Below are 143,703 nucleotides of genomic sequence, written 5' to 3' on the forward strand. Positions count from 1 at the left end.
ACAGCTGTGATGGCTTCTCCAGAGTTTGCCACCTGGGACTGCCCCCGCAAGTGCTGTGTCCTCAGGAAGGTCTCTCTCTGAAGCCTGGTGACATCAGTGGAAAAAAACCCTCTGGTACCAAAAGATTTTGGATCAGAACTATTCTCTCTCCTGTTCATATCTGGAAAAAAAACCAAAAAAGCTCTCTTCACCAAGTAGACCACTTGGTGTCTCTCTTCTGCTCCTTATTGTTACTATGCAAGGAGTTCCAGGACAGAGCTGGACATGAAAGAGTGAGTTCATTATTTGCAGAAACAGCACCTGAAACAGGGGAAAGCAAGCAGCTGATGCTGAGGAAACATGATGTGTTCATTAGCCAGGCAGAGTCTCTTTTGACGAATCTGGCCAATATTCCTTCCTCTCATTCAGCGACAGAGGACGTTGACTTGTGAGCTCTCACACAAATCATGACTTGAAGAAGTGGCAGGGTTGGAGGGCCCGCGTGTGGGCCTGGGAATCAGGAAGCCTCGTGGCTTTGGGGAAGCCACAAAACCCTCCTTGCTCAACTTCCCGCTTGTGGGAAAGGGAGAGTTCACTTATTCACTCGCCTCGGAAGGCTGCGGTGACGACTGAGGACAGCTTTGGAAAACAGCCTGGCCATCTTTTGTAATTAATCAACGACAACAATAAAATAAAATAAAATAAAATAAAATAAAATAAAATAAAATAAAATAAAATAAAATAAAATTGCAAAATAAAATTGCAAAATAAAATTGCAAAATGAAATTGCAAAATAAAAAGAAAACAACTAGATTTCTGCCAACCAAAAACTTTCCAAGAATGAAAGGCATATATTTATAGCAACAATAATTTAAGGGGACGGGCACTTTCTGTGCAAACCACTCAGGATGACAAGCCTATTTCCCATCGGTCTGTGCCCACACAGTCGCGCAGGCAGGCTGCGGACATCTGGGCTGTCCCGGCTCACGGCTGGCTGCCACCGGCCCGTCCCTCCCCGCAGGTCTCTGCCCCTCAGCCCGCCGGGCGCACGGAGGGCGCGGGCTCCCCTCCCGCCGGGGAACTACAATTCCCAGCAGGCCGCGGGGCGGCGCGGGGCGCGGGGCGGCGCGCGAGCGCACTGCCGTGTCCAGCATGGCTACGGTGCTGTCCCGGGCGCTGAAGCTGCCGGGTAAGGGCTGCGCGCCCGGGGACTGACCGAGCGCCGGCCGCGCCGGGCCGGGCCGCGCTGCGCCGGGCGGGGCCAGGCCGGGCCGGGCCGGGCCGGGCCGGGCAGGGGCAGCCGCGGCCGGGGCAGGCCTGATGGCGGGAGGCGCGGGTGCCGCTGCCCCAGGGCTGCGGGCGCGTTGCCATAGCGATGTGGCGATGTGGCGATGTGGCGATGTGGCGATGTGGCGATGTGGCGATGTGGCGATGTGGGGTTAGGCCCGGCGGTGCGGGCGGTGAGGGGCGGCCGGCGGGCTCCATGGCCGAGGGAGGGACACAGGGGCCGGGGCAGCGTCTCGGGGCTCGGAGGGCGTCGTGTGTGGCAGAGGGGGGCCTGGGCCGCGGCCCTGTGAGGGGTCTGCGCGGGAGGAAGGGAAGCGCTGACCTCTCCGATCCGCTCCTGCCGGGTTTTGCCCACAGAAGCCAGGCCAGGAGCTCGGTAAGTGCCAGTGCAATTACCCAGGTAAATGTTTAAAGCCTGCCTGCCGCCTCTGCACCTTCCAGCCAGAGATCTTCAGCGAGATGAAAGGATATTCAAGCATAAGGGGCTATTGTGTGCTGTGAGCAGCAGTCAAACAGCCATTCTCTTCAGTAAGGAGATTAAAAGGGAATTAAAATACCTTGCCAAACCAGATCTTGGGAGCATGCTAGTTGCTGTTGGATGTACTGTAGACGGTGCCAATGCACCTGGCTGCATAACCTTCAATGGGAAGAGCTCATTGCTCTTCCTAACCTGTCTTGCCTTTGGGACAGCCCTGGGACAGAGACGGGGCCCAGCTGTGTGCTGCTGGAGAGGGCTTCTCCTTGGCACTACACAACACATGGTCCTGCATGGCCCCAGCCCGAGAGGCTGCACTCATCATCCTTTCTTCCTCCATCAGTCCATGAAGGTCCTTCCTGCCATTGTAACCCTTACCAGGAGTCATTACTTTTAGTTTGTGTGGTGTCTGTTGAGTCTCATTCAGAAAAATTTTGTTTGCAAGTTGGTTTCTTCCTTGTTTTATACATACATACACATATATATATATATATATATATATATATATATATATATATACACCTTTGTCTAAATGGGAGGGAATACATTCCCATGAAGAAGTCTGTGTAGGACGAGTGCAAACTGGTAGGTGTAGGTGTGTGCATTAGGGCGTGACCAATGGGGAACTGCAATAAGTAGTGCAGATCTCTTCTGGGACCTTTGGAACCAGCATGATCTATTTGATATCTGCTGTTGGGAAACACTGATTTGGAAAAGGATTGTAACAGGCCTTGCAACTGCATTTAAGAGAACAGTTCTTGCATCAATCCTCAGGTTAAACTGCAGAGATCATGCCTTTCTTGTGTGTTTAATTATTGAGAAATGCAGCTTCCAACAGCAATGAGAAAGCAGAAAGCCTATTGCTATATCTGTTTGGTTTTTTTTTTGCTGCATCTCATTAAATTAATTAAAAATCAGTATGGTCTTAGAAATATGTCTGCAGTACCCAGTGACTGGTGCCTGTCAAATGCCAGAAAAATAAGCAGGACACGAAATTAGTACAACAGGTACTGGAACCACTGTGCCATCATTGGAATAATGCACTGAACATTGCAGTCATCTAAAGTCCAAGATCTACTATTTTCACTCCCAAGTGAGTGCAAAGAAAAGCCTTCCCCATCAGTCGAAACCAGGAAAAATAAAATTACAATTAATATCTTTGAAGCCATCAGCACAAGAAATGAATAATTAATTGTCACTGGGACCTTATTTGAACACAGATCACCTAATGGGTGCCGTCTTTCCAGACCGTGGTCGCACGATGATCCTTTGTTCTTCACTGAGAGGTCACATTCTTCTACTGCAATAGTTGCCTGTGTGAAAATAGCATTTGGCAAATACATGGGGATTTTCCAAGTCATAAGTGTGATTTAGAGACCTGCTGCCCTTGAAAGCCAATAAGTTGGGGCATTTCCCCTCAGTTCTGTCTTTGAAAGCCTCCATCGAAATCATAGGTATTTGCTTTTTCTTACAGTGGCTGGAAAAAGAAAAAGGAAATCCAGGGTGATGTGACCAGTAACTTGCTCTGATTGTAACCACAGGCCACTGAATGGGAACCTCTGTTTTATCACTGATGCCATGGAAAAAGTGGAATATGATTTAGAGCAGGTCAGAACAGAGGATGCTTTGTTGACTCTACCCGTAGGAGGGAGGGAACACAGAGCTATAGGGAAACTGACTTTGCTGATACTAACTCCATACCTGTGAGGTGGATGCAAGGTTTGTATACACTTGGAGTCTCTTTGGAGGACAGATAACAAAGTGTGAGTTACACAGACCTGGTACCTACATAAGACCACAGAACTGCAGCTTGCTTTAGCACAGAGAATGACTTCTCATGAAGGCTACACAATGGTTATCCTTTCAGGGCATATGGTGAGAGTTTCACCAAGAGGCCAGCTCAGATCTTACCATTTCTACTTCCATGATGGAAAACTGAAAACTGTGTGTATTCCTTGACAGCTGGTTGCTTGCAACAGAGGCAGTGTTAGCTTTCTGTTGATGGACAAACTGTTCTCCAGCCTGAGCCTTGTTGTTAACCAGAAATGAAAGAATTTGACTTCTGAAGCACTTTAAAAATAAATCATCATTCTCTAAAAGGTGTGAGACTTGTGTTTTCACACATTCTTTACTGGTTTTTATGTTTGTTTGTGCTTTTCTGCTGAAAAATCATCTGGGGGTGATTAGTTAAAGTCAGCTGTGTTATACCTCCTTCCCACAGCTAGTGACCTAAAACTCAGATGAGGAGTCATGTTCCTTCTGGTCTCCCTCCAGCCAGGTGAATCATGATTTACATGTTCTCTGCACAGAACAGCCTTGGGAGGCTGAGGAGAGCACATGCTTGCCAGCATTCCAAATACATTCCCAAAACATCTACAGATTGATTAAGGCTCTCTCTGAACAGTAGGAGATAAGTGTTTGAATCCTCTGAGATGAGCTATACAATTGGGTTTTGCATGTGCTAGATGAGTGCTCCAACAGCCCTTCTTAAAGGGCAATGTCTTCCCTTCTTTTGGCTTAAAAAAACCCAAAACTCAGGGCACTTTATGCCTGAGTTTAGTGAATGGCTGTGCCTTGTGGGTGTGCTGGATAACTTTTTGGGGAAAGATAAGGTGAAGGTGTGCCAGTTTCTGATTCCTACTCTGGCTTAGACATGAATTGAGACTGAGCAGCTCTCTGCCTTATAGCTCTCCTATACTTCTTCAGATTCTTAGCTATGTAGATCATCAGAAGCTGTCATTACTGTGTAGTAGCTGTTTTGTAGCTGCTGCTCAGTGGTTCTCAGTAGGGCATGTGTTCCTGTTGCAGGTTGTGGTTGATGCCACTGTCAATCTCAGCATCTCAGTCTCTGCCAGTTCAAGGAGTGGGTGAGCCATATTTTCAAGGTCCTTTCTGTCTCCAGAAAGGGAGAACAAAACTGTTGCAGATAAATTTAATTCATACCAGTGCTTTCAGTTGCATCAAGAATGATCAGCAGGTTCCAGTCTTTTGGTTGACTGTTTGAATTAAAATAATTAAACAAAACATAGTATATGTAAAGCATAATTATTCTTTGAGTTGTTTTACTCAAAAGTCACCAGTTTCCAAAACTGGGAGCAGTCTAGTTAACACAACTGTCTGACTTTGACTTCCCAGGCATAATACCATTTACTCTTGGGCCAGCCACGTTTGTTTTTCATGCCATTCTGACCTGGCTTGAGCTGGCACATCTGGATCTGTCATGAGAAGCTGCAAGTACACTGGCAGCGAGACCTCTCTGGAATTTTTTGCTTTAACTGAGTAGTCTTTCAGGCACTTTTTAGCACAACCTACAGTATTACACACCTGTGAAATGACACTGCAACCTCTGAGCAGAGAGTTGTGTGCCACCAGGGTCGGTGGCCTTCTGTGCACTTATGGGGTGGAGCCAAGGTTATCAGGAGTTCCTGAAAAGCCCACACTTTGAGCACATGTTTAGAGCAGAGCTATGTGAAACAAAGCAGTGTGTCACAGGGATACACCAGACCAATCCATAGAAATGCAGTATCTCTTGGTTCCTGCCTCCACAAGGAACTGTTTTTTGGAGTGTATATGTACACCAGGTTTTTGAGTCTTTTGTAGAAACCCCTGATTCAAAAAGGAAGAGTCTGTCTTAGATATGTGAACGTGTTGGATATTTTTATTTCCTTCTCTTCAGTGTAGGTGAGTTGTCCTGGTTGTTCCACCTAATGTGGGGCATTTAATTTTTGGTGGGATTGTAAGTTTTTCTTAAGTCCTAAAAATGAAGCTGAATACCACTTGTAAGTGGTAGACCAAGGGAGAGTGAAGGTCCTTTTGTGGGGTGAGAAATGAGGAAGAACTAGGATACATGTGCTGCAAAATACACTCTAGTTTATGCAAAATAGCTGTGTTGCACTAGCTAGGTACTACAGTACATCTGTAACTTGAGTGTCTTTAGCAGGAAAACCAGAAGTAAGGTGTACTATCTTAGTCAGGAGGAATAATCATGAAAGCCCTAAAATTTCTGCTTTGTAAAGCCTTCCCATCATCTTAGTGTCTGAGAGGGGTTACAGCTTGCATATTTTTGCTTATTAGTTATGCCTTGCATGTATCACTTCAGGAATCTTCAGGCACCAGCCAGTTCCTGTTTCAGATCAGCTTTAAACAAAAGGAAATGAGACAGATACCTGGGATAGCAAGGTCCCACCTTGTAATCAGAGAGAGAGAGAACCAGACTGAGACTCTGTAATCCTCAGAGCGTTGGCCATGGCTCCATGCCCCAGCCTTGTGGCACAGGGCAGCTCCCTGAGACGTGACGCTGGACTCGTAGCTTGGGGCAGTGAGTCTGCATGATCTTTGCTGTCCCCATAACCAGATGGTGCTGGCCTTAGGCCAGGGTCTGTGAGCAGCTCTACACCTGCCCTCACCACACTCCCTGTGTCTGTCCAGGGCTTGGGGCAGGTTGTGTGTGCTGGGCACCTGTGCAGGAGACACCTAAAGGTGAGCTGCCTTCCTGCACCACCACCTGAAGGGATCAGTACCAAGTTATCTGTCTTGGCCAGGCTAAGCACAGGCTGTGGGCTCTGCTGGGAGCAGGAACAGAGCAGGTGCACTGTGGTTGCTTCAGGCAGGGGTTGGAGCATTCCCTTTTGCAGAACTGAGCCATGCAGAGAAGGTGGTGTCTTGAAGGAACACCCTGATTCCTCCAGACGTCAGCATGTTACTGGGCCAAAGGGGCAAAATTTCTTTCCCCTCATCTTCAGGGAGACTTCATTCTTGGGATTTCTGCTGGTCAGAGTGACTTTGAGATACGTACAAGTCTCTTTTCTTAGCTTGGCAGTGGAAGAAGGAGTCAGGATTCTTCAGCTGTAGTTTTTAAGGCTGTTTATTTCTTATGTGTAACATTCTTTCTTTGGTTTGCTGAGGTCTGTTTAGCAGGTTAGACAGAGGCACACTGACCGCCCTCAGAGGTGGTGTTGTCTTTCATACTAAAAACTACGTGTACATTATTTACAATAGCTTCTTAATACTTATCATGTATGTTAGACAGTGAGTTTCTACTTTAGACTAATCTAAAAGTGCTAACATCACTGGGAAGATGGAGGCTAGGAAGGAGAAAGAAGAAGGACAGGGCACACTTAAATTCTTTTATCTTGGGACTCTGAGCTTCTATTCTAAAACTCTAAAAATTTACTTTTCACTCTGTGACAGACTGTTATTCTGCTTAAACTTTTTTGACTTGTAGTTCTTCATATAAAGGTGGTAATTTGCTCTATGGGTCAAAATCAAAGTCACAGGTGTCTTGGGCTCTGTGCCAAGGTCTCTGAGCTTTTTGGCAGCAGCTTGAGCTATCCAGGACAGCTAGAGAAGATGTCCTGGGTTCTGGCACTTCATGTTTCATTGCTAATCAAGAAAGTATTAGAATTAAATCAGCCATGAATTCCATATAGATGCATGCATACACATACATATATGTATACACACACATATCTGAGTAAAATAAGCTGTCAGCATCTTTTCTCCCACACATGCTACTGTGAACCATGGAGAGAGAGACCCTTTGATTTCTCTCACACTTCTCACTTGGAGCCATGCAAAATCCAGACTACTCTGTCATCCCTTCTGTATCACTCTCCACTGCAGCCTTGTCTCCACTGAGATCCTGCAAAAACTCATGTTTATTGTCTCTCTCCATCTTTCTTCTCAGGAAAGAAGAGCCCAGACCTTGGGGAATATGATCCCCTCACTCAGGCTGACAGTGATGAAAGTGAAGATGACCTTGTACTCAACATCCAGAAGAATGGGGGGGTCAAGAATGGGAAGAGCCCCCCTGAAGAGATGCAGGACCCTGATTCTGATGTGGAGGTCGGGATGACAAAGCAGCACACGTCTGAGAGCGCTCCTGAGGGTTATCCTGCCGAGACAGCTGGGAGTTTGGAGCAGAAGGCTGCTCCCTCCCTCATGCCATACCTGCGCACTGCTATCTTTTTGCTCACTGTGGTGATCTCGATGATTCTTGTGCTGGTGTGCGCATTTCTAATTCCCTGTCCCCCTAGAGACTTGCATAACACCTGGAACCGCAACCTAGGTCAGGGAGCAGGTGAGAAAGCCCCAGGAACAGCATCTGGCATGGGGGAGGTGGCAGCTCCCAGGCTGGGCATCGGTGGGAGAGACCTATCTGGGAGAGCCAGGTCAGAGCAGAGGCCTTTCCTCACCACTGCAGATGCTCCAAAATAACAGACAGGTGGCTGTGTCCTGCTCACTCTTGAAGCTGAGGCATGTGAAATCTGGCATCCGCACATAACAGTGCCATAAAATTTTGTTTCTGCCAGCATCAAAAATTATTTTGACTCTTCTTCCATCCTGCCTTTTTGTCTGGATGTTGTGCTCTGTTCCAGATGGAGATGGCCCAGCCCAGTTTAAAATACAGTGCCTCCCTTTCTACAGCCTGGACTTTACCAGTACCTCCATGCTGAAGTATGTGGTTATGTTCAACAGGAGAAGGATAGAAGTCTTTGTGTCTTCTAACTAGCTTAACTAACCCTATTCTATTGTCTTTTAGTCCTGCTTGAATCCATAAATCAACATTTGAGATCTTTTGTCATCCTGTATGGGTCACTGGTATCTCCCATTCTGGTTTCTGCAATAAAGTAACACTGTTTTATGAAATAATTTCTGCCAGGATTTCCATATGTCTCTGCCTCCTTGCTTTTTGCCCCTGGCCTCCAAATCCGAGCTTTTCATAAGATACATGGCTCCACATTGCCTCAGAAATGGAAGTGTGAAACATGAATCTTTCTCTGTTGGCTACTCCATTTCTCCTTTCCCTTCTCTGACCCAGATGCTACATTTCTGTCATTTCATGAAATTAAAGATCTTACCATGTTGTGAGCTGCCTGCTCTTGGTGGTTCCTTGGCAGACTTTGTGAGGCTTGTCAATGCACAAGTCTCATTTCTGGACCAGCCCTCCTCTCCCAGTGTGAAAAATGAGCTGGGTGGCCTTTTTGGCATGCAGTAACTCTGTTATTTTTGCAGGTGGTGTGTTATCCCCACTGGAGCTGTGTGATGTGAACGGTGATGGCCTCCCTGACATCCTCATTGTCTTCACTGCCTTGATGAATGCCAGTGTCATGGGTAAGCACTGCAGCTCCTTTCCATTCCTCTTAATGTGTCAGTAGGGACCTTTGTATGCTTGTCTTACCCATAGGAAGAGTCCCTGCCACTGCAAATCCACTGCATTGCTCTTTTCAGAGTTCCTTAAAACTGCTGGTGTAAAACTGCCTGTGGTTGGTCATGCTTAAAATTTTAATTACAAGCCTGTGCTCCTATACCTTTTGGTCAGCATCATCTGTTTGCTCTTACCTCATCTTGGGGCAACTCTGTCTCTTTGTCCTGCATTTGTGCACACTTCACTTTGTTTTTAGAAATACCCTCACTTTGCTGCCTTTTTCTCCAGGTCACTCCATATACTTGCCAGGCTGTTAATTCACAAATAATAGTCTGATAATGGGGCAGCTACTGTGCCTGGCTGTTTAGGAGGTGTTGCCCTGCTTCCTCCTCCTGGCTGCTTTGCTTTTTTGGTTAGTCCTCACACCCTTCAGGTAACATAGCAGAACCTGCTGATGCTGGCCACCATTACACAAGGGCTGCCAGATCTGGTGGCATCCTGTTGCGCTGGGCTTCTGAAGCCCTGGAGGTTCCCAGCTGCCTGCTGTACTGCAACTGTCTATGCTGGCATGGCCTGGTGCCAGGTGAACCTCTTCTGCCTCAGAGATGTATTCAGGGAGCAAGCATACATTGCACAACCTGAAGAAAATTCTTGGAGCAAAATGCCTTGGCTCTTCAAAGACGTAATAAAAATATTATTAGAGGATAGGGAAGATGCCTTTCTCCATGGCCCAAGCAAGGCCTGTGGTATTTCACAGCAAGTCCTTTAAAAAGAAACCTATGAACATAGAGGAAACTGTAAAGTAACTTAAAAAATAAGTGAGAAAGGAAGACATGGTTGACAGAGAGGCTGTATTCCATTTATATTAATTGTACTTGCACCCTATATTTTTGCCATTACATTGCTTTTATTTTTTATCCCAGATATACATAGAGGCAGCATGCGCTGAATGAAACTGGTCATACCTAGTTGCATCCTGGGTTGTAGCTGTGCTGGAAGACAAAAACCACACACTAAAACAGGTGTAAGCAGATCACAATCCAAAACTCACATAGTTGGATATCAGCTACCTGTAGCCTGTGCTTGGAGCATTCACACAGTGCCAAGTAGAGATAAGCTTGGAATAGGCACCCAGTGGAGTAATCTGCAACATTGTTAACTGTTTCTCCAGCTTGTAGGCACAACAGCTGTGAGCTGCATTCAGGAGTTAGTCGTTCTTGGTCCCTATCGATGTAACAAAGATAACTTGATCTGGGGCACCCCCTTAGCACAAGCCACATGATTTTCAGTTTGAGAAGAGAATGAGTTTGATTTAGAGACTGGACTCAGCCTTGTGTTTAGCCAGTGGCCTTTATATGCCCTTTGTGTCATCAGGTCACATGCTAGTGAGATAGAAGTTGTCTTGGTCTGTTGTTAGTTTGAAACGTGTGGGAGTTCATCTTAAGTTGTGATATGACCATACTAGGTGGAAATTAATTACAATAACCACACTGAAGTCTGAGGGCAGGCTGAGCTACAAGTTGATCACATTTGGAATCAGAACCAACAGTCAATTGAAACAGCATACACTACTTTATTTTACAATTATTTTATGCTAACCGGTGAATTGGAAAAAGAATGCCAAGTTCCACCAATTGGTTGCATTCAATCTGTTTTTCACAATAATGAAACTCCTTTGGAAAACAAAGGAAAGCACTCTCAGACCACCAGTCACTCTCTGTTGCCTCCAGAATTACAGACAAACCAGCACTTTCATCTGAGGTGACGTCTGTCTTGGGAGTCAGTTAAGGTTTCCCTTTGGTGCTAGGTGTTTTGTTGAGGGAGAGGAGATAAGAATAATCAGTCTAATTTGACAGCAGTAAATTTCACAGGAGGAAGACACCACAACTGAGCACAGTGTCCACAGGAGCTTGGTTCTCTCTGCCCAGCTGACCACATTTCTTGCAATGATCTCAGGTTTTCATGATTTTTCTGGGCTGTTGATTTTCAGCCCAACTTGTTTGGAGATCACTGCTGGGCTCTGCAGCAGAGAAATTCAGCCATGAGGTGACATTTGACCTTTGCTTTCAGGCAGTGTGGATTTGTCTGTCTGAACTGCTCAGCTCCAGGAGCTAGAGCTGGATCTCCAGCAGAAGGACCCAAGGCAATGTGGTCATAGTAATCCATCTGACACCAAGGGATTATATTCTCTCTTTCCTGCTTCTTCTAGGTGTCTCTAGACCCTCTGTAACTGTGGTGGCACTTTCTGGTATGAATGGCAGCACCTTGTGGTCCATCCAGCTCCCGGAGGAGACGCAAAGTGTGCAGTGCAATGGGCTGTCACTGGGGGCAGCTGCAGGGCCTGTCTGCCTTGTTACAGGAACATCGAAATTCCTCAGCCTTCTCAGTGCCTCCACAGGTAAAGTCAGCTACCAGCATATTAGAAATGTGCTGTTGCTTTTTTATTTACTTTAAAGGACTAATAAGCATGAATGATTTGGTTCTGACACATCATGGTGGCTATTACTTCATGACACACTGAATGGAGTCAAAAGTAACGTGTTTCTAGTTACACAGGATAAGAGAATCCAAAACATTTCATCTCTGCGGCAGCATCTTTGTCCTACATCTCAGAATATTTCAAAGTGTTAATCTTACCCTGTAGCATCCCCATGTCATAAAAAATATGTAAAGTCTGTTCTCATTAGCATTGAGCTGCTGGTACAACTCAGGACCTACCTAACAGCACTGCAAAGCTGAACAGCATTCTTGGAGAAGTTACATAAGGATATACACAACATCCAGGAAACCTTGCAGAGAAGTTAGGCCCATAGTTGAATTGATTAGATATGAATGAATATTGCATTTTTAATCCCTTGATCATGTACACCTTTATTCTCTGATTGCTGTTTGTTCTCCCACATTAATTCATTGGCAGAAATAGCCATAGGTAGGTATAGGGTTGCTTTTGGAATCAACCAAAAGGTACCTTGAAGGTGGGTAACTTTGGGATGGAGGTGTTTGTTAATATTACAGTTAGGTTTTAATGAACCCAGTTCATCCAAGGACAACAATTTCACCACAGTTTCTGGCTCAGCAACAAGACACCTTCTCTTATCTCCCCTGGCTGAGGGGTGCTGTGCCGTTTATCAGCTGCACAGTACCATCAAGTTCCCCTCCCTGCAAGGATTTCTACAGTCTGGCCATGGTATTCCCACCCCACCTTTTGTTCCATCCCCTTTAGTAGGTGCTATGGTTGCAGATTGTGGATGTGTGGAGTCATGGTGGAATAGGTTTCAGGCATGCCAATCACATTCCATCCAGGGAGCAGCAACTGTATTTTACCCTATTATTTCCATACTGTTAGAACTTCTGTTAGGATGTGAATATAACTTCTCAAGTTTCCTATAATTTTACCCCCAGCTGTTTTCCCACACTTTTCAAATGCTTTTAGGGACTTGGGTTACTTGCACAGTGTTTGCATGGTCAGGACCATGAGCTGCCTCCTTTACCAGCAGTAGTAATGTACAAGTTTGGCCCTTGGTTTACTTTGTTTTTAGGGCCATCCTACAGAAAAACATTTTTAAAGATTTTAAAAGCAGAAAAACATTTTTAAAATTTTAAAACAGAAGTGTTTGCAAAAGAATGATGAAAAACTAAAAGCATCAAATTTAATTGTTGCCTTCTTTTTTAATGTTTATTTGCAAGTTTGCAAGTCTGGTTTTACTAGGTTTCCAGCTGGGTCCGTGCTGGACTGCTGAACCATTTGACATCATGTCTGTTAACATGCTTTCCCCCTGAGGTGGAGTGAGCATGTCATGCTGGAGTGGTAATTTGCTGCTGGGAATTTAACTGAGACACAGATTTGCACTCTGAGTATCAGAACTGTCCATCTGTTTCCTTTCCTCACATTTACCTAGCCTTTACTGCTGGCTGAGGCAAACAACTGCTGTCCTGCAGAGCAGCACTCTCATTTGGGTTCTCCTTTCTAAAGTGAACCTTAAATATTCTTTCCTGTTTCAGAAATTATATAGGGATCAGGTCTTTTATAGAGATGCTAAGAAGGAAGCACAGCAGGACTTGAGGTCTGACTCAAAGGCAATCTGAAGAAATGCTGGGAGAAGAATTTTGCTTTCCACTGCAGTTTGTCTCAGTTTGTAGATGTGTCTTTCCCCTTCACACAGAATGGGAGAAATAATTTCTCTTGCTTCCTTTTCAAGAAGGTTTTGTGGAACCCTCTAGGGATGCCCTCTGGTTCCCCAAGTACAGGTCTCTTTTATGCTGTTCTTTCTGCAGGCAAGACCATCTGGACACTGAACTCCATTCATCTTTCAAGTGGGATCCTGGCTGCACCAGCTGCAACTCTTCCAGATGTAGATGGAGATGGCATTAGGGATATTGTTGTTCTGGTTCTCACAGAGACACAGGTACAGCACGTCCTTGCTCAAGGTTTGGAAGGACCTTTACTATTTGTGTAGAGGAAAAACAGACTGATGTGGAAGGACTGTAACCAGAGCTGCAAGAGCCCCTAATTTTCATTCCCTTGGATTTTGCTGAAAAGCACCCCTTTTCTTCCAGTAGCTCAGAGCAGTGAGATCAAACAATAATGACACTACCTGCACTCTTGACAGCTGGGAATGAACAGAAGGGTCATTATTTGCACCTGACTGAGACTTGAGAATTATCTGTTTCTGTTCAGTGAATGTGTGGTTTGAAGTGAGTGTTTAGCAGCAGTGTAGGGATGGATCTCTGGAGAAAGGAGCAGTTAGCTTATCCAAAAGAAAGAAATACTTTCTTTTATTAATTAATTCAGATTAATTGTGTGATTAATTCAGATGCAGATTTCCTTTATGCTCATGCCTCCCCACAATTCTAACATAGATTTTGTTAGAGGAGCTCTGATTTTTGAATTCCCTTTCATATTTGATCCATTTCTGTGAAGAGAAAAAAGTGAATGTTAAGATGCCTAGGAAGCCAGACTGGGCAAAGAGAAAGCAAACACTAGACCTTGCTGAGGTGGAAATTATCAGTGCAGCTTCATGCTATGGGGTTGGGAGAAGATTCTGAGTGCAGAGGTGCTTGAAAGCACTGATAAAAATCTCTGCCTCTCTCTCCTTGCAGCCTGATGTGGTTTTCATCTTGGTATCAGGAAAGACTGGAACTGCTTTGGGTGGGCCTGTGAGATACAGCACCAATGGAGAAGGGAAAGTGATTGGCCCCCAAGTCCACATCACCAGCCGGGGAGCCATCTACATCCTGTTTGGTTTTGGTAAGGTGCACCTTGCCTCTGTAGCACTTCACTTTCCTGAGAAAACATCTGTTTTACCTAAAATGGTCCAGAATGTCCCTGGGATACTTGTGCTATGCCTTCTGCTGTAAAATCTAAGAGGGCAAAAGCACAGGTCTCACTGCCATGGTGTGGAAAAGTACAGGAGCACCAATACCTGCTAGTCTCAAATACTTAGGAGTTTCCCAAAGGCACATCATGCCAGGGAAGTTCCAGCTCTGGGCATTTCATTGCCTTCTACCACAACTGCAGTGGTCCCCAATTACCCTCTGTCCTACTGGGTTCCCTTTTGCAGTCAGTATCCTCATCTTTACTCTTCCTGGCAGGTAATGTTCAGGCTGTTGCCCTGAGGGATATCTTTACCCAAGCCAGAAACCGGGACAACTTTCCTTCAATGCTGCAGCAGGAGGAGCCAGAGTGGGAAAAGCGCAGATCTGTCAACCTGTCAGAGCTCATTGACATTTACAGGTACAAGATGGACTTATCATCTTGCTCCTTCTGGGAGAGGAAGAGAAGGGTAGGCACTTATTAGTGCTCCTAGAGGGGGTTGCTTTTACTTCAATACTGCCCTTCTCTTCATTGTCCAGTTGACAACTGGGGAATACTGTGGGGAACCTGTCATTTCCTCCCTGTCCTCTGGTTGTCCTAGCCAAAGAAGTGCAGAGTATCGTAAAAGGGAGTCCTTAGCTTCTGCTGCTCCTTTTTCCTTTCTTCAGCCCCCTATGCATTGCTGAAGGGAAAAAAAGAGGCACTCCCAGCTAGTGGAGTCTCTTTGGGAAGCTCAGTGTGTGTGGGCCTGGATTTCTCAGCTCATTCTTCTTTACTGCCAAACCGTGGGGCAGGCCTCGATGTGAATAAAGGGAGGGAGCAAATGTGAACTCACAAACTTCATGCTTTTTATAGTAACTCATGATATTCAGAAGACCCCATGTTTGAATTTAGTTCACTTAACTGAGGAGCCCACATGACTGGGGAAAAGATAGACTTCTCCAAGTATAGTTCTCATCTTTTGTAGGAATTGCCACAGGACAGGCAGCTAGTGCTGAGATGTGCAGATACAAGCCTTGATCTCCTCTGTTTTCCATTTGTGCCAGTGGGGGTGTTGACTTTCTGCAGACAGTGAAGACACCTGACACAAATTGCAGCAACCTGCTCATCACAACCAAAGAGAGCTTGATCCTGCTGAGAGGACAGGACCTGGAGCGCCGCTGGACCCTGGAGCTGCAGAATATCAGCAGGTTACTTGCTGGGAACATTTCTCTGTCCTATTTCTTCCTGTACCATTTCCCAACTTTCAGTTCTAAGCACATGTGTTCCTTAGAAAGCAATTGACAGTAATTCTCCAAGTCTGAAGAGGAATCTCAGTACTGGAGGTATGTGTTGTTGAGCCAAGTGAGGAGGGCAGGGGGAGCAAGGAACAGAAGACTGGGAACTTGAGCTGTGTGCTTGTGAATGATCACAAATAAGGGGCTTGATTCAGGTACCCAACACTGAAGTAATGGGAATAATGTGGCATTGAAATTTAGTGGATTACTGATGTGTGATTCAGCCCACTTGCTGTCCAGGGCTTCAGTGGAGGGGATCAGTTACATTAGTAATGTTAAAAATTTAGAGCAGGTGAATGAGTATGGCCCAGAGATCTTAATGTTCCTTGAAAGTTGAAAATGAGCATTTTGATGGCAGTCAGCATCTATACTAAATGTAAACCTTCAAATAATACTGCTCATCCTCTAATTTCACACATGGAAATTAAGTAATTTTCCAGATCTTGTGGGTTGGTAATAACCAGCAATTTCAGCACTCCCAGTATTAAATATTTGCAAAGGGCAGTTAGGCACAATTGAGGGAAATTACATGGGAAACAATTGCTTGCTCTAGTATTGAGAATAAGGAGAGCATCTCTCAGCTCTGTCTTACCCAACTGTCAAGAGCATAAATGGGAAGAAGGCACTGGAACTTCATTAAGGAAAAAAATTAAGGGTGTTCAGCTATCTCTGATATTCAGGTAATGTCCACATTCTTGAGTGCTGATGGGTGACATAAGCCACAACTTTAGGAATGAGTTATGGCTAGTTGATCATGCTGTGGGGAAAGGAAATGGACTAGAAGTGTTTTGGGCCGAGAATCTGCAGACTTCTGAATGTGTCTGGCATCGAGTTTAAAGGGCAAGTGTGTGTGAAGTGACTAAGCAAAGCCACTTCATAGGTGCTGTAGAATCAGTTATACACAAGAAATTTCTAAATAGATGCAGCAATAAATTGGAATACACAGATCAAGAAGGGTTGAAAACCATTCTTTACTAGTATGGTTGAGGTTGGAATGCACCTCTGGAGATTTCCTAATCCCACCTACCTGCTCAAGGAGACTCTAGACAAGCTAGAGCAAATTACTCGGGGCTGTGTGCTGTCATGTTTTAAATATCTCTGAGGACAGAGACTTCACGACATCTCTGGGCAGCTAGTATTCAAGGCTGCTGCTTTTTCCCATTCCTGACCTCCCAAGGGACAGAGTACAATACATGTAGAGGAGCTGGCAGATAGTCATTGAAAAATAATGAAAGCAATTCTTGTTCTAGGCTACTGTGCTAAAGTCCTGGACTACCTGTTTTCCCGGAGTTAAAAAGACAAAATTTACTGTACTGAATGTATTGTGGGCAAGCATTTAATTAAGAGGTTTGCTTGGATTTTTTTAGAACTTAAGTTCCACTTAAGCATCAAATTCAGGTTAGGGATGTTACCACAGAGTCAAACAGACTGAATTCCTTGTTAAAAAAGGCTTACAAAGCCAGCTGTGAGCACTCCTTTTCCTGGGTAAACCTGCCCCAAGCACACCACTTCATCCAGGCAGACTGAGTCCACACCTGTGGGAATAATTTCTGAGAAAACCAACATGGCTACTGCAGATGTGCTGCATTTCCAGATAACTTTTGACAAGATCCCTGGAAAACCATAAAGGAGAATCAGTAGTCATAAAACAAGGGCGAAGTTCAGAGACCATGAAATTGAGTAAGCAGTTGCAAATTGTGTTGTAAATGGATGTTTCAGATGAGAGAGGATTAATAGCAGGTTGCTGGGGGGATTACTGTTGGGCAGAATAATTACTAACCTTCTGGTTCATTTGAGCAAGTGCCCAGGGGATTTTTCACTTGATTGGTAGCATCCGATGTACTTACATTTGTGTGCATTCCATTTGTGGGATCTGCCACCGGCTGTGACCCATAAGGGCAGAGGCACCTTAGGAGATGTTTTGAGTTTGTGGTCATAGGATAAAATTGTCTGCTACTTCCTTTTGCTACTGGAGAGCTTTCAAGCTATAGGAGTATCTCGTGAGGCTGCCTTGAAGGCAACACCTGGTTGCCAGAGGTATCTGTAAAGCAAATGACATTGTTTGATGTCGTAAGTATAAAGTCAAGCCACTGTGGTGCTGTGGTATTACTGTTCAGGAACCATTCTGTCATGCATGTTTTAAAGGGGAAGATGGAAAAAATTGGGAAAAGGTCTGGAAAAAATGCTTTGGCATGGAAAATTTTAATTATTGAGTTTATATGATCAAAGAGAAGGCTGAGAGGTGAGTTCATAAGCGTGTGAAGGAAATAGAAGCTAACAGGCATAGCAAGAACAAGTGCCTTGGAGCAAAAGCCATTCATGTTCAGGAGAATGAAGATGCAGGAATGTTTCTTTGGGTGAAATTAATCATTAGAACTAACTGTCATGAAAAGTGATGAATTCATCTCATCAAAGATGAGGCAAAGCCAGCCTACTGATACCTGGTTAATTGGGTGAAATACAGAAATCTGTCATAAATAGGAGGAGGGAGGATATACTCTGATCCTGCCTTGCCATAAAATCTCTGGTTCTGTGAAATTTGTGGACTCAATTGTGCTTATTTAGAATTGTGCATCTAGCTGTGGTGAATTGAAGGAAGACAGAGGCAAGGCTTAGAAAGCCAAAAGCAAGAAATATGGTTAAAAAACAGTTATAATGAGAGATATTAATGTGTTATGTCACCCAGAAGGGAGAGGATGAGAAGGGACTTCATTTAACCTGCTTAAAGTCACCAAAAGGCTTGTAAACCTGCCAGCAGTAAGAATACAATACAAGAAATCATGGGCTGACAATTATGTTGAGTTTGTTAAGATCCATTTCACACAGCTAAGGCAGCCTGGGAAATCCACTTTCTGCAGGAGGCCAAATGTGCCAGTGCATTTTGGAAGGGCTGGGTAATTTTATATAATTATAGCAACAACAGTACAGGTTCTCATGCAAAGGAAAGGATGATAGAGTAGTGTACAGGGCGATAAACAGATGTCTACACAGCCCATCAAGCAATGCCCCCCACACAGACAACTCTGAAGAATGGCTGAAAAGCGCCATGGGCCACTTTACCATTTTACACTTTTCTGATCCACCAACAAATGATTCCTGACAGTCACAATAGTTCTGAGTGAATGAAAGAACCTTATTTAGCCTGACAAATCCTGTCATTTTAATAGGCAGAATGGAGGATGAAGGCAGCTATTCTGCCTCCATTTGAAATTACTTTTTTTTACCATGGGGCTGAGTGTTTCTTTTTCCAAATTTACAGCCAGCCTGTACCAGGTTATTTTGGTGCTGACCAAACTCTGGACTTCATGCTGCAAGCACAGACTGGAGATGGGAACAAAAAGGTAAAACAGGTGAAGGCAGGGAGGGCAGTGGCAGCACAGGAGTGGGGTAGGCTGGGTAAAAAGCGACAAACATTCTCTGGTCCTTGCTTTTGCCCTCTCTTTGGCCGGCACTCCTTAGGGTGTGGACACAGGCCATGCCTCTGCAAGGGGGCTCTGCATATACCTCTGCCTTGGCATCCATTAATGCTCAATCTCTCCCTGCCTTGAGGTGGTGGTGATAGATGGCAAATCTGGCCTCCCTGTTTGGAACCAGGAACTTCCATGGCAGAGGCAACAACTCGATGCACTCTCAGTCATGACTTTGGACAAGAAGTCTGTTTTTCTCTTCTGGGCTGATGAGACCAAGCCTGTGTTACGAAGTTTGGTAAGCATGCATCTTTTCTTCACTTTGAGGTTTCTCTGTGGAGCACATGCAATGGTCTGTCTCTTATGCCTATTGTCATTGAACTTGAACCTAATATATGAGAAGGCTGTCAGGGACATCTCTTTCTTTGACATTCTGACTTCTCTGACCCTGAACACAGGAATTTTCATTTGCAAATTCTTCATTGTAAAGCTTTGTTGACAGAAATTTTGCATCCACAAACTCCAAAATTTGTGAATTTCATTTTTTCATGCAGCACTGAGGAGTTGTAACTGCAGATTTGTTCCCAGCCCAGAGTGCTCCTTCTGTCCGTGCAGGCACACAGTTTGTCATTGAGACTCAAACTTCCAGACTGTAGCTTTGCCCATCAAGCTGCATATGACAGAGCTAGATTTCAACCTTATCAAAGAGAAATTGTAGAGCAAATTCTGTTTTAGGGAAAAAATGGTTTCAGGAGTTAATCTTTGTAAAACTACACGATTTCATTCTTTGATCCATGTAAAAACAACACAGTGTCAGAAAACTTTATTTTTTTGACAAAGCTGGACTCCCCTTTGCTAACAGTTGTTATGTTTTTGTGTCTTTCATTCCGACAGCAACCTGGTCTCAGACCTGAGCGCCCAGGGCTGCACCACCTCTACCTTCTCCATCCTGTTTTTCCTACAGTCCTTCTGGACCTCACCAATGCAACAGACAAAGTCATTGCTTCAGCAGGTGAGTACAAATGGAGGAGAAACTACCTAGACTAGAAACAGAGAGAGAGAAGTAGCTGTGAGAAACAATGGGCTGCAGTTGTGCCTTTAAAGGGAGCACCAAAAGTCCACCACACATAGCATGACAATGGGAAATAAGATTCATCTTCCTTCTGAAGGAGCATCCTGTCCACTCCCTACTTTGCAAATAAAACACCCACAAAGTTTCTTACATGTTTAAGCAATGGCAGGTTTAATGCATGTTCTACACCAGAGAAGTTGTGTTGCTTTCCATGGAGCTATTTTGAATTTAATGCTGTGCATAAAAAATCACTCTGTGACTTTTCTCTGTCACCTCAGATACACTTCTGCTTTTGTTGGTCATCTCCCGCTCTTTGGGATAGGAGCTGTTCTACTTCCTCTTTATTTTTGTAAGGGGGAATCAAAATATATAAGTGTGTTTTCAGGGAAAAGTAGATCTGGATTTAACATCTATACAAGATTGTACAGTCCCTGTTCAACTTTCTTGCTCTTTCTAAAGCAATTCAGCAAATAACCAGCCTCTTGTGCATGGGAGTGTGGGATAAAAGATCAGTTCATCCAGAACTAAGAGAAGTAGGCCAGGAAGTGTAGAAAAACTGCTGCATAGTAATAACATCTAATTGGACTTGAATCAAAAACACAGTTCAGGCAAGAACAAATAGAATACTATTGTTACAGGGGTTTTTTTTAGAAACTAGGATTTCTGAGGTCTGTACAGATCATTCTGCAGTCACTGGAGTCACCTGATTTGCCAGTGCTTTACAAATTTCCAGTTTTATAGAGGTAAAAAATAGCTACTAACAGGTGTGGGAAGGAGAGCTGAGAGTGAACTGTATTCTTGAAATATGCTCATATCCTATGTCAAGCCCAAAAACATAACCTGGAACCAAACCCTTCCATTTCTGATCTCTATTTCAGTTTCTATCCATGGAAAAATGTTAAAATAATATTCCCTTATCAACTAAAGTACATGGAATTGTAAAGTCAGACTGAATATGCTATCAGTCTCGTGGATATTTTGATTGAGTAAGGGCTATAACATTTCTTTTGGAAGAACCATAATCATTTCCTCCTCACCACTGTTTTCTTGCCCTTTTCTGATGGACCAGTTGGAATTAATGACCTCCAAAAGGATGCATTTCACATCACTGTGACAACAACTGCAACCTCTGAAAAGCAGCCAGGATTTCTGTCGGTCAGCAAGCTGGGCCTGAAGTGGGCCATGATGAGTCAGGGCCGAATGGTGTGGTTAAAGGACAGCAGGACTGCAAAAATCAGCCGTGGAGAAGTGAGGCGATTTCTGGCCCGGATGAAATTTGCTGACTTTCCTCAGAAGGTGAGATTGTGCAGGAATCCCTCATGAAATCCAGGCCTTTGAAAACATCTGATCTCTTCCCTACAGACGCAGTTAAGGTGCTCTTTGGGTTGGAAGGAGACTGGTGGGATGCAAAATGACTGTTTGCAAGATGACTGGCTGCCCCTTTGGGCATAAGATGGGCAGATTGTGATGCAAAGATGTACTTAGGCAGTTGAGCACAGCACAGGATCTTAGAAAGAAGCAGGGATGATGATCATAAGAGACTGAGAGACTTGCAGAGGGATCAGAGAGGTGGGACTGAGATCACTTGTTTTGACATGGGCAAGCAAGGGTCCTCCATATAGTGGTGCCCATGTTCTGTTGCTGACTTTACTTTTCCAGACTGGATGATAATAGATTTTGGCTTTAATGTTTGTTTGCCTTTCCTTCTTCAGCTCTAGCCTGGTGGTTCCTCAGATGTTGGTTGGACCTGTGGCCTGCACTGGGAATATAGGAAGCTGCTCTGTGTATCTTCAGGAAAATGGCTGTATAGAGGGAATGGGGTCTAAAAGCACTTCCCCTTTCTTCAGCTGTCTGGGGAATGCTGCTGGAGGCAGGTTTGTCCTAGGCAGACCTGTTCTGTACCAGAGAAACCTTGCTCAGCAACTCCCTCTCCGTGTGCTGTTCTTGCATGCTTCCTTCCAGGTAACACAGAAATGTGAATTTAGAGGTTATATACATATATATATAAAATCAGGCTTTATATATATATGTGTTAATTTATACAATGTATGTATATTTTTTGTATGTTTAATTTATGAATGAGAATTAGGACACACCTTTTTATGTCCAGACAGTGTTCCCAAGCAGTCTAACAAGCTCTATGCCTAGAGTGAGCCATGATGAGTCAAGGCAAGTGGTGTGGCTAAAGGACACCCTTAATCTTTTTATTTTTGGAGAGAAGTCTCTGGCTCCTGCAGGTTTAGTCTTATCTACGACTTCTCCTGTGCTCTCAGCTCTCTTGTCCATGCTGTTGCCAGACTCACAAACAAGCTAGTTCTCTGGCTGAATTACCTGATCTAGAGAAAGATGGTCCCCACAGCATTTGCCAGCCCCTTACACTTGTGTCTTTCTTTCCCAGTTCCAAGTTCAGGACACCAAGTTCAGGCATATGTGGGTGATGTAGAAGTGAAAGGTTCACAGTTTATTTCTCTCCATCCTTAAAGTTTGTAAGAACCCACATTGTCACTGTAACATCAGACTGCAGTCCAATGGGCAGAATCTCCCTTTGCCAATGTATCACAGCCCCCTTGGGATAGGAGGCCCAGCAGATCCCAAATGTCACTGTAAAAGTCACTCAGTCTTGTCACAGAAAAGCTGATTCTTACGCTGCTGCCCCAGGGTTTAGAGGTTCAGAGACAGAACTAGAAAGCTTTTCTGTGCATTTTAACCCTATCCTGAGTTCAATATTGCCATTCCCTTGCCAGCCCAGTCCTGTGTGCAGCTCCAGGAGGAGCAAGCTACCCCTGGGACACATTTGTTCACAGTGTGTTAGGTGTGTTCCACTCTGTGTCCCAGAGTGTGCTATCATTCTCTGTTGCATTTGAATTTTCTTGTAGTAGAAAAGACCATATAAAAGTGAAACAGTTTGATGCCCTGGTAGTTCCCCACCAGTAGTTTAGGGCAACAATATAGGAACTCCTTTCCTAGTATGCCATTCTAAGCCTGGCCTTTGTTATTAAACAGAGCCATGCTGAGATGAGGATTGCAAAGGACTTTTCTGTCTAGCACGTGCCCTTCCAGCCTCCCCACATTTCCCCATGAGTTATGAGGTGATAGCAGACTTTAACCCTCCTTCCAGATGGGCACATTAGCCATGGGTTAGCTCTCCTGGGCCCTTGACACCTCCCTTTGCTGTATCACCCTTTCCATCATCCCACATTTCTATATAAAGCTTCCAGGATAGCCCTTCAGGTTTAGCTGCAAGCCCCAAGGCTGGTCTTTGGGCCCTGATCTCCTAATGTCAGAGCTGTGAACAGTTTGTATATGTTTAATGGTATTTTTGTGTAAATAGCTTTGTATATATTAGCACAACTGTAGCAATGGCTCTAGGCCTGGCATTTTCCTCCAGACAGGGTTTAGTGTTTATAGTAGAGCTAGTGTCAGTTAACAGAGCTGCAGAATAGGACTGAAAGTGTGAGGACCAGTAACGTATGAGGGATTAAACAGGAGTGTTCCTTCCCTCCTGTCCAGCCACCACCTTGCTGGGAAAGGTGAATTGGCTGTTACCTAAGTAGTTACTTCTGAGATTCTTCCTGAGAGAACTGATATTCAAGAGCAGTGATGTTAGCTCCTCCTTAATGTGAATTCACCCTGCCCACACGCCCCCCCACCCCCACTGTGAATAAAGAGTCTGTCTGTATATTGTTGGAAAAATGTATTTGAACTGCAGTGAAACAAAATAAATACTGTGTACAGCGTCATGTGTCATGTGAACCAGTGTTTCACCTTTGAGAGATTATGAGTTTGCTTGGGGTTCTGATTCAGGGGTTGTTTGCAATATTTTTACAATGGACAAAAAAGGAACAGATGAATAGAAGTAACATAAAAAGCAAAAGTCCTGCCAAATTCTTAATGGTTGTGAAGAAACAGTAAAAAGAGGCAGACAGCAAAGTAGCTCAGAATGGGAGATTTCTGGGCAAAAAGCAAGAAGGGAACATGTGGGAGTCATTACAGATGGGGGGAGGAGGAGATGTCTGAAAGCTATCCCCTATTCCTACTGCAGCAGGACTTTTAATCTGGGGGCAGGGAGAAGAGTTTGGGCCTGGAAATTAAGAATAAGCAGGGTGTTCAGAGAGGGTGACAGCTGACCAATATGAACACTGATGGCCTTCACCATAGCACTGAACTGGAGGTGCTGATGGAAGGGCAATGTGACACCACCCAGCAGTGCAGTTTGCCATCTGGATGGTGCTGACTATCTGTTCCCCAGAGCAATACTGGGATCAGGACATCTGACTCAACTCTGAAAGTGCTGGAGACCAGCATGTCCCTCCAGTTTCACCCTTGTCAGAAGAGGGCACCCATCACACTGTATATGACCAGGGAGGACCCCCATACTTCTACTCTAGTTGCCCTGACCCAGTGCCTGCCTCCTCACTCCCTGTAGAGCCTGGAAGAGCTCCCCAAAACCTGCCAGTGGTGCCAGTGCTTGGTTCAGAGCTCTTGTTCCTCCCAAACCCCGCTGCTCTGTCCCTGTACACTCATCCCTAACAGCGATCCTCCCCAGTTGTCTGGCCCAAGACTTCATCCAGGTCCAGCTCTGGTTCCCTCTGGAGTATTTTCTGCTGCAGATCAGTGTAGAAGTCAACTCCCTCAGAGACTGAATGGAAGACCTTGCCTTTGGGCTCATAGTAGCTGCTTATTTGCTGTATGAAGCACTGGTGGTGCTGAGGGTGATCCTTGAGGGTCCCATCGTATCCCTTGATGTGGTTCCTTTTGAACTCCAGTATCGTCTTGGTGTAGGTATTGAGAGTGGTGACAGCAGAGGCCATGCAGCAGGTGAAGGAGGCCCAGGCCATGCTGCCAGAGACACATAGAAGAAGCACATGCTGTGAAAAGCCATGTAGGGTAAGGAGCACCATGACACACCCCAATTCTCCCTGGTTTGCCAGGCAGAATCTACTGGGCACAGACATGAACTAGAGTGACTAAGCTCATAGCATTACAGTTCTTAGGGGTTATCCCACCACAGGATTCTTCTTAAATAAGTGGGATAAACATTGGTCATCCCCATGACAGGGAAGGGAGTGACACAGGGAAAAGGGCAGCAGGAACATCTGTAACTGGTCAGAGCAAGGGAGCACAGCTTGGAAGCAAGTTCTGTATTGCTGGACGCTCAGTGTCTTACTGTGCATGAGGCTTGTCTACCTGAGTGTAACCAAATTGCCATTCTGGCATTTCATCTCCACGGGTGGCACAGGGCACTGGAGTGTTTGAAAATCAATGCGGTCATCATCAATACAGCATTGAAATTGAACCTGCACTTTCCATGGGCACCTGCAAGGCTCACCCAACTGTTTTTCAGGTCAGGTATGTCATGTCCACTGTGTTTGGCTGCTTTATCCTCTAGAGAAAGGCACACTGAGCCACCTGCTTTTCACAGCTCCTCTTCCTGGCTCACAAGTGACCCTGTGGTGTACTGCCTGCTTTCCCTCCTTCCTGCACGTAGTATCTTCTTAAGATGGCCTTGGCCTCCAGTGAGCTGCCATTATAGGCTGGGCCAGCACTGGAGATGGTGTGGCTGCTGGCTGGGGGCTGAGCTCTGCCCACATCTCTAGGCTTGGTGTTGGTGTTGCAGGAATAGGCCCTTTGGCCCAACACTGGTTAGTGAAGATGCCAAACCAGCATGCAACTTGTTAAAGCGGCAGAAAAACAAGGTGTGTTTGAAAGCATCATTACAAGTGTGACACTGGCTTCTGCACACAGGGAAGAGTTGAGACCAAACAGGGCAAACCAGCAGAGGGGCAAGCCTAATTAGTTAGCAAGGCTGAAGGCAATTCAGTTCAAGTGTGACCCCATTGTTTTCCCACTCCTTTGGTAACCATTCATTTAAGTAGCTCAGCCACCATTTATTAAAACAGGGTGAGGCAAAGACAGGAGATTAGTGGTAGGAGAATCTTGGTACACCTGTCTTTGGAACACACAGAAGGTCAAGACAGGAGGAGGAAGCAGGTGGCATGGCTGAAGCTCTAAAGGCTGGGGGTGAAGATGGCCTCAGAGCTCACATACTAGAATGCCCAGCCATAGTCCCATGTGTGTGGCCTCCAGTCCTCCGGTCCCAGATTAACTGTTGCCTGGAAGACTTGAGTGTACATCATGTGTGCCACCATCCCAAGGAGACCTGGACACAAAGGACAAAGCAAAGAAGTTACAGCAGGAGCCAGAGCAGCATACTTCAGCCTTGAGTGGAAAAGCAGGCTCTCCAGTGCTGAGATTCCAAGACTACAGTAATACACTTACCTGACAGCACTGAGGAGACAGCAGCAAAGGCATTGAGCTTCATCCCACAGACAGGATTGCCAGTGTGCAGAATTTCCACCATCAGGAGGATGAAGCTGATGAGCAGCAAGCTGATGTACAGCATCTCTGATCCCAGTGACAGCCACAGAATTCCTGCCAGGAGTACAGGATGCAACCATGTTCAAGGAAGAGTACTCCCCTCTCTCAACCCAATCCTGAAAGGATGTCCTTTGGATAGAAGGGGACAAAGGAAAACAGCAAACACCCAAAAGCAATCTCCCCAGCCTGTGAGCAGGGGATCAATAGGTGCTGGAGGGGACAGAGTGCATGTCACAGAGGATGGCTTGGCTCCTCTAGCATGGCAGAGCTGAGGTGATCTAAAATGGCCTCTGTAAACAAGCTAGCACCATTCATAAACAGCAAGGAGGAAAGCAAAGGGAAAAAGACAGGGAAGCTGTTGACTGTTAGCATAAAATATAATGGTCATAGGTTGGCCATGAACACATCCAAACTCTAATCACAACAACGAAAGCAAACAACTTTTAGCCTGGGACTCAACTATTTAAGAACTGTATGGTGCATCCATGACTGTCTGGGACATGGCCTCTGGAATTCAGGAAGCCTCTTGCACCCCTGTATTTCTCACTGAAACCTCAATTAAAATGAAAGTGTGTTCCTTGGGGTTGATATCCAGCCAGGGCAGTAACACTGACTGCCCACCCTGCTCCTTAAACAGAGTGCAGGTACTTCCATGCTGGGATTTCGAGTGGGATTTAAGTGATACTAGAGTCCACAGCTGAGCTGAGTTCTACAGCTGTGCAGAAAGAACTGAAGGAGGATGAAGAAAGGCACTCTGTAATGCTGGGCTGTGGAAAAGCACAGGATCCACTGAGGAAGAAACATTATTCTGACAAATGAAGCAGCACTGTGAACACTACTGTTAGCAACTATTAATGGCTGTAGAGGAGATATTCAGCTGGGGAAAGGGAGTGTGAAGAAAACCCTCATTAATGTGGCACTGACTTGAATACTCAACATCATTAGTGCCATAGAGTCAACCAGCTCTTTAGCAGAAATAGATGAGCTGCATTCCCTGTTTAAAGGAGCTGGCTTGCTTGCTGCAGCACCATCAAGGAGAATATTTCACTAAAGGTCAAACTGTCAAAAGTATTCTGGAGGTTGCAGGCACCACACATACACAGAGACCTCTGCATCATTTTCCTTGTGAGTCTAAGCTTCCCAGTGATGATGTGTAATTTGGTCTTGTAATGTTGCCTGTGTGTTGTGGAGCTGCTCTGCACACACCCAGCTCAGCCAGCCCATCCCACAGTCAGCAGTCACACCCCCTTGTGCAGTGCTAACCCAGCCATACAACGGCACCTGCACTGGTCATGTTAAGGTGATACTTTGTGCAGGAAGGGGTGAAAATGGTGCCGCAAATCCCCAGCATTTATTACACCCTTGCTTTCAGGGTTTGAGTGCTGTGACAGGCTTTGCATCCCAGGCCTTTCCCTTCATATATGAACATCTTCTGAAACGACTTGTCTCCAGCCTGCATCTCAGGGAATAGTTAGCAAGCCCACACCAACTGAAAAGCCTTCATTAAGCAGAATCTCCATAGCATATGTACACTTAGTACATATGTACATCAAAGTATACTGAAGCTATCCACAGGGTGATTTGAAACATGTGACAATGACAGGAGGGATGATGTCTTCTACCCAAATGTAGTTTTGTATTTAATGAGGCAGGGACTTCACCTTGAAAGCGTAGTTTTCAGATATCCTGTTCACTTACCACAAAGTAAGAGGTGATTCAGCTTCCAGATTCACGGTATTAGGCCCCAAAACTGAAGCACTGAGTTAACATGTAGCCTGTGTAGGAGGGGCTGCCCTGAGGCTGCATCCATCCTCTTCCCCTTTACTACAGCAAGATGACAACTCCAGACCTGGCAACTCACAACATGAGAGAAATCCCACCTCATACTGGAGGGAATCTGAGGTTTCCAGCACTGACTTCACAAATGGCAGTGGTTTATGCAAGCATCTGGGAGGAAATCTTTGCTCCTTTAGCAACCAGAAGGACAGGATTTCTTACCTGGCTCTTTGGGGACCCACCCTGCTGTCCCCATACAGGCAAAATGCTGCAGGTCCCTGTCCCTAGGAGGCACACTGTACAGCTACAGTGAAATAGAGGGATTTGCTCTTACCTCTCTCTGCTGGTGGTGAAAGCTCAATAAAGCTGCGGCATTTCTCTTCTGAAACACAAAACCAAAGCTTTGAGTTTATTATAAAACAATGCAGGGAACACAGGGGAAAAGAGAATCTCTTCATCTCACTCTCTTTTCAGTGCATACATCTATTCATCCCTGAATCTACCCATCAGACCTTCTCACCTCCAGTCTTTTTCTATCTTTCCAGACCTTCACTGAGGCAAACGATTGGGAGGCAGCATTTTCCTGCAAAACTAGAAATTACCTTTTCAGGAAAAAAAAGCTTCAGCAATTTGTAAATCTTTCTAGCTTCTGTTGAATATAAAAATCTGTTGCTACTCATTCACAACATTACTGATGATCAGGTTTATTAAGGGTGTAGCTTGTAACAGACTGCAGATCCATCACTTCTGCTGAATTCCCACACACCCTAATCTCAGAAGAGCATTTCTAGCACTGCTTCTCAAAGAAGAAAGCAAAAAAAGAACTTCCCAAGTGAAATACTTTGTGACAGAGATGCAAGTCCCCCTTCTGTGGCAGAGACTCATACAGAAATATGGTCCTTGGTCCTCACATTTTAGGCATGCTATTTCAACAAATTGTGTTAATATTTGCTTTGGCAAACTACTGTCTCAGCTGAGGGTCCATCATTATTATCTGTAAGCCTCTGTCCCTGCATAGTGCATGACTGCATTTGAGGGTCCTCTCCTCCACTTGGCACAGTATTTTCTCCCTGACTTTTCCGCTTCATGTAAGAATCTAATTTTCTTAATTTCTATCCCCAGTTCTAATCTTTCCAAATCTCCTGTGCTACTTCTGTCATCCACAGCTCTCAGGATGCTACCCAGTTTAGTGCCATCTGCGGTTCTCATTAACTTGCAATTTGCTCCTTCACCTAGAACTTTAATGAGGATATTCAGTAATGGCTCATCTAAACTGATCCTGCGATTAGCCTGAAAATGAAATCCTTTCTCCAGCTCAACTCAAACTCCTTTTGTTCAGAGTAGTCCCTTCTTTGTTGTTTTTGTTGTCTATGCAGTTCCTTCAAAGATGCACTACTGTGGGTGGGTGATTTACAGGAAGCAGGAGGCTGAGACTGACTGTGCTTCTATCCTGTGCTCTATCCCGTGTTCTGCTGTGATCCAGATGTTACATACTTTCTCTGTTCCTTCAGGCACTGGGGTTATTCCAGGACTGCCCAGTGAACAGAAAAGTTGTTTAGAGAAATCAGTTGAGGGATGTAGTTTCATTCCCACAAGCATCATGGAAACACAACCCAACCCAAGCCAGTCATGAATAAACACATCTCCTTCCACAGCCCTTCTGGAAATGCTCATAACAAAAAGCAGCCCACTTGTGAGGACATGAGAGTTTCAAGCACACTGCCTTCTGCTCTAACCCCTCCTTCTGTCTGCTTTTCTTCACTAGTTATTTATTTTCAAACTGACAGACACAGAGATGAAAAATACTATACTGGAAGGATGGCTTGGTTAAAGAAGGTGAGACATTTGTACTTGGGCAGAGCTGAAGGGAGGGTGGTGGGCTCAGGGGAATGGCCCTGGTGAAAGCGACTTCCATCACTCTATTTTTAGATACAAATCTCTGTGTTGGCCACCTTCTGGGTTAGTTCTGATCTTTGATGTGTGTGCCATGCAGTAAAGGGCATCTGAGCACTGCAGAGCACCCACCTGTGCTGGCATGGCACAGGATTCAGCAGAAGAACTTGAGCAGGTCTGGGCAGAAACAAGTCAAGGGTGAAGGGAAGCACCAAAGGGTTCTAGTACAGGTTGCACAACCAGTCCCTGGCACTTCAGGATTTACAGTGCCAGTCCCACATGGTCAAAAATCACTAATGAAACCTGTCACAATATCACAAAACTTAAAAGCAATTACAATATTGCAGCTCTAATCCTTAGGTTAATTTACGTCCTAGCTTTAGTTCCTTTGGGTTCAGATCCTCCAGGTTTTCTCTGTATCTCTAAGGTAGTAATTCCCTTTCTCTGTTTTATTTATTTGGTTTTTTTAAGAAAAGCCCAGTCTCTGTTTAATAACACTAAACTACCCAGTTGGATGATTTAAGAACACCAACTATTGTAGTCCTCACAGTGATAGCTAAAAATTATAATCTGCATAAAATCACTGTACTTAGATTTCTGAGAGGACATCACAAATTTACTGAAGAGCACAAAGTAAGCTGTGTATAGGAATGGAGATAGGGGGAAAAGGAAAGGAGGCTCATGGAAATTCCCATCAGGATGAACAGTGCTATCATAAGGTCATTGTCACCACCACCATCACTTGCACTTCACAGGCCCTGTTCCTGACCAAAGGGCACACCAGAGACAACCACTCTCCATTTCCCTGATCTGTGAACACTCCAGTGAAGAACAGAAATATATTGACTGCACCAGTGCCCAGGGCTGATACCATCTAGGAAAAGGAAGAATACTTTTCTCCCACGTGTTCTCAGCCTTCTACCTTTCAATTTCAAACTTCTGTGGAGTAAATACAAGGCAACAAGTTGTGGCTGCCTGAGCAAAACACTACCTGGCCCCTCCATGCTCTCTTCACAGGAAAGCCACATCCCTGTGTGGAAGTATCTGAAGGCAAAGCGGTCATCCCCAGTCTCCCAGCTGTAGTGCACTGTGTCCTCAGAGGAAACATTGCTCGTGTCTGCATCAGATGGCATGGGCACACCCACACACTGGGAGGCTTTGCTCTTCCCACACAAAGGCTTGGGTACTTTCTGGGTCCCAGTGCACCAGTAGCTGCCCAGCAAGGCTGTGGTGGAGAGGGTGAGAGCCAGCAGGTTGAGGACGACAGCCAGGAAAGTACGGCGCAATGGCAGTCCCTTCAGCAGCTCCATCTGCAACACACAAATGGGAGACACCATCATACCAGCCACTTGTCCCACACAGCCTCAGGAATCCCACCTTCTCCCAACACGCAGCTGTGGGGAGGGGTTATGAGCACTCTGCCCTCCTCACAACATCCCAACAGCTCACCCAGCATGGAAGAACCATTCCCTGAAAGCCAGGGCAGTGGACCTGGTCAGCTTCAACCATATTCAGCAAAGTATTCTGAATATCTGTACTGGGGAAGAGAGGGTGACATAGCAGGGCTGAGCGCGTTGAGCTGTCTGAGCACATGAGCAAAACGAAGGGAACATCACATTCATCCATCTCAGAGATGACAGGGAGAAACTGTTAACCAACTTCCCTCAATACCATGTGTTGCCTTTACACGAAATACAAATGCTCTCTCCAATTAAATGAGAAATCTTGTTGCCAAGTGTCCCAAAACACTTTTTCAAGCAGCTCATTACTGCACCTAGGGAGGCAGAGTGTATAGTGATTTCTCAGTGGGAAAAGGCAGGAAAATGTTCCCAAATCGCTGAAGGTCACACATCAAAGCAGTGACCGGCTCAGAGAGAACACCCAGCTACCCAGACCTGGTATCTTAAGTACAAGCCACAGAGCAGCACCTTCCACCTGAGCTCTCATCTGCACCTCAGAAATTTGGTAGGGTGATGGGATGGCAGCGTCTTTGCTTTCACACAAAGTGCCAAAGGTTTTTTCCCTATAAGGGTGAATGTTGCCACAAACATTCTTACTGATTTCATCTCATCACTTAAAGTAATTCAGAAAGTAGTTTGTGAATCAGGGACTTTCTCACTCAGAGGAAAGATGAAGACTTTAGGGTTCCTGCAAAACCCTGCACTCACTCCTGAGAACCCCAAAATATCACTCCATAGATTGATTAGATGTCATCTACCCACACATCAACTTTCATGTAATCAATGCATGTCTCTTCCCACGTGGCACTCCCTATGTTTGGCACAACTTCATCTAGATACTCCCACCCTTTCCTATTTATGACTCTGAAAATCTATTTACCCATGAATAGATTCAGCTTGTACAGACACTGCCTGCTGCGGGTCCTCTTCACTTAACTTTGGCTGACTCACCCAAGGCTGAACGTGTGAGAAAAACCATTCTGTGGACATCACTATAAATAAACAATACAGACCCAGCTTTGCATTGTCTGTGACTGCACCACACATAAACCAATTAGAACCAATTTTTTCTGCTACCCAGCAAGCTTGGAAACACAGTCAACAAAGACAGTGCAGAAGCTCCTCTTGAAAAGCAGGATCTTATTAGCATCTCACCATACTGAGAAAGCAGTGCCTGACCCTGAAAACCCTCATTGAAAGCAAGAAAATACTCGGCTCCTGAAATTTTCCTGTGTTGTTTCGTACTCTGGCTCCTTTGTCTCTTCAGCAGGACATTTCTTTCTGCACCCTGGAGATGGTAACATCTTAGTGATGCCATAACTAATGGCTTTCATGATTTGAAGGCATATTGAATATCACCATTTTCACAGAGAAGACACCTACTAGGAAGAGTTCCTGGCTAAGATTAGTGGCAAACTTCTCACTGAAAGTTTTTAGTGGAAAATTTGGCTTATGACTGAAAAGGAAATTGCAGACAAAATTGCTCTTCTCAAAACTACAGTTTTTCACCTGAAAATTGAAACCTTCAGCACACAAAGTTTTTCAGTTTTTTATCAATGCTTAATTATAAGATTTTCTGTCATCGGGTTTTGGGTTGCTAATGCTTTTATTTAACCAAAAAAAAATTACACTCACAATATTTACAAAAATCATCTTTCTAATTTAAATCTTCAGTAGTGAGAAAAATATTCTCTCCAGTTGATTTATGACAGTAGTTGAAAGGCCGTATAATTTCAGGAAGAGTGTTAAGGAAAAGACATAAAAAGTACAAGAAACAAATGAGTCAGAAGTAGGAAGTGGATCAAGGATGCAGAAGACATATGGAATGAGAAGCAAATCTAAACTACTTCCTGAAAACATTGTTAGAAAAGCTTCCCTTCACAAAAACCAAGCACTCACTGATAGAAACCAACCATAATGTCTAGATAGCCCCAAAAAGGAATGATAGTTGAATTTACCTTAGCAGCAAGTCTTTGAAGTCCTGTTAATTTGGATGAACAGCACAGAAGTGGGACTCACGCTTTGTCTGCTGTTTGTTCATCTCTATATCCCCCAAGAAACCCAATTGCTGCAAAATCCCTTCCTCCTTTGTCTGGTCCCCTCCTCCTTCTCCTCACCAGTGATTATTAAATGCTATCCCTTTGATCAGCAGCTGTTTTGTGGAAAATGGTCATTTTGTAATCCACAATGCAATCAGAGCACAGCTGTTCTGGGAGATTATATGGGAAGCGATTGGTGCAGCGGGTTGGGATTAAGTGCAGAAGAGTGACCTGTATTAATTGAGTAGAAAGTTTCTTTAAAACACTGAAAGATTCCAGCCATCCCCACATGGTAGCTATTTGGGACCTTGTATGGAGGAAGATGGCAGCTTTGGCCAGTGCTACAGGGGAGGAGTGACCTTAGCTGGGAAACTGCCAGCACCCTTGGCATCAGGTCACCCCTTGCACTGTGCACTGTCTCAGTGTAATGGCAAAGACCAAAAGCATCCTAGGATATCTTCCTGGCCACACCCAGGAGTTGCAGAAAGGGCAGAATAAAATAAATGGGGAGAGGAAAGTTTATGCAACTGCATCTGCTCTGAGGACTGAGGATTTCAGTCCCTGAAGAGATACTAATGCAGCTCTGGAAATTTCGATGCCAAAAGGAGCCCCTTAGCAGAAGAGCTGCTGAGTGGCAGACTGACACCATGGCATCACTACCACAAAGGAGGTGTTTGAAACAGCAGCAAGTCAAACCAATAGTCAAAGCATAGGACAATGAGGTAGATTGTCAGTGTCGCTGGTAGTGGCAGCTTTTACCAAAATGTGAAGGTCACTGGGAATCCCAGCTGGTTCACATTGGATGAATTTGGGAACCTACTAAGAAGAGACAGAGACTCACATTGACACAAAGTCAGCTCTGAGCTCTTGTCCTAAAACTTTAAAGGTTCTCAAAATACCTGTGTGGTATCAAACCCATGAAAAGTAAGAATGTCACCACCTCTCATGAGAAGGTACTCGAAGCTGTGGAGCAGAGCAGCACTGAATCACACTGCAAGGGAGGAGAACATCAGGGAGGGGAACATCCCAAAGGAAGACACATCCTGTCCTCCCCACAAGCGCTTAGCCCAGTGCCGAGCGGGTGAAGCTCGTACCACCACTGGGAAGGAACAAGGCAGATTCCCTGCATGCTGCTCTGCCAAGACAGAGGAAACCAGTGGTGCATCCATTGTCATCCCCTGTGTCCAGCCCAGAGCGCAGAGGCTGGAGCAGTGCAGGAATAGCTCTGGGTGACAGCACAGCCTGTGACAGCCCCACACAGCACGGGCAGCAGACGGAGGAGTTCACGGGCAGCACATGGGCTGTGCCATGCCGGGCTCCTGACCCCCCCTGCCCTGAGCAGAATGGGCAGTAGCTCTGGGGTTATTTTAATCCCAGTCGCTGCATAAACTCCTCTAATGTAGATAAGCGTTTCTAAGACGGACTAACTGAAAGCAATGCTGAATGTCCCTGTGCTCCATGGACTGCCTGCAGGTTTTTGATTAATAAAGAGGTTCTGTTTGAAACAGATGTACTTAATTTACTGGAGTAGGTAGAACAACAGCTGATGCCATTTAAAAGGAGAGTGGTTTTTTGCTTTCTTTTTTGCAGTCTATCCACATCTGGACACCTTAAATTTAACTTCTAAATGTTCAGTTAAAAAAAAAAAAAGAAACAAAACCTGGTTTACGAGCTCAAGAATAAATAAAGTCCATCTCTACTGACAATCCTTAACACCTTCCTAATTTTAAGCTTGGTTAGAGTATGATTAAAACCCAAGATTCTTTGTCCGTTTCTAAAGCTGAGTTCATGGCATATATATTGATGAAATTAAACTGAATTGGTTTAATATGAATAAGAATTCATGTTGAGAAATTGATCACAAATATGCTATGGTTTAAAAAATATGCTTATAGCAGATTTAGTATTCTGAATAATGGCAGATATTTATCCTTCCAGAAGATGGCAATCTTTCTCTAGTCTTCTTTTTGGGACTCTCTGCTGCTCACATGTATGCTGGGGGAAAGCAACACCGAAGTTTAGACTGCTATTCCTTCCCTTGAAATTCCTCCCCCTGTCCCCTTCTTTTTTTTTTTTGCAACATTTTTATGAATACAAACTCTTTACCTTGACTCTGAAATGGGCCGTGGATCTGTCCCTTGGAATTATCTGAGTATGGGAACACTTGAAATCACTGGGAAAAGAAAAAAAAGAGGAACGATTGCAGGAGCTTGGCTTTTGCTCACCTTCTACCCTGCATGAAACTATTCTGTCCAACACTTTTCACAATATTTTGTCAAGTATCACATTAAATTTCCCCAGATTATTGCATCCAACTCATAGAACACCAACACCAGAGCATGTTTCCTGATGTTCAACAAACTCCCCTTTGCAAAATTACAGGGATTTTATCTGGTTTTGGTTTGGATTTTGGTTGGCTGGTTGGTTGGCTGTTTTTTTTTAAATTTTCTATAATAACCTCACCTCAATCTGACCTATTACAGACAGGAAAATCAACTGTATCTGTCTTTCACCCTGCTGTGCCTTCAGTTTTCTCCTCTTTGTATCTGATATTTCCCACCATCATTTAGCTTGGCTAGAGTTTTTGGATGCCTCTTTCTCTTTGAACTCAGCAGCAGCCAGTCCCTGGTGACTCGTTTAAAATTTGCCCATTGAAGTGACTGCCCATAGCAGTTGATTTCCTGTGCAATCAGCCAAATGCCTGACTTATAGAAACAAAACAAGGAAACAAAATGCAAAAACCCCCAAAATCGTCACACAGCATCACTGTGGAGATTGTCAACTCTAAAGAAGCCTGGGCATTGACAAGTGATGCATTTTTATCCTGGCTCTATCCCTGGCTTGGGTATATCCTGCCCTAAAGTGACAAATTCAACTCCCAGGGATGTTGGTAGAAAAGAAGGTTGAGGAGACTTTGCCAGATAGGGCCCAAAACTTGCAGTATTTAACTGGTGGGTCCCAGGAGGCACAGGACTCCCCACAGCCCCCCATGCAGCGATGCTCCAGGGATATCAGGGACCATTTGCCATCCTGACATTGGCTCTTCAGCTGACCTGGAGAGGAAGGGAGAGCAGGAAGGGTGGCTATTTACACCCATGGAGTCGCTCTGTGAAAACTGGACAAAGACAGGTTCATACTCACCCCTCGTTCCACACATTCCTCGCACATGACACTTCCCACCGCTCCTGTTTTTGCCGTTTTTACAGGAAGATCACTTGGAGCCGCAGTCCCCTCCCTCACTGCCGCGCAGAAAGCAGGATGTCTCCCGAGTGACAGTGACATGGAGAGAGCCAGACTTCTCAAACCCAGTGACAGACTGCAAATGCCAGATTTCTCCCTGAGCTCTGAATAATTCCACTCAGATTGTAACCTTTATTTAGCTGTTTGCATGATGCATTAACTCTTGCTCTGAAAATGACCTCACCAGGCATATTTTTTTCTAGTCTAAGCATATTTAAAGGTGAATTCTGTTTCTAAGATGATCAGCTTATATTGATAGACACTGAGACTGTGGCATAAACAAAGATTGAACTGGACTAAGTAAATGCATCTTAAAGATGGACAAACCAGTCAGTCAGTTTGGACCTAACTACTTTTTTTCCCCCCCTTCTTTTTTTTCTCAAAACAAGTCTTAGTTGGCTGGATTTTTTTCCTAATCTTTATGGTTGTCAGACACTCAAAAACCACACAGAAAGCAGACATGAAAAGGAAAAAAAATCAGATGCATCAACAAAGACTTTGAGGACTCACTTGAGATTCTAGTGTCTCAATTTCTGGATAGGAAATACAAGACTATATATTATATATAAGGCTAGGTGGTTGCTTTTCACAGAGTACTTTAACTCTAGTATGTGTTCACCGGAGCACACAGAAAAAAAATAGCATTTATGTAACTTAGCTAACCATAAACTGTAAACAGACAAGAAAACCTCAAATTTACACATAGATCTATAAGGATATTAAAGAGGTGCCAGTTCAGAAAAGGGTCTGTACAAAACTCCAAGCAGACAAATGCTTACCTTATCTACTGCTCACTATTCCCATCTGCTCTTCTGAGGCATCCAGTGAAATACTACAAGGTGATCATGGATTTGCCCCCATGTCTTTCTGTCTGACTGAGCATGTAGTAGCCAGGAAATTCCATGAGATCTGAGCAGACGCTTTGAAATGCACCAAGTCTGTCATTTTATTGATGGTTTAATTCTTTCTGAGCTCGCTAAATCATCACAGCACAGTATATCAGCCACTAGATTGGCAGGGCGTCCACTTCTGCAGAATGAGCCTTTGTAATTTGGTAGTCCCCTCTATGAAAATTGTTGCTACTTTTAAATCTACCACTGACAAGATCTCAGTCTGTTACTACTTAGAATCACAAACACTCAGACTGAAAGACTACCACAAACTCCTGGGGCTTTTTATCATCAAGAGGAACCATTGCAACAACATAGTCTCCTCTCACATGTAACAGAGCCCAAATAACTTTGGATAATCACCTCTAGTGATACACAGAACTCCTACCAGAGCTATAGCACATATTTTATACAACTACCTGGTATTGACTGTGCAGCAGAATATGATGGAGAACCCATCACATGCTTAGAAAAGTTATTCCAATGATTAATTAATCTCACTCCTAAAATTTTACTCTTGCTCTGTAAACAGTGTCTGCTTTAGTTTTCCAACCTGACCAGGCTGCTCCAACACAAAAATAAATACCCAGTGAAGTGATTTCCTAAAAATGTTATTGTAAGAGTCACAAATCAATGTGTTTCATTAGAGGCACACACTGTGATCTAACCACCTGGCTGGTGGCCCAAATTCCTAGTTCTGTACTTGGCTCTGACACATCATTTTCCCCTCCCATCGGCCAAGTCATTAGTGGTGCGTTTACACTGCAGTCAAAGCAGTGGCAGTGATGGGGAGTAAACAATCAGTGCTTGTTTTAATTGGGTGTTGCTAGGAATCTCACTCCAGCAGTAGGGAGCGCAATGCAGGGTACAAACCTAAGTCCAGGAACAGACCAAACTGTGCTAAGCTCAACATAGCCATGGCTGGATTCATAGTTCAAAATAGGTCTTATTTCAGCACACTATAAAGTTGGGTCCTTGGAGTCATTCCTACAGATGCAAATCTACAGCACAGGAGATCCTTGTTGATACTGGAATCAGCACAAAGACAGTGGGAGACATTCTGTTTTGGTAATGAAAAAATTTGAGGACCTAAAATTAATCTGTGCAGAGAGTGCTTCACACAGATGAAAGTGATCTTGGAGTCAAGGATATTTTTAATATGTTTTAAAGAAAAAAAAATCATTTGAAACAATACAGTTAAACCACACTGCACTTTGGTTTCACTCATGGAAATGAGAAGACTAAAGCAATTGTTCTTTGTTTCAATTTATCTTTTTCCCCATTTCACCATGGGGAATCAGAATAAGCACAGTTAGAGGAAGCCTCCAAAGACTATTTAATCAATCCATCTGCATCACAATGACCTTAGCACCCTGAAAAACTTCAAGCCTACAGCTAAAATTCTTTTGCGAGGGAGATACCACTCCATCCTGGAATACAGTCCTTTGTAATGTCTTATTCTTCCAATCAAATCACAATGTAAACCAGAAACCTTTTCCATCTCTGCAAAATCCCATGGTGTCCATTCCACTTCTGATTTATTTATTCACATGGATTGTCCTCTCAAGGCCATTGGAGCTACATAGTTCATTAAGGTTCTACTCACATGCTGGTATTTGAGGAACCAGTGCCTCAAACGAAACATCTAAGCTAGCAGGAAAGGTTTGCAAATCTAAAAGAGTGAGTAAGACAGAGAGTTAGCTTTTTTAAGGCAAGGCGTGGGAGGTGTTTTCGTTCTCTAGCTATTAAAAACTCCTTGCTTTGACAAGAAAAAAAAAAAGGGGGAGGAAGAGAAAACTGGGAGGGGAAGGATTAATGAATAAAGAGGCAGCATGGCAAGTAATGCAGTAAGCATGGTGGCCAGAAGGCACGAATGAGTTTCTCAGGCTGGGTTCACTGACAGAGCAAGGGTGCTAGCAAGCACAGATCAGAGAGGTCACCGTCTAATATGCTGTCTGAAGAGAAAAATGAGACCAGCTTTCCTTACAGGGCTGAGAAGAGGGGTTTTGTTACAGTGGATGCTTTGAAAACAATCATGCTAGATATTACAATTGCGCCTTTTATCTTTCAGGATATCCTGATAATTATCCAGGACTGAGGGCATCTCATTTTTTCCTCAGATTTGATGAGGATTTGGGATTCCTTTCCATTCCTTTATGGCATTTTGGAGCTGTGGCTTCACGGACAGTCCTGCTGTCAAATCCAATCTCCGTGGCCTTGCACACTGTGGTGGGCAGCACGCTGAAGCCACCTGTGCACCAGGGAGGAGGCAGGTCAGGACAAGGCAGCAGTGACACCAATGTGGGGCCCTGGCCCTGTGCCTTGGAGGCCCAGTGGGAGCAGGGAATGCCAGGATCAGATGGTGTCACTGCCATGGGCATGGGGTGGATGCAGCACGTGTATGCTGTGCCAGGGAGTTTCAGGGCACCCAGGCTTCCCTACAAGTCCTGAGGGGAAGGAGTGCCCCAGTGGTTAAAAACAAAAACACCAAATATTTTGGAGACAGCCAGCAGAGAAATTGGGCGTCTGCCTCTCTTCTGCTGTATTTTTTTTTTTTTGATTGCCTTTCTTTGGGTTAGGTTTTTGTTTTGTTTTGTTTTGTCTCTCCTCCTCTCTCCACACCTCCCTGTTTCCTCATAGCCAGGATTCTGCATGCCCAGGTAACCCCAGCTCCATGCAAGGGCCAAGGACATCAGTTCCCAAGGGTGACCCAGCCATGGAAAGGAAGGGCCAGGCACAGTGACAGCACCCTGGCCCAAGGGAGGCCAGAACAAGGTGACCCTGCATTCACTGCTAGGGGCCTTTGTGCAAGTACATTATAACCTGGGTCTTAAACCATGTGCTATTTTTCCATCAGGCTCACAGTTAAAAAAAAAGAAAGATAAACAACAGTCCTTCCTAGCCCCCATTATTTTTTTCTGAGCAGGCCCAAGCTGCAATATCTCAAAAACCCATTACTTAGCCAACTTTGCAGGGGCCTTTGTCATAGATGACAAAAGATCTGTTTCTGACAGAAAAAGTGTGATTTATTTTAATGCAAGACATAGCTCAAAATGTGGTTTGTTAGGGTTTTTTTTTTTAAGAAAAACTAATTAGATTTTTAAAATGTGGATAAAACAGAGTATTCCCCTGCCAGCCTTGTTCTCAAGAAATAGCAAAGTGGTCATGATTGAAATTAAAAACAAAACCAAAAAGAGCCCTATAAAACTACTGAAGCAGACATGAGCTAGATGATGTTGGTTTCAAGTCTGGCAAAGGCAAAGGCAGCCAAGGCCAGACCTTGTGATGGAGTGTGTCAAGTGACTCTTACAATAAAGAGGCAACACAACCAGCAATGTCTGCTGTGCTCTGTGCACCCATTAACACGCCAATCTCAATGTTAGTCTCTTCCAGGTAGCCAAGGACTATTATTGCTGAGCTTTACAACTAAGCACTAAGCATTGTGGCTAAACAGCTTGACTGAACAAGAATTATTTGCCATCACCTGAACGAGGTAAGCATGAAGGCAGGAGAACCCAGCTGGCATGTTACCACAGGCAGAAATTAAAGAAATTAGGTCAGGCAGAATGGAAAGAAAGCTTCAGAAACCTCTTCCAAACAGTGAAAAGTAGTCCTCTGTGGTACAGCTTCTCATGGGAAGCAAAGATGCAGGCTGGATAATGCACTGGAAAATGTATTGCAGGCAAGAATCTTGCAGGAATTGGGCTAGGCTAGAATGTAAAATAATGGACTGGATGAGCTAGCAAGATTTTCCAATCTCTAATTTCCATGGTTAAAAAAATTGCCACAGTTAGCATTGCTTGAAATTCCTTCTCATGAGTTACAGAATCTCTGAGTGAGGCAGAATATGAGGCTGGAGCAAGAGAGGTGGGCGTGTTTCCTGGATGACACAAAGGAGAAAAAAATGAAGTCTTCAGCCTGGAATAGGCTATGAAACTAGGAGACTGGCTGGAGAGAAAAGGAGGGAACACAGCTCGGAGAGACTGCTCCCACCAGGCTGAAACATGGGTGAGATACACTGAGGACACCATGGTGAAGATTTGGGGGCTGGGTCAGTGGTAAAGAGAGTGGCTCTGAGGGAGCAGTGGCATTGCCTAAGCATGCTGCCATCACTCATGGTCAGTCCTCAGCTCTGGGTAAGAAGTGGGAAGGTTTAGCTCCTGCTCTCTGCATGACTCTCCAATATTAGTTTTCACCAGCAGAGTTCTCAATTATCAGAACATTTTGATTAGGGGCTTCTCTCGCACTCTCCTTGTCTTTAAAATAAGAATTTTCTGCTTTGCTTCGATTTGAACTCAGATTTCAGAGCGTTGGATTAAAACAAAGGATTGAAGAGCTGGTCTTTCACTCCAATCCAGTGCTGGAAAATAAATATCCTCAATTACTCCCATCAGTCATGAAGCCTCACACACAGCTTGACCCATGAAATCCCGACTTTCAACATCCCTAGCATTTCAGTTCATGACTGGATGCAGTTCCAGGTCAGCCACACCCCTTTCAAAGCAGTTGACTGGCCTGTGCTAGGGCCCTTTACCAGGGCTGGTAAATCTGTCTGTGTTGCAATCCTGAGGATGCCCTTGGGCTCTGCTAAGGGACACCTGAAGTCCAAATTATTGAGCATTTCCCAATCAGCGCTAGGAGAGTTGAGTCAATCCTACTGTAGGACATTTATAATTCCAGCCTTGGAACACCTCTAGGGCTAACACAACAGACCAGGAAAACAGCTCCCTCTGCAATCATCCTGCTCCAGGTTTGGTACAAAGGTGACGTGGGAAGTACAATATTGCTACGATTCCAAATGAAACCATTCCTGAGCTTACTGGTGTTTCTCTCCACCCACAGTCTGTTACAGACCTTAAATGTGTGCTTCATGGCTTTGTTGGAGCAGATCTGCTGTTCCCCTCTCTTCATAGATTAAAAAGCATTTTTTAATTATTAAATGAAAACTAAAATCTATTGTGAACTTCCCCACAGACCTTAGCCATTTTTACAGCTGGCTTAAACTCTGCACTGAAGATCTAGAGACTGTTGTTTCAAAAGCTCTTCTGAGGTCCTCAAGAAGCTTTGAGATCCTCTAGAACAGAAGAGCTACTGATGTCTTTTCATTGTTGCTAAAGAAAAAACCTGTGGGTCGCAGATCAAATCTGGTAAGGTACAGGTTGTCCCAGACAGCACCAATTGCTGCCTTGGGGACGTATTCAGGAAGGCGTAGGCAGGGGTGTCAGAGGAGCCATACATCCAATCTGGCTTTGTTTACTGTATTTCCTAATGGGAAGATGCCTGTACTATTCCTTCTCCACCTTCCCAGGCATGCACTGGTGCCCTGACTCAGACACCCAGCTCACTAGCTCATAAGCAAAATGTACAGGCAGGGAAAGTGACCTGATGTCTGCAGGATCTTAGCCAGATTATTCCACCACTGCTTGGAAAATAGCCATGCCTTGGGATGTCTATGTCCACCCCCAAAAAGCTTCTCCCTCTTTTTCTGAGCCCAGGGCCTCTCTAAGCTACTGGGTTATGTGTGGGTGCTCAGACTTCCCACAGAAGAGAGCAGCAGGGAATGCAGGGAGTGCCACTTCAATCTCCTATCCCAGAGGCAGATTTAATCAAGGGCTTCCCACAGAGCTTAGGGCTCCTAGCAGTGATGAAGGAGACTGAGTCTCTTCACAATCCTTTGGAGGTTCTCACAGAGGCTTTCCCTGTAGTGGTCACAGCTTTCAGGGACACAGGGGCATCAGCTGGACACAGCAGATACCCGTTCTGACTCTGTGCACACCATTCACCCTTGGGGTTTTTCCTGCCCACATTGTGGCCATGGTTTCTCTTAAATCTCTGTCTTTTTAGGGTAACACCCAAGCTGGGCTGAAAAACTTCAATTGACAAGGAATTTACTACCCCTAAACTGTCCCAGTAGCTAACCAACCTCTCAGTTTGGAGTGCACACCCTATTTCTAGATGCTCTTCGCTGCCAGCCAGTGAGGTGACTTCTCTATTGGCAACCCAAGCAGTTCCACGCATGCACAAGCCCTGACAGGCAATTTCCCATGTTGTTCTCATGCTTTGTGGCAAGTTCTGGCGTGTGGCAGCCAGGGCTCTCCGAACAGCAGGAGGGTTCTCTCCTAACAGCAGGGCTGACTCTGGCAGCATGGCTCAGGGCACCGTTCCTAACAGATTATTTAAGGGGCAAGGCTACCTTCTTTGGGGAAGAAGAAGTTTTATTCAAATGAATGCTGTGCCACTTGCCCTCAGGTTCAGAGCACCAACCCTGGATCACTTTATTTACCAGTGTAGGTGTAACCTAGATTTCAACAAGACCTTTTCTTGCAGCACTGTTTACTATTAGAAATCTATCTCTCAAGTGAAATATTTGTGGACTTCGATTAAGTCAATTCCTAACTTTCTTTTACATAAACTACATTTTGAGTCCTTTCCAGTTTTTAGCATCCTTTGAGAACTTCAAACAGGGAAACAGAAGCCAGTACTCCAGCATGATCTCACCAGCCAGGCCTGAACTGCAGGCTCTTCCCAGCTTGCCTTCCTCTTAGGAGCACAGCACAAGGCACAAGTCCTCCTGCCCTCTCACCTGTGTACCTCATCCCCAGGGTTAGGGATCCTACAGATTTGTGCCAACTGAAGAATACACTAATCTTGTCCCTGATATGAGCTCTCAGGGGATCAGACTTTAGAGGGTGCCAAGTTATACTTCCACTGCTCAGCTTGGACATAGAAGTTAGTGGGACTGAAAAAATGAAAATGTTGTCCCACTCACTACTCCCCTCATACATTTCAGAGCGATGTCTTTCCTAATCTCTTGAGGTTTTTAGCCTGGAGACTATTTATTTTGATTCCCATATCCTCTATAGTGGCACTGTGAGACAGGATACTTTCTCCAATCTCCCTGTCACATCCCAACACACACTTTGCTATAAGAAGGTATCCATAGCATTTTGTTGTTTAAATGTGCTGAAGAGATCCAACTGTGCAGTTTGAGCTGACCTTACTGTTGTTGTCCTCCTCCTTGTCATTTATGTGATACACAAATACAGCAGAAATTAAATTTTCCTGATAAATGAGTTCAGGAGATAATAAAAGATGACATCCATGGGAACCCCTCTAGAAGAATTTGCAGTAAGAGGATCTCCCCTGCCAGGTACTTTCTGAAGTCTAACCACTGACACGCTTTCCAGCCATGCAGCAGGAGTGCTGTTGGTTATTTCCCTCTAACCCTGCCTCCACAAGAACATTTCTGCATCACACCCACTGACTCTTACATGCCATGGTCCTGTTCATTCCATCCCAACACAAAAATAGCTCCTGCTCAGTCTCTTTGCCTCTGTGACTGCAGCAGGGCTCAGTCACTTCTGTTCGTGGGGCCGCTGGTCACACCAAGGCAGGGAGCCACTGCAGGGTGCTACAGGTTAGGGGAGCACGTAGACAGTGTCACCCTGTCACTACACCAGCTCCCATTGACTCAGGGATACACTGATGCAAGCTTTGTGCTGTTGCAAAACAAATACTACGGAGTTTCAGGCTCAGCAGCCCGCAGGTGTGACACAGCTGTCACTGTGCCTCAGCACAAGTGTCACTGCCTTGCTAGGCAACCATCACAACATGGTAATGGCCTGCCAATGTACCACGGGAAGGTCACAAGGCTGAGTCTTGAATCTGCAGCAGCAAACTCCAGGGCTTCTTTTGTTGAGCTCTCCATGGTCAGGTAGCCCAGGAGACAGAAATTATCTCCATCAACCAATATTTGTATTAGTAATAAAAAAGAAAAAGAAAAGAAAAACACCTCAGCCTGCTTTGCAAGCACAAGTACAATTTGCAGCTGTGAGCCTAATTTCCCAGCCATCAGAATGTATTTTTCTCCATATCTGTCAATTTTCTCCCCAAGGCAAATACTTCACTAACCGAATTATGGGCAAAGTTTTAGGGGCTATGTTCAGCCCTCTTGGAAAATACACACTTAGCATACTGGAAGCTTACTGTCCTTATTGTCACTGCAAAGACTTCCCCCTGAAGTTTTGCCCCTGACTGGTAACCTCTGCTGGGGCACTTAAAGGGACAACTTTGCCTTCAGCAGAGAGCAAGGTGGCATTAAGTTCTGAGCACTTGATAAAGCCAGGAAAGCAGGAGTCTCATTGTGCTAACCCTTATCTCCAGAAACACCTTTGACATGCAGAATGTTTGTTCGAGGTGATTACCTGGGTGGAGAGGTTATTGTTGCATAAATTATTTACTTTTAAAACCACAGTTATTTGCCTCCACCCTTCTCACCACTGCCCTGTGTACCCCACTCCTAACACACCTTAGCATTTGGGAGCACTGGGAAGAATTAGGAGGACAGCTGTGCTGGGGTGCACCTGGCAACAGACAGATGTCCACTGGGACGAGTCATTTGCACAAAAGAGCAAAAATAGTCACCTGCAAATGAAGGGAAGTAAGACCAAACCCAGTAGAAAGGCATCAATTCCTTTGCTTTTGCCTTTCCCTGTCTCTGCCACATCAGAGGCCAGGGTGAGTTTCAGTTAATCAACAGCACTTGAGGACATGATTTAGTGGTGAACATGGTGGTGGTGCTAGCGGGACAGTTGGACCTGGTGATCTTAGAGGTCTTCTCCAACTTTAACCATTCTGTGATTCTGTGAAATAAACACAGTCTAGCAAGCCTCATGCACAACAGGGACGTGCTCCCTCCCATCCCTGCAGGTGAGAAGTATATATAGCTTTCTTCTTCTAATGCTCTGTGCATCTGAAACTCTCAGAACCATTCCTTAACAGCTGCCTGAAGAGAGCAAGCAGTAGAACTGAATGGAAGGAGTTTGGATATACCCATGACACAGCTGCACTGATAAGAAACACCTTAGAGTGCAGAGGAGAGATGGAAAATCAGCACTGGGTTACTGGATAGAAGGAAGGTCACTGGCAACACTTCCCTGAGGTCACTGGCAACGATCACATTGGTTTTTTGTGGTGCAGGATTACACCCATAGTCTTAATCCCAGACAAAGCAAGTTAATTTCCTGGCCTGCAGTATGTCCTGCTGTGTCCAGTCCAGCACTGGAGATCAGAACCAATAGGCTTCCATGACTGGGTTTCCCTTGGGAAGCTACTCCACACACCAACAAAAGTCAGTCCTGATAATCAACTAAAAGTTTCCTTTCTTTCCATACACCAGTTACTTTCTTCTGGATCTTATCCCTTAAGCAGCATATTCCATGTGCCTCTGTCCTTCCAAGACAAAGCTTCATCACTGTGTATGCAAACCCAGTTCTTCAGCAGAACTGCCTGACCAGCCCTGCCCTGCCTTGGTTCACTACCCTGTCAAAAGGAAGCACAACACTTGCAATGCTGGGAGCAAGACTCAGATTTTCAGAATTACTAAGGAATCACAATCCCAGAGCAGTCTACAGAGGCTACAGAGTCAGGACTGGTTACCTCCAGAAGCAGGTCTTGCTGCTCCTGATGACAGCATTGATCACCAGAAACAGAATAACCACGGTATGAAGGTCAGCGTCACATGTCTAGAAATACTTCCCAAAGTACCAAAACTGAAGAGAATAATGAAAATAAAATGGTTTTCTTTCAGGCCAATGATTGCACTCTGAAATAGGGACACAGATCTCTGTGATAGCCATGCTAGTGATGACTACTGCCTTTCAACATCACCTGGATTTCCAAGGGCAGTGGTGATGATTACATTTCTGAGCAGCATCTGGCACGCTGGGGCCTGGCTTCTCAGCATTGCCGTAGAGCAGATAACAGTAATAATCATTAGTAATAATATGGTTTGGTTTGCTTCCTCAGACCGTTAGAATAAGTTGTCAGTAAGAGTAATGAGCATTGTGCTTGCCTTTCATGCCAGTGCAAATTTAATTCCAGTGCTGCAAAGGTATTCACCTGGCTCTATGAGGATATAGAGACACTAGCTCTAGGCACAAGCAGCCATATTCCCCAAAATGTCTATTCCACGTGCTCTGTCTCACTAAAAGAACAATTCAAGATTGAGAAAAGAAAAAAAACAGTCACTTATTCCCCAGAGCTATTAACCCCTTGTTCCTTCAGCAGGCTTACCAGGGAAACAGTCACAATATGTGAGTCAAACTGAGGCAGCACATAGGCTGAATATGGCCCAGATATGTGCAGACCATTAAATTACATTATATTTGTGGGGCAGCCTGGAAAGATAAATTGAGTCAGACAAGTACCTATAAAATCTGTCATGGTTTAAGCCACTCTTTTTCAGTGGTTTATTGCTATCCTCTGAGCTATGACACACGAGCTGAACAGTGCTTGTAGTGGTATGACGTGAAACAGAGCAGCATAAATCACATCCTGCAATAGTTAACTTATCAAAAGGTGAATGGATGCCTTTAGTCTCTCTGGGACTGAGGACTAGAAAATTGAGACAGATCTATTATAATATATTCTTCCAGCTCTTGAGTGCATGTACATACACAATACATCTATTCTTTTCAGAATAGGGCTCACTTACCTTAAGAGTAAAAATTCAACAACCAGCCACGAATGGTTCCCAAATTATACTAACATAGAAGAATACAGCCTCTCTAGTCTGTTCAGATTTACAATACAAGAAGGAGCATCAAGGCAGATGTTTCCAGGCAAGGAAGCAAGCAGTACCTTGGTGTGGTGCCAGAAGTTCAGGTAGTTGGACCCATTCAGGTCCCAGAGATCCAATGCAGGGTCAAACACCTGAGGCTATTGGTGAAAACCAATGAATGAACTCCCACAGGAAAGGCACAGGGAGCTGCTGGCCATTCTCAAGATGTAAAAACAGACAGACTCCCATTGGGGAACAAATAGGACACCCCCCTCACTTTTTTTTTATTTTTAATTACTTTAAGGAAAGGACACACCTTTGTCCTCCTCCGTGCCAGGTCTTAAATTCCAGACCACCCGTTCAATGATCTTTGTCCTATTAGTCATGGCAGGGGCATTTACAACAGTGATGAGCGTGGCTGTCAGCATTGTAAAGCACCTCCACCATGCAGTCACAGAAGAAAGCCTACACAGGCTAAGCAAACCCAGCGATAAGAAGTAAGTGTCTGTTCTGAGGTTATTTCAAATTGAATTACAAATTATCCAACTTCCTGGCTAGCAGGGGTCAGATTACAGCAACCGACCCTAAGGAGGCAAGGAGGATTCAAGAAACAGAAGTTCATTCTTCAGTGGTGGAAGTCTCCAGAAGCCTGGGTGAACTGTCCTACAGACGAAATGCAGCTCACAGGCCACTGGTTGGACCACTTGGACAAAGTCAGTTGTGGATGTTGGAACCTATGCAATGTTTCAGACAACTCATTTTAACTGTTCCTGGGTACATTTAACACCCCAGAAGAATAAAGCTCCCTTTTCTAATTGTTTCCAAAATCTGTATTTGGAGACCTGGAAACAAGGAAACCCCTAAACCCAAACAAAAATTCCCTTGTAGTGAAGAAAGTCTTGAAGTCTGTCATTTGTAAAAGGATGTCAGAGTCACTGGTTTCTTCACAGACTCCCCTCACAAAGCCTCTTTCTGCCATGTCTGCAACAGAGTATTTAGACAGAAGGCTACATGGATTGGATTTCAAAGCAAGGAAGGTCAGAAGAGATCTTCCAGCTGTGAATAGCCTCCAGATGTGGGCTTTTCTTCTCCAGTCCAGAGGGAGGGGATCAAAATGCCTTTCATTAGTCTCATAAAATTAAATGGAAAAACATTGTCTACTGAGGAGGCTGGGCAGCAGAGAAGGTGGAGTCAGAAACTGGGCAGAACAGAATAGGAAAAAAAAAGCAGGACCACAGTTGAAATAGTTCAGGATGTGTATCATCCTAAAAGCTGTATTCTCTGAGGAGGGATTGGTCTTTAAACAATATGGCAGGCATCAGCAATCGAGGCATTTGAAATGGAAAAGGCTAAATAAACCAAAACATAATTGTTTGCAGAGAGAATATTGGTTCCTTCCCCAGAGCTGTGACAGGATCATAAACTGTGAAACATCTCCAGGGAGGCTGTGTCTGAGACAGCTTCTGGGTGAAACTGTGCTAAGCCACAAACAAGATGCTTCTCTTACCAGTACCCCACAGTCCTGGACTTGTATCTAGTTATCTTTTCTTCTGCAAAGATTGTCTATGGACAGCTTATGCCTCCTCTCAGCTAATTCATGCAAAATTATTCTCCTTAATTGAAATTTGTCTCCAAGCAATGAATCTGTGCAAGCTGGAAAGGCCAATATCCCTGGGGACAAATTTTACTCTCGGTTATTTCTGCAAATGTACTACTCCCAACTGCAAATACACAGAATCCAAATTTAATTGCTGATACAAAATTTGGTATTTCCTGCTTGGACAGGTGTAACTGTTTGGATCAGACAGCCAGAGCACATCTACTGCAAGGGAAGACTAAGTCTCTTTTATCTTCTAAATGTCTAAGGAAATCTACTAAGGAAATCTAAGGGAAGTAAAGCTAATAGGGAAAACAATGTTCTCATTTTAAGATCATTACCACAATCTTTGCTTACTTTCACTCAAAAGTCCCTATTTCTGGATTATGGCATGTCCTAGCACACCAGTGCAAAAAACATTAGGAATGTCCTTAAGAGATGTCAGCTCCTCATCTGGAAGTTTGTTCTCTTTTCCAGCTCATCACTTCACTTTCCACTTCTGCAATATGTCACCAGTGGTCAGATAATAATATGGAAATTACTGTAGAAAAAAAAACCAACAAAAATAGCTTTACTAGAAATGTAAGATGACCTGTGCCAGCCCAGACTGAAGAAGCAGCATGTTTTCTCTTGCAGTCACCTCACTTAGGAAAGAAGTATAAGAAACAGAGGCAATACAAACTGTGTATCCCAGTCTGCCTTCTCAGCTCCCATCAACCTGTGGTTTAGGACACTTCTGATGCAGAAGTAACATCTGTGCTGCTGCATTTGACACTCTCCAAAGGAAATACGCTGCACAGATGTGCCCAACCCCTTCATGGATTGTCTTCCACCAACAGTCTGTGGCAGAGTTCCATTATTCCTTGATGCCTATGTGGAAAAGTCCATAGCTTGTTTATTTTAAACCTGTTGCCTAACCAGTTTATCAGGTGCCATTAGTTTTTGTGATATGGAACTACATGAATGTTAGTTCTTTGTTGACATTCTCCATACCATTTGTGATTCCCTTTCAGGCATCTCTTCTTCGAGATTAGCAATCTGTGTTTACCCAGAAACTTCTCCTACTTCTGATCATTGTTGATGTCTTCTCTTCTCTTACTAGTGTTTCTTTATGCTCTTCAGTGTACTAACCAGAAGCACTCACAACTTTCAGACTTTCAGCAGACCATGAAGTACACAGAAGCATAATCATGTTCTTTGTTTCTTCTGTACTCATTCCTAACATTTCTTTTTGGTTTTTTGACCTCAACAGAGCCCTGAGAGACTGTTTTCAGCAGCCTGTCTGCAATGAATCCAAGAATTTTTTTCTCTGCTGGTAGAAGCTGACTTAGAGACATTCAATATATCTGTACAGCCAGACTGTTTTCTTCCTAGTGGAATTCCCTTGCATTTGCCACCACTGAATTTCATCTACCAGGGAGAGCCTAGGCACTCACTGCCAGATTTTCTGCAACCCTTTGCAGCCAGCTTTATGTTGCCTCTCTGGGATAACTGTGGGATTCAAGTAAACTCGCTGCTCATGTTCCTGTCCAGACCATTACAAGTGTGTTGAATAACACTAGTGCTACCACAGAGCCCTGTGAGGTCCTTCTGATGAGCTCTTTGTCGAGACTGACCATTTGAAGTGCCCAGGTTGGCGCTTGTTTTCTTACTTATGATCCCATTTACAGAGCTCTCCACAGCCAGGGCCTGCCTCTGAGACTGGTCCAGTGCAAACGAGAGCCTGGCACCAGCCCTTACAGATGCAGGGTGCTCAGACAGCAGGTATGTGAGGCCACTCTGTGATAACTAGACCTAGTTGCTTTAATGGCATGGACTTTAAATCAAAAAAATCCGGGGATGCAAGAAACTGAACCCAGATGCTTGCTGGTGTCTGTGTCACTGAGTTTCAGGACATCTGAGGGCTGCATAGGAAAACCAGGGTTACTGCACAAGGAAGCTTGAGCTATTCACACCAGTGGAGGATCTGCACCACTCCACTGCAACTCCTCGCCTCCATCTACCAAGATCAGGATGGCTTAGAAACAGATCAGTGGGCCAAGTGTGAGCACAGCACACCCCCACTCTCCTCTGCCAAACCACAGGCTCAGCCAGGATGTGGCCCTGATATCCTCTTCTGAAATACCTTAGCTCCTCAACATTCAGCCCCTCAGAATCCCCCAGTCGGGATTCCAAACTGCAGAATGTGCCTTCTGCTCCTGATTCTGCAGCTGCCAAAAACCTCATGGTCATGTGCCCCACGGTTTCAGGTGCCACACTGTCTCCAAGGTGAGAGGGGCCACCTTGGGGGAAAGCAAATAGGAAAGTATCCCAGGCATGAGAATGCCTCTGTGGTTCTCAAGACAGGAATTTCTCTCACACCCATCCCCTCCCTCTATTCCTCCACACTGCCTTGTGCAGTTGCTGAACCAGCAGCAGCAGCGGGCAAGTTTAGTCACTCCAGCACCTGGGTATCGATTACACCTGAAGGTGGAAAGCAAGCAATCAAAAACAAGGTGTCAGCTTTGCCAGAGGATGCTCCTCAACTCCCAGTTTGGGCCTACTGCCAGTTCTCACCCTGCTGTGCTTCAGCATCCCAGCTCTTCCCATGACAGGTGTTTATTCAGGCAGAGGCACTTCACTTTACAAGGCTTCAGGCTTCATGGAAGGCAGAGAATTTCCAGAGCTGCTTTTCCTTGCAGCATTGAGCAACCTAACACCACTGACAGCTAGAACAGGCAAAAAACAGAGGCTTCTTTGTGTCAGGGTCAAGCTCTCCCATTACCCGTTTCTGCCTGCTGACATTTCCCTAGATGGCAAAAGGATTTTTAAATTACAGTGACAAGCTGGCCTTTCTTGTATTAAGAACTCAGTATGCATGGTACTCAGCAAGCCATGGGCTGAGCAACAGCCTGCCTTCAGAGACTGCTCTCCTGGGAAGAAAAACCCCCACAGATCTCTGACTCAGAGCCTCTCAGCTTAGCAACCCTCTCCAGGCATTTTGGGAGGGACACAGGGCATACCCAGTGATCCACACTGGCGAGCAGCATCAGCTGCTGCTGGCACAGAGTGCAGAGGAGAACCGTCAGTGGCCACTTGTGTGACTACTGGGCAGGACTGCTTTCCAGCAAAGAGAAAGGCTGGAATTCATGTCTCCAACACAGCCACATATCCTGCTCCCCCAAAAGGGGACAGCAGAGACAGCAATAAAACCCCTCTGAGAGATGGAGATGCATATCAGCTACCAAAGACTTTGCAGCTTCCAATTGTCATTGCTGTTTCCATCCTGCTTTCACTCTGCAATCACTTATTTTGGTAGCTGTGGCATGCAGAGATCTCTCTTAACTTACCATACTACAATTCACCATGCCCCACTCTTTGTCCCATGGCATGGAGATGACCTCTGCATGGATGGAGCCATGAAGGTGACAGCACTGGACTGGAACAAGAGGATAGGAGGCAGCACAAGGAACCTCCAGAGCTGTGCAGCCCATAGACGTTCGTTGCCTGATCAGAGCTGGTCTGCCCTGCCACACTACTCCTTACACGTGATGAGTCCATCCTTTCTGTAACATTTGGAGACTTCAAAGGACATCCATACCTCCCTTCTCCTCCACCCTGAGCACTTCTCCTATAGACAAAAGGGTTCTGCAGCCAGCCAGATGGAGTTGGTGGTGATCTGGCAGGAATAGCTGTCCTGCAAGTGGTCATGACTCAGAAGGGTCTCTTTCCCCACCATCACAGAAAACACTTTCATTTTAAGGAGTATCACCAGCTATAAGAGATGTAACACAAGTACCACACAGAATTTCCTGACACGTGTCTCGCTGCCTCTTTAGCTACAATAACAGAAATAGGACACCAGAGTGCCCTGTCAGCTGCCTGCACACTGCCTGCCCCAACACACTCACAGCAGCACTGTGGGCAGGATCAGACCCTGCCCTCAGGAGACTTTTGCCCTGTTCTGGAACTGATGAAGATGATGGTGTCTCTTGTTACTCTGTGCATCACTTCACCCAAAAAACTCAGCATTCGTACCGAACCTGGCCACCACAAAACTGTTGTTGCAGGTTTTTCATCCTGTGCCTCATTTAGCTCAGTTTGACCCTCTAGTCCTAGATGAGTACTATAAAGTAGACCCATTCTCTTGCATATCACAGGAGATGTAACATTTTTTCTCATCAAGGCAGTACCTACAGCTCTAGGGCAACACTTAAGCTTCAGTCCAAGGTTCAAAATCTGCATTTTTTCAGTTCACCTCCAAAAGTCTTTATTCTTCACCTGTGAGTACTGTTTACCTGTATCATGTCCTTTGCTTCAATTCACTAATTCACACTTTTTGTCACATATCTCACAGGGATGGAGGTGTTCAGACACACCCATCAAATCCAAGCAATCGCTTTGTGACATCTATCAAATACAAGCAATCATTTTGTGACCTTGAGATGTTTTGCTGAATTTTGTTCACACTCACAAAACATCATCCTTAATAAGTGCACTTGAAATCCAAAAGCCCAGGCTTTTGCTACTATGTGCTTTCTAATTGCCCTCAGAGCCTGGCAATGTGGTGAGTGCTCCCTTTCTCTTGCTAGCTCATCTCCTCCCCCATATTCCCAGTACACAGTTGCACAGGGACATGACAACTCTGACTGTGACTGGTATGAAAGTATCACAGACCATCCAGGCAATTCCTTAGTCCCACAGCACCATTTGTGACTACGCTAGAGAGAGATCCCTTGTCGTAGGATTTAAGCAAAATTTCTCAGAAATTAAAACCTTTAGCTTTCACTGTCATTACCACTGATAGGGCATATCTGGGGGTGAAATATGGCTGTGAGATCTGTGAATGTTGGAGGGACATCAACATCTGAAGAGCTCTAAATGACATGATCTGTGTTCTTCTGTGCTATCACATTGCAAGCTCCTCTCCGGCTCTCTCTCTTCTGTTCCTGTTAAGTTGCTTCCAGCTTTATTTCTCTTGCAAGTTCCAAAGGCTCACACCCTCTGAATAGCTAACTTTGAATTTATTTTCCCCCAGATAATAGGTCTGCATTTTTCCAGTTTGAATCTTGTGCTATTATTTCCTGCCCATATCCTGCCTCAAGCACGAGGGAGCCACACAAGCGGTGACTGTACATTACAAAAGCAGAAGGAACGGAGTCACAAAAATTTTTGTGTTTGAGAATGCATAAGGCACAGACAAGGAGAAGGTATGCATGAAGGGAAGCAAAGTATAATTTATTTTTCTTCTCAAAAGTCCAGTCAAGAGCTGGCAAGAAGCAAAGGGGGCAGGGAGCAAGGAAAGAGAGTTTAGTTAAATGTTCTGTCTTTATGCTGTGGTGAGAGGTTTTCTCCCTCACAAATTCTTCCCTTACCACCAGTTTCTTGACATGGTGGCACTGCTTCAATCCCTGATTCACTAATAACAAAAACTGCCATGAAGTCAGTTCAAGTTGTTCTGGTTCTGTCCTGCAGCAAATGCCCTCGGAAACTGGCCCGCAGTACGACACAAGTAGATGTTTCCTCTTTCAGAAGGGAACCACTGCTCTGCAGTCACAGGAATCATTTCCCTCTCTCTCCCCCTCAGGGTATGAAGAAGCAAACCTAGAGATTTTCCCCTCCCTCTTCCATGCAGTGGGAACAGAAAGGAGAGAACTTCCCAGCCTCCTGCCAGCTGTCTGCACTTTCTTCAGGAACTTGGAGCTCAGAGGCGTTGTCCTTTCTGGCTGCATCACCTATGGTGTTCAGCCCTCTCTGTCCTGCCCTGACCTTGTCAATGTTTAGCTGTCTTTCCATCCTAGAGACACTTTCTATTTTTTCTTCTTCTTCTTCTTACTATGCATGGAGCTTGGTGCTTTTCCCCCTCCCATCAACCTTTCTCCTCAACAGGAGACCAGTATAGGTAACCACCAGGAAGTCTTCCCTGGGCTTCTCTTTACATTTAGTTGTGAAAGTGATCTGCCTGCTTGGTTTGTTAATATGCCAGGTCCCTTTCAGTCTCTGCCATCTATATTTCCAGGCTAGCACTCTTCCTGCATATCTGTATAGTCTGTGATGCTATAACATTATTTAAATAAAGGCATGCTGAGATTCAAAAAAGCAAGATACTGTGGAGAGTGAGAAGCAAGTACATAAGCCTTTATGTGCCTTCCAAACTTTACCTCTGGCTGCAAAAGGAGATTCTACAACAACTGCTCTAAGAAGAAAGTCCAGCAATCCTTGAGTAGAGCTAACATGCATACAGCACATGGGAGCAGCAGATAAATAAAAATATGTCCTATTATCAAACCTCAACCACAGCGCAAAGGGCACCCTGCCCTTGCCTTGGCCTCTTATCCAAGGTCCATTTCTGAGGAAAATCACACAGTTGCAGTCTAGGATGCAGGACAGTCAAGCAGCTAATTCACTTTGTTGTCACTGAATTAAAGAAGAACAGTAAGGCACTGTCAATTTATGCCATTTCTTGGTGCCTGTAGGATTTTTTTTTCCTCTACTAATATGGTAAAACCTGTTGGTGAAGCAATCAGTACTGTGCAGTGCACACTACAACAGTCACAGAAGACAGAGCTAGAAATGAACCAGGAGCAGGAGAGAGCCATAAAGAAAACCTCTTTGCCTGCCAGAATGCATAAGAAAGGCCTTCATGTGCAGGTGGAGAACACCACCAACCACCAACCCTTTGATGTGGAGTGGGAGAGGTTCTTGTGGAAAGTGACAGCTCAGATGGGTCAGCCAGAGCAGAGGCACCATTTGCACTTTATAAGCAAATACCTTCAGCTGAGCTGTAACCAATGGAAAAAAAGAAGAGACTAAGATGGAGATTAAAGTAAGGGAAAATGAAATGGGGACTGCAATTCTCCTGCTCTTGTAAAAGCAGGGGGAAAACCACCACATTTTAGATGGCTCTCACCATGCCTTCTTTTACACCAGAATGCAGAAAAAAGTTAATTTTTCCAGGTTTGGGTCTCTGTTCCTAGCTCCAGCCAGCTCATGCTGCTTCCTCCGTGTGTTCAGAACCTCAGCTTGAGGATCATATTCATCCCATCCAACCTTGAAGCCAAGGCACCTTTGGGCTACCCATCCCCTGAGAACAAATTCAAACCCCTTCACCAGTTACAAATGGGTTGCCATGAACCCAGGCCCACAGAATCTTCTGCAGCAACCACAGTGTGAGTGTCAGACAGTCTCAGAAGCAAGTCTACCCACTGGACAGCAGTATGATACCTCCCTTTCTGATATAAGAACAAAGTTATGGTCCCTTTCCAAATGGGAGGACAAAACTACATTCCAATCACATGAAACTATGGTAGGAATGATCTCCTTATCTCATGTCTATATCAACTTTTTTATTCCTGTTAAGAAACAAGGGAACTTTTGGGTCTTCCCAGATGTGATAAGTGAGGTGAGGGGAACGTATTCTGTCACAGATCCCACTCATACTGCTCAAGTCCTGAAGGGAACTATTCCAATTTTTACCTGTTAAAGCTCTGTGACAAACCATGCCTACACAAATGCTACAAACCCAGCACATTTTCTATTCAATAGCTATCTTGCACTTTCAAAAGATCAGTCAGTCTGGCAACCCTCACTGATTTTGGAAAAATCATATGTAGATGTTTCTGTGGGTTTTGTTCATCATACAGTTAGCAGAGTACTTAGGACAGAAATCATCCCTGACATTAAAAAAAAAAAAAGAAAAACAAACCAAAGCAAACTAACCAAACAAAACAAAACAAAAAAAAACTCCCATAAAACTCAAAACAACAACCCAACCCAAAAACTAAACTGTGAACAGGAAGAGCTGCATCTGTTCAGTGTTGACTGTAATCCACCCTTTTCTTGTACCATTGAGCTTGCAAAGTCAGCCACCCAAAGTACTGGACATCTAGCAGTTCTTGGAGGGACAGGAACATGACAAGACACATTAGAGAAATGACTAAAACCACAGAGGTGGGACTTCCAATATCTGTTTCCTCAAAACTTAGTGAAGCTATAAATAAGGGAACCACCACTCTTTCCTCTCCAGTGGATGCCTGCTCACATTTGAAGCTCTTCACAGTCAGGCGTGACAAATGCAGTTTATCACACGGGTCTGAGATTTATCCTATGTCTCTGCAAATTATTGCATCACGTGGATAACCCCACAACACACACAAACACATCAATTACACCACTACAGAGCAGTGTGAAACTTGATGGTTTCTATTTCTTTAAACCCACACACCAGCTGAGGCTCAAGCCCGCCTTCGCCATGTCATGACAAGTGTAGAAGCAGTGAACATGGTATCACTTCCATTTGCCCTGCAACCAGCCAGCAAGATGATGTACAGAGTAACTAGCACATATAAGAGAGAGGAACTCTTTAGTTAGAAAGACATGCTCTTTAGACTGAGGAGGGCTCAATTTGCAATATGTGTTTGCAGATAGTTAGTATCCAGATGAAAGTTAGTTAGAAAAGCACATCCAAATAGCATATAGGTAAATTCCTGTTCAGAGTATCCCAGAGAGCATGGGAACTCAGTTACAGAACTTTTCCAAGCATAGATTCTTGCATATGCACAAAGTGCAGAGACATCACATATGGTCTGTTTCTCCTGGCACCCCCAGTCCCTAAAAGCAATCTGTTCTAGATGTTCCCAGCCAAGTCTGACCATGCCTCCCCCACTCCTAACTTCACACCCCATTTCCCAGTCATATCCTCCAATCCTCCTTTGATCTGGGCTTGCAGAGGCTTAGTGCTTATCTAATGTCACTGGGAACACTCACCTTTAATGCCAAGGGCTGCTGCTCACAGACAGTAGTAATGCCTGAAAATGGCAATAAGTAGTAATGTCTGGGGCATGGCAAAACAAGCAGAGTTACAGCAGCTGCAAGCTGCTTGTTTGGGAAGAACTTCAGCAAAGGCATGGCACTACGTGGGAAAGCTTCACCCTCTCATTGCCCATGGAAATGCTAATTCAGATTCTCACCTCTTAAATTCTCATGGCTTTGACCTGACCACCTCCAATTAACAAACTGCAGGCATTCAGAAAAGCCTGTGAAATGAGTGATGCCTAAGTCAAGGGACACCATGAAGTATGGCATGGGGATCTTAGGCAATTCAACCTTACTGTGTCAAACCTGCAGAATGCTTAAGACTTTTGATCTCATGTTGAGACTTCTCATGTTGTGGGTTTTCTATTGCAACCTGCCTTGTAGAAACCACACACCACAAAGGAAGAAATTGCTGCAGACACACAGCAAGACCAGCCTCTTCTCTGGATGAGCGGATAGAGCTGGTTCTCCATCACCACACAAAGACCTATTGGGCTTACCTTTCATCCACAGAAACAGCTACAGAAAATGTGAACAATCCTATCAACTTGAAATTTTGTCCTTCCTTAAGCTAATGGTAGGAGGTCTCTCACTTCTACACTTTTTCTGTATACATATGAAAGGTGGAAGTACCTCAACGAGTTACCAATCTGCTCAATGGAAGCTGAACTCTCCCCTGGCCTCACCGTACCTTGGTGTGAGAGGGTACTCTCTTCTTCAAACTATCACCTTGCTGATGTGCAGCATTGCTCCCAAACAGGAGCATCTATCTGCACTCCTGTTCACTTGACACGTGCTGTTACCCCCCTCATACACTTGGCAGGTCTAGCAGCAGGGATGAAGCCAGTGGTTGGCAGGGTACCAGTGCTCCTCCAGGGCTACGGTCACAGCCTGTGTGGCCTGTCTGGTTACTCTTCTTCTCTCTGCTGGCTGGGTACCAACACTTCCAGATGGAGAGCTAGGAAGCAATGCTCCTGTGGGGAAGCTGATGCTGATGCTGCAGAACACCTCCACCTCCCTGTGAAGCCTCTGATATTGGCCATTGCCTGTCACGGCCTCCCAGGTTAGAGAGCAGTTTGTACAAAACTAGTTTGCTCTCTCAGGACGAATAATGCTTTGCCAGTCACGGCTCACTTCATAGCCAGCCCCTTAAAGGGCTCCACTGTTGTTGCCCCACGTGTCTTTTTGCTGCAGGTGTTCTGTCTGCTGGGTGCCACTAAGCAGTTCTGTGATTGCAGGCAGCTGGTCCCTGACAGGTGGGCAGTCACTTGTGAACAGGTCTGGGGCAGAGGATACCTCACCACAGCTGAACTGTGGTCAACAGGGTTTGCTTTGAGATCCTGCACTCTAGTATTTTGTATGGAGCTGAGCATCCCTCACTCCAATAAACTCTGCCAGGAGAACAGAGCAGGGGAAATGGATGGTGCAGCTCAATGCCAGCTTCTACTGCAGGGAAAGCAAATAAACTTTCCTTTCCAAATAAACTCCTTTCCTGAATATTGTATTCATATATATCAACAAGAAGCACATTCTAATTCACAGGTATTAAACACAGCTAGGCTTATTTTATCCTTGTGGAAAAAAGACTGTCTTTACTTTCCATCAGTGGAAAAATTCCCACAGGATTGTCTTTGCCCACCATATGTGTCATCTTTGCTGTTGTTTTATCCATAGCTCTTTTCTAAGCAGGTTGCTATAGTCTAAAATTAGACCAGACACATATCAATAACACCAGACAGCAGGAATAATCTGAAAACCAGTAAGAACTTTTAATCTGTATAGATTTCAAAGAGAACCAGCTTTGTTTTTCAAACAAAGGCAATCCAATGTCATCCTCATTAAAGTTGGAAAGGCCTTTGCCAGGTATTTTGTTAGTATCTGCTTATCTTTTGCTGGGCCTTGCAAAGACAGGGTAGTAGCAGACCTCCAACTCTATCGCAGTATGGATCGCATTTTAACACGGATGCTTCCTGACAAACTTCTTCCCCTTTCACCCACATCTCAAGCACACCCCTGTTCAATCTTTCCTGTAGCATCTATGAGACAACTCCACCAGCCAATTCTCAGCAAATGTAAAGGATCTATTTTTAGAAGTCTTTAAGATGGCAAGAAATGCTGACCTCAGAAAACTGTGAATAACAAGCTCCTTATTTCTTCTTCCCTGCCTGCTCTCTCTGGGGAAGCAAACCACCACTATCTGGCCAAATCACTCCAGAGTCACCACCAGACCAGAGCTGCATTTTGAACATCTCTACTCCTTGATATATTCCCAAAAGTCTTGTCCATGCCAGCCTCACAGGTCCGATTCGAATTCCTCCATGCTGTCAGCCTCAGCGCCTTCTCTCCATGCAGCACGGGGAGGGGATGCCGTGACTCACCCAGCCCCGGGATCCCCCCTGCCAACCCACTGTTTGTTTGAGCGATTTTATTGTTGAAGCCCTGTTGCCACATTTGTAACTATACATATTTTTTTTTTATGACAACCAGAAGTTCAGTTTTATAAACAGATGCTGTTGTGGGCCTCTCTTACTCAGCTGGATCAGCGTCAGCCGTTTTTCCAGGCTGCGGTCTCTGCGCTGCACACTGAGTCACAGGCAGCCCTGCACAGATTTCTTTGAATCGCTGGTTTCCTCCCAGAGACTCTTGACACCCTGCCAACAAAACAGGGCGTAGCTCATTAATTTTATTTTTTTTTTTCCTTCTCTTTAAAGGCAGTCTGATTCATAGTAACTCCTTTAAAACAGAGTGGAAAGACACCACCCTCCCACACCACCGGAGGAAACTTAAACCACCACCAGGTCACTCCCCTTCACTCCAGCTCTGCGCTCCGGGACACCGGCACTGCAGCCCAGCACGCTCCTTCTTCCACAGGTGCCAGCACCCGCCCCAGCCCACACGGTAAGAGCTGTTCCTGAAAATCCTCACCAACTATGCTCCCTCAGTGGCTGCTTCCCTCTCCTAACAGCTCTCCTAACCAGATTGCCTTTCTCCTCTGCCCCTTCACTTCTCTTCGTCTTGGCACTCGAGCTGGCTATGGCACGCACCTTAATTTCCATGTCTTGCTTTGAAATCCAGCTGCCTTATGGGGCAAAGGGGCACTACAAGGCACCCTGGTTGCAGCCCTGCAGTGCTGGCAGCAGCAATGTTATTTTCACCTCCAGGACACGTGCAGCCAGGGTGCAGGCACGGGTGCCCAACCTGGGCCAGCTCATGCTCAGGAGCTGCTCTGTGCTTTTGGAGTAGCATTGTTGACAAATGTGGAAAAATGCCTGCTTGGAATTAGGGCTGCAGGCTCAGTTTTTCTGGCGCTCAAATACTTCTGCTTGTCTCTCTCCCCTCCATAATTAGTTTGCCAAGCTCTAATTTAAAACAATAGCAATCATTCCAAGTGAAGACTGAGAGGCCCCAAAGCTGCAGACTCTGGGGTACAATGGAGGCAATCTCTCTTTTTCCAGGGATTCTGGCTCCTGAGGCTGAAGCCAAGCCCCAGTTCTGAGCAGAGCCACGTGAAGGGCAGAAATTTGTGTTCCACCTTCTGTGGCAGCACAGCCACTGGAGTGGGGAGCACTGCGAGGCGAAGTGGGGGAGCGGGTGGAATTGCTAGGAGCACCATGGGCTGCTGGAAGGGTGTGTCAAGGAGATAGAGACACTGATGGGAAGTGTAGGATTGCAGAGACTGGCAACTCTCCCTCTTCACCTGCCTTTTTTCTACGCAACCACCCCTCTTTCTTTCCCTCCTTTTCTTCACCATTTCTCTTCTTTCGTCTGCCTGCTGTGGTTTGCGTCCTGCGGTCAATTCTGAGCTATTTTTGAGGTCTGCAAAAGGGAGTGCAGCAAAGCCAGTTTGTTGGCACCACACTGGTTCCTGTTGCAGGAACTCAGCCCGCCCCTGCACAGTTTCAGGGGTTTGAAAGAGACTGAACAGTATGTAGCCCAATATGGCCAGGAATGGGTGGGGCTCAGGCTGGGACTGTGCATAATTACTATATGAATGAACTAGAAGCTGAGCTGACAGTAACTTTTTGGAAAAATGATGTATTTTGTGAATTTTTAAGTCCCCTCTGGCCCTGCTGCTTGTAGCTCAGTCATGCAGTGGTACTTCTTGACTAAGAAATAAATATCTTTGGAGTGGTAGGGAAACTGACTGAGGCAGCGTTTCCAGGGCGTCAGAAACTGGAATGGGAAGAAAGCATTTTTGGAAGTTGTCATTTAATAAGATTAACAATTAAATCATACTGATATTAAAAAAAATGCTGTGGCCACAGAACAACTTTCACTCAGAAGCTTTGAATTCCTCAAGGCACCTCAGAGAGCAGATTTGCCCTGGAACTGCCCACTTGACATTTCTGGATGTAGTGGGATTCTTTTCTGAGCAAACACTTGAGGGAGGTGGGCATGAAGAGTGTGAAAACCTGGAGCCCATTAGCTACTCTTCCTATGATAACAGGGGTTTAAGCTAGCCAAATGCCTCCACCCAGTCCACCTGGGGATTGTGAGCACTGAGACACTGAGGGCTTGAAGGCAGCTTATTTCTATTTGCTCCCGTGAGGATTAGCATCGGAAAAGGATCAAAACTGAGGCACCTTACTAACACTGCAGTGCCTGGAAGCACCCCTTGAAATGCAGCGTGTTGGTGTGGCCCTGCACACCCACCCACACTGAGGAATTCCTGTCAGTAGGCTCCTGTGGAAGCTCCCCCAGCTATGACTAACCACCCAGACATGTGACACACATGAACCATTCATCCCGGCTACCCCTGTGTGAGAGCCAGGATCTCCACGGGGACATGCCATCCCCAGGGACACCTCTGACAGCCAGGGAGTCAGGACACATTAATGCAGGAGTGACTGACCTGGGATCCTGTGGAGAAGCACCAAGTTTGGGAGTGGGTGCCTCAGCTGCAGGGCTGCTAGCGCTCCCCCAGTGAGACCCTGCTGCTGAGGACAGAGCCCTGGGCTTGCAAAACCGGCCCTTCTGGCCTAGCCGGTGGTCTTTGAGTTTTGCAGTGTGGGAGCGGTGCAGTGCACGCAGGAATTACTGTTTGGTGGTCTGGGGTGGAGCAGAGGTTGTATTTTGAAACAGTTCTGGGAGATTTGCTGATAATAGCCAGCATGTTTTTGGTAAAAGAGCCACCTCAGGGCTTTGCTTATAATGAGACTGGGGAGATTTCCCCAAGCACTAATCCTTCTCTCTATTCATCACCCTCCCAGCCGCAAGGCTCGCACACGGCACTCAGCCTGTGCCCACTTCTGTTTCCTCAGAGCAAGCAAAAGCAGGAGGGAGACTGCTTCCATAGCCCTGCCTGCTCCCATGGGCCTTCACAGGCCCCTAGTCCCCAGCTGGCTGCTGGGACACCTTCCCATGGCATGTTTCCCTTGCTCAGCCCCGGGTCACTCAGTGCTCCCTTTGCTGAGTGCTGCATGGATGGCAAAAGAGGAGACACCTGATGCTGGGTGGAATTTGCCCTCAGATGCTTAAGTGCCCTGTAAGGCAGAAATAGCACTAGACCCCTTTGATCTCAACAGGTTTCTGTGCCTGTACCTTTCAACAGGGAAGTGACAGCACTGTCACCCAGCACAACATAAGGCAGGCTGCAAGGCATGGCACTCCTAATATTTTTTCCTTCCTTCTGTTTTCCAACAAAAAATTAATGAGCTAAAACTAAAAAACGAGATTTATTTACCCTTCCTTCAAGGCAGGGAGCTGCTCTTCTACTCCTCTAAAAGGGAGGGTGAGGAAGGGGATTTCCAATCTTCACATCTGAAGATGGATGTTTAATACTTCATTGGTCTTTTCTGCTGAGGCAAAGCAGCATTCACAGAAAAGGAGGCTCTTCTCTATGGCCCTGCCAGGATTGATAACTAACTCACAGTCATTTCAACAGTGGCAGTGAACAAATGTGCTGAAGCACATCTCAGTTATTCCTGTATTGATCCTCTGTCAGGGCCAGTCCATACCCAGTCATCCCACAGCATGACACAGGGTGAAGCAGCAGTTCCCTGTATAAACTGCCCAGAGGGAAATCTGGAGTGCTTCTTAAGCTGCTTTCTGCCATTACACTGCAGGGAGAGCAGCAAAGCAGCACATCTCGGGGCTGCCATCTGGAATGTGACCCTGCTGGGAGAGTTTTGGAAAGTACCTCTTTAGCTAGAACAGCTTGACAGTGAACAAAGGAAACTCTGGCCAAATTTGCAGCTTCATGCATGCTGCTCCTCCTGAACTGCTTTCAGGGGGGCAGAGAGTATATGGAAGCTGCTCTCTTGGTTAGACCCAATATAGCCCATGCCTTGTCATGGAAGGGAGGGACAGGTTAGGACAGCTCAGCTCCAGAACCTGCATTGCCCAAGGGAGTGACAAGTTTGCCAAGATCATAGTTGAGATCTATCCCCTTTACCCTGTGAAAACAAGTCTGTAGCAGGGGCATGGGGAGACACCCATGAGGAGAGCCCAGGGACAGATCTGGGCTGGGTCATCCCCAGTCCTGCAGGAAATGCACTGAACCCTGAGCCCTGGAGTGGCTGACACAGGTGAACAGTGACTCATGCTGAAGGCTTAGTCCTTGTGATGTGAGGCTACCTGGCAATATGTTTTTATATTTGAGGAAATCCAGGGTGAGGACCTTTGTTGTCCTTTTGCCCTCACAGGGCAGAGTCTGCTGAGCAAGGGGGGTTGTGAAAGCAACCTTCACGATTGGGTCCATTTTCCACGTTCTTCTCATTCCAGAGAGGTATCTTCCCTGTATTGGCTCCAGCAAGCCTCTGGGAAAGATAGTGAGAGCCTTGGGAGCAGGAGGGGAGCTACAAAATGCTCAGAGCCTGGAGCAGGCTGGTCAGAGGGTTGCTGAAGAGCAGCCCTAGGAATGTGGGCCCCTGCTGAAGGAGAGCTGGGCACATCCCCCGGCTGTGACAGCCTGGGCAGAGGAGCCAGCCTGCCTGTGAGCTGTGAGCTGGCCTCCAGGGCCTGCAGCTGGGCCAGCTGCTGTGCCCTCAGCAGGGGAGCTCCTGATGTCTCCAGAGCCACGTGGAACATGAACCAGCTTATATCTTACTGATCACAGGTGTGAGGAGCCCTCTGAAAGCCAGATGGGGTATTTTACACCACGACCACTTTACCCCACCCTGCACAGAGCAGTGACCAGCTCCAGGCTGCACAGCCTCCTCCTGTGTCTGCTTTATACACATGCTCCCCCCAGTTCATCTCTTGTGCACTCTGGTTGAAAGAAGGAGCTTTCACACAATTTTGTATTTGAATCCTTCACAGTCTTTTCCAAGATGGCTTGCAGGAGCAAAAGCACCCTGAAAGCAAACTGACCCAAAAGCTCAGAGTCTTTAGATGCCCCAGTCACACTTTCCTCAGCATCTCATGGGCTGTGCTTGCATGTTCAGAGGTTTTGCAGTTTTGAGAGACAGACACACAGTAAGATACAACTTCTTTTTTAGAGTTACCCTCCTTTGGAAAAGAAAAAAAGGAATATCTACACAAGACTGTCTGTGCAAATCACAGGACTGCAGTTTTAATCCAAGAATGCAGCCAAAGGCACAGCTGATGTAGGCTTCACAGTCCTTCAACCTCTGTCTAAGTGCCGTTGCAAAGAGGAAAAGCAGGAAGTCCCTCCAGAAGTGATCTGTGTACTTTGCTTGTACCACTCTGTAACCTGAGCTTCCCTGTCAGAGCTGTCAGAGAGTTTCTCCCACCTGGGCACTGCCAGTGTGGCACAGGTAGATGACCCGTGCACCCATAAGGAAGCTGTGCACACACACACACACAGACAGACACACAGAAAGAGTTCACAGGGATCCCACAGATGCACACTTCCAGTCATGGGGGAGCCACACAGAGCTGTAGATGCACACCCTACACACAACACATCAATGCCCAGACTGCCAGTCCTCCCACAAATGTTTCTCATGTATCTCAGAATCTTGCTGGAACTCCTGCCAACATTCAGGGGTCTAATTAACCCACCCAGGGACCACCCAGCGCTCTGAGGGGTGAGAGTGCTCTGCATGGCGCCTCTGGAGGAGCAGAGGAACCCTTCTGTGCCTCCCTTAGCTCCGGGGTTCCCTTCCCCACCCTCCCTCTACTTGCTGCCCATCAGTCCCAGCCCTTCCTTGGCGTGCCTGGGGTGAGGAGTGACAGTGTTTTCCTCCAGCAGCGGCTGCTGGCTGCCTGCCAGGCCCCAGGCAGCTGTCTCTTCCCTTTCCCACTACCAAGCCAGCATTGGAGTTTCAGTTGATGTTGTCACATGGCTGAGCACTCGAGGGTGGTTTCTTCTGGAGAAAATGCTAATTTCTCACTGTCTGCCCTAGGAATTCTGATATTTCCCCACACTTATATGAATCATGAGCATGAGAGCTGGAAAACCCTTATGTGTCATCTTTTGTGACTCCCCTCTGCATCTCTCAGTGAGTGGAGGTTCATCACCAAGGGTGGATTCTTGAGGAATTTGTCAGATCCCATAAGAAATTTTTCACATGCTGGTGTTTCACCACTCCCTTGGGAAGGCAATTCCACTGATCTCTTGGAGAGAGAGTGGAATTGATCCATTCCACCAGGAAATGCTTCACAAGAACCAGACAAAATCTTCCATTTACTTTAACTTATTTTCAGCTGTAGCCCCTCAGGCTGGTCTGCACTTTCCTTTTGGCTGACATTAACCTGCTGGTTTTACAGCCTTGCTGTACCCATGTGGTCACCCCAGCCAGTACCCATATGTACATGAGATCTCAGTGCCATGAGCCAGAGGCTCCAAGGTCTCCGTGTGCCCACGCACGCCTCCTGCCCAGCCCTTCTCCCACACACAAAATGAAATCTCTTTCCAGAGGCACCAATCTACTCATCAACATGTCTATAAAAAGCATCTGACTTGTAAATTGAGTCAGGCTGGTCTGTCAAAACCAGGCTGTCAACAGCAGTGCTGACATACAGTAGTTTGTAAAAGTCTGGAGTCAGCAAGGACTCTGGATTCATCAGGATCTGAAGCAAGAGACAGAGCAAAGGGTGGAAGCAAAAGATTCTTCTCTGTTGCTTAAAGTTGTCATGTGCTTTCTAGTAACAATGTGACATGTCCAAAGTCATCATGCCACCGAAATATCAGAGAGGTATTCACATCTTTGCATCCTGTGAAATGACTCTGGGCACAATGAGGACTGGTGCTCATAGCCCACACAAGGACAAGGTGTGCAATTGTAGCAGGTCTAAGAAGCAGTGATGGTCTCAGATCAGTGAAAAGGCATGTGTTCAAATTCTGCAGAAGGTTTTATACCACACTGAGGTTTCCCTTACTGGTAGCAACATGGCAGCATTACTGTTTGTGGGTTGGCTTTGCACTGAGGAATGAGCTGGTAACAGAGGTGGAAGCTTGTGGCTGTCTCAAACAATACCAGATAGTTTTTACTTTCTGTCCAGTTTTATCCTTCGTTTCCAAGTGGCCTTGGCCCTGATTTGAACCACCAGTATTCCTGCTGTGACTCTGTGCCCCTCAGACAGCAGCCAAGTTCACATGATTTCTCTAAATATTGGACCTCCTGTTGTCCCCATCAGAGACTGGGAGAGTCAGACCACTGCTCTGACTTACTGCTGCCTTCCTTATATTCTATAGGGGCAGCTGGGAAAGGCAGAATTTCTTTTGTGCTAGTTGTTTTCAATCTATGGAGATTTTTGTTGACATTCTAACCAAAGGCATTTGTTTTTTCCCCAAAAAGCTATCTTTCCATTGTTGAGAAATCTAATGTATCAAACGAAAGGCTCCTCAGCTGAAAAATTCACTTTGAAAGGAGTCAGAGGTCACCAGTGTGCACAGGCAGTGCAATTTAGATGTCTTCTTCTCCTTGGAAACTCTAGGGGGCTACAGGATATTGACTGGGTTCTCACTCAGCCAGCTTCTCTCACAGTACACCTCACCAACTCAGCCTGGGAGAAACAGTCCCAAGCAGGCACCTCAGTTCAGAGAGGAAGATGGAAATGGAAGTCAGATGAGCTACATCCATTAAGGAATACTTGAGATCTAAAATATTTCAAATTTAGTTGAGAGTGTCCTGATTTTTCACCTGAAACAACCCCATTGTTCCTGCAGAAACATCCTGTACACTTACCCTCTAGTCCTTTCACTGCAATGCACTTTTTGTCAGAAGCAAAGGACCTCTACCTAATCTGGCTTACCTTCTTGAGTAACTCCCTCCCTATATTTGAGGAGCTATACCACTGGCCTTTATCATATCTCCAAGTGGCACTACACATTCCATCCTGATCCTTTGCTCAGAAGCAAACCAGGGGCAAGGACTCACTTCTCTGTATTGCCCTCAGACAGAAGGATCCAAAACACTTAAGTAGACAGAGGGGCGATACTGGTGGCAACAATCTGCCTGCAGGAGAAGACTTTGTCTTAGTTTTAGGCACTAGATAGTACCAGCCTGCTTGAGCTTGAACTGGGGTGCAGCAGAGCTGTGTGTTGTTCCCCAACACACGTACTCCTGCGTGGTCAGAGAAATAGTCTCTACACAGCTAACAGTCTCTCATGCTTATCTGCAGGTTTTTTGTGCTGAAGGCTTCTATGGTGATTCTTATTCATGCTTACTGTTGGTGTGGCTTGTATTTCTCTTCATCCATCACCTCATGAAAAGGAAAGTCCACTGTTATCAGCACAAGATCTTCCCTTGACTCATGCAGGCTGTTCAGCACATGTATGACCTTCACTTCCCCACTAGCCTGCCCTGCCTCAGTAGTCCTTCTACCATTATGTCTCTTTACTTTTTTTCTTGGCTTAATTGGGGTCTCTCCTCTGAAGGATGCTTGAGGAAGACTCACAAATTGTTTGCTTGACTGGTTCTTGAGAAGCAGTCCTAAAAATGGCAGTGTCCTGAGCACTTAATCTTTCAGGGTTAAATTATTGTGGGGTTTGAGAGCTTTGGGGTGAGTCAGTGGAAAAAGCTGGCAGCTCTAGGAAGGCTAAGACTGACTCATAGCCCAGGAAGAGCCTGAGGAACTCCAAATGCAGCTGCAGTTTAGGTAGGGGGATGGAAGAAAAGGCATTTGCATGCAATTTTGTCCTATTGCTCCAGCAATGTGACCCCACCCTGTAGTGGAGAAAGATGTCTCACACTTAACAAATGGAAACGGTATCCTGTCAGTCCCTGATGCTCTGCCAGGTTCTCTGTCTAATGGGAGGAAATGTCCACGCCACAGCATCAGAAGCAGAAGTGAATCTATTTCAGTGCCATTCCTTCACCCACGGCTCCTCTGGGATTGTTCTCTCGTGTTTTATTTAACAGGCAGAGAGAGATGAAGAAAGGGGAAAGCAAATGAATACAGAGGGAGGCTTGTGCTTTAACTCACAAAGAATCAAAACTAAGCTGTGAGCACATATCCCCTGGGGGAGTTTGCATTTGATATCGTGTGTATTCAGGGAGAGGTGCTGACGTTCTCAGGAAGTAGGTGCACTGAAAGCACCTGAACTAACACTGCTCTCCTGCAGTGCTAAAATAGGCAGAAAAAGCAAAGGGAATAAAGGATTTCAGTTTCTTCTTAGAGTATTGGTCAAAGTCCTGGGTGTGGGGTCATGATTTTGGGTTTTTTTTTTTCATTGTAAAGTAACATTTTATCCCTCATTTTCATTTCTGAATGCAAACAAAAGATGCATTCAAAAGGACTGTTCTAGTCCTTAGGATGTCATGAAAGTAGGTTTTTAATCTTTCAAGTAGAAAGCTTTGTTTGAAGGTCCTAAAAAATAATAAAGAAAAAAAACCCCACTGAATGAGATTTTAAAGAGGCCATGGAAAAATACATCCATCTAAGAAAGAAGAAAGTTTAGCCACTGTTTAGTAAAGGCAAATTTCAGAGCAGGCAAATTTGTCAGTTTGGTTTATGCTTGTCAGCACCCTATAGTGTCAAGAGCACTTGTGAAAGTTTGTGTAAGAACCAAGGTAACAAAAAAAAAAAAAAAGAAAAAAAGGGAAGTAGTCAAAGGGACAGGAATATTTGACTCAAGAATTTGCTGCAGATTTGTCACTTAGTCATGGCAACAGCAATAGTTTCTAGTTTGAGTTGCAGTGGTGATATCTGTATCAGTTGCCATCCAGCATTTTGAAACCCTCGTTCCTTTTACAGTGGAAAGGGGTTTAACTCTTAAGTTAAGTGTGTTCATGTGGTAGCCTGCATATACTGTTGAGAACCTGAATTTTAGCGGTGCTGAAATCATAAGTGTCTGTCACTACAGTCAGAGTACAAGTCCTAAGAAGGCTGTGCTTTCTCCAAGATCGTCACTAAGGGAAGCACTGTGACAAGAAAGGTCGCAGTGACCAGGCCATCCAGCCAAACCAAGCTCTAGAGCACGAGTTTGCCAAGACACCCCAAAGCAGACAAGCAAACCTGGCCCACATTCAGCAAGTCAGGGACTAACATCTCCAGAGAGTTCTCTGGGTGAAGGAAACCTTAGAGTAGACACGATTTGCTGAGGAGATGGGACTAGACACCAAACCTAATCTGTTTTACTAAAGAGTAGCCTTGTTGGGGGGGGAGCAGTGACCTAACAGAACTGGTTCCTTGAGATCCTAAACTCAAGGAATTCTTCCTGGTCCCCAGCTAATGCTGAAGTGGTCAAAGTGCCACTGATGGAGAAGCCCTGCCTACTCACTGTGGTTTGGAAACTGTAACAAAGCAGTGCCAGGAACAGCTGCAGCCTTTTACAGGAATACACTCCCACTCATGGCCACAGTGAGAGGAAAGACAGTAGTGGAGTAGGTGGAGTCATCAAGTGAAAAAGACACACGAATGGGACTGTACAAAGCCTTTTGTCACAGTTTGTGTGAAAGACATCATAAAGTATGTGTTGTTGCATGACAGTGTTGCCACACCCTGTACAAATGGTGACAGCATCAGACCCTACCTGAGTCACATGGACCAAAATAACTTGACAGCTAACATTAATCATGTGCTTGATACTGCTCTTCAGTACCAGCACTTCTGAGGGAAAGAGCAGCACAGCCTGTCAAACTTTCTAGGAAGTTTACTGGCCACAGAATGGACTCAGTAAATGCTTCTGCCTGAAATATACTCACTTGATTTGTGTGAATTGTCTGCACTCATTCTCACAGCTTAGATTTGTTCCTTGTATTTCACATTTTCAGGTGAGAAGCCATCAGTCTTGACAAACCATGTCATGCAAGCTTTCTAAAGCACATTCCCCTCTCTCTTTCTAATCACATGTTCATCAATGACAGGAAGCCTTAAAAAAAAGTAAAAGTTTGCAGGGTACAGAGGCAAAAATACCCAAAACAAACCAAAGAGGAATTTGCATTACAGGAGAACCCTCCTGTATTAATAAAGTGACCTGCATGCCTCAAGTTTTAAAAGGGAAACAGGCAGTTTTCATTTCAAACCCGGGCATCTTCCCCAGCTCCAGAAAACCTCATGGCATTTCCATACTGTTCCCTTCACTTACAAGAGTGATCTTTGGAGTAGAGGCCACCCCTCTGGCTCACTCTCCCCAACTACTCAACAGCTGAGGCACCAAGGAGCCCACAGTCTCCCATTCCATATCATTTGTCTGTGACCCAGACCAGTTGGAAGAGGCTGAGACACCAGAGGAGAACAGGAAGAGAAAAATCTTTCCTGACCTCTGTAAATCCCATGAGCAAAACCTACTCTTCCTAGAATGTATGCCTGGAGCATGGCATTTTTACTTTACATTAACACACATCAATTTAAGCAACCTGTGTATATATTCAGGCTATTTTTAAAATGCCCCCAAGTTATCTACCCATGCTCTACATCTCCTCCCATATTGGCTCCTTAATCTGTGGGCTCTATTTAACTTCTGAGCAGATTTTGTTGAAGTTTCTAGTCTAGTGGCTTTTTTTTTTTTTTTTTTTTTGGTGGTTCCACATTTCCAGAGTGAACCTAAGATCAGCCTGGGTTTTTGCATGTAAACAAATCTTATGGTAATGCTGTTCTTTGACTCAATTCTTCCCTTCACATCCTCCCTCTGCTCTTGTTCTCCCTCAGAGCTCTCTGTGTCGGTGAGACCACCTAGAAGAGACCCAAGATGTTGGTGCTACTGGCCGGTATCTTTGTGGTCCACATCGCCACTGTCATCATGCTCTTTGTCTCCACCATTGCCAACGTAAGTAGGCTGCCCTGGACGAGGCATGGCTGTCACCTCCCGCAGACAGCCAGCCTTAGACACGGCTGGCAGGCAGATTGGGGGGTGGGTGCTCAGGTGAGGGTGAGGAACATCCACTCGCGGCCGTGGGGAGAGAGGAAGCAGCGATGGGTGGCTCAGGGAGCAGGAAGGCAGCCGGGATGGTGCAGGAGGCAGCCTCTGTCTGTCACATCCCCGGACCCCCGAGCTCGGAGCACCTCAACCCTTCATGGGGCTCAGCAGTGCCAGCCCTGGCACGGCACTGTTCCCTCGGCCGGGGCCAGGCTGTTCCCACCCGGGGTATCCCACGCCGAGGGGCGCGGGGGGCCACGGGAGCTCTGTGCTGAGGGGACCCCTGGTGGCACTGCCCGGGCCCCCGCGCCCCCCGCCCGCCGTCGGGGCGCATCTTGGGGTCCCCTCGCACCCGCCTCGCCCAGGAGGAGGGTCAGGATGACCTGGGAGATTTCTCCACGATGATTGGAACAGACCTCACGGTGTTTTGCCCAGACCAAATGACTCCTGGCACTGGAAGCCAGTGTCCCACCTTCTGGTGCCGACGTTTCTGGGCAGCTGGGCTACTCGGACTCACTTCGTGCTTTAGTCTGATGGAAGAGCAAAGAAGCTTTCCTGCCCCAAGACACAACCTCTGTTCTATCCTGTTTCAGGTTTGGATGGTGGGTTCTTCCAACTATGCAAGGATCTCAACAGGACTCTGGCTGCTGTGCAACAGGACCTGCACTGAGCTGCCAGTTAGCAGTGAAGATGAGGGTAAGTTACTGCCGCATTTTCGTCGTGGTGAATCACAGGACGTTGATGAGCACTGCTGAGACCAAGTCCTGACCTTCTCCAATCCATTCTCTGTGTTTTGACAGCTTCCCTCAAAGCCGTGCAAGCCTTTATGATCCTCTCGATCATTTTCTCTGTTGTGGCGCTCGTCCTGTTCATTATCCAGCTGTTCACCCTGGAAAAAGGCAAACGTTTCTACATGACCGGAGCCGTCATGCTGGTTTGCTGTGAGTATGCACCTGCACACGGTGCCTTGGCTCCCTGGGTGTCCCACTGCCTCTGTGAACACAAGTAGCCACGTATGGTCACCAGGGGAGGTTCTCAGCCAGTAAATGTTTCCAGTGGCCCAATTTTTGTTACAAAACAAAGCACCGGGGAATGGGAAAGTGTTGGGTTGGGATTTTTTTGGCTGTATATAATGAAAGTATTTCCAGATTTTCATTAGGAAATCCCAGTGGGTTTTGCAAAATACCTTTGGAAGACAACAAAAAGGATTCAAGTGTTTTAGGGAGCAGGGGAATAAGCAGTTAGCTACTGCACTTGGGATTCAATACGTAGCACCAAACTGTCGTCAGATCTTATTACTGATTTTCTCCTAACAAAGGTTTATTCCTCATGGCATCCACTAAACAAGCCCCAAGTGTCTTATGTCATCACAGCTGCAAAAGAAATCCTCCACAAATAAGCCTAATGGGCAGCAGCTCCTCTCTCATATGGCACAAGACGTGCATTACAATCTCAGGGGACAGCAGCACTTCAGAAGTCCTGCAGCAATGCTGGTTTCTGTGCGTTTTCCAACTCTCTTTTCCCTCTTCCTTCCCACAGGGATGTGCATTCTGATTGCAGTCTCCATTTACACAGCTCGGTTCACAAGCACAGTGGCATTCGCCACAAATCCTCACCATGGCTACTGCTTCATATTGGCCTGGATCTGCTTCTGCTTCAGTTTCATCATCGGCATCCTCTACCTTGTTCTTAGGAAAAAATAAGGCTGATGGGTGTCCAGGGGAGAGGGTTGGCTACTGGGAGTGGGGAAGAATTACTCTGCTGAAAGAACTGTTGGGCCAATAGACAAAAACAGCCACCATCATCACCATTGCCACCGCAGAAAAATCACTAACAAAGCTAGAATCCTCAGAAACTCCTTCACCAAAGAGAGGGAGAAACAACTCCTACTGATCTAGCACTTCTGGGGCTAGAAATATGCAAGTGACCCAGACAGCTCTTCTCCTTTTCTGCAAAGTTGTGCCATACCTTCACAAAGCTTCAAGCTCAGCAGTGATGATTAAAGGGCACCACATAAACAAGGGCTATATTTTTTTCTCTTCCTAGAGCCCTTCTCACTTACATTTGAGTGTGCCTTGTAGGTTGGGCAAGTGAGGATTATGATCCCTTTATTTGTCCATTGATACAAATGGGATGGGCCTTTTGTTACATTTTTTAATATAAATATATATATATATGCACATAAGTGAACGCTAAAGATGTTAAATTGAGAAAAAAAAAACAATAGAAATTGGATTCATTTTGTATTAAAATATCTACAAAAATAAGGCGGCAAATTTTTTTGCTGTTCTGTTTTCTATTTGATATTCCCATGATTGAATAAGATACAAGTAGGAATGGCAAATATACAGGCATGGATGATGGAGAGAGAGAGAGAGAGAGAGAGAATAGAGGTAAAGATATACAGAGGTTCTTAATTACAGAGAGTGCAGTTGCTCAGTGGTACACATGCAGGGAGGGAACCACCTGGATGTGTGTCTACACTAAAATAATCTTCTGTTCAACTCCAGAACATGGTAACAGCACTGCTACATCACAGATCCTTACTGAGACAAGTCCTTATGTGTAGGCAGGGCTTTTTCCCACATCATCACCTGGTATATGACATTAATTGAGTGCCCCACCTTGTGACAAAGCTCATGTCAAAAGCAGATAATGGTTAGCAGAGGAAAGTTATTTCCTAATGAGAGATTAGGAGAGAGGAAGTAGGGCTTGTGAGTTTTGCTCCTTGCTGCACAACATTAGGCCAGCCACTTAACCTGGTGCTTTTCATCTGCCAAATCCTTCCGTAAAACTAGCTACCTCCCAGGGTTGCTGAGGGATTCTGAGTCCACTCTGTAACACAAGGTCCCCATGTGAAAGGCTGGCATAGGAAAGTTCGGCACTGGTACTGCTGCAACCCACAAATTTCTGTTAGTTTGAAGAATCTCAGTCACAAGAGGCATTTGCAAGAGACGAGGTCAAAATTCCCTGTGACTCCATTCAGAGTTAAAAGGTAGAGAGTATAAAAACCAGATTGTGCATGGATGCTATTTACCTCTCTCTCTCTTTCTGTTACATTTTCTTCTTATGTAGACTTTATCAATTTGGTGGATATATTCTAGTACTGTATGTTGGTGTTTCATTAACAAAGGTTATTTCATATATAGTCATTGTAAATATTTTGAAATGCATATTTTTAACTTTGTGGGTATAAAAATAAAATCTGATTCCCTTTCTAATAAAGAGTTTTGCTCTGTTTTTTTTTTCCCTGTTATCGTTTCAGATATTTGTTAGCAGAAGTACTTGCTGTTCTTACTGAATCTCAGCCCAGCCCTTTCAGACAATGCAGAACTACCATGTTCTCTTGCATACCAGTAGATGAGATTTCCTGTTCTGGAGGGAAGGAGGAAGCAGAACAGCTCTCAGAGCTCCTGTTTCAGGCTGCCTGCAAGCTCAGGCAGACAGTGTGAGCAGTGGTATCACTCAGTCTCAGTGCCAGGCTTTGCCTCACACCCAGGAAAGCTGGAAACATACTTTCTCACCCTGGCAGAGTCTCATCTGTCCCAAAGCAAAATCACCAAGGTGTTTGCCTGGGTCTCACAAGTTGATGTAGCTGTTGCCTCTCCAGCATTGTCTGGCCAAACACCTCTGCAGTTCAAGAGCTTGAGCAAAGAGTCCAAAGCCCAGGACACTGGCAGATCTCAGAAAACTTGGGGCACGATCCTGTGAGCTGTGAGGTAAGATGTAGCAAGAATCAGCTGTGTAGGAAATTTTTCTTTATCCATTAATCTACTTCAGGGAGAGCCAAGACCTGCTAATTGAGGGTAAAACAGTGACATGAATCTTCAGGAGCTGAGGTTTTAACAGAGGGGGACCTCTTACAGCAGGGCGTGGGAAGAGCTCACAGTGTGTCATGGGTGGACACTCGTCTTGGTCTGAAGAGGTTCCAGGAGTCACAGATTATAGAATATACACTGAGTTGGAAGGAAGCAATCAGGATCTTCAAGTCCAACTCCTGGCCCTGCACAGTCCATTCCAAGAATCACCATGTGCCTGAGAGCATTGTCCAAATGCTTCTTGAACTCTGCAGGCTTGGTGCTATGGGCACTGCTTAGTCCTCTGGCCACTGATTCCTGCTGTTCCTCATGCTCCTGGCACTCCTAGAAGTGCAGGGTAACCAAAGACCATCTGGCCACCATGGACAAGGCTAACACTGACAGGTGAGACATCAGCCACCCACTGAGGGGAGAGCACTGAGGGAAGTTAGCCAGAGAACCTTGCAGGAGCACACCCACTGCTAGGCTGGTATCTGTGTCCTGTTCTTAGCACGGTGCAGATGTGACAATATGATACCTCACAGGATGACAAGGCAATGCCAGCCTCATTGGCATGACCAGGTCATGGGCAATGGTCTCCAACAGCATTTCTGTCACCACAAACTTATTGATAGCTTAGAAAGGATATGAAGGCTGCTGGACACTCTGGGTAGCTTGGTTTGCCTGAAAAAAAATCACTTGGGCTACTAAAGGATCAGTACCCTAATGTACAGGTGGAAAACGTCCCTGAGTACCCTGGCATCTGACAAACCTAGTTAACTGGTCCCTGAAGCATAATTCATTCCAAATGAGACAGTCTTTGCTCCACACGAAGTGGCTCCCACCACCATCTTCTGAATCCTGTGACATTATGGGCACACAGACATGAATTTACATTTGGCACCACCAAGACAGAACACATCAAACAGAAAAGCAGATGTCAACACAAAAAGGATCAATTATAAAACATAAGGAAGCAGAAAAGGAGAGGAGCAAATAGCACTATTGCTGTGTCATATGACAGATGTTTCCTCAAAAATAATCTTCAACACAGCCTGAAGTGACACTGACCCAGTGCCACATGGACTGTGAGACACAAAGTCATGTCACTCCTGCAAGAGCCATTACAGGGATTTCAGGGACCAAGCTTCACAAGGCCCAGGTCCACAGCAGAGTCCTTGGACTTGGAAGAGAAGCCTTTGAAAAAGGAGAAAGAGGGAGGAGAAATTCCCATGCCTGAGGTTCAACTGCAGAGCAAAAGGATTCCCCCTTCCCTGGTTCTTTTCTGCAGGTCACTGCAAGGAGAAAGGTGTTTGACAAAGACAAACAGCTGACTAATTCAGGGCATTCAACTACAGTAAATCAGCTGCAGAAAGCACTAAGAATGGGGGACAGCCAAAGGGGCAAGAGCTTTTTGGACAAGAGACTTTCTTGCTCTGATCAGAAAGTCACACTATGTAGGCTGGGAAGAAGTAGTCCAATAATTGGTCACATTAAGGGGTTTCAAATTATCTCCACATATTCTTGGGGGTGTTGCAAAGCTGCTGCAGACACCTTAGGGGAGAGCCCTGCTCTGCAAATGGCAGAAGCCCAAACCAGCCAAGCAAAGTAAGTGACTCCTGGCCTGATCAAAGGGTGATGACAGCACTGTGAACACAAAGGCAGCAGCACCTGCTGCATTTACAGACTGTGGCTGACTGCCAGCTCACCCAAAGCAGAAGAATGCCTTGATTCCCTTGCAGCAAAGACAACAGAGAAAAACCAAACCACCACCAATAACAAAATACAAAAACCCGCAAAACAAACAAAACTAAATAAGAACTAAGTGTGCAAGGAATGAGGAGCTCATGGAAGGTATCAAAGATGAGACCAGGAGTGATGTAAAAACTACAGGTTGCTTCCAGCACTAGAATAACGCTTCACTGCTGGCATCCTGGATGCAACTAACCCAGGAATCTTTTAACAGAGGAAAGCAAGGTGAAATCAGTGTGACATATTATCCCACTCAAAATATATCCAGTCCAGGGGGCAGACTAGAAATGAATTCTGTGGTTGTACTAGCTGTAATTAGAAGGCTGCCTAAACTTGTGATTATTTATATTTGCAGCTCTGCCTGCTCAGATAATGAGAACAGTCAGGGTACCAGTTGATTGTTGGAGGAACTGGGGAGGAATATTAATGGCAGACCCTCTGTTCCCACATTGCACAGTTGGTGAGGTGCATCACTGCAGGCAGCTCAGCTCTCCCAGCATTGTCAGCACCACAGTATTGAATTAGATACACTATGATCTGATGCATGATGACAAATCTCACGTTGCACAATTCACTCAAAGTATGTGGGTATGTGGTATAAATATACACCTTGTCATCTGTTACAGTGCTTAGGAAACCTGATTGCCTTTCTGCTCAGCCTAGCATGGAAGGCTGTAGCTGGCAGCCTTCCTACATTCCACCCCCTCTCAGGCTTCTCATGTGAACCAGGTTAGCCAGAGACCAGAGGGGTCAATCCATAGCAGATGCCTCAAGGCAAATACAGAAAGCATGCTCCTCAGCAGAGATTTATGAGAAGCCAAGATGCTTCGACTGATCTCTCAGGCTAATTTCAGTATCAGCGTTTGGATGACAGAACTGCATGTATCTAAGGGAAGAGGCAGTGCTGTGGAGCTCTGTCCTGTGAATATGGTAACTTTCATAACCTGGAGAATGTAACAGAGTCAGAGGTGCTAAAGAAGGGGCTTTGGGGATGCTCCTGCCTCTGTCAACTTTCCAGATAAATGGATAGGTGAACAGAAGACTAGCTTTTGGAGTTCACAGATGGATGGGACTTTTTATGCAGAGTTTTATGGAGCGTCATAGATTATTTCTTTCTCTGGAAGCAATTCCCAGAATAAAAGGTTTGTTTAATTGATGTGCTCACTGCTGAACTTTTTGGACCTTGCTCTGATGATAACATGGAGCTGGAGTAGGTGAGTTGTAATTCAGTGAGTAAGAGCACTTCCTAGGTCTTTGGGAGGATGGGGGAATGTATGGTTGTGTGAGATAGGAGTATCAGCCAAATGAGGCACTGTCTTGTTATCAGAGCCCAGCAACCATAAATGGCAGGGCTGCTTAGCCAAGAGAGCAAAGGGTGCTGCTGTGGGCATGGCCCATTAGGGGTGGGGTCAGCATCCTGCAGAGGGGGCTGTGAGAGAGGCTTCCATGTGCTTCTCACACTGCAGCCACAACAGGTTTCCCTCATGCTCCTGGGGAATGCAGAGCTCCCTGGGAACTGCTGACAGTCCATCAGTCCTAGTGATGTCCCTAAAAGCTGAGTCTCCTAAGCATTTTGAAGGTATATTTAGCAGCTCCCCCAGGACTGCATCCCAAGTTTTCACCATTTTCATTTACAGACTTGGAGAAGTAAAAGACAACCTCAACACAGCTTGTACATATTTATTAGAGAGTTCTGTTTCTAAACCACATTAGAAACAGGAGATGCTTCATGTGCATGACACAGAGGATGATCCACTAAGGGGTACAGCAAGAAGCTTCATGGCAAAGAAACCAGAAGCCTGGCCCTTTGTATCCCAGCTCTGGAAAGGACCTGCAGGCCCTGCAAAAGAGCCAGGGGTGAGGAGGGGATGCAGAGGTCAAAGGCAGAGATAAAGTGCTCAGGATCACCCCTGGGTAGACTGGCAGTGATCAGAAGCCATGAAGGAATGGGGCAGTAGAAAGAAATGAGTTATTAAATTTAGGGACAAAAGGGAGAATGAGATGGACAGGAAGAACAGGCACTGCAGAGGATGAAGACCATCACTGCACTGGTGCGTTGGGGAAGACAAGCAATTTAGCGGGGAGATGTATGGAATTTGGGACACCTGAAACTCACTGCAGTCATCCACCAAGCAGTCAGACCCTCATCAGTCAGTGAGCTTGCTTCCCGCCATTGTAGGCTGACATTCACAGCTCTGCCAAAACCTGTGGTGAGCTGCTGTAAACCATCCAGCACCGGTGGATGGACCCAGACGTGCCCTCTCAGCCCTCTGGCGGCTGAAGGCCCTGGTCCCCTGTGTTGTCACTAGAGGTCAGTGCAAGCCCAGCAAACGCCTGTGCTGAATTTATGTTTCTGTGTGGTGCGGCCACCCCCAGCCGAGGCAGTGGTGATTTATCACAGTATAATTCAGAAATGGGAGCATGCCCCAGTCCCACTTGGCAGCCCTCGGATGGGCTCCCTGCTGGCCTGTGGCATGTCATGAAAAAGAAAAACACAGCATCTTGACCCACGTAAGAGGTGACATCATGGGCGTGTTTCTCACCAGTAAGAAACCTCCAGGACGAATGGAAACGGGGGAAGAAACTCTGCAGGGGAATCGGCAGAACTCTGGAATCATCAGTCTGGAGCTTATGACCATGGCTCAATTACTTTTGACTACTGAGAGCTGGTTTGGGCTCAGGGAGGTAAATGGGTTTGCCATCTTCTCCTGCAGTTAATACCAACCCCTCTGCTATGTACAGACAGAGAAACTGAGGCAAAGAAATAAGATTGACCAGGGAGAAGCAGACTGGAAGCAGAGAATGGAGGAGGTGATGGGATGGCCTGAAGGTGAAAATACTTCAGAGCTTTAGGACCTCAACTGTTCCTGCTTCAAGGGGACACCATTTCTAGCTAGCTCTCCTTCACTTCAAGTGGATCTTGAGAAAACAGGGTCTTTCTCAGTTTTGCAAACAGCAAGCCTTAGGTCCCTAAAGACTGATTGCAGCACATCAGTAGCTAAACCTGTATGAAGGCAACCAGCTTTCAGGAGTGTGGTTTTAATCCTGATCATTTGCCAGTGAAATCTGTGGAAGCTGCAGAGGCTCGGCAAGGTCCATCAGTTTAAGTATCTCATTTCAAACACCCAAGACAGAAAAATTGGACACAGGCACTCAGCAAAGACCTTGAAACCCTGCAATAGGGAGACAAAGAGAAGTGTCTTTTTTTTTTTTGTTTTTTTTTTTTTTTTTTTTTTTTTGCCATGTGTCTACCAAAAGATTTGCAATGACCTTGATGCAATAAGGGCAAAGTTTGCATTTGCAGTGCAGTAAATCTAGTGGTCCCTGTTGTATAACTGCTTGCCCATAGAGAAGCATGGCTATAATATATATCACAGTGTCACTCAGGCCAACACATATGCTATAGATAAAACTACTACTTGCTCAGAGAATCCACAATCAGGAAAATTAACCCATTCTTAGCGTTTTGCCAATTTCAACTGTGTTGCACATGTATCCAAATATCAGCAAAGCTTTTTGTGCCACTGTAGAGTCAGATATATTTGGAATTCAAGTGGAAAACACTACACAGCCTTGCTTGTGTCATGCCAGATGGAGCTAAGAGAACAAATCCACATCCCTATGTTGTAAACTTACTCTTTTCCCCAGAATCACTGATTTGAGTGGGATTCAAGTAAAATGGAGCTCTTCTTTCATCAGGGAGCTCTCTCTGTGAGAAGGTGCAATGGATGGGAAACCACAGACCCTGAGCCCTTGTTTCTCCTCTCTTTCACTGTCTGGAATTTCTGTTTCTAACAGCATTATTCATATGCATGGATTTACCTCAATTTTCATAGTTCCACATCACCTACTTCACAAAAATTGAAAACATGGCTGCAAAGTCACCTCCAGCAGGTCTGGAAAGAGAGATTTCTAGTATGAGAGAGAAATTGTATAACCTCTGCTTTCTGGGTCTATGAAAACCTCATGGTTTCTGACAAGCAAAACAAGGCTACTATATAGACTCTTACTTTCAAGACAGCCAGATCAACAGGCATGAAACAGGCACCACTTAACATTATTTAACCAAAAGCACCCTTCTCACAGTCTGATCCCCAGCCCTTCAGGGGTGGGCTGACTCACACATGCCTTGTCACACCCCCACCATGCTGCTTCCCTGGGGACTGCATTCCTCTTGCTTCCCAGTGCTGCCACCTTCCAGAGCTCCCACTGGTATTCAAGGGGCAGAAGTCTGGCTTTAATCCTCAAAGCCATCAGCAATTATTTTGCATCACGTTTGCCACTTTTCTCTGTCACATGTGCACTCTTAGCTCCCACCAGTGTTGAAAGCTTCCAACAGCCCTTGCCTTTTGAAAGAGCACTGCAGACAGCCATTTACACTTTAAATAGACATTAAAATGAAGCCACCTGCATGCCTTCCAGTTCCCAAACTGCAGAGCAGAGCAATGGATAATGGAAGTGTACCAACACATCAACAGTTTCCACTAGCAACTGCTGCAGAATAGCTTGATACCAACTTCAAATATGGACAGGAAATGGCTTTTGATATCAACTGTAAGTTTCAACCCCTCAAGAGTCTCTAAAAATAAACATTTTGTTCCTACCCATCCTTTATTTGATACCAAATGGATTGTGGAAAGGGACCAAACCATAGAAACAGAAATAATAATAGAGGTACAGTTTTAATTAACTCATCCTATATTATTCCCTTTTCTACTGGACCCCCTGCCTCACTCAGCACACAGAAGTGCTCTGTGGATGAGGCTGTCCTTGTTATTCACTCTTGTGGCAGTATTTTTCTGCACGCCAGCAGTGCGCTGCACAGCACACAGAGCTCTGCCTCCTTTCTGGGCTTTTCAATGTGCCTCATTATTATCCCCATCAAGCCATTCCCAAACCCAAAAGGACTTTTGTCTTCCAGTCACCCCTACAAAACCAAACCATTATCACAGATATTTTAGAAGCAGGGGAATTGATTCATGGGCAGATCACAGATAAAAATCTGCAATGCTGGCCATTAATTCTGGCCACCACAGTGGCCTCTTACATATAAAACAGCTTGTGGCCACTGCTGAAAAGCTGAGGGGGGGTGATGTGCTCAGCATCACGTTCAGAGTCCATGGTAAAGGCAGAGTGTATTTCTACAACCCACTATAATATTCTCAGTACAGCAAGCTGTATTCACCTTCTTGCCTGCATAAAGAGATTGCATGCCTCTCCTTAAGCCACCAGTCACCTCAGGTCAGGATTCCTGATCTGGGGAACTCCAGGAAACCTCTCAACAGTGTAAACCCTCTGGATGGGTAACAGAAGAACACAAAGACAAATGTCAAAAGGAGCAATTAATCTTAGGTGCCTCTGTCAAGACACCAATAGCCCATGTATAAAAATCTCTATGCACTCAAAGCACAGCTGCCATAGGATTCAGCTGAGGTGAGTTCTGCAAAGCAGGCCCCAAGGGCTGCCTTCAGCTCCCTTCCTTCCCTGCAATAAGTCAGGCCTGCATAGATCTGCTTTTAAACAATTGAGCACAAGCTCTGTCTTGGCTAAGGACCAAGTGCCACACATTTGCATCCCAACTTTACGCCTTCCTGCGCATTGAGCCCATCCAGATGGCAGGGCGTATTCCAGGCTTAATGATCTGCTTTCCCTCCCTCCAGTATGGGCACAATAAATCACTGGCAAATCTTCCTGATGGTGTTTTAGAGGGAAGACAGATCAAACACATATAGTGAGTTTCAAAATACCAAGTCCTCTGGAAAATTATGGTCTACAACATGGGTACAGAGCATGGATTCAACCAGATAGTTAAAACGCCTGCAACTAAGCTTGCCCTGCCAGTCCACCCTTCCCAAGCCCCCATGCCCTGCACTTTCTCCTTTGCCAGGCAAAGATTTTGCCAGACTTGGCTTGCTTGCTCCACTCTTGGTCACCGCAGTCCCCTGCCTGCTTCAAAGAAATTATCTTTTAGCAACAACGCTCAGACCAAAACTTTTGAGCAATCTCAAGAAGAGAAGCTGGGGTTTGGTCTTTTGAAGGCTGGCCACTGCTCATCACCACAGAGACTGCAGGAGACCTAGCTTTCAGGGAGGAATTTTACACATCTAAGTCATGATCAGGAGATGTATGTGCTCATGACCCAGGTGAGACCCAGGTGCATCTTCTGCCTGCAGAGCATGGCACAGGACACAGGGATCTGTTTACAGGAGCAGACCTTAAACACCAGAGAGAGATCTTAAGATATTATTACATGGGGCTGCATAAAAAGCTTTTCTCGTTTGATGAGAGGGTAAAGTGGCACACACAAACTTAGTCTCAGCAAATGTCCACAGCAATCTGACTGCCCCCCACAACATCACACAGAAAGTTGTGGCAGAGGCAGGCATTCCTCTGAATTGTCCTGATAGCATTAAACAACCTTAATACAGAGGTACCTCTGTGTCCAGCCTGGGGACTTCCATCTCATTCTCTTCAAACTTTTCAATATCTGCAGGGACTAATATAAGGTTTTGTGCTTTGCAGTACTTACTGCCACTTAGCTCTGACCTCTCCTAAAGCTGCTTCCACTCTGCCTGATAAGAGAGGTTTTGTGTAGAAGCACCATGTGCTCTTACATTTAAAGATCAGTGAATTGTTTGGGATGCCAAACAAGAATTCAGTTTCACACCAAACTTTATTGTGACATTTCCTGGGTAATCAAGTCTTTTTACCATCAAAACACTGTTTTCCAGTGTGTAGACTTTGAAAAAGAAATTCCCTGCTCTGGAGTTCACTGTGTTTCTGGCTACTTAAACTAGATCTGACAAGTTAAATTATTTGTATGCCTTGAGCTAACCATCTGCATGGGAGTGAGCATCAGGTACAGCTTATATGTAGAATACTCCACAAAATATAAATTTATCCACATGTGCATTCAAACAAAATGTCAATGCTATTTCTCAAAGAATATGGGAGCAAAGGCCAGGGGCCAGTAAAATAATTTTCAGCTTTTAAGTGACAGACAATGGAAGTGATCCAGTCTTGCATCTCCTAAGTACTAGCAGATTGGCTGGGATTTGGATGCTAACAAAGAGATTCAGAACATGGGCCTGGTTTCAATTAATAAGCATGTGTCCATATGGCTCTGTGTGTGTTTGTGTCTATACCGAGTGTTCTTTCCTGGTAATGGGCGTTGCATAAGTACAAGCATGCATGTGTGTGCCTGTGAAGACAGGTTCAGAGATAGTTCAAAATTGCCTAGCAGCAGAGGCAAAATTTGTTGTTGATGTCCAGAACAAAAGGTTTCTTCCCTGGCAGGAAATCAGAGCCACGCGGCAGCAGTGAGAGCACCAAACATGAAATGCTGACCATGCAGGATCTGCCACTCTGTTGTGGCAGGGTGGCCACAGTTGGTACTAGGACAATCTCACCCAGGAAACAGAAGGACCAAAGACAACCAAACCTGCCCCTGGGGGGCACACCAGCCAGGCTGACCAGCTTTGTCTGCCCTGCAAGGAGGCAGAGGCTCACAGTGCCTTCTGCTTTAAGTGGATGGTACCACTCTCCTGTCACAGCGACAGATCCCACTGTTCTGCTGCCCTGGGCAGCCTGACTCCCAAGGAAGTGTCCTGCTCTGCCCCTGCCTGCAGCCAGCCCACCTGCGTGCGTGTCAGACCACACACATGCTTCAGATTTGTCAGCAAACCACACAGCTCTGTGTCTCGTCCACAGCACTTGCTTCTCCGGCATCTTTTTTTTTCAAAAAACAATGTAGTTGTCAGATCAGTAGCTGTCAGATGGGTAGAAGGAAAAAGAGGCAAATGAGATAAAATACTTTGTACGCTATAGGAAATTCATACCCAGCAATTTAAAACAATTTGTGCATCCATAAGCCTAATTTAATTCTTTATCTCCCCCATATCATCTCAGTTTCTTAAGTTAGAACTGTTTCTGCAAATAATAGGCTAATTCAAAATTATGATGTACTAATGAGGTTGATGGTGACCATAAAGGACCACAGACTCTGATAAGGTACTTACCTGAACTTTATTTATCTTGACTTTTCAGCTCTACGTTTCTTTCCTCTAGATGCACTAATTCTGCATTGTTCTAATAGCCACTCTAAGCTGGCACACCTTCATATCTTTTTTTGTCAGTGCTTTAAGTACTCCTTCAAGCCCTTAACTTTTGGTGACTTCTTGCAATGCAGAGACAATCCCCTGTGACAAACAGCAATGAAAGACACAAAGAAATCCACTACAGATTTTTTTTACATGAGCACTTGCAAGTTTTCTTGGAAATACAAGCACCTTGGAAATACTCTCTGCACCTTGCATTAATCTTCCTGCCCAACTCCATGCCCACTTCATTTCTCCATGTTTAAATATACCTTGTATTATTATTTTCCCCTCACAATAATTCTAATTGTATAATTGACCTCTCAGCCCCTAACCAGTGCTCAAACACAGCTTTAAGGGTTTTCATAAATCACAATCTAGAGTATCCTGCAGTGCAATGACAGAGCTAAGTATGAACATAAGCTTTTCAGAGAGCCGGTGTCTGGGAATGGGGCTATCCTGCCACAACACAACCCCCAGAAGCATTTTTGAGGCCAAACCTCACCACCACAAACCTTCACTGGACTGAAGAGCCTACTCTGGGGATTCCCAACTGGAAGTAACGAAAAGTAAGGATTCCCAAGGGTCTCAGAGCTGAGGGCTGAATGGGGAGAAGCCTACCAAGAGAGAAAAGGGCAGGAAAACAGTAGATATTCAGCCACTCACTCTGAGAAGAAAACTGTTGTCTGCCAGCCTCCTTTCAACAGGAGCACAATGACAGCTCTATGAGACCTCCATGAGCAAAAACCCTATCACACACCCCTGAGGTCCTAGCTCTGCTCAGGAGTACCAGAGGCAGTGCACAGCCAGTGACATGAGACATGTTGGCCAAGAAGATAGGAGCAGAATGTTAGGGTCTTGGACAAGTAAAGTGAGAAATACCAAGAGCAGCAAAGCCAGGAATAAGACTGGGGACCACAGTTGAGGAATGGCAAGAGGACAGGAGTGCTTTATGGATGGGGTTAAATGCCAACATCCATTTATTTTAAAAGCCTTTTTCTTTCCTTTTGATTAGGGGATGCAATTCTGTGCCAAAATTAATATCCTAAGACAAGACACAACAGATGGACACCAAGCAGGAAGGGAATAAGAAGAGACAATGAAGCAATTCTGGTCAGTCTGACAGATCATGAACTCAGCAGCCTCCTACCCGCCTATATCCATTCACAGGCAGATCAAACTTTGTCCTTCAGACTCTTTTGCTATTTCCAAGAGAATTTAATTCCTTGCCTTTTTCCCCATCAGCATTTTTACTATGTATTTACTCCAAATCTGTAAAGAACCAATTACCCAAAGTCTCATGACTACCAGGAAAGAGGAAGGAAGTTTTGTAGATGCACCAAGGGAGAGGTCAGAAAACCAGCTTGGAATTCCTAAATAGCTGTGCTCCTGTATCCACAGCAGCCCACACATGGCATGCCAGCAGTGCAGTCTGACCTGCAAGTGAATGGGGAATCCACGTGGCATCTAACACATCCACAGACAGTTTGAAGCTATAAATTTTCAGGTTCCAGCCTGACACCATGCTGGGACTTATCAGGGGAAAAAAAAAAGCAAGCAATTCTCCCATCCCGGTGATTCATTCTTCCGTGTCTCAGACATCACAGAGATGAAGCCAACCGTACCTTTTCAAGCATTGTTTCCCTCAATTAAATAGAAACCTAGGCACCCACAGCACTGTCTGCTATCCTTTACAAAAGAACTAAGCACAGTAAATGCAAGTTTTCATCCTTGTAACATCTCTGAGGCCAACGCCAAGCATGTGATGGATTTAACTGGAGAGCATGAGGGACTTCATGTCTAAAAAATAGAAATCACTTAACTGAGTTGAAATCATTATCTTTATGGAAAGTAATGCAAGCTGATAATTTTGGTAAGGATGACAAATTCACTTCTTCCAGCATAATTCATCCTAGAGAACCTGAGTGTACTTTCTGGATGCCAAACATCAGCTACTATTACATTTTTGCAAATGTCTTGACAAGCAATTAAAGTTATCACAGCTCTTAGGCAATTTCTTCCTCTAAGAGTATGAAATAACCCAAATATGTGGTAGCATCAGTAACTTGCAAAGAGGGCAAGTATCCTTAGAAGACAAAACTGTGATGCACCTCCACTTGAAACAGCACTCTACCTTCAAGACTTTAATGCAAAACCGAGGTACTAATAAAGCCATCCACTAATTTTTCCTCAAATTTTAGTCAGACCAGGATGTCAAGAAAGACATAACAGAAACTGAACTAGAAACCAAGGAGCAAAAACCTAGATGAGTAAAGGGACTATGGCATAAAGAGAAATGATAACAATTATCTATGCTTAGTTTCAAGAGGCAATAAATAAGTGAGGCCAGCAATAAATAAATATCAAAGAAAGTTGAAGGCAAAACTATTGCCTTGTACAGGAAATGGAAGTGGATTCAATTATGATAGAGGCAGGTACAGTGAAATATTTTCCACGTGGCATCTAAATTGTTGAATTTCTGGTTGGAAGATGGCATTCAGGTTAAGAATTTAGCAAAATATAGAGCAGGATTCATGCATGTAATGGATGGGAATTTTTAGGAGCTTTGTGTATTGCAGGGAATAAAAACCAGATTCTAAGTGGCAGGGATTAAGCAGAAATATCCCTCTGGGAAGGTTATCCTTGAACAATGTCTTTTGGGATGTTCCCATTTCCCCTGAATTGCTGCACACAAGCCAGAGGTAGCCTACCCCACCCTGATCTCATCTACAGGATAATTCCAGAGAAGTGTTATCACAGCTGAATGGAGGAATTGCATGCTATTTAATCCAAGCCCATTGGAAATGCCTGGCAGCATCTCAAGCTGCACTGTTAGGAGATCAATTATTACACCAATAAAAGGAATTAAAAGCTTTGTCAGAACACCATCAGAAGTGTGACTGCCCTAAAACATACACAGGCCAAATTCTGTGTTGTTGTTCAGCTGGAAGAGGGCCCTCCCTCATCCCTGCCCCAGTTCTGTGCCGCAGAAGGAGAGAAGCAGATTACAAAGAGCAATTCCTTGCAGTACCCCAGGTGAAAGCAGCACTTTCCCCAGTTCCAGTTATTGTTAGCAGAAAAGTTCCTCCTGGGCTGATTTGCATTGACCTACAGAGACACATATGTGAATGCAGTTAAGTGTTGACCTCAATGTCACACAATAAGAGCAGCAGTCACAGCAGAATGGCTTAAGGCTATTGCACAGTTTATTGAACACAGAGAGGCTCTGCCTGCCTGGTGGGAGCTGGGCTGGCAGCACTATAGTTGTTCCTGCAGCCCTTGGCCCTGCAGCAGCTGGGAGAGCAGAGCTAAGGGTGACAGAGATCACTTTGAAGATAGGTACCAGGCTTTTCTCATCAGTGTGAGGAAATGAGATCGTGCCTGGCTATGGGGAAAGAGAGGGAAGTAATGGAGTTTTTTTCATTAGTTGGATCCTGAAGTTTTAGTTCATGGGAAAGGAACATACATTCTCAAGATGAGGCTGCTATCTCCAAATATAAGGCAACTTGCCTTTAGGATGCAACTTACAGTACTTCTGCAGACTCAAGCAGAAAAACTCATTGGCACACTAGCCCCTAATTCCAGATAACTGTGCTAGATGACTTGCACAAGCCTGTTCTGCATCTCAAAAGTCAGCACAGATCATCTCAGTGGCTGCAAATTGCTTAACTCAGTGCACTCAGCTGTGGCCACACTTCTCTTCACGGAGAAAAGCAAGGCACAACTTCCCAAGGATATTTTCTGGGAATTGCAGCAAGAAACCTCAGAGAAAGGGAAGACAATTCTTATCTCATTTGCTGTGCCTGTGTTTGTGCCATAGTAGAATGCAATATGGAGATTGTTTACCCAAAGTAATGGGGTTTTGTTTCCTTGGCCTATCAGGGCCAAACACGTGTGCAGACTGTTGGTCAGCAGTCACAAAATTCTGTTTGGTAGAGTTGAGTGCTTGTGCAGTTTCAGTTTAGATGTAGTGTAATATAGTATAAAATAATATAATAAAGTAATTAATTAACCTTCTAATATCATAGAGTCAGATACATAATTTCTCCCTTCTTTGGGGTTGCCCTGCTTTTCTATACTCAGCTCCTGATAGGAATCTGCAGTATTTCACTAGACTTGTTCCTCCACCTCCTTGCCTGCCTCTCTCAATGTGCATGCTCACACTGAGGTGAACAAGTTTCCACCTCTGAGTGAAAGGTGACATCTCATCAGGAGGGTTGTTCAGCAAGCAGGCAATTTAATCTAAGCTTTTAGAGTTCTCCTGCTGTCCAATGGCTTGACTTGGCTACCTATGGCTCTGTAGTCCTTCTAAGTCCTTTGTTCTGTAGGGATTTGATTTTTATTCTCCCTGAGATTGAAAAAGAAAAAACCTTTTTTTAGCATGTATCAGGGGCTGGTTTAGGAGACTAAAAAATGCAAGGTCATCAGTCCAAACCAAGCCATGTCATTGTGAAAATGCTAACAAGCCTGTGGTAAGAAGGGAACTCTCCTGCTTTATACAAATTATTTGATCAGAGAAGGGCCATCAAGTTCATCAACTTTGCACTATGTCACAGACAGCATCCTAATGTCATCTACTGTATCACCCATACCTCTCCACCAAAGCTAGATCAGGACCAGATCTGCTTGCCTTGCAATATCATGCCATCATCAGATTGATTAACTATTCAATTGTCTCAGCAGCCTGGCAGGGCAGGTAATGACTATTATTGCTATTCAATGCAGGAGAGAAATTGTGGCTGAGAAATCACTTAGCTTACAATCAAGAGAGTGATCTGATAACAGCCTGGCTCCCAGGTGTCCTCCTAACCCCTACAGCTTTCACTTAGTGACAAGATGAAGACTCAACCCATGCCATAAGGAAATTTATACAAACTATCCGCCAGAGTGAAATTTCATAAGTGACCACAATAATTTTTTTACCCATTTATGTGCAAATTGACAGGATTCCAATAATCAGATTGGGGTGGTGCCTGTCCAGAAAACAAGCAATCCAAATCTGCTGCAGTTCTCAACATGATGACAGGAGGATCCGGTTGACCCCAAGTCTGCAACAAGTTCTCCTCTCTAGTTGCTCCTTGGCTGGCCTTGGACACACAGCATCATTCACATTCCATCCTGCGACCACCCACCAAGGAGCTCACTGCCAGCACCCCAAAGAGACTGCATGGCCACCTTGCTCCCAAAAATAAGAAGGCATAAGTTTATCTGAACCTCCTGGGAACAGGTTTTTAAGATCCCCAGGTATGTATGCACATGAACACACACACACTAAGGCTTACTGCATGTCCAATACCAAAAAGATCACATATGCCCTCTCAAGGAGTATTTGCTCTTTTCCTCTCGTAAGTAAGACTTTCTTTCCCTTGATGCTGACTCTTGCTTCTTCCTCACAAGGGACAGCTGCCTCCTTCCTCAGCTAGGAAAAAAGGAATTCCTTGTTTCCTTCTAGATTTCCACTTCTTGCTGTCTTTCACCATCCAGTCCAGCACACAAATCACAGCCCCACTCATTCAGAAGAAGATAGCTTCTTCTAGAGGTTTCTGGGATGTACTAGGAACACAGAGAGATGACAGACATCTTGAGGAGAGTGTTTACATCATAATTGTCTGTATTCTATGGTTTCTTAAAGTAGAGCAGCTCCTGTTCTCCAGATGGATCAGCAGAGATTATATCCATTGTGTCTTTTAGACTGTGGTTGTCTGACAATAACATGAAGACAGTTTGGTTTTCAGAGGCAAAAAGAGAGGCGCTCCATAGCTTGATATTACAGGAATGAGCACGCCAGGAGAGCAAGATGTGAGTCTAACCTAGGGGAACTGACTTCTGATCATGACATCTTTTGGAGGCATGGCACCAGAAGAGATGTCCCTCTGGTCTAACCAAGCACAGACAATCCTTTGTTTTTAAGAGTCTGGGGAAACCAGAGAGACAGTGGTGCTGCTACAGTTAAAGTGCTTAAGAAGAGAAGGCTGAAGGACAGGTGACATCTAGAAAATGCAGCAGAACTGCATGGCACTTTGTGTATCCTTCCTCTCCCCTTCTTTCACCACTTCTCCTGTTCTACTCCAGAGACTCAGCCAACCTTACAGAGCTGTTAAAAATTTGGTTCCAAGATGGAGGTTTAAAAGGAAGGATTTTGGCAAAGTTGAAGTTTCAGTACTTGATAATTTGAAATTAATTCTAACTCAAAAACACTCCCTGGATTTTCTTAAACTGCACAGCAACAGCTTCCATTAGTTTCCATTGCCTGCAGAGTAAATATGGCACTTCTCAGGCCAAGCCAATTTTCCAAGTAAACATTACTGAGCAACTGAACAATACCACTCTTAATAGAAAGAACTGATGAAAATATGTGGGAAAACTAGTCTTAAAATGTTACACCAACGTTTGCAAAATTCCCCCTTGAAAACACATGCACACACAACGAGTCTTACAAATGACCATATATATTTGGGTAAAACTCAAAAGATGAAAACAAAATGTTCAGGGACCACCAGAGGGCTTTGCATATATATGAGAAATGACTAGCTGAAATTGACTCCTTAATTCATACCAAAATGACTGTGTATGCTGAATACCAGGCAAGTCTCCCCATTCATTGCATTTCCTCCCATGCAACTAAACAAACAAACAAATAAAAAACAAACAAACAGATGAAAAAAAAAATGTTCTCAATGGTTTTCCTTGGAGAAAATGCCCATGAACACATCCTGGTAGTATGGTTGCTGTCTCCATGCCTTCACAGTTGGGACAAGCCACCTCATCTTCAAAGACTGAATATCAGAAAAAAAAGACACATTTTAGAAAACATGAAGGGGTAGAGGATAGAGGAGGGGGGAAATGAAGCAAATAAAGAGAAAAGAGAGTTCTTCCTTGAGAGAGCATCAGTCATGCAATATGCACAGCATTTGTCAACAATTCTCAAGGGTGCTGTATGCAGACACACCCATTCAACAGCTGGCTGGGGGTAGATTGTGATCATAGATGCTCTGGATATGGGAGAAGACATAAGTCATAGCATCCTGGAATCATTTAGGTTGGGAAAAAACTCAAGATCTTTCCCCAGCACAGTAGCATTTAGACCCCGTGCCGGATGCCAGCAGCAATAATCTCCATGCATAGCATACAGTTCCACTGGAAACAGTGGAATTGTTCTGGTTTCAGCAGGACCAACAGAAGTAGCTCTTTTCCAGACCCAGGGGACACCTGCACTTTGCTGAAGTGAGTAATGTTTGGTCTGGTTCAGAGTAGCTTTTACTTGACTCTTGCATCTTCCAAGGATACAAATTTACCCCCTGAAAAGCCCAAGGGATGTGTAACTAAATCAACTAATCTGAAGAAATAGAGAGTCGTGCAGTACTACATGCTGCTTGGGAACCATGAGAGGATCAATGAGATGCTCCTAAGGGATTATGTCTTTTACCTCTCAGTGATTTTTGTGGTGATTCTGACACTCACTTAGAGAAGTGGCATCTAATCTTTAAACTGCTGACAACTGAGGTCTCAGGGTGAAATTCAGCCACATGCTGAACAGCAAATATCCCTACTGGCGTACATCCTACCAGCTGCTATGACTGAGGATGGTGAAAAGAGAAACAAAAAGAGAACAAAATCAGCGTGGGAATGGCCAGTAACCAGAAGCCTCTACATTATCTGCTTAGTGAGTGCTTAATGCTGCACTTCCTCCCAGATTTTCCAACCAGAGCCATGCCCCTGTGTCATCTGGTAAGTGCCAAAATGCGGAGAAGATGTAGAGAAAGGGGAGTGGTTTGCATTATCACATTACCTTAGCACACATATCTTTTCTGAATCTGATCTGTATCTAAATTACAGTTGCTGACCCTTAGATGTCCAGCAGTCCAGAGAAAGTGGGATTGGTGTCCATTTCCATTTCATAACCATCATTCATGTGAGTTGACTCCACTCTGCCTCATTTGCTGCAAACTGTAGTACACTCATCTAGAAGTATCTCCAGAAGCCAGCACTGGGCATGGTTAAGGTACACACACTGCCACAAGTCTATAACCTGTGGGGCTACGTGAATCAGCAGCACAGTTTGATCTGCTTCAAAGCAGGTGCCTACCTATACTTCCAAGAGAGGATTGAAGCCTCCACAAGGCAATAAACCCAGGAGGCATCTTGCATAGACAGCCAGCAGATTTCTATTCTTAGAATGATTCTAGCATAAAATGTTTCCCAGTTTGTCTTGCTGATAAAGATAGTTCTTAAAACTGGACATGATGAAAGATGCCATTGCAGAAAAAGTGCTATCCAGGATGCCCAAGGGGAGCACAGTCAGTGTGTGTGAACACAGCACGTGTCACAGTCTATAAGCAAACAGCATTATGCTCATGAGCAATGTCTCACTGAGAAGCTGAGCAATATCTCCTGAAGTAGCCAAGCTTCAGTTATGCACACTCAAGGGGCATGGAGACTCGAGGGGTATGGAGCATGCTGATGACTGCATTTACCAGTGAGGACATTTTTGAAAATGCCCAAATGACATAAGTATTTAATTCCCTTTTTCAAATTTGAACAAGACCTGTGGGGTAACATTCATCACACTAATATTAGGTCTCTAATAATTAGGCATCTGGGGAAAATGGTGCATTGGGGTTCCCTCTATAGCAAAAAAGGAAGAAATAGAAACATCCAGAGGGCAATTCAGTGGGCCTGATCACAAAACAAACAAGAAGAGGGCAGTACTACTCACTCAGTGCCCTGTGAGATGGAGGTATTTCTCATTACAGCATGACCTCACTAGATCATGCTGTTGATTTATGCTTCTCTCCCTGACTGCAAAAGGAGCCCAAATGACAAACTGTGCTTAACTTTTCCATGAGTAAAGTTGAACAAGACGAATCCATCTTCCCTTTCTATCAGTGTGTTAAAATATTTTGCTATAAAAGAAACAGAAGCAGCTATTCTAGAAAAGAGGTTTCAAGAGATTCTAAGAAAAATCCTCCCTTTAGTGGTTTTGAAAATGAAACGAGAATAATAGATATTTCAACTGTTCTGGCATGAAAAAGTGTTAACAGTATGGCACTTCTAAAGAACTCTGAGATGACAAGACTGATTTTCCAGAAGCAACTTTTCAGTTTCATTTTGAAAATTCCCTGTAGAGGAAAAACCAGAAATACTGCTTTTCATTCCCACTTGCCAGGAAAGATGTCAAGAAGCCCATCAACTTTGGTAAAGCCAGAGCTTCCAAACCCCAGAAAACTAAACACCTACAGCCATCACTATCACAGCACAAAGGCAGCTCCTTAGAAGGAATTATTTTGCAAATCCACACTTGAACTGAGCTGTTTGTTTACATATGAGACGTGGCAGACACCTTGCAACAAGCAGGAAGAGCCAGTGATAACTAATTTATCCTAAGGGGGTGAGAGTAGTGGTCAGCAGGCTGAATTCAACCCTGGAGGTCTCCAGGAAATCTCCAGGCGCTGGAGATGCCACAAGCAGCACTCAGTGGAACAGGAGCAGATATAGGATGACTGTATGTCCAAGAAGAACAAGTCTGCAGCTCCTGAGTACTCCTGGGTGCACCTATCCATCTCTCATAAAACCCTCTGGAAATTCTTGCTTTACCTTCATTTTTCAGAAGAAAAAAGGCTTCTTGCTGGAAACAGCAAATCTATACTTATGGTAACTGGAAGCAGGAACAGCTTAAAGAATGCTGCTTGAAAGACTAAGTGAAAAAATGCCTCTCAGCAACAAGCAAGATTTACCCTAACAGGAAGGGAAGAAACTTGTCCCTCTGGATGCTTTCCCTGCAGCCAAGGTCACACAGAAAGGGGTTAAAGAAAACCAGCGTCCTGTATGTCAGGTAGTGCCTCGGGGGCATGGCTGGGAGCTGGAGAGCAGAGGACAGGTGAAGGGGACAGCAGTACAGTGCTCCTCTGCTGCCACGTGTCCTGACTCCCAACAACTGATCTGAGACCTGGCCCAGGCTGCCCTGATGCTCCTGGCAGTGAGGCAGCCAGAGAGGCACCCAAAGGCTGCACTTCAGCTCGTGTTGAACTCACCCCCTGGCAGCACCACCTCCTGAGTGCTGAGGTTTGGCTCTCTCCTCAGGGGGATGTACCCACATTTTTGTTAGGAGCATAAGAAAATGCCAGGGAAAAAGCCTTCCAACATGTCATATTATTGTAACGGGAAAACAAAGTGGTTATAGTTTCCTTTAGTTACTCCTGGATTTTCTTGTGGATGACATTGGTTTTTAATGAGAAATGGATGCTTGCATGACAATTCATACTCTTACCCTTCCTCAACACATCCATGTGGATTTGCTGTGCCACATATCTCCAGTCTGAACCTACATTTTCTTCTGCTCCTGCACAAGGCATCAAGGTAAATAAATGTGCCAGAAACATGGGGCCTCCTCCTCATGACTTTTCAAAGGAGCATCTGACCTGAAGTTCCAAAGGCTGTTTCCCTTAAATATCCCTCTCCCTAGCAGCTCCCAGCACCTCTCCTGTGTTGTTGCCCAGTCCACCCTACAGCACAGAGCAGCTGAGTGTCCTTCAGAACGGACATAAAGGATGTGTGAAAACACCTTCCTGGCTTCAACCATTCAGTACCAGAGGCTTCTGCCTGTACCAAAGAGACAATATGCCTCACCTCTCTCTTTTCCACCTGCTTCCTTGAGGAAAAATCCATATGCTACTGATATTGCATAGAAAGAAGAGTCAGAGGGACAGCACACAGGGCCAAACTCAGGTGCTGCTTCACTTCTGACAGAGAATGAATAAAGCCACTGCAGAGCAGCCAGCATGGCCAAGACAGGTGTCTCACATCATAGTGCCCATATCCCAGGTCTTGCTGCACCACCCTGCTGGCTGGGACAGTGTCTCCAGCCCTTGCCAGCGGAGGTGACAACGGGTAGGAAACCATGACAGACTGCTCTGTGTCCCCGCTCTGTCCCCATCCTCTCGTCCCTGAAATCCAACCTGGTGCATCCTGGGGGAAGCCCCATCTGCTTCTCATTCCAGACCATGTCATGTCATAATTATTCCTAATTATGCCTCATTTAGCTTGATCGGTACCAGATTGAGAAGGATGGCCTAGTGAGAGCGAGCATCTCGGCCGCGGGGCGCGGGCAGGGGAAGCGCCGAGCGGGAGCGGCCGAAGGGACGGAGCGGCACCGCGCAGCGCCGCCGGCAGGGGGCGCCCGCCGGCCCCGTCCGCCCCGCCGCAGCCCCGCCCCGCCGAGAGCCCGCGCTGAGGGGCGGCCCGGGCCGGGCCGGGCCCCGCCGAGAGCCGCCGGGAGCGGCCCCGAGGGGTCCGGGTGTCCTGCGCCTCTACAGGGCTCCGCAGAGCCCCCGGGACCGGCGGATCCGGCTGCCGGTTGGAGCACAGAGTCACAGAATACGCTGGGTTGGAAGGGACCCACGAGGGTCAGAGTCCAACTCGCGGCCCTGCACAGCACCATCCCCAGGAGTCACTCCTGTGCCTGAGAGCATTGTGCAGACACTCCCTGAGCTCTGTGGGGCCGGTGCTGTGACCACTGCCCTGGGGAGCTGTTCCAGTGCCCAGACACCCACTGGGTGAAGAATCTATTTCTAATACCCAACCTAAACCTCCCTGGACACAACTTCAGGCCATTCCCTTGTGTCCTGTCGCTGGTGACCACAGAAAAGAGATCAGTGCCTGCCCCTCCTCTTCCCCTCACAAGAAGTTGTAACTGCAATGAGGTTTTCCCTCAGTCTCCTCCAGGCTGAACAGAGCAAGTGACTTCAGCCATTTCTCATACACCTTCTTCTCAAGGCCCATCACCATCTTCATTGCCTTCATTTGGATGTTCTCTTAGTATCTTTTTTGTTGTGGTGCCCAGACTGCACACAGCACTAGAGGTGAGTCTGCCCCAGTGCACAGCAGAGGGGACAATCCCCTCCCTTGCCCAGCTGGTGATGCTGTCCCTGATGCTCCCCAGGACAGAGTTGGCCCTCCTGGCTGCCAGGGCACTGCTGGCTCATGTTCAGCTTGCCATCAACCAGCACCCTCAGGTCCATTTTCTTGGCACTGCTTTCCAGTGCCTTGTTCCCCAGTCTGTATGTACCATGCCAACAGGGTTGCCCCATCCCTGGGGCACCAGTCCTGGTGCACCCCACTGCAGGGGTATTTGCAGCTGATCACTACAGAACTGACACTACAAAAATAATGTTCTCCAGACACTGGTGAGAGTCACAACATGTTGGGTCTCACATGTTCCTCCATCCCTACTGAAGGCCTACACAAGTGTTTTCTAACAGATGTGTGCTTGTCATCCTGCAGGAAAACTCTGCTCCCTGTTTTTCCACACAGCAGCATCACCTGTGAACACCTGGACATGGGCAGCACCCTCACTGATGCACCAGAAGATATGCTGAGTGCCAGGCAGCTGATCCTCCATGACAGGTACTGGGAATTGTATGTTTCCATTACAGATCTCTTCCCCTCTTTGCATGAGCCATAAGTCAAGGCTGACATGTCACCTGCTGACATGTGGGTCCAGCAACAAGTAAAGCACAGGAAGGTACAAAAATGTCAGGTATGTTGACCAATGGAGGTTGGTTTTCACAGGACACTCACTGCTCCGCAGGTCTCAGTGGCCCGAGCTTCGGTAGTCAGTAAAGAGGTGAAGGAAACTGTCTAACAATAGTATCACTGTGACCTAGGCAGAGACATTTTCACAGAACATGTTGGGTCAGGAGTGAATGAGCCAGTACAGGCATAAAACATGAAGAAATGGCATCCTCACATGCACTGCTCGCTTTCTGAAAAACAAAACAAAACCCGCAACTTTTTTGCTTGGGTCTGAGCTCCTGCAGCTAAAATAGCTGTTGAGTGAGCCAGGGCTCCACTGTAGTCAGCTGCAAGCTGCATCTCTGAGGTGATGCAGGCATTGCATCTGCAAAGCTGCTTGCCATCCTCTCTGCCTGTTTGCCCTCCTCAGGAAGCACCTCCCAAAAAGCCCACCAGGGCAACAGGCCTTCTTTGCACCTGTGCTTCCAGCTTAAGGCTGTTCTGCTGCAGGGAGATGGAGTCAGATTCCAGAGGGCGAGAGGGCGGCAAAGCCACCTGCAATGCAATCAAGCGACTGCTGTGGGAAGAAGCCAGGCAGCAAAGGAGGGATGATTTACTGACTCAGGCTAAGCCAATATAAACACTTATGATACAGGTGCCTGTGCTCTCAGATATTGCCTGACTTAATTCAATTGTTTTATAAACCGATTTAGTTAAACCCGTATAAAACTGGTGTTTAAACAAGCCCAAACAGTGGTCAAAATGCTGTTAATAAAACATATCATCATAAAACAAATATATATTACGAAGGCGTCCTTTTTGCTGACAGGACATATCCTTTCTCATTCTATTTCTTTTTTCCTCTGTTCTTTTCCTCAGAGGTTGTACATTCTGCTGTGCCATGACTGTCTCTTTCTTTCTGTACTGTACAAAAATAGGATTGTCTCCATTCAGAAGTCTGCAAGTCCACCTCTAACATTTCTCAGTGTTGTATAAAGTAGAGCTGGGGAGACATTTATTTATTTTTATATAACCTTCAATAAGATTCAACCCAGAGCAATATTTTTAAGCAGATTTTAAGCAAAGTAGTTTATTCTGGATCCAGCCTGACCCTTTTCATTCTTTTCAAACTGACCTATCTTACAGTTTGGAGTTATTTAATCACTCTGAAAAGATGTTCCCATTTTTCTTGTTTTCAGCGAGGTCACTTTTTTTTGCAATGTTAGTAATTTTTTTGGTATTTTTAAGTCCTATTCCAAAATCACCCAAATCAAAATCTATCTGTGTCCAAAATTAACTTTCAAAATACCAATATCTTCTCTCAAACTTGGCCCAAATGCCAAATTAGTTTGGTCTCCTCCACCAAAGACCCTTCAATTTTTAAATAAATGCATGACAGAGTTGTAAAAAAATAGGAAGACCAAATTACTGTTCCTTTAGTAGAAATCAACAACAATCAACAACAATAGCATAAGTCAACTTTTTCCTAGACACATCTCATTTTGTGGTCTTTGATTTGTTCAGAAGAGAAATTTTGGTCAAGTGATTCCAGCATCCAGCTGTTAGCACGCCCTGCATGATGCATTGGAGCAATTGCTCCCTTTAGGGAGGCAGATGAGGGGTGGCTGGAGCAGCCACACCGAGCAGCAGGAATTGTCACTGATGGAAATGAAGAAAAAAGGGACACATTTGAAAAAAAGGCAGCGGGGGAGGATGGAAGACAGCACACTTCATGTATCAGTTGGGCAGCTCTGAAGGAGTTAGGAGGAATATACAGAAACAAGGTGGGCTGGGGCTGGTCTGTGGAAGGGATAGGAGGCAGCTTCTGGACCTGTAGGGAAGCAGGAGCCAGTTAATCTGAGACAGCAGTGTGAGAGCTACAGGCTCTGGGATAAAAGGGGCCAGAATGCTGAACTGGGCTCAGTGGCTGGAGGATGCACCCCTAAGTGGAACTCTAGCTCAGTGGGCATCCACTGTCTGCTACTACTACAGTCAGAATGCACCCAGAGGCAGCTGCCCTCATGCCCAGAGAGCAGCCTGCCTTCCTACCCCGTGCCACGCAGCAGTGCTGATTTGTACCCAGAAGCCAGGCAGCCATGGAGAACAGCCGCACAGCATGTCAGGACCTCAGAGGAGCCCAGCCAAGCCCCCGCTGCCTCACACTGCTGCTGTCTGAAGAGCCCAGAGCTTCCCCTGAGGAAAATGGTGTGCATACAAAATCTCATGGGAGAGGTTGTCACCCACGCTCTCCCATCTGTCCCAAATTCTTGCTCTTTATCAGTCCCATAGCCCCTTTCCACTGCAAGACAAAGCTGCCGACTGGCTGGTGTGCCAGCACAGGGGTTGGCTCCTAAAGGCTGTGTTAGGAAGGGAACTCTGCTCCAAAGGACACATTCAGAGTAAGCCCTGTGTACATTTGGCAGGGATCATAATCCACAACCACCCAGCCTGGTGACATTGCTGGAGGCCTCAAGAGTAGACAGTCCAAGCCAGGATTTGTGATTGTTTACCTTGACATCCATTTGGATACACTCCAAGTGTAGACAAGGGATTTAGATGCCCAGATTATTTGCCCTCATGGCAGCAATGCACAAATACAACTACTAGGAAGATTAGAGATATTCCATCTGCTTAAATTGCTCCCTTTTCCTGCCAGCTCTGATAACCATGATGATGGGGATTTAAGCCCCAGTGCTACTAGCTGTGACTGGCACCAGTGTGATGATTATATTTCCCATGGGACCACCCTCCCAGTTCTGTGCAGTCCATCTCTGCTCATCACAGCAGTAGTCTCATCTCTGCTTGTAGAGCCCCACTCCATATCAACAGTCCCCAACAGCTCCTGTGCAAGGCACTAGATAAAACTGTAAGAGAAAGATGGCTCTTGCCTTTTTATTTGGCCGTTAAAGCAAACGGAGGCAGTACAGATCATTAGAAAAAACAGCAGACAACAGAAGAAATTAGAGGAATTGTAGATCTTCGTTGTCTTTGCACAATTGTAAGTTCTTATGCTAGTTTTATTCATACTTCGAAATGTCACCTCTTTGGGCTGTGGCCAAAAATATTAAGTCCCAGTCACAGTGGAAAAATAGAGGCTTCAACTAAAAGTATCTTTACTAAGCTTGAACTAAACCATTTGTTATCAGTAATTGCTGCAAAATAAGAGGCACTGTTCAGCCCCGCATCTGGAAGGAAATGCTAGAAGTAATTATGAGTTTAGAGTGCAATTGCATTATAGTGTAATCTCAAGCACTTCCCTTGGTGGTAGACAATTTTGTTGTTAAGCTGTGAACTCAGAGTGCATTTTAGCACACTGTATCATTTGGACCTGGAAAGCAAAGTCTTCCACTACTTTGAGTGCTCAGTGTTGTGGTTCTGCTCCCCAGAAAGAAGGCACCTCCCAAAGCACGCTCTTGCCTTGTGAACAACATTTTCCATGGATTGCTGGGGAATTCCACCATCTCTGAATCCATTAGAACCTTTTTGTACCAAAAGTTAGGGGTCTCCTAAACAAATAAAGAGGCAGCTCAACCTGACTCCTGTTTGAGAGCACAGATAAGGAAACAGAAGAGACTAATCTCCCTGGGAGGAAGCCACTCTTGTTTTGCAATCTTAAGCCTTCCAGTGCACACACTGGGGTCTTGTAATCTTCCCCTCTGACTCTTCTCCTGGAGTGGGGCAATTGCAGTAGATTATGGAAGTCAGTGATGGTGGCTGATGACTGATTTTAGAGTATGTGTTCCCACACTACCAAAGAGGAACAATTTGATTCATAGGAAACCCCTTCCTATGAAGGGGTTTCCTATGAAATCCTTTCCTATAAAATCATCCTTTTACTTTTCTCTTTCTGTAGCATGCCCAACACTCATTAAGACTGGTTGTTGATTATCTGCACTCTTGTCATCCCACCTCAGTATCTCAGCTGTGAAATGCAGCTCTTCTTCTTACTCCTGGCAGTCAAATGCAGTAAACATGGGCATTTTCTCATGCTTTTGTGTGAGAAAAAGCTTATCCTTTTGCAGGGTCAGAGGATGCCTTCAGAATCATCCAAAGCCCTGCTGCCTTCAAATAAATTGCCTTTTTCTTTTGTTTTTTAATGATCTAGAAAACACTGATTGCCTTCTAGGACTGACAGTTATTCCCACACAGAAGCAACAAAACACAAACAGGCTCCATCCTTTGTAGTCAGCTTTAGCATGTAAGGGCAGAGGTACCCAAAGCTGTCCTTCTGGAGGGAAAGAATGGAGGGAGGCTGTGACTGGTGAGTGTGCTCATAATAATTTTATCTTAAATGCAGCCCACAAATTCTGAGGGGATGTAACATGATGGCCACCAACATAAGATCTTTTGCTAGGCTTTTCAAAAGGTTTTCACGAGCTGCAAGTCACCTGTGGACTGCAAGGGAGGAGCTGCAGTGGGACATACAAAGTTTAGAGTGGACTGTAGGATGTGAAAGGAAAAAGGCAGCTGCAAAGTGTAGTGAGGACCATCTCCTCAGAGCCTGACTGCTCCTAGATCTCTTCCTTCATCTGTTATGCAACTCAATAACCAAGACTCCAAAACGCAAGTGCAACCCAGTGCTATGCAATGAAGCAAGCAGGCTGTGGTTGTAGGTTTCACAGCAGAGACTGCAAGGCATTGAATCTGCAGAGACAAAAATCATTGCTGTGAAAGCACATTTCATCACTTTCTTCCCATGAGTGGAAAACCTTACACCTCCTTCCTTCTCACCCCCGATACCCCCAAAGACATTCAACTGTATTGTGTAACAGGGAAAAACTTCAGCTGCAAGACAGGTCCATAGCAGCAGGACTTCTCCCTTGCCCTTGGGGAGAGCTATTGGGCACAGGCAAAGGAACTTTGTATCACACAAAGTAAATTTCTGATTCAGAGTTAGATTGTCACAGAAAGCCATTAAATAACAGGGACAATGAGTAAAAGGGAAGAATGGCAAAGAGTCAGTTTATATGAAAGAGCAATTTTGTGAGTTGTTTTTTGTTTGGGTTTTGAAGAATAAGAGCATAACACTTCCAGCATATGATGCACAGTAAATGCTGAAGGGCCAAGCAGAGCAAAGAAAGGGAAAAGGCCCTGAAAACCTTCAACACATTATTGAAATACGAGAAGGAAAAGGTTTTGTTTCCATGGCAACATATCCTATGGTGCTTCTGCTGGAGCAATCTACCAGAGAGAGAGGACTTACACTGTTAGGTATGCCAGTGAAGTGAAAGATAATTACAAAGACCCCTTTCCTCAATTTGATGCATTTGTAAATTTTCTACTTGATGCGTGTGAGTGCTCAGATGTTACAGAGCTCCTGGAAATGGATGTTTCCATAGATGACAGAACGAGCTCCAAAGAAAGTGTCGGTACCTGTTGCAGACCAAATGTGTGTGAAGGTTTGGGTGCATTGTGGTTTTTTGCCCTTCCACGATGTTGCTTTGCTGTATGAATATGGCCTGCAACAGAACTTAAGGGTTAAAATCATTCTTAACTGCAGATTTTGGAATAAGAAGTTGCAGTTTTTCATCCAAGACAAGAGGACTTGGTTTCCAGCTGTCACCTCCTATTTCTCACATACATGTATGTCAAAGCTGAGGTGCTCCATACCAGCTGTTTTACCACAGCAGCATGGCATGAAAGAATTCGAGAGGAAAAAAAAGGAATATGAAACAGGAGAAGGAACTGAGGAGATACAGAAAATACTGATATGAGAAGAACTGGAACAGGACTCCAAACATATTTCACCCTATTACAATCAGCATCACTGGATCAACACTTACTAAAAATGATGAGCTGTAATACTAAAACTATCTGTCTGTGGTATGGCAATGCTCAGGAGCACAAAGAGAGGCAGTTATGCATTTTGCAATCCAAGTGGGTAAGAGAAAGATTTTGGTATCTGTAGTTTGCAGAGGGGAGGCAAGAATGAATTGCAAAAGGTTAAAATACCTTGTCTAAAGTTGAAATGAAAGTTTGTGGTAGAAGTGGTTGAACCTACAGCTCCTGACCTCCATCCAGATGTCTAATGATATAACTATCTTCAGAGTAATATCTCCAGGTGTTCATTGAAGAATTCTACAGATGCAGCTCAGCTGCTGAGGGCCAGCATAATTGTACAGATGGAATAAATAAAGTCAGCACAACAGCTCCATGGTCATGGGAACCTGACAGACATTTCTCTGCCCACCATGGTTTCAGCAAAGACATTTTCTTCCCCAACTATAAACAGCACTAACTAAAAAAAAAAAAAAAATTAAAAACCTACCAAAAAAAACAAAACAAACCAAAAACAATGACCAAACAAACAAAAAACAAAAACAAACAGAAAAACCAACCTAACATCCTCCAGCCATAATAGCATATCACACAGAGGAAGCAGGAGAGCATTTATCAGCTGGAAGGAAGATATCACTACAGTGATTAGCTTCATTGAACTCAGGGCAGCAACAACCACTCTGTCCTGTATTTTAAGGACCAGACTATGAAAGGACATGCTGGGGAAAATTTCTATTGGGTGGGTCTGTCTGGTGTCCTTCCTCCTCATTCTGACTCTGACTAACTTTTGGGAAAATAAATATGGAGTGGAGACTGAAGTGTGCCAAGAGCTAGAGAAAACAAGTACTTATACTCTCAGATTCTGATGCCAGGATCAGCAGCAGGGGAACAGGCTACAAAACTGTGCTCCAAGTGAGCAGTCTTAACACCTCTGGATCCTGAAGGGAAGAATGCACATAATTGCTAGGCCTGGACAGCAGTACCCTTTCTGTACTCCAGGGAAGGAGCCGGCAGTAAATGCCAGTCACAGCCTGAATCTGGCAAAGCACTTACAGAAAGCAGACCAAACAGAGACCGATGGCCATGGACAACATCCTCCCATCACTCTCTGCAGTTTTGCCTTGCAATGATTTCCCTCCTCAGTGCTACAGACTGGCCTCCAGCCCTTCTTTCATCCCACCTGATCCAATGCCACTGGCAGTGACACCACAACTACTGAACTCATGTTGCATTTTGTCTGTTGTGTTTTCATGTTCTGCTCCAGTTATCTATCATGGATTTCTCTTGTACACTCTTGGTACACACAGGATTTATATATCTACATCTGTGCATCTGTGAGGATCTGGCCTTCTCTAGCCTCATGTCACTACAGTCCTTAAGGACAACATCACATTAACAAAGAGGTAGATTTCTTTCTTTGATCAGGCTTCAGAAAAGCAGGGTGGCCATTTAGAAGGAAATTGGATTTTGAGCCAAGCATGTGGTTTTTTACTTCTCTTCCTTGCAGTACTCTTCATACAGAGAAAATCTTCAGGGTTTTTCTACAGGACTTCAATGCAGCTCTGCAGAGCTGCCAGAAGGTGGTCCTGGAGAAGCATTTTCAGCAGCCCTTGGAAGGCTACAGGAGGGCAACAGTGACAGAAGGATGCTCACAGCAAGTCAGAGTGCAGCTCTCTAGGCATCCAGACTTGACAAGTGTGACAGGATTGAATACCCCACAAGCAGCACAAAGAGCCTGTAAGTGATCAGCCTCACAGCTCCATGGTAGGAGATAGGTATACCATCCTAGGTATAGGTATCATGTCTTCCTGGGCTCAAATTAGGGACTTCACAGGTTGGACTTCAACATGCAGGACTCTGGGGAGGCAAAGCAGCAGCTGGAAAAGGTCTGAGGAGAGATGGAGCATGGCTCTCCTGTGGACACCTGCACAGCATGGAATCTCTCCCAGTCCAGCACTGAGAGCATCCCAGCTGGCTGGCTTGAAGACAACATGGCACTGTAATTCTCATCTATCCAGTGCTAAATTATCCCTTTCTATTGCTCCCTTTCCCTGCAAAGTCTTGAGAAGCATAAGGACCAACTGAATATCTGGTGGCTTTATGTAGCTCATAGGCTTCTCAGAATATAGAACTGGTTCTCTAGGTCCATTTCATGCTAGAGATGCCTCTTGCACTGGAGAAGCATCAGGAGTGGCAGTCAGTGGGCAGCCTTGCACACAGCCTGCCATAGGGGAAATAGGGTTTTCATAAGCTCCTCTTTGCTAGAGAAGCTGCACCCAGCCTGTGATCATCTCTCCCAGTACAAGCTGGTCAGGAGGCAGAGAGCTCAGTGCCTTCTCCCTATTGTGAGGACACCCCATCCACAGCTGTGCACCTAGGTAAAGTGCCAACAAATTATGGAGGCGAGGCAGAAAATCATTCCTACAGTTCCATTTGCAAGATAAATTATAGCATCTGCTTCTGAATTCAAACGAGAGCAATGCTGCAGCCTTTCTAACCTGCTGCTCTTGCTGCACAGTCGTCACCATTTTCTGGCTGTTCTGGGAGCTTCTGTGAAAGGGAAACACATTAACAGACCTCAGACAGCTATTAGCAAATGCTTGTCTGGATTGCAATAGAGATCATCACTTGTGTGGTTGCCCACAGCCTCAGAAAAATAGTCATGGTCTGAAATAAGATGACAGAAATGGTAGATCTGCTCTCACCTACCAGTGCTGAAGGATCAGCAGTCAGGTGTAGGAAGCAAAACACGAAACCATAGTCTCTCCCCTTAGCAAGCATAGTAGAAATTGTACTAATGTGCCAAGGAAACGTGACTCAAATGAGTTTTGCCTGTGTCATATCCTCAAGCTGGGAAATCCTCTTTGTGTACCTGACATGCGTTGCTGGAATGCACCAGGCATTTAAGTCCCTTAAGTCCCAAAATCTTTGTCAATATTTTGATGTAGGCTGGGATTAGGCTGTGGTTTGCCTATACATGGCTGAGACTAGCATAGCTCCTTTGCAGGATATGTCTGTCTCTTGCTCTTTCTCCTGTACCCTCCTGCCCAGTAACACAGCTGCTAATTCACTGTGAAATCTCAGTTTCCCACCTACAACTGGACCCCTGTTCCTACTGGAAAAATGTAGGGAACAAGATGCTAATCCCCTTCATAGGGATAATAACCCCCAGAGTATGTGCCTGATGAGCTGGTCAGCTGGTGTCTCTCAGAAGATAGACAAGTGGAGAATCAGTCCAGCCCTCCATGGTAAATACACTTTCAGAGTCTGACACCTCTGCTCTGATTTGGATATCTCTAAGAGTAGTATGAGTTGTACTTTGGAGTTCCCAATGTCTGTGTCTTGGCCCCTGGAGTTAGAGATGATGTGTCCCCCCCTTTCCTCAGCAAATGATTGGATTAACCTCTCTGATGCACAAGGATGATACAAGAACTGCCATGTGGGTTGAGGCATGTTGTGATAAGTCGTGGTTCACACCAGGCTTTCAGTTGTGCCTGAGCCACTCTGGCAGAGCTGCCCAGTGCTGCCCCTCTTATGGTCAGTGTCTCCTGCCAGGAAGGAGTAGAGAGACAGCAGCCAGCGCTGCCATGCTGCAGGGCACTCCTCGCGGCACTCCTGCTGCCACTGGCCTTCCCTCCAAGAGCCCATCTGCTCATCTTCCTCCCTCCCTCTCTTTTTATGCAAAGCAGCTCATTAGTCCGATTAGCAGCCAAGCACCATTTCTGATTGTTCATCAGTGATTCCTTTGTTGCCCTCCATCACTCCTGTTGAGCCTCATTAGTGCTGCTAGGAAGCAGAGGAGCTCTTGGGATATTTATAGGAAGGGTGGGGTGTTCTTTAGGCTTTATTGCTGTCTAATATTCCATCTCCACTCACGACCTCTTCCCTTACCCCAGCCCTCCCTCAAAAGCCTTCTCTTAATATGGAGCTTATCCAGGGGGTACACAGACAGGAGAGGACTACTCTGATGGTTTTGATTCAGGGAAATGAGAAAGACAAGCTGGAGGTATGCAGAGGCTCAGTCCTGGGTCAGGAGTGTACAAACCTACACAGGACAGGGTACCTGGGGTTGAGTCTGTGCCCCTGTGCAAACACCCATCAGGTGGAGTATCTATAGCAGCCCACAAATGAATCCCAATGGATCATCATGTGCACACTGCATTCTTGGGGAGGTATATACCCCAGCTACAAGCACAGCTTGAGCATGCAGCACCTGTGACAGGGGTTGGGTGGGAATGCCTTTCCATGCAGGACACCCACTTCTCTGCCTGTAAGCCGATGGAGAACTGTACCGTGCTCCCAACAGCTCCAGAGGGAGCAACTGCCTTGGTTACTTATAAAAATATTCTTTCATGCAGCACTTAATTATGGAGGCAACTAGACAAAGACTAATCATTCATTCTAATACAAGGGAGAATAATCATTCTGACAGCAGGCGATACTTGGCTTCTTTGGGAGGAGAACAGAGTGTGAGGAGGAGGCTGAAGAAAATCTACAGGACAGGGAAAGGAGTAGAAAGGAAGAACAAAATCCTAAATCAGTTACCCGGTACAGACATCTTTATGACTTCATAAATGGAATATGCTTAGTGCTTAGATCTTTCCCTGCATCACGAGGACACCTCTCCCTAGTCCAAGCCTGAGGCCTTGATCATGCCAGAAGTCAAACTGGGTGACATTTTAATATCACTTTTAATCTCAAGATTGCATCTTCCTTCCAAAGGGTCCCAAAGTGTTTTTATAACCTTTCCAGGCACATAATTCATGTCTTCTGGCACTGAAATAGAGTATGTTCCTGAGAAGGATGAGCCACCTCCACCACTGTGCAGGGATTTTGGACAGAAAGCAGTGACAGCTTCTGTGTCCCTCTTAAACCATGGGGTGTGCTTGTGCATGCGTGTGAGGAGGGGGATTTCAAGGCAGCAGAATGCAATTGCAGAGTATGGAAGCTGGCCAGGAGCTCTAGCCAAATACTGAGCTAATACGTAGGTTAGCACTGGGGAGCTCTAAGAAACAGCACTGGTGATCCAGAGTGACAATCCTCCCTCTGCCTTCCTGGTGGGTCACACCTCTGCAAGTCGTCAGACTTCTGCATGACTGGGGATGGCTCTTGGAAGGTTGCAAGCCGTGGTCCTTATATGGGTAGTCAGTCCTGATTAATCACAAAAAATATGGTATTAATCCAAGTGTCTTGGACAAAATCCAGGTTTGGGAAATGGCATCACACACTTCTATATTCCCCCTTTTGGGCTTCAAGCAAGTCCAATGACTTTTCCCTTCAGAGCAGTGCCTTGCTGGGAACAAAAATGGCTCTGTTCCACTTTATTTCTCCCACAGTCCCCAAGTGTCTGCTCCATGCCCACAGCTGGCATGGGTGAAATGGATCTCCTGTTCAAGACAGTGCTCCTATCAGGCTGTGTTATGCCCAGTGCTGTTCTGCACTGTGGCTGGTGAAACACTGTCCTGTACTGCCCACTGTGATGAGTCTTCCTTATGCCCCACCAGGGGTGCTGCTAGCTGACAGACATGAGGCAGGGTTGGCCTTCACTCTCTGGGAAGTGCTGTTCTGCTTTGTCCAGAAGACCTCACAGGAAATCAGCATCCTCAACACATTATGAGCAAGAGCCATGTGAGGATTAAACAGAGCCCTCTATCCCATAAATCTGTCAGGAACTGACCCTTCCCTTCCTCAGCCATTGGACTGCTGCAGTGCAGCCCAAAGCTGTTGGGGGACATCTGCACTCCTACACAAACAGAGCTGTCTCTCTGGCTCCCTCAGTAGCAGGAACAGAGCTTTCCCTCCCCTCAGCAGCTGCAGGCCATCATGCATACAGTATGAAGTTTGCATCTCCTCTGCCTTCCTCACTGCTGTATCTCTCCACTTCCAGCTAATTTAATTGACTGCTCTGGTTATGAGGAATCATGGTGTCTAAGTACCAGGAGTAATACTTAGCGTGATATTACCATTTTCACATCCCAAGGCTGTGCAAACATTAACTAACGCTAACTCTAATTAGCTGCAACTCACTGGAAAGTAGGTAAGCTTGATATTAACCCCGTTTTTATAGCTGGTGACACTAAGACTCAGAAGGCTCAAGTTACTTGTCTCTGATATGGAGGTGAGTTCAGCTAAAGCCAGGATAAAAATGGGCAAATATGTTTTCCAGGCTGTTTCACCATTCTGAGGGGTATTCTGGCCTCCCAAACAGCGTGCATTTGACCCAGACATCTGAGCACAGGATGCCTCAGTCCTGCCATGCCACAAATCCCACCACAAGCATGTGTGCTATCCTGAACTAGCTGAGAGCCCCTCCCTGTCTGGTGGGGCCTTCGCATGCTGCCATCTCCCCGAGAGCACCCAGCTGGCAAATACAATGCCACCAGGGCCAAGGAAGTTTCCCAAAGCCATAGTCATGCAGTGCAGTACAGCAGAGACTTCCCCTTTCTCCCATTTTCCCAGCTGAAAGTTGTTGAATGAGATGGCAAAAGACTGCACCGACAGTGCTAGAAGCTGTATTATGAGTGGAAAATGATGCTCTGACATCCTGCCATGGTCCAGTTAGCAAATGCTGGAGAATAAATGCAGTTTCTAAATGCTACAGTTCTTTCTAAACAGAGTATGGCTCTTGTGAAGGGACATTTTATTTTTAGATATTTTGTTCTTCTCCACTAAAATCCAAAGTTATCTAGAATTAGCATTTCACACTTAGGAAAAGAGTCAGAGAAGTCCTTCCTTCTTCCTCCATTGTTGCTCCTCTGCCTCATAGCAGACCTTTCAGCAAGGTCATGAGAACTACTGTCTGATGGACATCCTGCAAGATTGTTTTAAGAGAGGTTCCCCGTGAGAAAACTGCTAACTCATGCAATTAGTTTGTCTCAAAATTCCCCCAAGCCACTTCTATTAGAAGTAGCCCTCACCTTCACACTTCCCTGGTTCACCACCCCCTGCTGCCGTAGTTTCCTGCCCAGAGGTGGCTGCATATTTCTTGAGGATGCGTCCACTCATGCTCCCTTCGCTGCATTGCTTGGAGGAGAGCCTGAGCTTTGAGCTGAGCTGTCCCCATATTTGCAGCACAAGAAGTCAGGGTCTCTCTCTTACACACACCCTGGGACAGTTTCCCTGATTAGTGTTGCATTTATAAGGACAGAAAGGTTGGGAAAATATCACCGTTAAAGTGATTGGTGAAAATACCTTTGTCCAATGAAAGGAATGGGTGGGAAAAGGGGTCAAGGGTAGGACTGGCTGAAGGTGTTTATTCCTGAGTGGAACAGGATGCCACTGTGCAGTCTTCTTCCTTTGTAATATTTTGCTACCATATAAAATCAAGATGCATGTAGCTCTGGGATATGGTAGGCAGTTTTGGTCCCTGCTTCCCAGGAGGGCAGCATGGAGTCGGAGAAGGGGTGGAGAAGAGCAGCTAAAATGGCCAAGGGTTGAGGCAACCACTGTGGAATGAGAGGACAAAATGGCTGTGTTGTTGCTTTGAGAGGAAAATGTTAGGAATCTTTAGAGACTCCCCAAGTCTGGTAGGTAAGGTGACAACAGAGCTGCTGCTCACCACCTGCCACGGTGCTGGGGGGTACACAATGAAGGCAGGTGTCCAGTGCCAGTAAACCAGCTGTCACCTCCAACCCAGTCACACCTCAGTGTACACAGTGGGCAGGCAGTGGAATAGGCAGGATCCAGGCACCCTTCAAGCACAGCCACCAAACTGCTCCAGTGTTAGCTACAGTTGTAGCCTCACATAGCAGGACTTGTGCTTGAAGCCAACAGGGCTGTGGCTGAGGAGGAAGAAAGAAGCCATTTCTCATTCAGGTGGTGTCCCCACTCTCTCTGTGAAAATGGGGTGGGGGGAAAGATGCACAGGGGCTTCAGATACTGCTGTTACCCAGGCACCCTGAAGTTCTTAAGGACAGAAGGAAGGATGAAATTGCAGTTACTTTCAGTGTCCCTGGGAAGATGAGCTTTTGGGTCCCACTAGTAGCCACAAGCCACTTATCAACTGAGATGAAGGCTTTGCTTGTTGTTACTGCACTAGCCCAACCCTTCTTTCCTCACTAAATATATTCAATAAGCAGTGCTCAATCTGACAGATGTCTTGCAGCTCACACATGAGTTAGAGCCAGAATTTACTGAAAAATGAAGACAAAGAAGGATTTATATAATCTGTAGCATTTCTCTCCATTCATAGCCTGCCTTCTTAATATTCCCTGCACACCTTTGCCTCAGGACTACAGCCCTGCATCAGGGCTTGTTCATTCAACATAGTATGTATAGTCTTTGATGGCAGAAGACTTCATATGTAGGAACAGGTGGTAGAGAAAGAAAGAAGCAGAGGAGGAGAGAAAATTATCCCTCCTTCAGTTACATTTCTTTATGGAGAGGAAAGCAGTGTCAAATTGAGGTGCTTTAAGAATTAATTTAACCACAGGCTTTGGAGCACACACACCTACCTTCACAAAGCTGCCTGTGAATATTCCGTATTTCTTTTGCAGAGCGTCTTCTAGGGTTTAGGGTTTAGCTCACACTGACTCCTTTGCTAAGAACTGGAGTGCTCTGCTCTTGCACAAATCTCAACTAATGCAGCAGAGTTGAATGAGAGACCTTATCAGGGGAGATGATTTTATTCTAAACCCCGGCTTTCATTCATACTCATTCTTTCATATCCGCATTTTCTCAGGCGCCAACAGCTGTGTGCCAGGGTGCTCCAGCTAGGACTCTTTCCAAAGACAGGGGGGCAGGGGACATGATATAATGTGTCACCACGTCTCTAGAGTTCGTCTCAGGCGGGTGGCCAGGCTGGGTTTGGATCTGTCTTTCGTTCACTTTAAGAATTCACAGTGATTGTGATCTCTTGTCTCCTCACCTGGTTCCACCTTTCAGAATTATTAGGAAAGATTCTCTTTAGTTGCCTTACCTGCATATCTTCAATGGTTTGAGGCTTGTCCTTTATCTTACCTCTTAATGGCTTCAGTCTGTCTTCTGCATCATTCCCAGTCTGGGTGTTTTGAGAAGCTGCAAGATGTGGTGTGATCTTGATGATCTTGTAGCTTAGGTGTGATCAACAGCTGTCATTCCTGTTCTTCTGCTATGTCCTCTGGTGCTGTTCATGCCAATCCATTCCACTCTCAACGTTTCTGTTGGATCTCTACAGTATCTCTGGCTGAGGCATAGTCACAGCCCACACGCCTTCCATCACTATGCCTGGAAGATGCTATCATAGAAGACAGACATTTTAAATGCATGGCATGTTTAACTGAAGTAATGCTACTTCACTCATTGGTGATTCTTGTGTCTGTAAGAAGTGTGTTTTGACTGCACAGTAACCTGCTACAGAGTTCATCAACATGACTTCAGTTACCAAGAGACATGTGGATGTGTAGAAAACCTGTCCCTCGGCTGACCAGGGTCAAATCTGGACTACAGGCCAGAGTAATTAGGAAAAGGGGAGGGGGAAAGGGGGAAAGGGTAAATCCATATATGGGCAAGTAAAAAAATAATCTGACAGGTTGACTATTTTTTCTGTTTGGACAGTTGGGCTGAGCCCTGGCAGAGTAAGACATCTTGCTAGTGAGGCTGGGAAAGGTTTCTGGTGAGTTCAGTTTCCCAGAACTGCATCATTTTTGTCATTTGCCACTCAGGTCCCCTGGGTTTAATCAGATCTCCATTCCCCAGAGTGGTGTCCCAGTAGGCATCCAGTAGCTTCTCATTACAGATAAATTCAGGATCTTGCTGTGAGGCACTAAACGAGGTGCATATTTACTGACATCCTTGGGTGCCTGGGAGTTTCTGAAGAGATCAGTATGACCCTGGCAGGCACCTACATAGTGTTGTAAATCTTCTCCCAAGGACTTACCCTGCACACAGGAGAAGCTGAGAGCAGGAATGAGCTCACCATAGCTTCTTTCCACCCCTGGACCCTCTCCAATAGCTGGAGCTGCGCTGGCAGCCATGGCAGTGCAGAGGTGAGACCACTGACTTCAGGAAAGATGGTTTTATTCCTCCACTCCTTAGGACAGGTGCCTAACAAACCAGGATATCTGGGACACGTTTACTTGTATTGGATTTGGGTCCTTAAGTATTGATGTCTGCACCACCTCCCCAGAGCTGCCATGTGCTGCACGCAGCTCCTCTCCCTGAACACAGAGCTCCCTGTGCTCAGCCCTCAGCACTTCCTCGCAACTCAAAATACAGAACCAGATCTGGACTGAAATTAGTGGTAGTTGTATGCAAGAGATTTTTAGAAAAATGTGCTATCAAATGGGAAAGTGATGGTTTACCACTTGCAGATGATATGGCTTGTATTTTAGCAGAGAAAAAAGTCAGTGTTTGTGGCAATGCTTCAAAATTGCATATAATGTTGATGGATTTGTGTTTAGTTTATTATTATTATTATTATTATTATTATTATTATTATTATTATTATTATTATTACTGGGGTTTTTTTCAGATGACATTACAGTTGAGGCTACAGTGTCTATAAGACAGTAAGGTGAAATAAGTCAGGTCACTGACTCTGTCTGAGCAAGATCTAGATGGCCCCTTGAGTTTCTTCCAACCTGAATCTAGAGGTTTACCCCCAAAACATAGTGGCTGTTTTCAGTTTCAGAAGAATTACTCTCTGAATACTGAATTTATCACATGTATGAGAGAGTAATTTATTTATTTCTGTGCAGTAGCAATCCCTAAAAAAAAAAAAATAAAGCATCTCATTCAAAATAACATTAAACCTGAAAGACATGTAGGGGAACACACATGGAAAAGGAGCTTAGATTCACAAACAAAAATAAATCAAAACCAGCAGCACCCAGAAACTTAAAGCTGTTTTGAGACTTTTTATAGAGTTGAGAACAAGTTAGCTCCCTTGTAATCACTAGAATGATAGGAGATGGCTGAAATGGATCAAATACAATGCAGCTCTTTTGTAGGCAGTGAGCCTTTATCACTCCACCTACTCTCTCTGTTCACCATCACTGAGAGGAAATATATGGATTTTCTCTAGATAAGAAGAAGGGGTAACATTAGGAAACAGGGGATATGAATAAAAAGTCTGAAGTAATTACATTTACAGCTAAGGTCTCCTGGGAAGTATGGCAATGCAGAACTGATATTATTCTGACTATCCTAACCTCAGTCAATGAGGAGCTTTGGGCAGGTGTCCTGCTCTGTATAGGAATAAAACCTCTGTGGCGTTGCAGCAGAGGTTGCTGCCTGGTCATCACAGTCAGTCACAAAAGTGTTGCTCAGTTTAGGGTCTGCAGGATGCTTCACCAAACTATTACAAACTTATGACCCATATTATGCCACTACTGTAAAGTGGCATTAGAAGAGGTTAGAGAGAGCATAAGTGCTGTCATTGTTGTGGATTTCTGCATTAAATTGTAATTTGTTAAACACAATTCCCAGGTGATCCTAGGAGGCAGCATGCTTGCTTCCTCAGAGGAGGCCTAAAAAGGGTTCAGACGTCTAGCAGGAAAATGAATAAGCTCAGCAAATATCTTGAGCATGTAAGCAGAACACATCAAAGATACCTGAAGCTCTGCAACTTTGTGATCTGCATCCTGTCTTGAGCTATGACTGTCTCCAGAGATGTAGAGAAAGATGGAAAAAGAAGAAAATTTAGAAGGCAGGAGGAGTAAAGCCTTTCTAAGTCCTGACAACTGCAGAAACAATGAATATAAGCCTGACACAAGATAAATATAATAGAAACAGAGACTGAGTTCCCTCCCATTTGATAAAACAATGGAATATATAGTTAGGTACTCATATTTCAAAGCTATTTCCTCTCTTCAGAAATGCACCTCTTTAGTTACAGATACGCTTATCAAGTTTCTAACATAATATATTACTGAGCAGGGTTCAAACATTTCAGTGGTGAAGGTAACACTAGAGGTAAAATGAGCCCTGGATCTTGGCTGGATGCCTTGCCAAAGATCCAGAAGGCTAGACATGATTTCAACAGTGTAGAATCAGAATATTGCATGCAGCTTTTAGTCACCCCACCTTGGTTACAGATCCCACCTTGGTTACAAGACATGTCGCCCAGTTGTGGAGAGATGTTACTTTTCTGGCATAGCTTCATATCCACACAAATTAATTCCAAATACATGTTGTAAATGGTGTCTCCAACCCTGAAACAATGATCAGCAGAATGGCAGCAGCACTACACAGACTGTCAGGGTGTTGTACATTTTAGGACAAAGAGATTCTGGACATTAGAAAGGGACAAACTCTTCCTGGAACAATAGATACAGTGGGCTCTTCAATATCCACTCAGAACAGAGCAGCTCTGCTTTTACACTTCACTTGGAAGGCAGAATACATAACCCAAAAATGGAAGCTGAAAGCATCTGAGATTCCAGGAAGAATGATATTTTCTAAAACTATATGTAGCCTGCTATGTTAACTATGCACTTGCTCAGACTGAACTTGCAATTTAAATAAGTTGAAATGGGCCAAGAACTGGGACAGGGAAAGAAAGAAAGAAACCAGGAAACCAGTCTCCAGCTGGTTTTTCCTGTCTTTGGACAGCATCCAGCACTGAAGGACTCTAATCTGGATTGTTAGACTTTGTTCCCCAGGCCTTGGACTGTTACCATTCTGGTAAAAATCCCAAACAACATAGCAATAGCCAAGTGCTACTGCAAAGAAGAGGTTAGATAAGCAGCATGTAATGTCACCTGGACAATTTGTCTGAGGAATTAACCTCTACAGCACTGAAAAAAACATGAGGGTGTCTGTTCACATCTTTTCCAGAACTTCAATGGCCCAAGCTCAGGTGATCACTATGTGCCCACCATAGGGTGGCTACCCACTTAATTTTCCTTGAAACGTCCACATCCACGCATTGATCAGGACAGATCTCCCTCTGTTACATACACAAAAAGAAGTCAGAAAGGCACATCCCTGTGCCAGGGACACTGGAACTTTCAAAATATTAGGCGGCACAGATGTGTACAGGGAGAAATGCTGGGAAAGAGAATTTAAGCAAAATATTTGCAGATTCTATATGACTGGTTTTGGGTGATGGAAGGCATGAAAAGGACTCCCATATGGGGATTTGTTGTCATTTCAAGGTATGTTGTGTATGCCAAGGCTGGAATAGAGTGAGGCTTGTTGCAGCTCACAGGTATTTAATGATCAGCTGCGGAGAAAAATTAATGGCACGACAAGGGGATTCTCCTCTGCCTGTGAATTTTGTGAGCTCCAAAGCTCTCTGAAAAATTAACAAAGAAAAAGCTTAAAGAGATTGGCTATCAAAGCTGAGCAGGAAAAGGTTTTTGACTCACATAAAGTATTAGCTCCAGATTTGCACAGCAGCCTGTTGCACTCTTTGAGAGTACCACTGGGCAAAGAGAAAAAATTCTGTTCTGGAGATGATTTAAATATTTGAAATTCTACTGGAGGCAGAATTTCCAATTTGGACAAATCCTAAATTTTCACAGGAAGACAGTTCTTAGCTTTGAATAAGCCAATCAGTAGGCTGCCAATAGGCCAAGAAATCCTATCTCTGTACAAGTGAAAGGTGATTTGCTGCTCAGGTGGGCACAAGAGGAGAAAGGGGTATCTCCCAGAGGGGCCAGGAACCAGACAAACTGTACACCTGACCTGGCAGGCAGCTTCCATGAGAACACCCAATAACATCAAAACTGCTCCATCATCCTCCAAAGCGAAAGATTGTGAAAGCAGAGAAACCAGGCTGACACAGCAGGACTTTTTTGAGTAGTAAGGACCTACTGAGGAAGGAAGACTCATAACCCAGCCCATTCAAATTTTCTGAGCACTGGCTGGGGCATGAGAAGTCCAATATGTGTCTAGGAAAAATCAAATGTTGTCTCTGACACAACAAGCTGGTTCAATCCTGTTTCAAATAGCTGGAGCAACTGAGCGTTCCTGGTTGTCCATTTATGTGACCCATTTTCTAATGGTGGCCAAGGGGTTCTGGCAGCACTAAAAACTGCAGTAAAATTTAAAAGGCCTCCCTACCCTCAGCCTCTCCGTGGCCATGAGCATTCCATAAAATCCTAGATAGATTAAATTAGATAGACAGTGTGAAGAACAAGTTAATTGTTGGTGTCAGCCAGGCTGGTACATGTCATTGCTTAATTAACCAGTAAGTCACTACAAGCAGCACACCTTGCCCCTTAGAATAGTAGTAATAGATGGGGAAAAGTTGTCTTGAGGGGCTACCAGAGAGCATACAGAAGCACTAGCACAGCCCCTCTCCCTCCTGATGTTGCACTTGCCTGGGCAGTGGACAAGACAATGAGCTAAAGGCCTCTTTTGTGAGCACAGCCTGCACAAGAAGGAGGCCTGGAGACACCACCAAATTAGGCTGGAAGCACTTCCCTGTGACCATGGTCACAAGGGTTTTCAGGATGAAGAAGAGATGAGAATGTTGACTCCATGATCAGAAGGCTTGATTTATTATTTTATGATATATGTTACAGTAAGACTATACTAAAAGGAAATAGAAAGGAAAAGGTTTCTTCAGAAGCTATCTAAGCTAAGAATAGACAAGAATGAATAACAAAGATCTGTGTCTCAGATAGAGAGCAAGAGCCAGCTCTGCCATGAGTGGTCAGTAAATCTAAACATCCACAGGAGACCAATCATGGGTCTACCTGTTGCATTCCACAGCAGCAGATAACCATTGTTTACTTTTGGTTGCTGAAACTGCAGCTTCTCACAAGGAAAAATCCTAAGAAAGGATTTTTCATGAAAGATGTCTGCGACACTTCCCCATCACAGCAGTAGGGACACTGGTGCTGCAAAGAGCATGCCAAGGGGAGCACAGCACTGGCCCAGCATTTCTCTCCCCACCTTTCCCATCTGGGCCAGCCATGGTGCTGGGCTCCTCTGGCACAGCTGAAGGCTGCAATTCTGTTTTGGGTCACAGCCAGGGTTCTGAGAGCCATAAAGCCTAGAGCTCCAGGAACACCGCTGCAGCAAAAGACATGCCTAGGGGAGCACAGCACTGCAACTAATACTGCTCCCTCCCCATCTTCCTCATCTGGGCTGCTCACAGTGTTGGTGATCACAGCCTCAGCCGTGGCTGCCAATGAGTTTCAAGTAAGAAAAACTGGGGATGTTTAGCCTGGAGAAAAGTAAGCTCAGGGAAGACCTTATCACTCTCTACAACTATCTGAAAGGAGGTTTTAGCTAGGTGAGAGTCAGTCTTTTCTCTCAAGAAACAAGCCATAGGGCAAGAGGAAACACCCTCAAGTTGTGACAAAGGATGTTTAGATTGGATTTTCTTTTCCTTGTTATGTTAGGAGAAATTTCTTCACCAACAGAGTAGTCAAGCATTGTCACAGCTTGCCTAGGAAAGTTATGGAGTCACAATCCCTGGAGGCATTTATAAAACATAGATGAGTCACTTGAACTTGCTTGGTTTAGTGGTGGACTTGGTAGTACTGACTTAACAGTTGGACTTTATCTAAAGGGTCCTTTCCAATCTAAATGCGTCAATGATTCTGTATTCTATGATTCCTAATAGCTTCTCCCCATGTAGCAAGGCAGACCAGCCCCCCTTTCTGCTTTTTCAGGGGCTTTTAACACCTAATTAATTAGTACTCAAGGCAGAGTTTTATGTAAATTTTATTTAAATCCCAATCAGTGCTCTCATTTCCTTGCAGAATTATTTTTACCATAGCGTCAGCACTCAGGTGGGCAAGGAACAAAACTACCTGGGGAGCAGAACCCTATGTGCTCAGCCTGACAAGGAGACTGGGAGCACCAGGACCATGGGAGAGGCTGCCAGATGGAACAGAGACATTCCCAGCATGCAAGCCAGTGTTGAAGGGAAGGACTAGGAGCAGTTAGGGTTTCAGGGCACTGATAAGCTCTGGCAAGAGTGTAAGCAAGCAAGTGTTGACTGTGGAGCTGACCATAAAGTGCTGTCTCCTGAGGACTTAGTGCCCCTCCAGTGGGGAATGGCCTAACACACAGAGATGCTACACAGGGATGCTACAGCCACCAAAGGGATGCTGAGAGCAAATCTAAAAACCAAGCTCAGTCTAGGGGTAGTGTTTTTAGCCTATTTGCAAAAGCAGGAGTGTCACAGCAGACACCTCGCTGGGGCCTCAGCATCACTGCTGGAGCTGCCAGGTATGGGACTGAGCCTGCTGGGATCAGTCACTCTGCTACGAAGGTTTGGTGGAAATCCAAGGGTGAGGATCAAATATTGCCACCTCTTTCCAGTTCATAGAGAAAGTAAGGATTCTTTAGCATCTCCCACTAGGCCATTAGACTGAGACAAGATGATTCAGATCTCAAGAGGACAAGACAAGAGGAACCAGTCACTAACCTGTGACATAACCACACAGAAGAGGTAGGAGGATCTAGCAAGAAAGTCACAGATTGCTTCAGATTGGGAAAGTGAACTCAATCAGGTGATCCAGAAGCAGAAAATGAGTTAATGCAGTAGGATCCCCTGTTCAGCAGCACAGGACAGCTGCTTCTTCTTCATGACTGCTGTTTCACAATTTCCCTGGGAGTTCTTCCTCTTCATGCTGCTTACATCCCCTTTTCCCCGAGGCAGCCATGGTTCACTGAGGTCAGAAAACAGTAAAAACCTGGTCTACAGTGCAGTCTGTGGAGTGCAGATTTTCAGCCACCATGTATGACCCTCCACAGGGGAGACAGCTTTGGAATGTCTTTTTATCTCATCTTGTTCTGATTTTTTAGCAGCAGCCAGGAGACTGAGTCAATGCAAGTGGCTGTGCCTCGTGCTGGATAGATTCATGTTGTTAATCCTCTCTGCCAATCCTTCAACAGCTCTCACTGTGCTACTCAACTCTTCAGAAATCTATCGATTTGCTAAAAAGATACCTCATCTTTGGTTTCTATCTCATGAATCCTTCTCCTATCTTCAGCCTGGATAATTATAGTTTATTTCTTAGGGGAGATGGGAGGAAAGGATTTACACTGGAGTCACAGTTAGCATCTACTACCCAGAAAAACAAGGATTCTGCCACATATAGCAAAAATGCTCAAAGCAGTGTATACTCTCTTAGAGGGAGAAACAAAACATGCCCACTAACAATTTCTAAAGATCTTTGGACTGGGGAAAGCCACCCATTGCCATCGTATTTGGAATCATTAGAGAGAAGAGGGTGCAATATCAGAGCAGGAACTTCATATTGATGCCATCAACCAGCAATATTTAAGACTTGGAAAATCCAGAGCAAGCCTCTCCTAGACTCCCTTACAGTCATGGTCCAGGCACAGCAAGAGTGCGTGCAACAGCTTTGGGGACACTGGAAGAATTCCAACGTGATATTAGTCAATGTCTAATACTGCTTCATAACCAATTAGGTTTATTAATTTTCCCTGCCACCCAGAGTATTTTGTGTGATGGCAGACAGATGTTCGCCAAGTGTTTGCAGACTGGCTTAGCTAATACTTTTGATAACCTGAACCTGCAGAGCAGATGCGTTAACAGATTTTGACATGATGCCATTAGTTTTGCCATTGATGGCAGGGAGGGATGAGGGGAAAGAAAGAGAAGAACAAATAAATAAATGTTAAAATAGAGAGAGGAAGAAATCCTAATTTATAGGCTTTCTTCTTCCCCCCAGAACATGCAGTCCAGGCTCTGGCAGACAGCGTTCCCATCTGTGCCATTCCCAGGGCAAGGGAGCAGATTCCTCAACTGGCTCCATCCTGCCAAAATCCCCTCCTTCCCTCTCCACCTTTACCCCTTCCTTTGAAGTGTGATTGCATAGACCTCCATCTGTCTTCATGAACGCACACACATACTTAGAGACCAGAGCAAGGAGGGTGCTCAAGATACAGAGACAGGGAAAGTGCATCGCAAAAGGCAGCCCGTGGGTAATGCAGAAACAGTCCCTTTTCTCTTCCTTCCGATGAGTCAACACAGTGAATCTGTTGTGTAAAACATATGCTACTTGTACATTTGCATAAAATGAGGCAGCAAGATCTAGGGCTGTTCATTAAGGGGCTGAATTCAAACCTTATTTTTAATCTCAAGTTTACTCTCTACTCATAATTAGGCCTCTAGTCAGTCATTGAAGTTCTATCTGTGTGCCTTTCCCTACCCTTAAGAGAGGATTAAGCCTTCTACCTAAGGAGTTGTAAAGAACTGATTCTACATCCATAAAACCCTGTGCTTTACACCAGTGAAGAGATAAACAAATAGTTTACATCTGAGCAAGATCCGAAACAGACACAGTGAGCTTTCCAAAATATGACAGAGAAAACCCACATCAAAAGATTCCTTCACCTTTCTCACCGGGAGTTAACACACAGGCAGAGGCAAAACAGGGGAAACAGAAGAGAGTGACAAGCCACCACCTTTGCCAACAGACACCATTGCCATACTGGAGATGAGTTCAGGAAGCTGGTGACAGCTGCCCTTTTCCCAGAGAAGCTCAACAAATGCAGTAGCCTGGCATCAATTTGCAGCCTTTTTATAATGTCTGGTAACATGTTTTCCAAATTAAACTCATGAGACCTATGGACACATTACTGGCTCAAACACAACTCCCTCTGGATAAAGTGTGACCTCTTCTACAGGAATACTGTGTAGAAAACTGCGGCATCTCTGCCTATGTGTCATTTGACCAGATGTTCATCACACCAATCAATGTTTCCCTAAACCCATACACCATCAGATTTCAAATCTATCATTTTACAGCAATGAGCATTTTGATGGAAAACAGCAGATATTCACTGAAGAGGACAGAGAGATTAACACCATGTCATGGCTCAGCAAGTACTGCTGTTCCCACTCACTAGACACACATATTTGCCTCCCCTCCAAGGCACTGGGGCAGAAATCATCCCCACCAAAAGATCCTTTTCCTCCATGGGAAGACTGCATCATAACCAAAACCAATACTGGGGTATTGGGTGAGCCGTTGTGAAGGCTTTTTCTTTGCCTTTCATGAGAATGTTGCCTATACCATTTCCCCCCTTTCTGGGAAGTTAAGTTCCCTCATTTATCAAGGGATCATTATTCCCAGCTTGTACAGCTTTGCACAGGCTTTCATGAAAACAGGACGGCAATTTAAGGTACATCTGATTTATACATTATCAAAGAGGAAGCCACTTAGTCAGGAAAATTATGTAAGCCTGCATGTGTCTAAATACTCCATCTCCATGATACAGAAGTGGCAGGCAGTGTCCTTCCCAGCGAGAGTTCCAGGCGCTCTGGAATTAGCACAGTTTGACTGCGTAAAACATTATCAGCGCAGCCAGGCGAAAGCAAAGACCTCATGGCTCCAGCCCCCTCTGCCATGCATCAGGCAGCTCCATTTGTCTGCTTTAACTTATTCCAGCAGTAATCCTAAAATCAGGGCAACAATTACTTAAGGCAGAGTTCTTTCAGATGCAGGAGAGACTTGCATAGAAAGAGCCTGCATTCCTATAGGTCATGAATTCCAAACCTTCCCTTGTCTAGCATAAATTATATGAAATCACCAATGTTAGAAGATATAATGTAGGGGAACAGGAGATTATTCAGAAGGACATGGCTGACTGCTGATTTATTAGCATCTAGTTTCATGGTGTCAGTCAAGTGAGAGTGTCAGGGGAGGGGAGCAGAAGGCCATGACCTTGTTCTCTACCCTTCATTCCGCCAACTTTGAGGCTTAATGTTCACAGAAAGAACTATGTTCCTCAAGAAATGTCCCTATAGAGACTATAAGGACAGGAACTACAGAGAGCCTTGACAGTTTTCTTTTTCCATGGAAGCAGGCTGATCTGAAGAAGAGGTGCCTTTGTAGAAGGCTTTGGAAACATGGTGCATAACAGCTACTGTGGATTAGAGCTCTTGGCTCTAGTCCTCCCCTAATATATTGCACTGGGTCGGTTTGTCTGGCACAGCGCAGACACTCTACTGCCTCTTGGCTCCATATACCCTGTTATTTCCCTTTTATTCTGCCCCTGGCAGAAACATCATTACAGAGAGAGAGAACAAATTTTTTGTTCCTGTACTGGAAAGGATCTGGAGGGAAAAGTGATGGCAAATAATTGCATCTCCCCAGATGACTAGTCAAAATTCTCTTTCCCAGTCAGGAGTACAAAACCCATTGTCATCTCAAGGATGGTTTGGGATGTCCCCTGCTACTGCATTGTTCCCTTCAGGATGTGCCACTCTAGGATCACCAAGGCACCCTTACAGGACTGGCAAATTTGCCACAGGGCAATTAAGACTTCCTTGATGGTAGCTTGAGAATAATCCAACTAGGAGATTGAAGGAGAGGTAGCTTCCCAGGAAGCACCCAAACATAGTCAACTATTTGTGCAACAGATTGTGAAAAAGCTAGAAGAAAAGCTTTAGAGAGCAATGGAGTTCCAGTGGCCACCTGTTGCCCATACAACATCAGGAAGGCAAGCGGCCACCATTCTGCAGGGCAAAAGCAATTTTATCTAGCCATTAAAACACAAAAAGCAGAGTATCTTGTTCTGCATACTGTGTTGAATAAACAACACTTCTTTTTTTCATACATAAACTTAGGTCTTGATTCATCTTTTTATGTGGTTTATGTGACCTGGTGGGTCTGGGGTCAGACAAGACCAGAGCCACTTGCATTAGCCCCACATGCAATTCACCTGAAATCTGGCTTCCAGTTCAGCTGGAGCTCAGTGCTCAAAGGGTGCAGTGGCAGCAGGCCTCCCAGGTAGCTCTGTGAGTGTCTGCATCAATGCTGCTCTTACACAGAATATGCCAGAGAGGGTAGCAGGCCAGAGGTACTGAAGTATTCTGGCAGTGTTTCCCTTGCATGGTGCTTGGAAGGAGACAGAAGAGTCTCTGCTGTGATACTTCTCCCCAGGTGTAATGTCTTACAATAAACACCATCAGCAATTCACCCACACAGAAAGCTGTAACTCTGTTCAAACAACCATTTATGTTACCTTCTACACTACAGGAAAAGAAAATCATCTCCTTCCAACCTTTTCATGAATACAGACACATCTGCAATGCAACATACAGGTGCAACTGCTACCCTTGCAGGAACATCCCTACTGACTTGAAACGAGGTTATGTGGGTGCCAGTGTAACCCCAACAGTGAGTCCTCCTGCATCAGCAGCCAAAGGCCACCAGGCTGCCACAGCTGGGATCTGTGGCAACATCTGTGCCAATTATGATATGGGCAGACAGAAAATTATCTTACTTACCAGATGAGTGATACAGATTGCTATTGTGCCTCAGCTAGGGTGCTCTCCCCAGCCCAACTGCAAGCTCTTTGTGTGGATGTGTTGTACTTCATTGTAGGCCTACCTGGACATGCTGCTTTCTGTTATGACGTGATTGGCATTAACACATCACTCCTTGTTTAGCATCTTAATGATAGGCCCTGGTGCTAACTGCTGATTTACAAGGAGTCTTGGAGGGCTTGGCCAGGAAAACCTGCTTTTCTCATGCCAGGCTACTGCAGACCACACATATTCATCCTTACCTGGTTCTAGGCCATAGTGGCATCTGCCTCGAGTCAGGAAGCAGATGACCAGAAGATACTCAAATAAGGCTACAATCAAGAGCTGCACAAGTAGACATCATCCTGTCAACCAGCTGGACTCAAGTGGTGTTTGGACTCTACAACTTCCAGTTTAGGGCTTGGTGTCACTATCATTAGCTCTAAGAAGCCTCTACAGAGGTTTGCTATATCAGTTAGTTGTTTTCTGATAGGCTTTCTCCATAGTTAAAAAATCTTTTTTTCCAATGAGATACTTACCTGTGTCAGGATGGTAAAGACCTTCCAAGTTTACAGCTGATAGCCACAGGAGTAAACTTTCCTCAGGAAAAACAAGAAATGTGTGACAGGAAGAGTCTATAAACCTTATATTAGCCAAAATTTATAATTATGAAAGTTGTAGGTTTCACAGTGATTACACACATGACTGAAAAGTGATCAGGAGTCACTCAAAGAAAATTAACTCTACCCATTAGGATACAATCAAAGCATACTTTATTTTAAAGCTTTTGCAGCCAAGAGATGCTCATCTTGTAACCTCGTCCAAACCATACTGCTCTTTCAGGCTTAAGGGAATAGGGCATTTACTGCATTTTCCAGCTTAACTATACTAAATCAGCCTGTCAAGAACCAGCAAAGCAACCCCCAGCCCTGGCATCCAGCAGTCTCTGGCTATCTGCTATAGTTCTCATCTTGATTTGGCAAGAGGAAGGAGTCACATGTCTGTTCTCCAGATAAGTCCAGGTTTTCAAGGGGATCAAGCAGGTTTTAAAAAAAATATTGCCCAGAGCCTCATCAATTGCAGTAAGTACAAAATGGATAAACCCCAGAATTCAAAGCTCAGAAAAAACCTGTGCCTGAGGACTATCAGAATTTTAATATCTTTTTTTCTCTTGAGTTATTTGGGCTGCAGCAGGAACTTATTAGTTGATCTTTTAATAGGTGACATTTCTGGGAGCATTTGCTCCAATTTGAGAGGTAATTTGTATCAGCTGTTCTGGTTCCTGTTCCATGACTCTTTTCCCCTCCCCTGCAGCGGGCACCTGAGCTGGCAGCTTTTATATGTGTGCTCTGAGATAGCATGAGAGTGAAAAGGGTCACTTTTATGCAGGATGAGAAAAATGTTTAACACCACAGGATCCTGACAATGTCTGTACTTGTGCCTTTACCAACATAAAGAGCCAGACCTGAACACACCTTCTGCAGAAAAGGGTACTGAATTACATCTCCCTTTTCATGCAGAGAGAATATTTTAAACTTTCAATGGTTTAATTGTCAGTGCCCTAAACTGATACTCATTTGGATGGCCTACATGGTTTGTTCCTTGTACCATTTACCTAACGGTTTGCATTTAGCAGTTTGGATAGCTACATGTCCTGCTGCTCCCAGGTTTACTGCTTGCAGTAAACACAACCTGAAATTTGAAAACCCAGGTTAACTTTGGGCATTCAGCAAGAAGATCTTGCAGGTTTAATTATGTCAAGTGAACATCTTGTCCAGAAGTTTAAAGGTTTACATATAGATACAAGATATGATTGAAGGAGTTGCTACATCCAGATGCTCCCTACATCCCCTCCCTTGTGCTGAGTCACTACCCAGGACCCAGCCCAAGCTGCTTTCCTGTTGGGTTCCCATTAAACTCCACATAGCCTCAATGGCCAGAGTGACCCACTTCACCTTCAGCTGAGCATCTGTTGGTAATCTCTCTCAGGCCTGAAGACACTTCTCATAGCATGAATCAGACTGGAGCCTATGGATAAATCGCACACAGGGACATCACAGATAGATTTTTATATGTGAGAGTTGTAGGACTCAAGAGTGAGCTTGGTGCAACTCCTTCCTGAGCAAGTCTTGCAGGTCTGACCTCAATGTTCTCTGCTCAGGAGAGCAGCCCAGAGCTTCCTGTAGATGTCAGAGTGACCTCATAGCAGTGAGGCAGTGCCTGGATGCAGGACTAGGTCCTTGAGAGGTTTGGTCCCACACTGATCTGCTTGCTCCAGCCTCAGCCATGAGGGAAACAGCACTGCATCGTCAGACTCCCTTTGGAAGGAAAAAACAGCAGTAATGGCCCATGACTTAGAGATTTAGGCAAACCAAGCAGAGCTAGGCTTCTGCTTGCTCTGTCAAGCAGTCTGTCTTGCCCAAAATTATTTTCATGCCAAACATTTATTTAAATCTATTTAAAGTAAATCTAGAAGTCAGTACTAGGAAGAGATTGTGCTAGTGAAATGCCCTTTTTTGAGGTAAGGATTTGAATTCAGGGTTTACACTCAGATTTGTAGTGAAGCCACAGCAGGTTTTTGGCATCTAAGAGGTGTATGGATTTCCAGTGCTTAGGATCACTGGATGAATCACTGTTGTCAGCAGAGATGACCCATACATCACCTGCATATCCCAGCAGTATTCACACTTTAGAAAATCCTAAAACCCCTTTGAACTTAACATTTTCTCCCTTTAGGTCTTTAAGCTGGGTCAGCTCAGCTTTTGTTACCAGTGCAGCTGGGTCATAGCATGTCCACCTGCTAAATAGCCACACACTCCCCCAGTTTCTCCTGTGCAAGTTTTGCCACTCATGACAAGGCCTGGGCACTCACATATAGCAGAAGCAGCCTCACCCAGACAAATCTATGTGCCCCTGGATGGGGTTAAGCCACTGTTACTCCCACAGGCACCCAAAAGCTGCACTTGGGCACACTTTTATGGGTACAGCTCAGAAAGACTAAGAAATCACTGTGCTTCAGACCTGGCAGCAGAGCAGCATCATTGGCACTCACTAGCACAGCTCTGCTCATACAAACCAGCTTAGATAAATATTCCCAAACAACCCAAGATGTGTTCCCCCCACCCAGGAGCAGGCCAGGCAGCCAGCATGCACACAGTTACAGCAGCAAATCAGAGGGCTTGGGAAGAGCAGCCAGTGGGCACCAATAACAGTTTCTCCAGCCACCAAATGCGCAGTAGCAGCCTTCCTCTCTTCTCTGCTTCCCAAGCCCTGAGCAACAGTTTGCACAGCCCAGAGCAGTCTCCTGGTGCCAAACAGCTCCAGAGGCAGCAGTTATCCCCAGGGCATGGGGATGTAGGAAACTGCAGCAAAGAAAAAAAAACCAATAAAGACAATTTCAGAAAGGGTATTAGTTGAAGGGTCCCCTACTGCTTCCCTTTACACCTGCCAGCTCTCTGAAGTGGTTAATATCCCCACCCATACTATTTCTACAAAGAAACTCCCAGGGAGAACCACATAAAGGGAGAAACAATGAGGCTTTGTCTCACCTGAAAGTTATATCTTTCATGGCCAGAAAAGGGCTGGAAGGACTTTAGATGATGATGTGATTTTAGTGCCTTTCACCAGCAGGACAAATGTCTTCTGTAGTTGTTGCTGTGATGATAAAGAATCCCAGAAGGGGTTTGGTATAGTCTGTGGGCTGTACAGTTGGTATTGAAAAGTTAGCAGCACTAAGTGTGACGGATTATTTGAGTATGAAATATTCTTAGTCATAGTCAGAAGAAGAGCTGAGCAAACATTTGCCATGAAAAAATATAAGGGTTTGGTGTTTTATTGTTTTTTCTTTCCCTTCCGCCATCCCTATGAAATTTGCCTGTTTGGCAGCCAGGAATAGTTTTTTTATCAGAGTTTAGACACGAGGTGAGAGGCTCTGTGTGTGTGTGTGTATGAAGAAAATAAACATGAAGAAGAGCTGCCTGCAGCATGGCTAAGCTCTGCTACTAGCTGTCACCTTGGTCTGCTCCAGTGATGCAGAGCCCTGAATTTGGGTCTGTTCCCAGACACCTGGGTCCAGCTCTGAGGTCTGCCACAGACCTCCTGAGAGACCTTACAAGAGACAAGCATATCCACCAGTCATGCTGAGCATGTGTTCCAGCGCTTGCTCAAAGCAAGTGTTGGGGAAAGAGGCTGCAGCATATGGGCTCAGTGAGAAAAGCTTGCTCCTGAGTTATCTCAGTGGCGGATTTACTGGGAGGCAGGGGAGCCTCACCCACCCCAGCCCAGCTGCCAAGTGTCCATGTGCACCCAGGAGTGTTTGCAGGTTGTGTTGATGCTCCCTGGAGGTCAGAACTGCCTTTACCTGTGTCTGTTACTGGGAATTGCTAAAGCAAAGCTATAGCCTAGAAGGTTGAATGTACAGCAGCCCACAGGAAAATTTGCCAAATCAGATGCCTATAACAGATAAGTTATGCAGGCAATATGCCAGAGATACTTTAAAACCTGCCTCTTGCACGGACATAAACATTTCAATAAATAGACCTATGGGTAAAAGTGGAGATTGGAGCACCTTTGCTGGGGGATGTTCAAGTGTTCTGCAAATTGCTGCAAGCACCACACCAAGAATGGGAGAGGCAGATAGTGCTGCATGTTTTGTTAGGTCATTTATCAATCAAGTGAAGTGTGCCAAGATGTACTTCATGAGTCTATTTTCCAGGGAAAAAATCCATGTTTTCTTCAAAGGTCTGTTTTCTTTCCTCCCTGTTGTTTCTATAACAGTTACGATGCAGACTAGCTAATTTTGTCCTGTCAGTGGCTGTTCAGCTCTCCCACCTCCAGCTAATTTGTGGGGGTTTTTTGCACGATTCACTATGTATAAGGGTCTCTTTGTTCTTGTCTAAGGTGATCTCATTCTTATGCAAATGCAACAGCTTGAGGCAGAATGATCTCTTTCTTCAATTAATTTAGAAATTAAATTTTTCACTGCAAATCAATATTTTTCTACTTGTGGCCAACTTCAAGGCATATGGACTAAAGGCCTTTCATCTGTTTAGCATCTCCGATGATGCAGAGGCAGCATGGTGCTCTGAGCCACACAGCTCTTTGCTTGGGAGAAAATTGCTATGCAGAACACAGTTATCTAATACCAACATAATACAGCCTCACATAACACTCTTGAATCACATAACACTCTTGTATCTTTACCACAGACCACTGTGGGACAAAACACATGTATCTGCTTGCTCACTGCAGCCAGCAGCCTCTCCTCTCTTGGCTGGAGACCCTATCAGCCGTGGGTAAGAGCTGCAGCAGGCTGGAATGCCCTCAAGTAGCTTAAACTTGGGATGCTTCTCCCAGAACTGCACAAAGGGAGTAATTAAAAGGCCTGGTTCAGAAAAGTAATTTCTGGGCTGGCAGAATCTGGACATTAAGATAAAGGAAGATCTGCTGAGCTAAACAAATCTGTTCTTACTGACCACGTTTTTTCACTGTCATCCTGAAATGAGAAGAGAGATTCCTCTCTGGACCTGGCACAGTAAAGGAAAATCGCTCATTTTCCCTGCTTGTACTGGGAGAATCCAACTGTGGCTATGGTAAGCAAAAAATAATGTCTTCTCTTGGTTCTGTTTTAGTAAATCATGTTTAGTGTTCCAAACTGGTTAATTTATTCAGGGAGGCCTAAAAAATACAACTACATTAAGAAAAAAATTAAACATCTCAGTGGGAGGACAGAGGGGTGACCTGTGGACAGAGCCTTCCCCTCCCACATCCCACCTGGCTGGGAAAACAAAAGCCTTCCCTCCCTGTGACACACAGCCCCTTTCCAATGTTTTGGCACCTTGCAAAGGGGCCAGGTTTGTCACTCAGGGTTCCCACAGGGAGCAGTGGTGCCTCTTAGGCTCTGGACTCTGATAGAAACAAGAAAAGACACCCTCTGCAGGCACGAGGGGGCTGCTAGGGGTGCACATTAGTTTCTAGTAGACATCACAGCTATGCATGGGCCCTGGCAGCCCTATCCCTGTGGTTGGGGCTGTGCATCCACCCTGTCTGTTTTGACTTCTTGAAGTGTCAGGTCATGCAAATAGCAGTGATTGAAGGAATGCATTCTGGCCTGGGCATATCTATCTAATCCAGACTGAGACAGAGTGTCTCTTCATTGGAGACAGCCAGAGCAAGGCAGGATTACTAAAGATTTTGGTGTGCTCTTTCACCCAAGGGATGTTATTGCTAGGAGCTGTGCATTTCTTATTGCAAGATCTTAAAGTTGTTTTTTTTTTAATCACATCTCATGAAGTTTCCATCACCCACCCCTCTGTGTGAAGATGAAAAGTGTTACTGTCCCCATTTCAGAGCTGGAGAAACTCAGGCATGAAGGGCTAAGCTTAAAGCAACCTTTCTAAATGGATACAGGAGGGTTTGGCAGAGTCCTGCAAAGAACCTGGCTCTCTGGCTTTACAATTTTAGCCTAAGACCATTTTTTCCTTTCCTCTACAGAGCCCTGACAGTCCTGTGAGAAATCTTATGTAGATACAGGTTGTAGATGTTGATATAAATCACTGTAAATCAGTAGCTGACATCAAAAGCATAAAACTGCTGCTTCTTTCCTAATAAATGGGCATTTCATTCACCTGACATTGCTGAGAATCACATCTCCTTGCAAGCCTGCTTCCATCCCTTGCTCTCAGTGTAACCAGAGCCAGTGCTGCCCCATCTCTGCATCCAGCCATGAAAGCTGTGCTCAGCCTTGCTGCAGAGAAATATCCTTTAAGCTGTGCTCAGCCTTGCTTGCAGAGAAATATCCTTTAAAAAGCTGCTCCTTCTCATTCATCTATCTCAGATGCATCACAGAGAAAAGGGCTTTACTGTATTGCATCCACCCATCCACTCATCAAAACTGATCTCAGCCCCACTGCAGGATGAAATCCTTTGCTCAGATCCCTCCACCCCTCCCATTGGTCCCCTGGAGCATCTCCCTTGGCATCAGTCCTGTATCCTGCAGGTTTACCACAGAGCTGCTCAGGCCCTGTCAGCTCGGGCATGGAGGGAGAGAGGCAAACCAGGGTTAGCCACCTTGGCAGCCAAAGCACAGACAGTCCAGTGTTCTCTTTCCAGCAGCACACATCTGAGCCAGAATCTGCTAAACACAGAGGGGAGTCTCTCCTAACCTGCAGGCACTCCGGGTTGGGGCCCACCATCAGATGCATCAGTGACCAGCAGCTGCAACAACAAAAGTCAAAACGGTTGCCAATAATGAACATCAGATTTCTTAACATTACCAATGGATGAGTGGGTGATTCCAGGGAGCATTCAGCTTTTCCCATCATGGCACCCTGGCTCTATGCAGGGCTTGCAGGTGCTGCTGCTCCTCTCACCTCTGTAGTGCTCCAGCATGGAGTATTGCTTGCTGGGAAAGCCAGCATCCTCACGAAGCAGCAGCTCATTCATATTGCACGACCATCCCTTGGGCTCAGGAAGGTGATTGTCTCCCACCAGCTGTACTGGTATTTCAGTCCAGAAACCTTGGCAGCACTGAGTGAAAGGGTGAGTGGCTGGTGTGAAATGTTCCTGAACCTGGGCCGAATTCAGAGCCTGCTCCTCAAGAAGGGGCAAGGAGGGGCAGAGCAGAGGGAACACGTCATGCACAACCTGGGAGAAATACAGCACAGGTCCCAGGCAGCTGGGTTGCCATGGCTGAATAAGCTAAATCTGGACTGTGGTGTGTGGTGAGAATAAATGCATCAGTACCCAGCAGAACAGGAAAGCTGTCCAGGTAGATCTCTTCTCCTTTTTCAGGGTGCACTACATGGCTTTGCACCATTGACTTGCAGGACAGAAATCTTTGATTTTTGAAGCTGATCATCTGGCTAAGAGATGACAGGGAAGAGAAGAGCAGTAGCTCTCAGCCCCCAGTAACCTATCTAGGGAGTGAATGAAAGTGACAAAAACCTGCCAGCACACTGCCTACACATGAAGAAATTCTGTTTCCAGTCCCCCGGGGGAGACTTCTCCTGAAAATCCCTTTCCTGGGAGGAAAAAAAAAAATTAAAAATCACTCCATGTGTGTGTCTGTATGTGATTTTTCCACTTGACTTAGACCTATACAAACAACGACACTATGACAGTCATCACATTTGTGTCAAAGGAATGGGACAGCCTTGCAGCTCTGGGCTGTGACAGACTGGTACCTGGGATGACCCTGGTGCAGGGCGGTACCTGCAGCACCGACCACCCCACACGCAGTGGGCGCGATGAGAGATGACAGCTTTAATTGCTAACTGCAGAAACTGGGAGCATGGAGGCAGAGGTGCAAAGGAAATGCAGGAGGAGGCCATGCGTGGGATCTCCCCATCCCGCACACGTCCTATCCCTGCCTCTTTTCCTAGACCGAGAGAGAGGAGTGGAAAATGCAACGGGAGGAGGATGGCGTGTATATCTCCTTGAGACACACTCCCCCTTGCAGCTCTAGGTGCAATTTACATATGAATGCTGCGGTGTTCTTCAGAAGCAAGAATTAGGAGAACAAAAGAGTGCAGGAAGTAAGGGTAAGGGAAAGGGAAAAAAGACAAGACAGAAACTGGAGGTGGTGACAGGCACCCGGAGGCAAGGTTACGACTCAGAGTTGTTCAGTGTTGTCCCTGCTGACATGCACTCCAAGGGTATAATTTAAGAAAGAGTTGCCTTCCTACGCTTTGTCCCCATCCTGCCTGGCCTCCTGAACTGTTCTGCCCTGATTTCTGATACATTCGTGCAGCATCCAGACCATCATTCTAGGGTGGACAGAGCAGGCTGAGCTTTCCCAGCCCAAGGAGAACTACTCTTAGTGCTGCAGCCCTCCCTCCTCTGTACTGCATGCTTTTTTTGCATGTGACTGACAGACACATGTACACTCAGTGAAGAAAAAATTTAAGGGATTTGGAGAAGCAAATTCAAATGGTGCCTTTACATTGAGGATCTCCAAGGTCAAGGTTGGAAAGCACACAGGCTAAGGTCCAAAATCCCAGTGAGGCACACACAGATCACAATACATGAAGTCAGAATCTTATTTGACAGAAAACAAAGGAACATGGTTGTGCAAGTGAAAGAGTTCCTTAAAAATGTAAAACAGGATTTTTACATTAACAGAAAATCATATCTTTATTCAATCTCTTGTTAAATTTACTTAACATCCTCAAATTGCTCAACTCTCAATTTCAATAAGTAGGGACTACATGACCAGGAATGTTTCTGACAAAGGGGTCCCTCAAAATCCAGAAGATTGTCCAATCATAATTTTAAGACTGTTGCAGCCAGAATGATTGAGTAAATATAGGAGTGATAGGGAAAGAAAGTGTGAGAGCATGTATGAAAGACAGGTAGCTTCACTTTCTCACATGGGGAGTGAGGAGAACTATACCTGTCCTTAAGTTTTGTGACAAGTGAAGCTGAGGTTCCTGCTGCTGGGTTTGGACCAGCCTGCCTTCTTGTCAATCTCCTTTTCTTCTCCTTCTCTCTTTCTATTTTGCTGTGTGCAGGCCCTGTATTTTTATGGAAAACTTACATTGCTTCTTATGGAGTCTTTTTAGATTTGTATGCATCAACAGGGAGGTTAAGAGCTTTGCCCAGGGCATTACTGGCAGAGAATAAAAGGCTGCTGTTATTTCTGGGCTGAGTCAGATGCAGTGGTAAATACATTTTTCTCCTGGGGACACAGAGGAGGTGTCAGGGAGTCATTACCTTGAAATCCCAGCCAGAGCAGGTTCACCAAGTGCTAACAGCTCTTCCAAACTCTCTCTGTGTATTGGGAATTGTCCAGAGAAGGTAATTGTATTATCAAGCCTGGAAGGAGAACTGCATGATGATGCATTTATATCCCATGCCCATAAGAGATATTGGAATCCCTGGGTTGCAAAGGGAGAATGTCCAGTTGATTCAGAAGCATTTGAGATTGACTGCAGATCAAGCCCATGTACTCTTTATTGCTGACAGCTCCTTCCCAGCTCACCCTTGGCCGAGGCTGGGCACACCCTGGTGTTGAACCCCTGCACCAGCAGATCAGACCTTCTGGTGTAGACAGCAGGTCTGGGAGCCAGTGAGCCTGGACTTAAGATGGGACCTTGGCAGTGCATGTGGCCCTGGGCTCCTGCTGTGTTTGCCTGAGCTAGGGCTCATGCAAGGTGTGTCTTCAAGGTGGTGCGAAGTCTGAAGGCTGTAGAACCAGGAGGCAGCAGAACCAAAGAAAGCATGGGGGGAAAAAAGGCAAAAAATTATCAGCTGGAAACTTTAATTTCAATTATGAGATAATTTTACATGTTAGTACCCCACCTGTGGTCATTTTCATAAAGTTTCTAGGACATGAGTTCAGTCGTGAGTGTGTTTGCAGAACCAGCAATGTTTAAATGAGTCCTAAAGGAGATGAGATAAGAGAGATTTCAGATCCTCTGTAGCCAGGATTTACCTGAGAAACTTGATTCCAGGAATCACACACATCCAAGAAGAGAACAAAGACCTGTTATGTGACCTACCTGCTCGTTCTAATTAGTGCAAATGCAGATGAAATTAATTAAAACAATTAGAAACTGAAATGAATATGCCATATTTCTCAAGAAATAGAACATGGTAATGTTTCAATAACTTAAACATTTCAAAATCATGTATTTAGTTTTAGTCTTTTTTATAGCTTTTAAATATGTTCTGATGTCAGCACGCATAGTCTTCACATCATTAATAATGTGAATAAAGTTGTGAAGAAGAATCTCTAAAGAAAAAAATCTTTTCAAATGCAATTCCGTCAACTTATGATTTTTTTTTTTCATATTTGAGTTTTCTTATCTCACATTCTCCAAAAAGGAATTTTACAAGATTCTTTCAACTTTTATCCAGGCAATAGCAAAAAAACAAAGAAACAAACCCCACAAGTGCTGGAATGAAGAAGTTTTCAGTGAGACATTTCTACCTAGCCCTGCTCACTGCAGTGTCTTCTGGATGAGTGACAGGCCACAAATCATCAGTGAAAATCACCTGCCAAGTCACTTCAAATTAAGTGTGCGAGGAAACCAGGATGTGCTCTTGAGCAGTTCCCAGAGGCACCGTGCGCCATCGGTGCCTGCCTGGCTGAGCGCGGGAGCCACCAGCCCAGCCTGCCTGGAGCCTCGCTGCCTGTGAAAAATGCGTATTTTATGATTGGCTTTTCGCAAATATTAAAATGAATATTATATGTGTTGTGTTAGAAAGTAATGCTGTATTAATTCTCTTAACTAATGTGTTAAATATAGTTTTAGGTTATAAAAAAATAGAAATAGAAACTATGCTATGTAGGATACTTTTTTTAAAGAAAGGACTTGCAGCGAAATAGCAGCCACAGGACACCTAAATATTTCAGAGAAAAATAATTTATTGCCCTCTTATCAGAAGAAACAAACTTCTTCCCACCTCCAAGGCGCTGTTAGGATTCAGAGGAAGAAGTTGACAATGACCAGACAGAATCCTGTGTTTGAATGGAATTTATGCATCATGTATGAAGTATATGAATATGCAACAGGCTATTGCTTTTAAGGGTTAATCCTTTGTTAATGGGTATCCTTTTTCAGGCTCGTGCTGCCCAGAAAAAGGTACCCGGACATCCGTAACTCCTTGTCTCTATTGTCTCATATTGTCCAAATTCAAATTGTCCAAATTATTATTACTCTAATTGTATTACTATTTTTATAACCATTTTATTACTATTAAACTTTTAAAATTTTAAAAACAAGTGATTGGCGTTTTTCACACTGCCCCAGCATGCAGGACTGCAACCTGCAGAGGGATGGAAAGGATCTGACGGGCAGGATGGAGGAATCACAGCCTCGCCTGCCTCCTTCTCACGTCCCCTGTTCTTCCCACCAGTCAGTGCAGTGGTTTCCAAGCCATTCAGTCCATTGCAGTCAATTAACTGGAGCCAGTCGCACCCCCCATCTGCTGTCACAAGGCATTGGGAAGAGTTTCTGTAATCCTGCCTTTGAACTCCGCGGCTATTGCCATTTACAATGGGTTTATTAGAGGCTTAATTGAATCGCACTGCTCACGCTGCTCATTGCAAACGCAATGGCCATTAGCGGCTGCTAATGAGGGAATCCAGAGGATTACTGCATCAATTATCAGGTTGGGCTGGGACTGGAGGGGCAGCCCACAGCGAGCTCCCGTGAATTCAGCTGGCAAGTGTGACACAGCAAGCATGCGGTAAGCCGATGTGCTCGGTGGCTCCGACATCCCTGAGAAGCATCCAGAGCCTCATCCCCATGTGCTGAGCCTCAACCATCCAGCCCGTCATCCTCATTGGGCTGGACAGGGGAGGACCAGCACACCCCGCTGCCACCAGAGGAGGAAACACCTGCTTGAAGGGAAACCACCAAGAGAAAGTGTTATAAATGATCAATTGAAAGCCAAATTATCAAAATTGTGAAAAGATTTATTTATCTTTTTCCACGACCAAAATACGGTCCTCAAAACCACCACAGCCAAGAGACAGTGTCGAGCCTGGGATCGGCACTGGGTGAACCTGGATGCGACCTCTATCACATTGAATCCCCCGTCGTTCACGAGAGCTGCTTCTAGCAGGGATGTTTTATACAGTTTATCATGCCCGAGGCGAAGGAGTCCCAGTTTCTTTTGTAACTCTGCATATTCATAGTCGGTTCTTTCACTGTGCAGAGCTGGACAATTGCCGTTTCCTGGTTGATAGCCAGCGTTGATCAAATCCCGGGAAGTCGCATATTCACATGTATCTTTCTGGCGACTTTGGCTATCTTGATCGATGTTATCTACAGGGCGATGATCGCTCTTAGGCGGTTTCCGGTTTCCGATGACTCGATGGCTCGGGATACCGGTGATCATCGTGATGCCGATCGTTACCTGGCCAACTCCAGGAATTTCAGAGTTTGAATAGACATCCACCTCTCAGGCTCTTGTGGTCAGAGACTTGTTTGGATTTCACAATCTTTATAAAATACATTCTTTTATAGCATGAATTATTTCTAACATATATTACAGAAAGTATTCAAAGCCATGGGAAAAGAAGTCAAATGACCATATTCTTTCAAAAATAGACTTACTGTTTGCTGGAAATGACTGGTGGGGCCATGTTTACAACAGCCAGAGTCAGGAAAGAATATTGCACGTGAAACAACACCATGTGCACCGTGGTGTGCAGATCCTTACACATACTTCAGACAGGTAAGCATCTCCGAGAAAGGGGGAAACCCTCCCCTAGGAGAGACGGGCTGTGTTGGGAGGAGAGGGAGGGAGGCAGTAATGATCTCTCACATTAGGAGAAGGATGCCACATGCAGCCAGGACCTCACAGCAGGAAGGAGGCGTCAGTCACAAGCTGCCTCGCTGAGCATCAGCACTCTCCAATCCCCCAAGGGGAGCAGGGGGCCTGACCCTGCCTGGCTGTGAACAAGCGCTGGGGATGCAGCACGAGTCGGCTGGTCTGTGCCTGCCAGGACCACAGGATGCTGGCTGCCCATCTGCTGCCTTGCTACACTGCCAAACGTCAACAAGGAGAGAGATTTTTTCTTTTTTTTCCCCATTTTTTTCCCTTTCCTGTCTCCTTTCACCACAGCTGATTTTTCTTCTGTGTTTCAGATAAGAGAGTGTTCATGAGCAGAGTTAATTATGTTCTGCAGAGATGAATATGGGGCTTTTGGGTTGCAGCAGGAACTCTTGTGCCTGAGGCATCTCCTTTGCTGCTCCTCCATGCTGATGTGCAGCCCAAGAAAAACCTGCACATGGACCTGGAGGCAGGCTGCAGAGTGCCTGTGCTCCAGCTGATCTCTCATGCCATGGGAGCCAAGGATCCTGCAGAAAGCAGGTCCAGCAGCCTAATGGGGGAGGGCTGTGAGGGGAAAGGAAGGGAAGGAGACACTAGTGAAGGAAAAAGCAAGGAGGTGATCATAAGGTGGGAAGAAGATGACGCTAGAGGGATAAAGCATTCTTTTTGGGGAGCCCTACAGAAACTGAGAAACTGGTATCCTTTTTGCATTAGGCATTTTCAAATGCTGTGACAGTTAGATTAAAAAAAAAATATGATGGAGAAAGTCAAGATTTTCTTCTCCAGCACCACAAACTCATTCCCTTCTCTTTCCCTGGCTTGCAGTTTGTGATGAGTAGAAAAAGCTACCCATTTTTTTAAAGGTTGCAGAGTTAACAGGTTGGGCCAGTTGCTACCAGGGTGGAGTTCTAACTGTTTGTTATTGTAATCAGCTGTCGTTTTCATTAACTACCTGTTGTTGATGGTTAAGAATTCCCTCTTTTGTCGAGTAACACCCCGCTGCTTCCTGGAGGATGGCACCCAGACGGTGGAGGAGAAGGGACATCGAGTCGGCATGCAAATGACATCAGATCCAGCATGCAGCGGGAGAGACCCCTCACCAAACATAGACAAAAACCCCTAAAACAATGAGCCAACACAAAATTGATAAATCAAAGCAATGTATAGATGTGAGGAACAGAAGCAGCCACCAAGACCCTTTTTACCCCTCACCCTAACCTAAAGATGTTGGCTAAACAGAGACCTCAAATGTTGAACCAAAAAGCAAGGAAATTTCCCAATGCTCTTGTGAGGCCAGAACCCCCAGCTCTGCTTACAGACCAGTGGACAAAGCTGCACTCTTCCTCCTCCTCCAAGTCACTCTTGGGAGCAGTCAGTTCTCCCCACCCGAGCTGATCACTTTTAATAAAGGCGTGAAAAAGGAGAAAGGTCTCCTGCCCATGTTTATTTCACAGTTGTAGCTGGAGATCTCCTTTGAAAGGTTACCTTAGTGGGAGAGATTAACACACAAACACATCCTCTCCATGCTACTGAGCTGGAGTAATACAGTAAGTGGGTCTGCCAAACATTTCTGGCTGGAAGACAAAAAGGCAGTGAAGAGGATGACCGACCAACCGACCAACCAACCAACCAAAAGGACCACCTGCAACCATTTGTGCCAGTGAAGGGAAGAGCTGAATAAAGACTGGAGAATGAATTTCCAGGCGATCTCTTGTTTCTTCATACAGTTCTGAGGAGTCACAAGGTAAAGGGAGGAAATTCTGTTTCTGCTCTGAGGGTAAAGCAAAGGTAAGCAAACCCTGAGTGTCAGGAGGGCAAAAGCAGAGATCACTGAAAAGAGGAACTTGCTGGCAGCAAGAAGAACAAAAAATTATCAACTCTGGATCAAAATGACACTGGGAGAAAGGGAAAAAACCTCTTTCTGAGGTGGAGTAGGCTAAATAATCATTAGCTCTCCCGAGTGGTGGAGGGGGAGGGAGTCTGCCGAAGGAGACGAAGGAACCGGTGGGACGATTACTTGGGGACCTGAGGAGCTAACGAGAGCAGTTATTTCCATTTCAAATGGAAAAGCGAGAGGAGATCAAACACATTTCACAGTAATGATCCGGAGCCTTTCCCTGAACACTGAGCCACACAAACGCTCAGGGTAATTGAAGCCACATGTAGCTAAGATGGAGAAGCAGAAATCTGCTCAAGGGGACTGGGGCGGGGGTGGGGGAAACACCCACAAAGCAAACAAAGATAAAATCCCAACCTGTAACAAACAAACAGCTCTGCACTGGGCTCCCCACCCTCCAATTTGCCTACCACATATGATCCATGTGCATCAAGTGCTCCGCAAAATGACATCACCCTCCTCTTCCTGCATCTCCCCAGAATCCATGGACACCTGTTCCCAATCCCATGGGTGAATGAGCCAGCGAAAAAAATTAAAAACTGGTAGTAAATAAATACTTTGTTTTAAAAATCAATCTCAGATAATTATGGATTAAGAATGTCAGTAGAACACAAGATGGGCTTGGGATCTTTTTGCTTATTCATCCATTTTCTAAAAAGACTAAGGTGACTTCTGTTCAGAACTAATGAGGAATACTGATCAACTGCTCATTGCTTTTCAATCCCTGATCTCCTGCTGAGTCTGCATTTAGCTATTAAGTGGTAGTTTGATATGGTCCCATTCTTCCTACCTGGAAACCAGGCTGAGATCCACCAGCCTGTTTCAGAGGGAAGCATCTATTGTCACTGTCATCGCTGCCCCATGGTTAAAAATACTGTCAGTTCCAAGGTCATAAACACTGATTACCTTACCAGCTCCACATTTATGAATGCCCATCTAAGAGCAAATCCGAGTCCCCATCCCATTCTAGCAGTCCAAAAACCCTAAGAAAAGGGAGAAGTGTTTCTATGCTGTAGAGTCTGAAGGTCACTAAGCTTTATTTAACATAAGCTTAGTGTTTATTTATTCAATTAATCCAATTTTAGTTAAAAATGTGTGCCCGAGGTTAAAAATTGCCCTACAGACAAGAGCATCCACAATGATATCCAGCAAAAAAGGTCTAATCCTATCCTCCTCTTCCTCCTCCACAGTTACCTTTGCCAACCTATGGCAAAAAACGAGGACTTTTCATTCTGGCAGCAGAGTCAGGAGCACCTTTATAGAGAGGGCTAAGACCAGTCTGAAGAGCGTTGGGTCTTTTCTCCTGTTGGAGGCAGAAGCCCGAATTCTTCCTGCGGTACCCATAACTTAACTCATGCACAGCAGCAGGAGGAGGAGGAAAAGCAGTTTCTACGGTAACCGTGCACCCAGCACTTTGGGCTGTGCAGAAGACAGCCAGCTGCTGCACACAGCTGGGAAGCACTGGGCAGCCTGCAGGTGAGTGCTGTCCCTGGCAAGAAGCCCCAGGCAGCACTGGCAGAGCCTGATGTCACACTGAACCAGCTGATGGAAAGGCCCTGTGTGGGCCATGCTCAAGTAATCCCACCATGTGGGGGCAGAAAGGTGGGTCAGTGAGTTAGCTGGGCTCTCTGCATGCAGGTGCAAGGAAACCCTCTTGGAGCATGCCAGCGTGGAGGCTCACTGCATATCCCACAATGTTTCCCCCTCCTCCAAACAGGTTTTGAAGTCTGGTTATTGTCCCTGCTGTCTGTCTCCTTCCCCGCAGTCCCACACGGAATATCTGCCTCCCAAGAGATACTTTTCACCCTTGTAGCCTGCCCTTTGCAATGCAGATCATCACCATCAGCAGTCCTGGCTGGAAGAGTCTCCTTCAACATCTGCAGCATATAGATGGAGGTGTGTGTCTGTGTGTGTGTGCAGACTAGACCCAGGTATGAACCCTGTGTGTGTGTGTGTGCAATCAGGGTAGATAGAGATATGCAGCACACATAGACTCTGTGGCAGTGAATGAAAGCCCAGACACCTCTTTCTGAGCCCATTTTGTAAAATACAGGCAGCAGAGCCTCTGCCTGTGCAGTACATGGGAGCTCCTCAGCCAGCTGGCAGCCCCACCTTGTGCTGCAGCCAGCACCAACGCAGTCTTGCCTGATATTGAAACCATTACTCTTCACCATTCCCTCACCCCGTGCTGCCTCTTCATCCCCCAAGAAGCTTGGAGCTAAAATTATATACCCGAATAATTATTCTTTGGCTTGAAAACAATCTTCCTCCCTCACCACCCTTTTCTTTGACATGTGTGTTTAATATCAAATTATTTATAACCCAGCCTCGCGGTCAAGCTTTTAATAAAAGAGCTGCCAGAGACTTTTAAAAGCATCGTATTCACTCGACTAGCCACATTATGCTGAGTAAGGGCTGCAGGGCTTTAGCAGAAGGAGCCTTGCTGCTGAAAATCCCCCCAGTCCGTGTGTGCACGTGTTTTACTCACTCACACTGTTTCTTGTTCTCTCTGTGTCGTTTTTTCTATCCCTCCTTCTCCCTTCACCTGTCTAGATCTGCAGTCTCTGCCTGGCTGTGATGAAATACTGCCCGTACTGATGTCTACAAACAAAAGAATTATTAAGAAGGG

The 143,703-nt window shown here is 45.3% G+C and overlaps 3 protein-coding genes across 5 annotated transcripts; 2 read left to right on the top strand and 1 right to left on the bottom strand.

Annotated features, from left to right (window-relative positions):
- Positions 1 to 1,065: 1,065 nt before the first annotated feature.
- Positions 1,066 to 23,698, top strand: FAM234B (family with sequence similarity 234 member B). Its single transcript, XM_036400526.2, has 13 exons — positions 1,066 to 1,168; positions 7,428 to 7,820; positions 8,756 to 8,854; positions 11,098 to 11,286; positions 13,164 to 13,294; positions 13,989 to 14,136; positions 14,481 to 14,622; positions 15,249 to 15,392; positions 18,739 to 18,820; positions 19,029 to 19,184; positions 19,781 to 19,898; positions 21,028 to 21,254; positions 21,671 to 23,698. Exons 1-13 carry the CDS (start codon positions 1,132 to 1,134, stop codon positions 21,674 to 21,676), a joined length of 1,872 nt encoding a protein of 623 aa, XP_036256419.1. The 5' UTR covers positions 1,066 to 1,131; the 3' UTR covers positions 21,677 to 23,698.
- Positions 23,638 to 113,843, bottom strand: GSG1 (germ cell associated 1). Of its 3 annotated transcripts, XM_036400528.1 has the most exons (8): positions 37,524 to 37,810; positions 36,646 to 36,820; positions 35,611 to 35,677; positions 30,997 to 31,315; positions 28,447 to 28,494; positions 26,238 to 26,390; positions 26,007 to 26,118; positions 23,638 to 24,797 (listed from the first exon to the last, which is right to left on the bottom strand). In XM_036400528.1, exons 4-8 carry the CDS (start codon positions 31,313 to 31,315, stop codon positions 24,485 to 24,487), a joined length of 945 nt encoding a protein of 314 aa, XP_036256421.1. In that variant the 5' UTR covers positions 35,611 to 35,677; positions 36,646 to 36,820; positions 37,524 to 37,810; the 3' UTR covers positions 23,638 to 24,484. The 3 variants fall into 3 exon arrangements, with proteins under 3 accessions (XP_036256421.1, XP_036256422.1, XP_054370816.1); XM_036400529.1 differs by lacking the exons at positions 36,646 to 36,820; positions 37,524 to 37,810 and adding an exon at positions 113,686 to 113,843; XM_054514841.1 differs by lacking the exon at positions 36,646 to 36,820.
- On the top strand, positions 61,403 to 76,009 carry EMP1 (epithelial membrane protein 1). The gene is made up of 5 exons (XM_036400530.2): positions 61,403 to 61,483; positions 72,587 to 72,704; positions 73,388 to 73,490; positions 73,595 to 73,735; positions 74,334 to 76,009. Exons 2-5 carry the CDS (start codon positions 72,627 to 72,629, stop codon positions 74,495 to 74,497), a joined length of 486 nt encoding a protein of 161 aa, XP_036256423.1. The 5' UTR covers positions 61,403 to 61,483; positions 72,587 to 72,626; the 3' UTR covers positions 74,498 to 76,009.
- Positions 113,844 to 143,703: the final 29,860 nt, after the last annotated feature.

This window comes from Molothrus ater, chromosome 5 (genome assembly GCF_012460135.2).
Source record: "Molothrus ater isolate BHLD 08-10-18 breed brown headed cowbird chromosome 5, BPBGC_Mater_1.1, whole genome shotgun sequence".
NCBI classification, from domain to species: domain Eukaryota; kingdom Metazoa; phylum Chordata; class Aves; order Passeriformes; family Icteridae; genus Molothrus; species Molothrus ater.

What these genes read in the sequence shown, in the direction of transcription:
- GSG1 (XM_036400529.1), bottom strand. Translation starts at nt 31,315, where the DNA reads ATGGAGCTGCTGAAGGGACTGCCATTGCGCCGTACTTTCCTGGCTGTC. An exon ending in AGAGAGCATGGAGGGGCCAG is followed by an intron (nt 28,495 to 30,996) that starts GTAGTGTTTTGC and finishes TTTGTGTTTCAG; the next exon opens with AAGAGAAATGCCGCAGCTTT. An exon ending in GACTATGGCTGGGCATTCTA is followed by an intron (nt 24,798 to 26,006) that starts GTATGTGAGCTC and finishes TGTCTCTGGCAG; the next exon opens with CATGGCCTGGGCCTCCTTCA.
- EMP1 (XM_036400530.2), top strand. Translation starts at nt 72,627, where the DNA reads ATGTTGGTGCTACTGGCCGGTATCTTTGTGGTCCACATCGCCACTGTC. An exon ending in TTGTCTCCACCATTGCCAAC is followed by an intron (nt 72,705 to 73,387) that starts GTAAGTAGGCTG and finishes ATCCTGTTTCAG; the next exon opens with GTTTGGATGGTGGGTTCTTC. An exon ending in AGTTAGCAGTGAAGATGAGG is followed by an intron (nt 73,491 to 73,594) that starts GTAAGTTACTGC and finishes GTGTTTTGACAG; the next exon opens with CTTCCCTCAAAGCCGTGCAA.
- FAM234B (XM_036400526.2), top strand. Translation starts at nt 1,132, where the DNA reads ATGGCTACGGTGCTGTCCCGGGCGCTGAAGCTGCCGG. An exon ending in GATGAATGCCAGTGTCATGG is followed by an intron (nt 8,855 to 11,097) that starts GTAAGCACTGCA and finishes TGCTTCTTCTAG; the next exon opens with GTGTCTCTAGACCCTCTGTA. An exon ending in CTACATCCTGTTTGGTTTTG is followed by an intron (nt 14,137 to 14,480) that starts GTAAGGTGCACC and finishes TCTTCCTGGCAG; the next exon opens with GTAATGTTCAGGCTGTTGCC.